Raw genomic sequence first — 121,896 nt, 5'->3', positions numbered from 1 at the left:
GACTAGTTCAGTTATTAAATGATGTCTGTAGTATCTAACATTATCATCTGAAGCATGAGTCATCTGAAGCTCCGCCGTCGTCTTACTTCTACATGCATTGCTGTCGCATCCTGTTCATAAGGGTATTTAAATAAAATAATCCTTGAATGAATTTTGTCTGTGTTAGTCTATTGAAAAAACCTAGGACTATATGTCTTTGTTTTTTGTTTGTTTTGTTTATTTGGTCTTGGATGGAACAGGCATTACGTGCGCAAGGTGCGCGGAAAATTGGCAACATTACGTCGTAGGCCATGACCTACACCACGTGACTTCTTTACACCAATGATTATAGGACTTTACTTTTAGGATGCGCGGCCAGGTATGCGTAGAAAAACATTATTGACAACAAAATGCCGTCAGAAAGTCCAATGGTTCCTGCACAGACGGAGAAACCCCAGCATTATATGTGAGTAACTCGTTAATTTAATTGTGATGTCACTTCATCTTATGCTTGATTTCGTATACATGACAGAATTTGGCCTTCATACCGATTATCTTGTTTGCAGGTATTTAAAAGAGTTTCGAACAACTCAATGCCCCCTCTTCTTACAACACAAATGTACCCAACACAGACCTTACACTTGTTATCGCTGGCATTTTATGAATCAAAGAAGACGAAGACCTGTTAGACGTCGCGATGGAACCTTCAACTACAGTCCGGATGTGTATTGCACCAAGTACGACGAGACAACAGGAGTGTGTCCAGACGGAGACGAGTAAGTAGGCGATCTGTCAAAATATTCTCTGCCATTCAAAAATTTTGGTGGGAAAGTTCCATACGGGCATTTCTCCGAAAAAAAGTTGATTTTTTATGGTTTTTACAAATATTTCAGCTTTGACATACGATTAGAAGTATACATATGCATGCTGTTGTTTCAAATAACAGCTCACTGACAAGAAATTTCGTCTAATACCTGCTAGCGAAGACTTTTTATTTTGACATGATGTAAACAAAAAGCCGCCGCCATCTTGTATTTACATCTCCATTTTGTGTAAAGACCGAAATTATGTCGGTAATTTCAAGGCATAGATACTTTGTCACAGCGATCAGTTATGCCAGTTATGATAAGAAAGTTATGAAGAACAATATGGTTTATATTTGCTTGTGATTTTTCTCCGCGCTTGTTCATAGTATTTTTAGAATTGAATGTGTTTACGTTCATGCCGCAAGGCCATTGTTATCGAAATGGGAGACTTGTGACATAACGTCGCAAAAGAAATTATATTTCATTTGTGTCATTTATGTAATCTGTAGGTTTATGTGGTAAACATACATATCGGTATGGTTTTAAAGTGTTTATCAGATGGAAACAATAACAATTTTACACATGAATTTTAGCCTGAATCAGCTGTAATTTCTGTCATGCGTGCTTTATGGGTCATGGACTAGCCTTGACCTTAAAGAACAACATGGGAAGTTGCGCGTTTTGTAAAAATAGAAACAAGAATTTCTCACCTATTAAGCAATACACATTTCGATATCAAACAAAACAGAATTTGTTCAATACGTTGTCCAATAGGAAATTTAATCATTGAATGTTTTTGTAAAACAATTATGTGATGAAAAAATAGAATATACAAGAAATATATAATGGTTATGTTTCCATATTGTTTTGCATTGAAAATTTTCAGATAATTGATTTGATAGAATCATGCCAGTCATCTGCTTCCACAAATCATAAGTGCTTGTAGAAATATCCATATTTACATTTCAGAGTGAGGAAAGTATAATGGTTGATTATTCTGTTGATTGGCATTAAGATTACTTAATAAAACATAAGTTCTGAATTATTAAAGATATTTTACATTTTATTTGCAGATGCCCATATTTACACAGAACTGCAGGAGATACAGAAAGAAGATATCATTTACGCTATTATAAAACAGGCACCTGTGTATATGAAACAGACTCTAAAGGGAATTGTGTGAAAAATGGTCCCCACTGTGCATTTGCCCATGGAGCTAATGACTTAAGACCGCCAGCATATGATGTTAGAGAATTACAGACAATAGATGTAGACAAGAGTTCTTCTGCAAGTGGCAGCTCCTCATTATCACAATCAGGAACACCTAGCAGTTTAGAAAAAGAGAAAATTTTGGCTGAAGATCCAAGATGGAATGGTAAGTTACTACTTAATAGTCTTAGAAACATATTGTTATGGCATTGTATTAACTTATTTACTATGATTTGATACTGATGATTGAATAGTGTCATTTAAGATGGCCATGTTATAACAATAAGGCAATGAATGATGTCTATTTTGCTTGCCTGTCTAACTTACAATACCCCTTTCTCTTTCAATCAAATGTCTTAAATGTTAAAAGTAAGTTGCAGATGAAGCTCGTATTGATTTTTGTCTTGCCTATGACAGACAGTCATAGAAGCTAGACTGTGGTCTTACTTTTCTAACAATGATTGAGTCGTCACCTACATTTCACATTGAAGATTTACATTTAGATTAGTAGCTTCAAAGGTGTAAAACAGATTTCAACCAAACTTCGTATATAGCTAGATCACATATGTTGGACACGTCAACACATGCATCATTTACCATTATCTTTTGGATAAGAGGGTCTAGCAGCAATGGAATTTCAGGATGCTGAAAAGTTAAGAGTTTCAATTACTCTTTATTAAGCTGTTTCTCATGAAGTGTTAGTGCACCTCCAATAAAACCTGAAATTGTTTTATTGTGAGAATCCACAATACATGATGACTTGGTATAATTAATAAAGATAGATTTGGAGAAATGACTACAAAGTCTTTATATATTTAGTTTATAGTCATATTCAACAAATTACTTAAAATATCGGACAGGTTTTCCTTTTCCTCCATGGGGGAAAAATGGTATTTTTTAGGTAAAGAAGTCATAATTGAGAGGATTCTGAGAATTTGTGTAAACAACAACATATCTAAAGTTAAACAAAATTAATTTGGAAATTTATTATTTGGAAGGAGATAAAATTTTAGTGTTTTCAAGACAAAAAGAGACATAATGACATTTTGTTCTTGTATTTATAACTATATGGTAGTTTGGGAATCTGTTGCTTTTTCGTTATCAATTATCTGTTCATCTGAACTGATCAGTGATTAACTATGTTAAGCTTCCAGTCATTTGGAATAGGCGGGTAGTTCAAACACGTGATCAAGACAATAATTTTCTGTCTGGTGGTAGTTTGAACCCTTTCTAGTTTGTTTCACTTAATTTTCTAATGGTTTGAACATGTCACGAGTCTGCACATCTTACTGTTGATAAAGGCATTGGCGTCGCAATAATAACTCTGTGTGGTCGTTATTCACATCAACTTTAAATACTGTGGGAAGCAGGTAGTAAGTGATCAGCAGTTGAGAGCATCAGATTATTCACATACATGTCACTTAATTCGTATTGATGTGTAGTTTGATTTATTTCACATCATACCGTAACGTGCACGCACCAGTTGACACAACTCAATGCCCCAATTCTGTATTATGAGCTAAGTGTTCAGTATTTCGGACCATGGGATGTCCACACATGCTTTGTCAAAGAACAACATTGTTACACTTCACATTTTGATAAGATAATCACATCTAGACTGTCCCAGTAATTGTAAGATTCATGAAAAATTTAATAAAATTAATCTAGTCATATTAAGTCTCAATCCACTTTCTGCACACCATAATGTCGATGCTAACTCCCCACAATACACAAACAGAATTGTGCTTTTTTATTGGCTAGACTCATTGTCATAGTTTGCAAAGTTATGAAGATCAAAATGAATGCCATATCCATATGGTAGTGTCCTGCCCTGCTAGGACACATTCAGATACTTTGTCACAAGTTTGAGCAATGGTGACTCTGATTGCTAAAATTTATTTTCACAAGCATAATTTTATATAATTTGAACTGGTTTAGCAACATCTGATTCATTTTGTTTGAACTGATTGAAGGTTTACCATATCCAGATGGGAAGAACATACATCTTCATTTTTTTTATAATAAATTTTTGAATTGATGAAAGCCATACAGAATGATTACATTTGTCCCAGACGTGTTTGGAATTAATATTTATTAAGTGCTTAAGCAGCCATGTTAACTTGTCTTGTTCAACCAGATGATTGATCATTTCATGATGTTCATTGACAATTTTAGATTTGCAACTTTTTACAACTGAAGATAGAATGCCACTTTTTATTTTACTGACAATCGATCATAAAAGATTAAAGTATATTAATTAGTTGATTATTTCGATCTAAACAATTGACTGAAAATTTTGCCTTTGATTTACATTCAATTTATTGCATTACTCATATGGAATTTGATATGCAACATATGGACTCTTTTTGATTTTTTAATTTATAAAGTTCTTTTTTTTTAAATGCGCCTTGTTAAGAATTTAAACCCATTTATAGTGTAGGGGTAGTGTTCAATTTAGAGAGGAGTCTATTTCATGATATATTCATGCCATGAAATATTAGCAATAATATTTTATGAAAATTCAGGAACTTTAATTGTTGTATTTATCTGATAGGAAGAATATTGGCCTTATTCCTCGGTTAATATTTACACCCAGGTTCATATATTAACATCAAGAATGTCAATAATTAAAGCATGGATGCCAATATGTGCCAAAGACTATAAATGACCAAAGATAATGAAATAATGTCTAAGAAGTAATTTTGACTACAATATTTTATCAAATCAATTCTGTTTTATCATGTCATCCTGCATTTTGAGAGATGTAGCTTTACTCTGTGATTGCTTTGTTCATCAAGGCTTTTTGGGGACGATAAACAACCAAACTTATTCCCAATTAAAATTATTTTTTAAATGTAAAAAAACTTACCCAAATTTTGCAGTTCACTTCTATAATGCAAAAATGGCTTATCCAAAACACTTAAGAAGGGATGCAGACCCTGTTCATACTCCAACGGTTTCAACTTTTCTCCCTTTTAAAGTTTGTGTACATATTTAAAAACCAAATAGAATTGTGATTTGTATTCCTTGAAGTGTATGCTAATGAAGTTAACCATTAAACTACTGAGTTTACTACTATAATCTATAGGGAAACATCTACATTTTCAAGACTCGTAAAGAAGACCTTTATACTAAGTTAACGATGATTTTTTATTGTTAATAAGTTCAAAATAATCAAATGAAATGATTTCAGAGTAGTTTGTTTCATTTGTGAAATATACACATCAGAAAGCACAAGCTTTTGTATGGTCATTCTAAAATGAAGTAAACTTAAGATTAAAAAATGCTTGAATAAGTTAAGTTGGAGCTTTGCCAAATTTTAAAGTGCTCTTATTATAACAGTTCTTTTCAATGTCAGTGTGCTAGATTTTAGACTGGTTAAAAACAACTGCATATGATTTTTCCAGTATTAATGTTTTCATTTATTCAGCATACACATGACTGACAGTGGACAGTGTCTCCAAGACCTAAACTTTGTAAATGATCATTAGATTTACAACTTTTGATACATTGAATACTTGATGAAAGCATTAATGATAAAAATGGTCATTTATACAATAGAATGAATACTTTTTTTTGCTTATATTAATGATTAACTTAATTTTTCTGTAAAAAATCTTCATATATATTATAAGTTTGTCAAATAAATCTTGTTTTTCCAGATACAAATTATGTGTTGGCCAACTATAAAACAGAGCAGTGTAAAAGACCGCCACGGTTGTGTAGACAAGGATATGCATGTCCATCAAATCACAATTCAAGGGACAGGAGAAGAAGCCCAAAGAAACATAAATACAGGTAAGTAATTTACTATTTTTTTGGTTTCTTATAATGTAAGACACAACATAATATACATTCTTTTGTTCAAGAAAGCTTATTGGATTGTCATTTTCAATATGGTGGTTTGTTTTATAGATCTACCCCTTGTCCAAATGTCAAACATGGAGATGACTGGGGAGATCCCATGCAGTGTGAGAATGGTGACAATTGTGCATATTGTCACACAAGGACAGAGCAACAGTTTCACCCAGAGGTAACGTTGTCATTCATTACTGTATAAAATAGAGCCTCATTACCCTACCAATGTTACAGAGTATATAATGGAGCTTTTTCTCCCTACCAATGTTACAGAGTATATAATGGAGCTTTCGCTCCCTACCAATGTTACAGAGTATATAATGGAGCTTTCGCTCCCTACCAATGTTACAGAGTATATAATGGAGCTTTTTCTCCCTTCCAATGTTACAGAGTATATAATGGAGCTTTTTCTCCCTACCAATGTTACAGAGTATATAATGGAGCTTTCGCTCCCTACAAACGTTAGAGTATATAATGGAGCTTTCGCTCCCTACCAATGTTACAGAGTATATAATGGAGCTTTCGCTCCCTACCAATGTTACAGAGTATATAATGGAGCTTTCGCTCCCGACCAACATCAAACATTTCAATAATGGGCATCAGCTGTATCTCAGTCCACAGAATCTATTAATTTTTCTGTCCTGGTACTCCTGCTACTTCCAACCAAAAGTCAAATGCAAGCATCCTCTCAGGAAACTTCTTTTTCATAGTAGTAAGATCACCAAGATATTACTAAGTGATGCAAGAATAATGTGTAAACACGAATGTCATAACTGGTTGTTAGTAGTACTACTGAACAAAGAATCTACCATAATGACATTTTCTTGTACGTTCCTTCCGTAGGCCACTGAAACCCTACATTACAGAGTGCCCTCTTTTAACAGGTTGATATTTCATTCATTATGTTTTCAGATATACAAATCCACCAAATGCAATGATATGGTGCAGACTGGATACTGCCCTAGGGGACCATTTTGTGCCTTCGCCCATGTTGAACGTATGTACTGATAAGCTTTGTTTTTCTGTAAGAACTGCCATGTGTTGATTTAAACCAAGACCTTGCAAGTTCTGCACTACTATTTGAAAAAGTTATTCCTGAAAATCAATGAAAATGTTGTAGGAAGTAATTTACAGGACATTGTTCCTTTTATTCATATTAAGTGACTGCTTTGCTTTATATAACAACAAAAAGACTCTGCAAAGACCTTATCCAATTTGCAATTATCCCCAAATGTTAGGAAAATTACATATCCACCATCATCATTTTGTGGTTTTAATCTATTTCAGTCGTGTTTTGATACATTTTTTGTCAATAACTACTTAAGCAATCATTAAACTAAGGGACTTGTTTACTATTTGTAGAGTTTAGAAATATGCATACCTTATCCTTAGCTTGATCAAATATTTGTTTGTCAATGAATATTGTTGGGAATGGTAAAAAAAATCATGAATAATTATTCTTGAGAATCATCCAGAGATCTTGAAACTTTACAGACTTACTCTGTGTGGATGAGACATAATGCATGTCAACTCATGAGCTTGAACTGATGTAAACATGGCAGTTAAAATCTGTTTTTAATTTTGAAATTGTCTCTTCAAAACTGATGTATAGGTCTTTCTGTATGTACCACTTACTTCCATCACACATTCTAGCTGGCTGGAAATGACACCTTCCAGTCTGGAGTGTTTTGATGTTAATGCATGATCAACTAGTTACTTCATTTCTGACTGGCAAATTGACATTTGGTTGCAGGTGCATCTTACTATGCTTTAGTCTGCTTTGACTAATGCTGTCATTAATGTTTATAGAAATACTGTGAATTTTCTTGTCACATACTCTTTAGATTTTATGTAGGTCACTGCTTCATGGTTAAATTTGTGTATATACTGGTATATGATTCAAAACTGATGTCAAATAGAGTTGAAGATCTTGTGATGGTTGGAGATCTGTTGTGCGAGCACACCATGTTTTGCATATTTCAGTAAAATTAGGAATATAGGCAATTAGTGTGACAAACAGTGGCTTGATTGTTAATTTAAATTCTTTCTTATAAATATGTATGATTATGCAAAAATCAGTCTGAAAGATTTTCAGCTGTTCCAAGGCATAGCCAGTGATAGCTATTAATACTGTCCCAGTGCAAATAATGACAGACCAATTTTCGATTACTTTGAACGCATGCTTCAGTTTACTTTGCATATATATGTGTTATATATCTTATTTTAGTTATCGTGAAGAAAATATAGCAAGGGTGATAACTTATCTGCCTTGGTTTTCTTTTTCAGAGGAGATAACTACAGATAGGAACTTGTTATCAACAAGTGAAAACTCTTTGGCTGCATTTGTGTCAACAGTATTGCCATCTATGACAGTGGAAAGTGGCCTGATGCAAATAAACACAGATTCCATACCTGCACTAGTACAAAATTTAGGAAAAGAAAATCAAAATATGAAACCAGTAAGTAACTTGGAAAACTGGTTATTTGTATATGAAACAGTGCTTCAGGATACTATATTCTATTAGTTCTATATTGTGTACTGCTTTTTCACCTTTTTGGCCTCAGTTTGAGGTCAATAACATGCAAATATGACAGGATAATATACTGATTTGACTTCATTTAATTATCGTTTAAGACAACAGATTGGAATATGTTGCTGAAAATCATCTTAATTTTATAAATCTGTATATAAAATAGAGTGCCATTTACATAATGTTTAAAATCAGTGTTTTGATGAGCCTTTAAAAGAGAAACAATACACTATTGGACAAGTGAAATAAAACTAAACATTAAGTCATGGGCATGCCCTCAGAAGGTCTTCAGTGTCTGTACTCTATTCTGTGGACTTTTTAACTCTATATTGTTTTATGTATGAAATATTTGCTATTGTTTGTCTCAGTGACAACTAAGTACTGCAATGTAAAGTTTCATTTGCCTTGATCTTTATGAAATAAGCATTGTTCCACAAACATCAGTTGTGTTATTGAAATAAGCATTTTATTTCAACTGATAAAACAAATATCCTTGTATCAGTGTTAGGTAATGCCTTGCTTATAGAATATGGAGAAGTACTGTTATTATTTTGTTCCAGCTTCAAAATTTAAATGGGTCGTCAAAATTTCCTGATCCTATTGGTAAAGAAAGAGGCAACAGTATTCCAAATGTAAGTACAGTAATCAGCTCACTTGTAACAAGACATTTTAACTTTGACAGCCCATAAAGATGCTTTTTAAAAATCCAGTTGATAAATTTGTTGGTAAGGTTATATTGAGAACACATACAGGAAATGTTAATACATAAAAATGTAATGCACAGCAAAATATAATGTATAGTATAAAGGTGTATATATATATATATAATGACGTTTGATGCAACAAAACACTTAACTACAAGTGTTTATAACTATTCATATGTCTTACCTATAAACAGCTGTACTATCTAGCTAGACATCAAACCCTTTATATGCAATATGAAATTGGTCATTTTTCCTGTCCTGTTTTTACCCCTCCAACTTCAGTAAGAGGGCATATAGTAATCATATTGTGTGTCACTGTGTTCATGATAACTTGTATTATTTCATAAAACACTGAACAGACTTAGATCATATCCATACCATAGCATCAGACTGCCAAGGTTTACACCTGATTAGATATTTTTTTCGTGGTCATTGATAAAGTTTTAAGGTCAAATGTCACGATTGACCACATAAACAAAAGGATTGGTGTATAAGTTATCTCAAAAACCCCTTGACAAACTCTGATTCATACCATTGCATCACAGTACCAAGGTTAACACCTGAGTATATTTAGCAGTCATTGGTCAAGTTTAAAGGTCAAAGGTCCTTGTATGACTATGAAGCTATAACTGTGAATATCTTACATACCAACATATATGAGCCCCAGCACAGGTTTTAGAGTAACTACAAATAATCACAAAGACAACCTACTTCCAGTTGCTGAGGTGGGGGTATATATCCCTGCTCACTCTGTTTTGACTTTGATTTGGTTCTATTATAATTGATTCACTTTTCCAGCATAATAATACACAAGGAAGTGCTAACAGCAATACAAGTAGTCCTATGCCAGAGCCAATTGGGAAGGGTCGATCTGGAAGCACATCAAGCAGTATTAATTCAGAAATAGGTAGTGCGTGGTTTAATCATAAAGCACCGGGGTCAGAACGAGCTGGTACAGAACGAGATGATGTCCAGGTATTACTCTTACATTGTATACTTGTTTGGTTCATTTACATAAAATTTAAAATCAATAAGAGCATGTTGATGTCAAATTTTGTATGTAAAATAAATGTGTCTATGATAAGTTTTCATCAGGTTTTTTTTACCTGTCTTGACATCTTGTAAAGTCTGCATAAACTAGATGTTTTGAAGGTAAACAAAATATTTCATATTTGCAGGCAAAATTGTGGCAGCAGCTTTCAACTATAGACAATGATACAAGTTTAGAACAAACAGAAAAACTGAAGAGGAAACAAAACTTAGTGTTAGTACATTCACTGAATCACAATGGAAACAACAGTATGCCAACATTGTCCAGTTCCCTTGGAAATATAGGAGTGCAACAGACCCTTTCTCCATCCTCTAACATGTCTCCTCTCGCTCCAGCATTTTACCCAACAAGTGACAATGTGACCATGGCGACTACCATGTCCACCTCCACCCCCTCCTTCTATCCAGCAATGGATACTGTGGAGTCTGTCATAGGTAAAAAAATCTCTCAATTTAGTTGTTATATTGTAATAACAAAACTAAACAAAAGCTATAAAAAAGAAGTGTTATTGACACATTGATATTTTATATCAAGTCTGCAGTCTTGATCTTATGTTACTGTTTGTAAAAAGACGTATCCTGTTGTACAGTCAAGAATATAGGAATGTCTATGATGATTATTTGTGACTTAAATTATTAGCTGAAATTTAAAAGGAGAAGTTATTGTCCAGGTCAATGTTATAAAGCAGATTTCAAGTCATATACTACCATTATGGTCACTGTTCTGATATATTTAATTAGTTATGAAGGTAAAGGTGCATAACATTTTTGTTTGTGCTGAAAGTGCCTTCCACATGTCTGTATGTTTCATGGTTTTCATGTTTGTGAAGGTCATGCCCTTGGAGATCTTAATCTGGATGATATAGATGTTAACAGCATAGACAAAGATGTAGATAAAGACAATGACACAAATTCCTTGAGCAGTTCACTGAGTGCAGGTATCCCTTCATCAGGTAAGCAATAGGCTTTACCAAAATTTAACGGTCAAAACAACATATAATTACGGGTAATAATCTGTTTTCAACTGCTGTATGGGGAGGGGGGAATGAAATGAATGAATATATTTATTCAGTAAAAGTCAATTAACTTGATGTGCTGTCAGGAACATGTAATACAATCAACTCATTTATTTGTTATCATCATGTTCATAACATGTTTGTCCTATTGAAAAGTAATTCAAGAGAATGAGTTGGGGGAGAATATTGCAAATCTGGTTTTAAAGAGAATGTTTACAAAACCTTACATGGTATACAAAACCTCGCATGGTATATAAGAAAAAGTGCAGTGAACAAGTCTCGTAACATACATTCATTTTATTTGATGTTGTATGTACCTGTTAATGATAATTTTGTATGTTACATTTGTGTAGGATTTGGACCATCGTCTGTTCCTATTGGTATACCACCAGGTGGGCTACCAAGAGGAAGCATCAGTAGCCTATCTCAGTCTCCACCATCACCGTATGGTAGTTTTAATCTCCCTATCCTGTCAATGCCGCCGCCTACCAAACCAGACACAGAACCTGTAAGTACTGAATTATTTCCTATGTTTTATAACAAGTCATTGTTTCACCATTCATATGTAGCTCACCTGTTACATGTGTAATTGAATAGTTTAAACAAAGTCCTGTCTGTCAAATGCCATTTCATACCTGATTTCTTGCACTAAATCAATGGTATCGGTCTTGGTCAAACTTGATGCACACTTGAGTCAAATTCACATTGGTGTTTTATATTTATTAGCCCACCATCATCAGATTATGGGGTATTCAAATCGCCCTGCGTCTGTGGTCCGTGGTCCGTCCGTCTCGCTGTCCGTCTGTCCGTAAACAATTCTTGTTACCACTATTTCTGGGAAAGTACTGGATGGATCTTTCTCAAATTTCATATGCAGTTTCCCCTTGGTCCCTAGTTGTGCATTGTACCTTTTTTGGACTGATTTGAATTCAAGATGGCCGACAGGCAGCCATCTTGGATTTTGGAAGTAAAAGTTTATTACCGCTATTTCTGGGAAAGTACTGGATGGATCTTTCTCAAATTTCATATGCAGGTTCCCATTGGTCTCTAGTTGTGCATTGTACCTTTTTTGGACCGATTCGAATTTAAGATGGCTGACAGGCAGCCATCTTGGATTTTGAGAGTAAAATCTTGTTAGTGCAATTTCTGAGGAAGTACTGGATGGATACTTCTGATATTTTATAGCTATTTGTTTCCCTTGGTCCCTAGTTGTGCATTGTACTTTTTTTTTTTGGGACTGATTTGAAATCAAGTTGGCCCACAGGCAGCCATCTTGGATGTCGACAGTAATACAGCACAAGCATATTTTCTTTGATATTCTATCATATTGATTTAAGACCATGTCCATTATCCACCTGTAACTGACTGCTATCTAATAATACTTTGGGATCTTTTTTCAAATGATATTTGCTAATAGGTGCCTAATGAAAATATCTTGTGCCATCATTGAGTACATTCAATGAAGACCAGTTCATGAACATTTACAAAACCTGTAAGAAAAAAAAAATAAACAAATCTTCAAGAACTGAAAACAGATCCTCAAATGGTGGGCGCCAAGATCCCTCTGGGATCTCTTGTTTATATACAGACCAATATCAAACATTCTCTTGACTGCTTTATGGGAAGATGGTGGTCACAAGACCATCAAAAGTAACTTGGACATTAAGATCAGTTTTGTTATTATGGTTGTTGGTGGGGGGGGGGGGGGGGTAGTTGCAACTATGCTTATCTAGTCTGATTATACTTCTTTGTAAGTACTTTATTTTGAAATTCAAGTTAAAAAACCCAAGTTTGTGGATTTGTTTATTGGGAGTAACGTGACAAGTGGTCAATCTGAAAGAGTGCTCAAACACTTATTTTATAATGGCGATTTGTCCACTCCTGATGTAGGTAACTGTATACTTTTTGTAACTCAAATAAGGAACGCTCTCTAACAAAAGTATTGCATTCAGAGTGTATTTGACATATTTTACAAAATACAGTATAAACCAAAATATTGGTCTATATTTGCCCCCATAGCAGTGCATGCTGATCTGTGATTGTGGGGACCAGTCAGTGCAAAAATGGGAAAAAAAGTATTTCTAGAGTAATATTGGCATAGAAATCATGTAGAAGAGGTTTGAAAGTCATTATATAGAAAGACACCATGGCAGCATTGTAATTATTTGATATTTTATTTGGGTTTGAGCATAGATTGATAAATGATCATTGAGGAATTGTTGGAGAAATGGTGATAAACAATTATTGATCTTTAATCTGTTTTAAACCCAAGTCTGAGATACCTATTTATGCAGATGAGTCGTTGGAAAGATTCATACTTTTTGTGTTGATTTACACATTTTCATCTTTTTCCCATTTTGGTAAATAATTTGTTTATTTACAGCTAATGATTTTTTTTTTTTTTCAATTTCAGAGTTCATCTTATTTAAACAATAAATTTCCATACACAGACTTCAATTCTATGTCGCCGCGGAATGGCCTGGGTGGTCCTCATTCCCCTCTATACTCATCCTCCTCATCAAATTTATCAAACAGTGCCCATGCAACAGAACTACAGAAGCTAAAGGAGGAATTCTCGCACAATAAAACTCGTCTAGAACACTGGGAACAGGCCTATACTCAGGCCAAGTGTGTAAGTTGCTCTGTTGATTTCAAAACAATCAAGATTTCTTTTAGGCTTCTAGAAGTTTAATGTCATTCTTCAATTTTTTAGCTTCAAAAGAACTTTTTGTGATGAATAGAAGCATTAGTTATGTCCCACTCAGTACACAAGGGACACAGAAGTACAATGTTTCTGTCTGTCAACTCTGCAGTCTATCAGAAGCATCGTTCTGTACGTATCTATATGTACATTAATAATCCTGAGTGGTACATCAGTTATTCATCTAGGGTTGCACTTATAACAGACCTATTGTTGTGAGCAGTAATTTATTCATATTTTACGATTAACTTTCTCATTGGTAGTTTCATTTTGGTACAATTGTATGTCATAAATCATGAATTTTACATTGATGTTCTCACTCCTTCTTATGTATTTTAATAATTGAATTTGGTAACTTTTGACTTGTAGTTTGCATTTTAAAATTGTTGATATATTAGAAAGCATGGGTATATTCTTTATTAGTTACAAATGTTCTTTGATGAATATATATCTCTCAAATGATAAACAAAGGTCAAGTGAAGTAATTAAATTGATATGAAATTTGTTATAAATTTTTTTTTTCCTTTCATGGTTCCATAAGCATGAAACCACAGGTGTAAACACACCAGAAATTCCTGAATTCATTTTAAGAAAAGTTATGTAACATGCAAGCTTCATAAAAAGTTAAATCGGTTTTTCATTTTTGCTTGTTAAGGCTTGTGAAGCATGGAAAAAAGAAGCTGAAGAATCCTTGAGGAAAGCAAAGTATTGTGATGATGAGAGATTACATGCTGTTAAACAGCGTGATGAGGTAGGTGCTTTACAGTATGTCTATTAGAATATTATTATCATTATCAATTATACAGTGAAACCTGCTTTTTATGATATTCTAGTTTCTAACTAAAAATATTATGATAACTGAATTGGCAAGAATTGAAAGTTGAATTACCATAATAATCCAATCTATTACTAAATAGATTAGAGATGACTGCTGTTAACTTCAATAGTTTACCATTTTGCTGCATGAAAAGCTAACATTATATGTTGTAGCATCAAATATTTATTCAGTTGTATATGTATTGTTTAAAGAGTTTTCCCTGGGATAGTCAAATTGATGTATTGTAAGAGTCTGGGGACTTGCATAATGTATGAAATAAAGTAAAACTTTATTAATTTTAGGGGTCGTAGTCAATTTAAGGAGTGAAACTGAAGATTTTTGAGGGTCAGGGGAAACTCTGTGTCAACATATCAAAAATATCTGGATTGTTTAATTCTGTTGTACCCTTTTAAGGAAAAAAATGAAATGAAAACATTTCCTATTTTTCTCCATTTCAATTCTAAATTACTGATTTGGAAAATATTATCAGATTTACTTCACTTAGTGATTACGTCTTTATGTTCCAGGCTATTATTCATGCCAAAAAGCTACAGCAGGAAGCAGATTCAAAACAGAATGGGCCTCAAATTAGATACCTACAGAGAGTGAATGAGTTGGCAACCTTAGGAATTCCTCAATTACAACAGCTTCACCAACAGCTGACACGAGATTTGAAAACACTAGATGGGGTAAGTATAGCTACAGTAGAATATTCTGTATGTAAATGTGATGGAAATGAAGATCTGGGAATTCAGGAAGGGAAGAGTGCAAGCTACTCAAGACAAACTTTTATTTAACTATGGTTAATCTTTCAGGTAAGAAAGCAGAATGCATATCACTGGTGTATTCTAGTGGTGTTGAAATAATTAAGTATTGGTGCTGGAAAAAGTGACCAAGCAATTGATAATGTTTTCCTCATTAACAAACATAACCATCTATTAAAAACTAAACTATAGAAAGAAAATAATGTGTGACTTGTGAATCAATAATAATCTAGGTAAGAAATATATAAAAAAAAAAAATCTGTTATTCCCCAACATAATTGGTTTTCATTTTTCATTGTGTGTACTTCTGTTCATATGGTTGATAATACTCAAGACTCTAAACTTCTTTTCCATTTCAGTTAATAATGTTTCACCACCATAATGTGAAGTGTTTGATATGCCAAGAGAAGGAAAGGGCTTCTTCAAGCAGGTTACAATGTGGACATCAGGTGTTTTGTGAATCATGCGTTTTGAAGATTATGGAATGTCCTGTATGCCATGCACAAGTACCACGACCAAACACAGGATACAACAGGTTGTAATAAAGGACTCGTTTAGGATTTTCAAATTTAAAAATGAAAATTGACTTGAAAAGTGCTAATCATTTCATTTTCATCACTGATTGTTATCAATTTTATTTTCTCATTTTGTTGGAATTATGTTCTGAATTTATTTCTGGGGTGAAAAATTGTACACTGGGAACATGTTTGTTATGTTTCTGATGGAAGATGTGATAGTAGTGTTGAGTACTTTTGATATTATTTTTGATAATGAAGTACTTACCCAGCTTGTACACATAGTCCTGTGTGCTTAGTGCTAAGGTTCCCAGTAAGCAATTCCTCTGTCAGAAAACTAAATATTTTTATTTCATTTTACAATTGTTAAGTTGATGCATGTAGGATTTCTTGCAACAACTACACTTGAAATGCTTTCTCAGTAGGTTTTCAATATCTGATACACTCAAAATGTATTATCACTGGTTTGATAAACTATTTGTTTCATCTGCAATATTATAATTAGTATATATTTATATCTTGATTATAAAATAGAAATGATGTTAATATGAATATGTATGTAGCTTCAATTTATTTTTAGTAGTGAAGTTTTCATGTATTACTAGATCAATCAATCTGGATGAATAACAGAATATTTTAAAAATGGTAAAGTCTGCTTGCTAGGAAGGAATCATATATCCCTTAAATGGAATATGAATTTGTATCCCATAAGAAGTGGACAAATATATTATCAACAGGCCTCAGTACTCATCCTAGTTATTTTTTCCTCATCCTATTTAATGGTATTGAAATGTTATATCACATTTTCATCTAGACTGTTTGTCTTTTCCATATTGTTTTAAAAGTTGAAATTCCTACTGGGAGTGAAATAACTTTGTGACCAGGGAAAAACAGTAAACACTTTGCACAAAGTTCAATAGCATGCTGATATGGACACCATTTTAGATGAAATTTTTCTTCTCATAGTGTTAAATTTGGAGATATTTCCTGCATTTTCAACTCTTCTGGTTGTTATATTGTATGACATTGCCAGCAGACTCAACTGTTAACATGTCCTTGTCCATAATTTCAAACTGATGGAACATTTTCTGTAAGCTTGGTTTTAACAAATTTCACATAGTTTTCATTAAATATTTATGAATCCATACTTAAGGTCAAAGTCATTTATTGAAGTGAAAATGAGAAAAGGCTTGTAACTTAAAGGTCACAAGTAACACATATGTCAGGATCTAGAGTTTTCGGAAAATTAGCCTTTACAGAGCATTGTTAGCCTAAACATAACTCAGGGTATCAGCCTATGGTTTGTTTACTGAAAAGAAACGGACACTAACACAAGTTTTGACAATAAGTTATACATTTATCATGTAGCCATTAACTGATTCTTGCTATAGTGTCAAGGTCAAAAGTTTGAAGATCAGAATGATTTTGGAATACTGATAAACCAATCCTGGTTATTCTGTTGTTTTGATTTGTTTAAGAATGTTTTTTCATAGATTTCAGAAAAGATGAATCTGTGCTTGTTTTTTTAAAAAAAAAAAAACATGAATTGAATGTTTTTCTCCTTTGGTGGTTGGTTCTGTTGTGTAAAATATATGGAGGGTGTACATTATTACAGCATTTCCTGAAGAAAGTATAAAGTAAAAGTTCTGATTTGGTCATTCAAGAAACAGACTACTAGGATAAATGACCATAGAAATCAGTTTGTTCAAAGGTTTGAGGCAGATAACATGTGTTGCTCGAGGTGTTTGGTTAGACTTGGCATTTAAACAAATCATAATCAAAAAGGGAGAAGGCATGTTTGCTTGGCAAAAATTCATGTGTGCTTACTTAAAACTTCATCCCGATTCTGTCATTGCTTTCTGGTTATTTATAGTTTTTTTTTCTTTTTTTTTGCCCATTTTTTTTTAGTCAATGAAAATGAAATGAAGGAAATTATTGCTTATCACCAATTCATATTAAATTTATTCTCATTTCAAATATCTGATGATATAGCATAAGATGCGACTTGTTCGACAGTCATTGACATATTTCTAATGACATGCTGGATACATTTTATTATCACGAGAGGAAAATCTGTTGATTACATTTTTTCAAAATATTTCATTTCTGCATGAGTTGTATGGTTATCAGTAAATTATAGTGAAATCAAATTTAGTCCCATTGTGTGTAGTGAAATATTTATTTTCATTTATCATGTTATTTGAAAAAAAAAATTTCAATATCTCGGCCTTAGACAGACTCTTGTTTTCATCTTGATGGTCTGTAGACTAGCTTCCTGAAATAGCAAAGTAAGGCCCGATTTATGTTCTATAGTTTGTGTTTGGTTTGTAATTTATTTGGTTAGATTTGAAGAAAAAGCTGTGTGATCCTGAAAATCTTTTTCTCAGGTGAATGACATTTCGAGCCTTTATCATGATGTAAAACATTGTTTAAAGAATGTGTAACAAAGTCTTTGAACTGTACATTTTAACAGTTAACCATGCATTTGTGACCAAAGTTTCTCTGTATTATCCCCAGAGCAAGTTGTTGAACTTCTGATGCTGCTACATATAATTTTGTACAAATTACAAAATTATCAGATGAGAAAATTAATACAACAGAAGACATTTTCGAATTCTCTGTAAATTGTTGTTCATTCTAATTAATGTAAAAACAAATTCCATATAGACTTGGTTACCATGGAAATATGAGTTAAAACATTTCTACTGTATATGGCCATGTCACTTAATTCCAATTTGAGTGTTTATTTATTTTCTGATGTTCCTATTGTTGCTTTGTTTGTACTTTAATTCAAAATGAATGAAATGCCTTCTAAACCTGTTTAATGACGGCTCCATAAAGCAGATTCCATAATCATATGAAATTATTAATTGTGCCATCAATTATTAAGGATTATACTCAGATAGGTGTTTCATTTCGCCAACTCCACATTTGCTTTAAGTAAGATGAATTAAAGATATTTATGATGGTCCATTCTTCAATCCAACTGTTGGTTAATCTATGCAAGTTTATCAGTGGTTGGAGAGAAAAAAAGATAGTCTGTGACTTCCAGGAGTATCGCAACATTTTATGATGTAAAACATCACCACCACCCCCGCCCCCATCCCCACCCCCAAGACTTTAGTATCAGTTTGTTAAACACCTGAAGAATCTTTAAAGCCTTTTTTGGCAAGCAATTAAGTTTTGAAATTGAAATTGAAAATTGAAATAAATTTATTTAACGTTTTCAAGCAACAATAAATTCACACCAAACGTTACAATATAACTGATATTATCTTATTCCTAAATGGTGGTTCATGTTCCACATCACAATCTCCACAAAAACTTCTGCCTTTTAAATCTGTCAAAAAGGTCTTCTTAGATTACTTAAGTATTGATCATAATAAATTGTGTGGTGAGTTGGTTTCTGAAAGCCAATTTTTCCTAGTAGTTTTCCTGCATATTAGTCTGTAGCATAAGATCAGGATAATCGAGGTTGACATATTTTACCATAAAACACCAACTCATTAATAATGTAAATTGATTCAAAATAGAGAATAAATATGTTAGTCTACATCAATCCCTTACAAGGAAATAATTCTCACAAATTTTTGAAAGATTTTTGTACTTTGTGCAAGACAAAAACTTCATGCAGTCTGTTTAAGATGATTACCTGCTGTATATAATCATCAACGTGTGCCATCCAGATCCTTATTTGTTAAATAGGTGGTGATGTATATAATTACAGATACACTGGTCTTGTTTGGTTATTTTAAGCATTTAATACTGATGAAGTAGATTTATAGGCAGGAGAGTCTACGATCACTTCATTTTCCCTCTGAACTAGCTTTTTCACAGCAGATTGATGTTTTTGGGGTATATGGTGTATTTTATCACAGGTGTTTATTGTTTTTAAATCATCAGTGTTAATCCATAGGTTGTATTTTCCCTATCTCATTGCAATAAATGTACATTCTGTCATATTTTGGGACTATAGCAACCTGTTCACAAAGTGTTTTATTGATAACTATGTAGTGTGGATTTTACAATTTCATTGATTTTGTTTCTAGAAACATTTCATAAACTTTTGATGCGATTACTTTGACGAGAAAAGGCTGAGCTTTTGGAAATTAAACCTTGAAGTAGTATGTAGTGTTGTAGTTCTCTGGGTACCTTCTACTGTACTTTTCCAATCCGTATTAATCGGAGTAACAACTTTTACTTCCTGTTATTTCAACAGTTTTCACAAGTTCTATCTGTCAGTAGTATTTGGTTTTGCATGTAACTTCACAACCGCATGACAGTAGGTGTAATTTGTATAATATCAAAAGTATTGTTCTTTTCATGTCATATTGCACTTCAGTGATTTTGATCTATTTACTATTGTCTTCAAGTTGATGGCTCAGAAATCTATGAACTACAATTGATTATGTGTTGCAAGATACAAAATGTCCAGCAATATTTAGGATGATGCTGCTACGCCATGTTGGAGTGATTCATTAATGATCTGTTATTACCTGGGTATGAGCGGATTGTTATGGAAGGTGATACTATCTTTGATGAGAGATCGGCCCGCTGGTTTGGGCCTAGAGAGTGTGATGAGAGGAAGGTTCTATTTTATAGTATATGGTAATGCATGTTATCATTAAAATGTGTTATACTCAGGGCATATTTGGCAGTACATGTTTTTATAAAAGATTTTCCCCCTCAGCCAGGTGTTTCTTATTACAAAGAGTGGAAGAAATTAAATTTTGTATAAAGATTGACAAAAATATATTTGAAAGTGATTGATCCACAAAAACACAATTATTGTGATATGAATTATAGTTTGTTTTAGTAATGTTAGAACACATTCACATGTGAGCACATGCTGTGATTGTGTCTTTGCAAATGGTAGAGATTTTTTTTCCTCATTTAAGATATATTTGGTTTACTTAGATGTCAAAAATTCCTTATTTTACAATTTAAAATAACGACACTTTTTTTAATGGAATTGATTCAATGCTAATAGATTGCCATACAATTTATAAGTAATATAGGAGTTTATTTTTTATATTAAATATCAACATTCTGAATATTTACACAGGTCAGAAAAAGGAGGGGAGTGGTATATATTAATAGCATAAATTGGCACAAAGTGCCACCCCAGGAAAAGCAAAAAATAAATTTTGATCATTGATACAATCAGAACAACCAGTAAAACTGTAAATATATTTATAGAAATCAATTGGGTTAATTTCTAATATTCATGTCCCTGGTAGTTTTCATTTCCAGAATAGTTCAGTTCATTGTGATAATCTCACTTGTAGCTAACCAGAAGCTAATTGGTACTGAACATCTACAATGTAACAAACATGCTGTCAATTTTACATAAACAGTAGACTTTATCTTAGAACTTTAAGAAAGGGGATTACCAAGTGTATTTTACCACCTTTCAATGGTATTGCAGCTAGAAATGTGTATGAATGGTTTCATCAGGAACCTGCTGTTAATGTAATTTAAAATTGTGAATTTTATTGATACACACCTGTATTAGATTTATTTGTACTCAATCCTGAGTAAGCATTTGTAATAATTCACAATTCTCATAAAATATTGAATATATATTGAAACTGTCTTTGTTTTTTATATTCATTAATGGTGTTTTTTGTGTTGTTACTGTAACTTTCACATCCCTTCTCGACAGTTGAAATGTCGTAATAGCGGAGCTTAAGCTTGTTAAATAGATATTGTCGACACTGATGATCCACTTCCAATGTCAGAGATCAACCTAGCTATAATCCTCTCAAAATTCCGGATTTTGGCTAGGTGTAAGGTGCCATTAAAGATTACAAGTATTGGGTTAGGACAGACAGCACTGAGGACAACAGAGTTAATCATTTGAAATTTCAATAGGATTAGCACTGATATCTGGTCATTGTTACCAAGTATTTATCATTGCTTTGAAGTTTCCTCGTATAAACAACCATGACAATTACAGATTACGAACGCATGAAGATAACGCAGTACTTTACTGTGTTCAAATACTGGACTTTGTGCACAGATATTTGACCATCAACTTCAATATCCACGTTAGCAATAGAATCCCTCTGGTTATCTTGAATACTTGTATCCTCCAGGGAAAGAACCCAAGAAACTGGTAAAACTTGCGAACATTTCCTACCCGGAAAGTTTGAATTCTCGCTTTCTCGAAAATAGTAAGACGTCTCCGGACAGTTAGGCTAGAAACCTACAAAATCTTGAACTAAGTGGAACTTGTCAACAAGTTGTTTTTTCCCCAAGCACATGCGGGCGTCATTTCAGAGCTCATTAGAAGACATTTAGTGAGGAGTGAAAAGTTTTACAATAGAGACCGATTAATTCTGACTGAAATGTCTCACTCATCTGAATGTCACATAGGATAAGTCAACGGTTTCAAAACTTGTTGGCATTGATCTTTTCAATTTAGGTCGATGTCTGTTAGTTAATACGACAATAACTTTATCATTAATACGGTAGCAGTGAGCAGGGCTGAGAAATGTCATAACTATGGAAACAAACAGACACCAGGGACTGATTTTGATTTAAACATATTTATTGCCCCAAAATTGAGCAGAGGATTAGGCACAAGTTATTTCAACTTATGACCGCCTTTTCCTCTAATACAATACATGATCAATATTTACATGATAACATTAACAAGGCATACATAATATATTTAACATTTAGTACATTTTACTTAAAATCTGTTGCTGGATTTGATAAAAATTTGCACGTGTCTGAATACTTCTGTATTGGTGGTTAGGGACAGATTTTCATTTCCAAATAAAAATAGATGTAAATTCACTTGATCTAAGTTCAACATGTTTATACTTTGAAAAAAAGATATTCTTACCCTATCATAAAGCTTACATTCTAGGAAAAAGTGCCCAACATCCTCACAGTAATGTCCACAAGCACACGATGGGTTATCAACAATCTTAACACGGAACAAATCACTTTTCAAAGAGCTGCACTGATGTCTGAGTCTCGTATGTAATATATTTAGCTTACGTTCGCCAAAATTATAATAAGATGGAGGACAAGAATTAGCGTCATTAGATAAAGAAGATTTAAAAGCATTCAAAGATGGTAATGTTCTTATTGAACTGTCTAGCGAATTCCACAGACGTAAACTTGATGGCAGAAAAGAGTTACTTAGGGAGAGTCTGAAAGCAGGAATGATATAATCATGTTGGTTCCGAAAATTCTACTGACACCAGGGACGTATAATACGTACCGGATTTAAAACATCCTGAGACGTTTTGAAAGACGGTGTTATAGAGGTAGTGTTATTTGAAGTACGTTCATGATTTAATGGATTAAATGATTTTTGTGTACTCTGCGAACATGTACTCGAGGTCATTTGAAATAAAGTAGTAAACATCGTATGAATATGATTGAGAATGTACAAGCCAGGGGCGTAGCTAGCCCGGCAGAAATGTGTAAGCCCAAGCGAGGGGTCTTAATTTGATGATTTCAAAGATGTTTTGAATCGTTTTCTGAGACAGTTTTTTTTAAAAATTAATTTAACAACAAACTTCAACTCCTGATATTTATTTTCAACTTTAGTTTTGTCCGACATTCTCTATGCACTGCCTTTTTAGGTCGCCTGAGCCGAAGGCTCATGGTGACCTATTGCCATCATGATTTGTCTGTCGTCGTGCGTCGTTAACTTTTTCACATATTCGACTTCTTCTCAAGAACCACTGAATGAATTTTTGCGAAGAAAAAGGGCGTGGCCCCAATAGGGGCCGCAGGAGTGGGAAAAAGGGGGTAAAATTCGGTAAATCTTTAAAAATTTTCTTTTCATGAACCAACCGTCAGATTAAATTCATATTTGATATTTAGGGTCCTTATGGCAAGGTCGACAAAGTTTGCGAATGAAAAAAAATCGGGTCAAATACGGCCCCACTAGGGGGCGCTCAAAAGGGTCGAAAATTCAACTTTGACCGATTTCTACCAAATTTGGTAGACAGCATCCCTTAGTGAAGGACATATGAAATTATGTTGAAAAAAGTGATAATGTCCTCTTTGGGGCCCGTAAGGGGTGTAAAAGGGGCCATATGTAAAAACCTTCATTAAATGACTTCTTCTCAAGAACCAGAGGATGGATTGTGACCAAACTTGGCACAAAGCATCCCCATGGGAAGCCGCTTCAAGTTTGCGAGGAAAAAGGGCGTGGCCCAAATAGGGGCCCCAGGAGGGGGAAAAAGTGGAAACTTGATACAAATGTTCTACACAAGGTCCTGGCAAGTGTTTTAACTTTTTTGGGGCGATTCAAAATCCAAGATGGCCACCCTGGCCTCTGTTTGGCTAAGACATTATGGACTTCCTCTCAAGAACCATTGGGTGGGTCATGTTCAAACTTGGTACAGATGTTTTACACATGGTTCTGCACAAGTGTTATTACATTTTTTGCAACATTTTAAAATTCCCAGATTATTTACACATATTCCTCAGATGACCGTTAAGGCCCCTTGGGCCTCTTGTTTTATGTGTAAGCCCGGGCTTTTTTTTCTATGGAAGCTACGCCCCTGCAAGCCTGATAAACCCAGACGGCTATCAAATGGATGTACCTTATTAAAATGTTAAGTTATGATAAGGCAATCAGTCACAGACACCGGAAGGCGACCCGAAAAAAATATTGCAATAACATTTACTTCATCTATATCATATTAACAAGGAGAGGCTGAGGGCAAGCAAACAGGACAAACATTACTATAACATTGAATTAACTGGATCTATATTCATTAATAGGTTTACATATTGTTAAAACATTTAACATTATCCAGTAAGATATGATTTTGGCAGCACCGACTTACCTACTTGTCAAAAAGGTTGGATACATACCATGAAAATCTGGATCACTACGATATAAAAACATCTAGAAATACAAAATACAATCTAACACCATAGCTCAATTTAATTTTCTGTCGCTTTTCATAATTACAAAGCAGAAAAACTAAACGACATATTAAAAATTACTTTATTTTCTTAAAATTTTATATGAATGTCGTACGTGTTATGTTACGCTTAAAAACGGTATGGTCAACAGGCGACAATATTGGTTTTTATATTAAATTGCCGTTTTCAAATTTAATTTGAAGGCTCGGATTTGGTATCTTGTGTACTTGTACAATTTTAAGACTGAAAAATAGCACTGACACAAGGGGCTATCTTGGATTTGAACAATTAGCGTTTGTTATCGCAACTTTCTTTCTTCAAGTTCTTTTATTGGGTGGATCTTTCCCGCGTTCCGTATGAAGGTTTCCCTTAGTCATTATAATGTTGTCTTTTGAGGATTTTGATTCAAAGAAAAAAATGATCGACAGACTACCGTCTTGGATTCTGACTGTGAAAAAAAAATCTGATAGCATTTTCTTGAGAAGTACTAAATGGAGTGTATTTTAGACGCGGATTTATTTTGATATTTCTTCAACGACTTCGTCTTCGCATTATAAAAGATAGACTGAAATTAAAATAAGAAAAAAAGTATGAATAACTTTCAGGTATTTTCAGTAATACAACATCGATACTTCCTGTTAAAAAATTCCGAATCGATTATATTTTGTTTTCTTTGGGTTTGTTGTTACACCGTCTTTTAAATCCCATTGATATTTACAGATTTGGAATAGGTTTTCAATTTTTAAATCCTTTAATTACCTTGAGCTATACAAATTAATACCCGGATTTGAAAAAAAAAATACAACAATTTTACCGATTGTAGAATGATCCTATGTAATTTAATGGAATGTGCAGAGTTACACATTCAGAACTCTTGTCGCTGGCTGAATATTAAGAAGTCGGCCTAATTACATTATATATCGAATGCCGTGGTCTTGAAATTGACAAGTCATTATTACGATAATTTATACAACTTAACTCTTCGCATTTAGACATTACAAGATTGCTTTTCTTTTGGAAATGTAAAAATGTCACGTTCATTTCGGCGAAACTTCTAGGTCAATGAGCTAGCTGACCGTCTGTGTAGGATACATACGAAGGGAAGCAACTCTCTCCAAAAACAACTTCCGAAGATGGTGAAGTTTATTTACTAAGCCTATAAATAACACCAGTATTTTGGAGAGGTTTCTCTTTTTTTGCGATCTCTCTTTTTTTCAAATGTAACACGATGATCAGTGTAGGTTTATTAGCTTAGAGTTAATGGTCTTCTTACATTTTGTCTAGATTTTCAAAGGTTATCAATCAAATAGTCCACAGACTTTATATATATATATATATATATATATATTATAATAATTAATTATTATGTGAGACTTTAGTGACAAAGCAGATGGACACGCTCTCGGCGACATTGATACCTGTAGAGCTAGTTAGATCAGTAGCTAGTCGATTGATTGCTGAGCTAATTTCGGCCTTAATAACCTGCCATACAGGTCTGTTTAGATGACAAAACGTCACACTACAAGGGCGGTGGTCTTTGACTGTCAATTAAGATAAAAATCTCATCATTTTCCGTTAACACCATTTGAATCAATATCCGTTCCTTGAGGGAAAATTCTTACAAGGTTCCTAGAAACTTGGTATAAATACAAGAACGACTCGCTTTCTTTAATAATCTAGACACTTGGTGAAAAAAGAACCAGAGTCGGAAAACCACACGCAAAAATAAACAACGGTGAGTGAATTTATTAGATACACTGGTTCTTGCACTACACTAGTCCTCTATGTCTGACTTAGAAAAATATCACATAGATACAACATAGATCTGTTTTACAATGTATTTTCTAGATACAATCTGTATATCTCGTGCTTGATTTCTAACCCTAAGCTGAATATTCAGTCTTAAGTTACTAATGTGACTAATGTAAATTAGGCATAATCAAGGATTTAGAAAAATCATTCATATATTATTAGAGAATATATCATATAAGTAACAATTATCTTATGTGTTTTGGTGTATCATAATAGTTTTCTCTAATGTGTGATATAAGAAATCTTTTTTTTCATACTCCGCTTTTAATCGATTAATTAATTTTCTTATTTACGGTCTTTCGCCTATTACTATATAGATCGTTCCTTTTTGACGAAAATCGTCCTAGGTAGGATTGAAAGTTTAGCCAATGAAATAGTCTCAAAATTGACTAATCGCTACCTTGCATACTAGCTCTGAATGACCAATGGTAAACAAGAATGCACGGCCAATGATTTCCATGGTCTTTCTTAGCGATCCACCAATGAGAAATCTCATTCCAAAATGACGTTGCGTGTGAAGCTCATTTTGTATTCATATCCACAATTCGTAGCGAAAATTTGTGCGGCAAATTGTAAATCGTCGTCAGAGAAGAAGGTAAGACGTAGTGTCTGTCCCTAACGACCCGAATATGCCATAGAAAAACATTTTATTAAGTCTTTACATTATTTTGATTCTTATTCATATACCTAGTATCCCATTTAATGACCGGGTCTCATTGTTTTTCCTACAGTTGTAACTCAACGTGGTAGACGCCATTTTTATTGTTGTTAGTATGGCGATATGAAACATTGCCAAAAGAAACCACATGGAAATTCTTCAATTTGGATATCTATCTTGTATCTCCTGCAATTGAAAGTTAGTGTAGCAAGTAATGGTGTGATTGAAATTGTTGAGTATTAAGGAATTTTGTCCGTTACATGAAAACATAGCTCGTGTAGGTTCTATTTATAGAAATTTGCGCGGTTTAGACTTGCTTCCTGTTTTAGATAAAAATAGACCATACAAAGTTACTGTAGCTTCAATAAGCCTTTGTAGGTTTACCGAAGAGTGTTGTATACTTGTTGCTAGCATAGCAGTTATAGATATGACATTTTCAAAACCGCTTCATGATCCCGCCAAAAAAGGGTAATGGAAGGCGAGATATGTAAAGTGGTCTAAACTCGTATTCTACTAGTTGGAGTTTATACAACAACATCGAAATGTCCCATATAGTAAATACAAGAGTTTTTATTAAAGTTGCACTGGTCGCCGATCCCATATCACTACTTCACTGCCCTTTGTCGATATGGCATGCTTTTCATGCGTTTGAGTAAAAATGTCTCGCAAATACAGTCTACTTCATAGGGACTTATTAAGAACGTCCGACAGGCCAAAGTTATATTCAGGAAGAATTAATACGGTTATACATTCGCAGCACAGGCATCTTTTGTATGTAAAGATTTCCATGCATACAGTTTTTGATCTGTCCACTTGTGCTTTTTAGAACAAGTTGTGAATCAACATGGCCAGAACAAAGCAGACTGCTCGTAAATCCACTGGAGGAAAAGCCCCAAGGAAACAGCTAGCAACAAAGGCAGCTAGGAAAAGTGCACCATCCACAGGTGGAGTCAAGAAACCACATAGGTATAGGCCTGGTACAGTAGCTCTCAGAGAAATCAGGAGGTACCAGAAGTCTACGGAATTGCTCATCAGGAAATTGCCATTCCAGAGATTGGTTAGAGAAATTGCTCAGGACTTCAAGACAGATCTCCGATTCCAGAGTGCAGCTATTGGGGCTCTCCAGGTAATTAAAAAAAAATTTAAGATATCAAGTAAACATCCTTGCTACTGTACAGGATGCAAAATTTAACCTCTTGTCTGGGTGGTTATCTTGTATCACAAGAATATTGTCTGTGCTATTGTAACTCTGCAGCTTTGCAATTGCAGTTTCATTTGACAGACACTTTTTGTAAAAGTATGAGTAGGTGTATTACATTTTAATATTATGTTAATGATTTGTGTCCGAGATTTTCAAATGTATTTGCAGATTGCTTTGGATAACTCTTCTGTTTCACAATTTTTTTCTATGAATGCGATTAAAAAAAGATGTCCAAACAGTACAAGTTCTTAATATAAAGTCTGCTTTATGGATACTAAAACTTTGTTACTTAATAATAATCATTGATAAAATGGTGGAATGATATTGATTGTGAATACAAACATTTCTCTTTTATCCAATGTAGGAAGCAAGTGAAGCCTACCTCGTGGGATTGTTTGAGGACACCAACTTGTGCGCCATCCATGCGAAACGAGTGACAATCATGCCCAAGGACATACAGTTGGCAAGAAGAATCCGTGGTGAACGTGCTTAAAAAGACTCCATCCAGTTTCATTTCATTACTCATCTCATGAAATTTTTAACTTAATGATCAGACTGTTTCTACAGATCATGCAAGTCGTACTAGTTGATCTACAAAATTGAGAATGTGCAACTTTTGTGTTTCGAAGGATTGATCAACAGATTCCGGGGAAAAAAATAACATGAAATATATACCTCTAGCATGGACTTAAATTCATGAACTGATTTGTGTGTAGAATTTCAACATCTCATCAATTGCAGCAGTTTTTACTCTCCTGGTTTTAACATTGGATTTTAACAGTTGATCAACGAAGTGAATTCTTTTAAACAATGTATTCTTGCTCTTAACTTTCAGGTTATAGTGATCAACAAGATAATGTGTTTTCAATTTTGCAAGTGTTCTTTGCAATCAAAGCAGCAATGCAAGATCTTGTTCATTACTATCATTGACTTTTTGTGTTGTAAGTGTTTTTGTATCGTTTTGGTCAACAAAATAAATGTAGTATATTTATTATCAATTTTTGTTGTGGTTTATAGTAATGGCCATTCAGGGCCCTGTTAAATCTTGAAAGCACCATCAGACTGGTGCCCTTAAGACACTTAATTAGTTCATATAACAAGATGAAGGATGGAGCATCAACACCAAGGATTCCGTAGATTTAAACTTTATTGGTTGACATGTTTCAGTTCATATAACTTTCAAACCCATGCATATAGTGTCTACACATTGCTGTTCAATTATTGCTAGATCCATTGCCAACAGCAAGATAGCTTGGAAAGAACATTGAGTTAGGGTAAACATGGACAAATAGGCAATTTCTTTCGTGACGAATTGCAATATCTTTTTCCAAGACTTAAAAATGCAAGAATGTTTGCATTTCAGGACTTTTATTTTCCTTTGTGTTGGATGTCTGATGCCACTGCTTTTCTCATCAGGGAAACTTGACCTTAAATTAGCACACAAGTTCATTTTATTATCGATCTCAAAAACATTGAACATAATTATTAAATTTCCTCACAAAATAAAGACCTGTGTGGCCTCTAGTCTACAATCATTGTTTACTAACATAAACTGCAGATGCATATAGCCTGAGGAAAAATGAAACCTTTGGGAAAATTCAAATCTTGATTCACTAATCATACTCAAATTTTGTTTTCTTGACGAGGGGCAATTCCTTTTTGGACACGCCTCCTTCCCATGCTCACTGATAACTGAAGTCTAAATAGAAGTATATACCAGTACATGTATCTTGTTCAGACATTGAAACTAGTTTTCACTGTTGCGAAAGGAGTGCAGAAAGGCAAGATAGAGATATGTAGATTATTTAATTTCATGAGTACAGGGGAATGATACATCAGAGACTAGGTTCTAAAATCAATCATGTCCGCAAAATCAACTTGTCAGGACATCATTGGTTCTGCCATCAGTGAAAACTTCAATAAAGGTTTTCAACCATGTATCTTGACTTATGAAGCTGTTGTCATACAGAAGATTTTGGCTTTCCTTGCAGTGAGCTAAAGGGATATTGCAGCACCTGACATTTTTTATTATATATTGCACCTATTCATGAGCAGATTTTAATCAAATTTGGTCTGAAGCATCCTTGGGGAAAGTTGAACCAATTTTGTAGATATGGTGGGTTTGGTCATTGAGTGGCCCAATAGGGATAAATAATCTTCTTTCAAACATATGTTTTCTAGGAATTCCAGGAGACTGCAGGTCTGAAAGTTGTAAAAGGTTTTTGGACTGATCAGAAAAACGAAAATGATTGACAGGCAATGATCTTTATTCAGCAGCAAAGGATTATTACAGTAATTTCTTTAAGATCAAACAATGGTTGGTGCAGAGATCTCCCTTTGATTTCTTATATTTTTTTTATTGTCATTAATGATTGATTGGATAAAGACCTGATTTTGTCAGAAGTATCCAAATGTCATGAGTTGTAGGTCAAGGCCAAAGTAGGAAGAGTTCCAAATTTTCGAAATTCTCAGGGTTTGCATGGTTCTGTCTATGTAGTCTGAAATGTTATTGGATGTAGGGGAATTTATCTTTAATAAATGGTAGGTCTCCACCAAAGGGGTTGCAGTCCAATAGTAGAAATATAGTTAACTGAAAAATTCTTTTGGATGAATGCCAAGTTCGTGTTTCACAATTGGGAATAAAGCAAATTAATTCTGAATAAATGAAGGGTCATACCCTTTTCTCATTCTGGGACTGGTCTAAATTACAAAATTGCCAACCAGCAGCCATCTTTGATTTTGACTGTTCTCGGGTGCTTTATCTGAAGATGTTTAATGTATCATTCTCGAATTTCATATGTAAGTTCAATTGTTCATACATTGTACATGTGCATTTTACTGTTCATTTTTAGACAGATTGAAAAAAGAAGATGGCCATTGATTTATCATTATTTCTGATGAATGGGCATGGAAAATGGATGGATCTTCCACCAAAATTTATTTTTCATTTCTAGGGTAACCTTGGTCAGAGTTGTGCATGCTCTATTTTGAGATTGATGAAAAAACTGGCTGACAGCTATACTCAGTTATCACTAGATGGCTAGATCAGCATTTGGTAATAAATATACTACCAGACAGAAGTAATCATTACTTACTATATTGAAATGAGAACCAATATGGAAATGGTTATACAAGTAAAAGTCTGCAAGAAACATTGGACATTTTTATTCAGGTCTCAAATTCATATCAAATCTTTCGTAATTTTTCATCAAAGGACCATAAAGTCCTTTTTTGGTCAACAATGTATATTGAATTGATAACTTGTACATGCAGGCGAATTCATTACAAAAATTAGTTGGGCCACAATCCCAATTTGGGAATTTGTCTTAAAAGTTTAGAATGGTATACTACCCAAGTATAACAAAGGCATGTTTCTTTTTTTCTTCAACTTTAATGAATGCAACATAATCCACCACATAACTTCTAAAAAATACATTGTTATATAATGTCAAGTCAGATTTTATAACCGTCTTTACTTCCCTTTTCTTGCTTTCAGCTTGTCAAGGTATTCTTGAAATTCTTCTGCAGTTTTTGCATCAAATGAGATATTTGCATCAATGTCATTCTCTTCACGACACATTAAGTAGATAAATAATACAGATAAACTTATAACAGCGCTTAAATTCCTGTGTAGAGGTTTATTTGTTGAAGAAAATCCCACTTCTGTCATGCTAAATTTGGCAGCTTTTCCTGTGGAATATTTCACTGGGTTTGATTCTAGAAGTTTGTATCTTTTCTTCATGTACTCTGGCATATCAGGGTTCTCCTTTGATCCATCTTGACAGTGCACTCCAGCTTTGTGTAAAGATCTTACATTTGGTCTGAAAAAAAAAAAGAAAGAAAATAAGTACTCTGAAAATACTGCAAGGCTAAGAAATACCTTGTTTTCCAGATGAATTTAATTCATACATCAACCGAATACAATACGAATAACAAAGAAGGATTTTAAGCCTTGAAATAGAGATGTCTGCTTTTTAGTGTAGATATTGGTTCTATGTAAGATTGATCCTTTCTCTATTTTTCCCTTCTTTCCTCTTTATAATTTATGCTACATTTAACCCAGTTACTATTCAGCCTACTGTCGCAGCCTTTGGAACTAGGTATTACTACCAATCCTAGCTTTCTGATGGGTGGAGATATCTCATCAATTGATGAGTGACCAACTCCTAGCGCCATTTCTACGCTATCAAAAATGTCTCCATGTTTCAAAACAGTGTCATACATGTACTGTCACTATCAAAAAAGCAGGTATTATCCTAAAAATGTACCAAAATTTACAGATCAGATGTTCATGAAAATAACCAGATTAAGATTTGGGTCAATCATGAACTAACACTGCTCTGATTAATCATCTGAGTGATAACATGAAATATCTTTCTAAGAGACAACAATAGCAAACTTCAACTGTCAAAATTAAAAATATCCTCTTGTCAGCAATTTTATTTTTCTCAAACTGACACAAAATTAATGGGTGCAACATAGGACCAAAATAAACTTGGACATAAAATTAGAAAAACAACTTTTTCCAGTACTTCTCAAGTCATACTGATAACAACCTTCAACTGTCAAAATCCAAGATGCCTGTCTTTCAACTATTTTGTTTTTCAGTTAGAATCCAATTTGTATGGGTACAACTGGGAAAACAGTGAAATCTGAAAGTCTCAGAAATAATTCAACAGTTGAAATCCATGATGGCCGACAGTTTGCAATTCTATTTAACTTATCAGTATCACAATTAAATGGAAACAATCAATAGAACTATGAGATATATCCCTGTAGCACTTTTCAGCAATAGCGGTAACAAACTTCAAATGTTGAAATCAATAAGCACTGTACATCAACCATTCTGATTCACTGATTCAACTTAAAGTAGAATAGGCACAACTACGGAGAGAGGGAACCTACATATGTAGTTCGGGAAATAATCCTCTAGTGATAACAGGATTGTTTATGGACAGATAATGGACCACAGTAGGAAAAAAATAATCAGACAAGTTGCATATTGCAGCCACAGTGAAAACATGTGCAGGTGAGTGAAACTATCATTCAAAAAAAGTATCATTGTTTCAATAGCAATACCGAAAAGTGTTTGTCTGTAATATTTGGTCACCTACCACGTTAATCATTGTACCACTAATGTACTGTGCTTAATTTGTTTGTAGTGCTATGAAACCCTGGTAAATACTAGCCGCAATATACCGCTTTAACTTGATCGGTTGAGCGTCAGGCTGGTATGCCAAGGGTCCCGAATTCAACTCCTAGCTAAGGCATTGAAATGAATAATGACCTCTGTTACCTTGGCACACATGTAATGGCCAATGAATAGTAGTACTAAGCCATGTCCCACCAGCATCGTTGTAACCCCCAGAAACTCGAGGATGAGTTATTTCCTAGAGGGGAGTATGTTACCCTGGTAAGTACTAGGCGCAATATACCAGCTCGATCAGTTTGGTATGACTAGTATGTCTGGGGTCCCGGGTTTGAATCCTAGCGGAGGCATTGAAATAAATAATGACCTCTGTTATACCTATAGCGTATACCTTCAAAGATTTGTATAGCCATTTTAAACGCTTACTATCGGTCATTTAATGTACTGGAAACATTGGATTCCGGTATGAACCTTCAAAGACATTTGTAATAAGTTAATAGGTTGATGTAAGCTTACCGAGTTACAATCGACAGTTACACGAAAGAGTGTTCAAAAGACAATGCATTGTTAACTAAATCATAAAATATACACCTGGTTACGCTGTTAATACACCTTCCATAGCTCTTGAGGCATCTAAAACTGAAAAAGAGCTGTGAGTTCATGTTCCTTACGCAACTTGTAGCTCTGTTATGCTTATACAATTTGTGGTCATCTACGTGCTGTACATGCTTGAGTTTCCATTCATTCTACACAACGATGATTAAGCGTTCAGCGGACCAGACTTAAACATGTCAGGCACACTTGGTTTACACGGGCCACACTAGGTTTAGTGCATTTAGGAGTCAAACTTGAAGTATCCATTTTAACGCAACCATGCAATATTTGAGTGTATATGACGCCATTCCATATGTATATGTGTACTGTATTTTATCACAGTAACTATTTCAGGTTATCATATGTCATTTATGATATTACACATTTTTTTCCAACTCGAGGACCTGGAATCAGCCCTAGGACCAAAAATTCTATGGCTGGTATCATTCAGGTTAAAGGCTGTTAATTGGTGTGATATAAAAAAAAGGTACATTGTATAAAAAATTTCTTTATCACACATTTTGATGGCGTCATAATGAATCCCGATGACATTATATCATTACGGACCAATAAATATTTTTAAAAAGGTTATTAAAAAAGTTGTTAAAAAAAAACTAGTTCTGATATGACCATACAAATAGCACAAGTATCAAACTGGCAGAGTGTTAGGCGAAACCTTGCCTTATCAAATTGTGGGATACTCAGATATAGACGACGTCATCACTTAGTTCTACGGTAAAAATAACACAACGTAAAGGACAGCACGTCTCCGAGTAATTCCTCAACATTCAAATATATTATAACAGATGTATTTAAAGTCAAACATAATCTTAAGTCGGACAATTTCTTCCGATATTTTATGCGCACTTCCTAAAGGCTTGTCCTGTACATATCGATAAATGGGCGGCTTCTTAATATAGAATCATTTTTTTCCTTAGACAATTCGTTTATTCCAGTCGTTTATGGCACGTGGAGAGAGAAGTCCTAATATAAGGAAAAAAATAGTCAAAGGGATTGTTGTCGCATCCGTAATGACACAACTCATGTGGAGGAATAGGCCTGCTCAGCTCAATAATATTCATGAAATGATGACGTCAATATTTGTGACGTCATCAAAATAGAGAGGCGGCATGCATGAAACGGGGGTAGGGGAGGGGTACAAATAGATTTTTCCTTATTTTTTTTAAACTTTGTATCCAATATTAGAGGCAAACAAAACTTAATTTCTTTTTATTTTTCAAATAATGTCTATACAGTTTAATGCATGAGCATGTGAATTTAAGCTATATATTCAACAATTGCACCTGTTCAGTAGTATTCAAAATGAATTCGTCAGTGGCATTTACATTTGAACTATGTTCGATTGTCTATAACTTTACGAGTTTTCATTGTGATACTCCCTCTGATTGCCTTAGTAGTAATCTAATTATTATTGGTAAAACGATTAAACACGGGATTCAGAATGCCTATTGATGATTTGTTTTCTTCATGCTGTCCCTGCAAGTTATAAGCCTAGTTTCCCCGTTGCTGACCCCTTCAACTTTTGAGCACAGATGCATTATTTACCTTTTCAAAGGTCTCATGAATCTTTAAATCTACTTCTTCGGTATTGTTTCTGGAATCTGACAATATCGAGTCGGTTCTGTATATTACATACGGTGAAACTTGCCGTTCTCGAAGAATACAACCCAGTGATATCATTCAAAGTTATCGAAGACGGGGATATCATGCCATTTTGTAACATGACGACACCGATTATATAGCGCTTACCTCTTCAGTTTTGTGATTCTCGTGAGAACCTCGAAAGCATAACATAATGATTATTGTTTGATATCAATGCATTCGGAACGGTGTCAGGTGTAACAATTGACCGTTGAAAATGTGTCCGGCCCCGGTAATAAAAAGAATGTACCCGTTTTCTGTTCTCCTGCTATACCTTTATAGTATATTAAAAAAAAATCAAGATGGCGAATATGCAAATTAAGTCAGCGAGCTTAATCTGCCGTATGTGTAATTTGGCGACTTTGTCGACCGAAGAAAAGTGTATAGATATTGAAGGGGATTATGTTGAAAAACAACGCAATATCTCCGCCAAAATTCAAACCCTTAGCTATGAAGCTCACAACTTATCAATCAGCCCTCGTAGAAAGTAAAACACACTTAACACAATCTAATAATTGCGTTATTTAAAATCATAAATTCGGAGGAACTCCGAGAATCTATTTGTATCGAAAAACAGGACGTTTTTGACGACACCCATTGCTTAACGGAATGTTATTCCAAACATTATCAAATGTCCATTGGAAGATGAAAGGTGTTCGACTCATGAGCAGTTTAATCTCACCGACAAAAGTGTGATATTCGAATTTATCACATAACCGACCCGTTTTCCCAGGTCATGCGAGTGACGTCATGTTACCAATATCAAGTGAATTTCCAGAAGATGTTTTTGTGTGATTTTTAAAAGTTATTTTGGCATTTAACAGAATTTAAATGCTTTATTTTGGAACATAACAATCTCTTATTCAATCATTGAAAAAAAGGTACTATTTGCAACACGGATGGATAAAACTATGATCACTGTGTGTTGGTTTTGACCTATATAGAAACAGCTGCATAGTGGAAGTAAATCGTAGTTTTCTGACGATTTTTTTCCATTTTAATTGGTTATGTGATAAATAGAATCTTACACTCGTGTCAATGTATTATGGAATTTATTAAACTCGTTCAATAAATTGATATCAAATTATTGAACTCGTTTAAAAAAATTCCATAATACATTGACACTATCGGCTCGTGGCATATCAAATTATTGAACTCGTTTAATAAATTCCATAATACATTGACACGAGTGTAAGATCCTCTATTTATCTCATGATTGAATGGGAATATAAGCATTGAATATTTTTTCGTATTACACATGTAAATTTAACCCGTTATGACGCCAGTGTTTAATGGCTGGTGTACGTAAGTCTGATGTAAGATCCGTACGCTTTTCAATTAGAGTTCTTTCCGTTTAAAGATAGATGTAATTTTACTCAAATTATTTAAGGTATTCTATTTATTATATAATACATCTAATTTCTTATAAGACATTCTACATGCTCATAAGTTATCTCATCTAAAGTTGATGTCGTATAATCTCATTTACTTTTCTCTATAAAGTGTTATAGATACTTTATCATATCCGATATATTTTATTGAGATATGGTTTATAAGATAAATGATATACCACAATTAAAAATGTTAAAAGATATCTTATTAGGTAATATGATATATCTAAAAACAATAATAGTGTTTCATAAATTTGGTTAAGCACCGGATCAACTTTGCTCAATGAATAAATGGTAGCTTGGTTGACTATATCGTAAACAAAGTAGGGGATCTAATCCTTCTAATACTAATTCTGAATTAGTAGATCATTTCTCCTTAATAAAGAAACAATCCTATAATATCTTCACACCTGACAATCGCATTACACAACGTATTTGGTTCCAGGGCATGTACAAAATTTCGTGAAAATAATTGCGTTACAATGTTGTACTTTTTAAATATCGGTTATTAATTTGTTGATTATGTGAACTATTAGACGGGATATCAAAGTCCTAAACATTGACAAAAATATCACTGACATGTCAACACAGACATAAAGACAATCAATAAAACTAATGTAAAATATGAACAGAAGAAAGATTTACATGAAGATCTATGAAAAAATACAAGGAAAAGAAGACCAGCTGTTCCGGAAGTGTAGGCGTCTTCTGCTTCATCGGTAACACCTGCAGTGTTAATCTTGGTCAATTCAAGTAAGTCATGTCTCCTTTTCGAATGAGAAAAAAATTACACAACAACTGAACCAACAGGCAAACTACCGTAAATACGCAAAATACGTTAAACGAAGAAGAGTTACTTCCCTTTGAACATATGATATAACGTCTTATTCATCTTCGTGTATTCGTGAGTTTGAACGGATTGATCAGTCAACTCCGTATGTAAATTTCTTGTCAGGGCCCTTGGATTTTTGTCATGGAATTGTTTGATGCTAGATTGAAATAAATATTCATATACAATAAATATTATGTGTTTCTATTGTTGATGTTTAAAAGGAAATGATATCAGTTTTGCATCGTTGTTTTTTTGCAACGGCCAGTCCTTACTCATCCTGGATACTCCAGGGTTAGAATCACTTTTGCTCTTTGCACATCTGGATAATGACATGGCAATATGAAGTATAAGAGAAGTAATTTGATTGGTTACAGGAGAAAAGCCTGACCAATTACAGGCTGATACGCTCCTTTTGAAGATTACAAAGGAGAAACACTCTAGATTTGTTTGATGTATATCGAAGAATCAAGCCAGGCTTTTCGTCTTGTCCACTTGGAACCTTTAAAGCCCTAATATACGTAACATTCACCAAACCTTTAGTGTAGAATCACACATAATTATTGAGATATTCTCTAAGATGTAGTTAAAATTAAGTTATTCAAATAATAGTTACCATGACTTTCTGCATAAAGTATTGATATATGAGCAGTTGAAACTCGCTATTTGTAAACACACCTCCATTTTAAACACGCCGCCATCGAAATTAGGATTGTTGCCGAACGACGTCGGAAAGTTCGTGACCTGATCTCGCGAGAGTTGAGGTTTCTACTTATAGAGGAAGCACATGCAGATATGTCTACGGTAAGTTTTTGTTTACAAACATTGTTTGCGAAGTCTTGTCGTAGACTTGAGGTATTCCTGTGAAAAACATTCAGTTTTGGGGAAATTATTAGAAGGAATATTTAGTTAAGAAACGAAACGACGCACAATTATAACGTAAGAATTCAGAACTGGCCTGATGTATGATTGAAAAAAAAAGGAAGCGACTGGTGAACGTCTGTACTGTGTCTGCCATGTTCACACACGCGGAATATGCGCATGCGCAATGTTATCGCTACGAGCGGTAATGTATAAATTATTGTGGGTCCCACATTGTTTATTTTCCGATTTTTTCAATTTTTATTTAAATTAAAAACATTCAGTTTTATTTTCTTTAATTAAAGGAAAGTATTTGTTTTGTTACATATATTACTGGGAAAATAAGATAAAGTTTGTTTTTATAGTGATTTTTACGTATATTGGGGCTTTAATTTTGCCATGACAAAGTCCAGGGGTGTAGAGAAACATTTCCTTTGGTTTGGTAAACAGATGTACAATAGAAGCTCTTATATCATAACCAGTCAACGCTCACTGATTGGCTTACACTGAACGTGAATTTTAGTAATAAAGTAAATGAACGCAATATATCTCCTGTCTGTGATTTTCTGTGAATAGTTTCATGGTTTCTTTCAAAATATGAAAATTAAGTACAAAATTAGTTGATGAAATCGGAGAATGAAGTACCCATATCGAGTGGAAGAGAAGGGCACATCATTTTCGTTTGTCATCAGACTTTGTACCGCACCGAAAGGGGGTAAACGTTTTAGATTATTCAAAACGAGGTTTCATAGACAAGAAACTGTTGTCATTACCTCTCAAATGCCAGACGGTAAAATGTGACAGTGATCGCGATACATGTTAGAATAACCATGATTTTGGAATTTAAATATCAATGTGAGCCTGGGGAGTGGGCAGGTATTGCTCTTCAGGCTTAAGAAAGGTTTTCCACAAATCGGTTTCAACTTCTTGTTATTGAAGCATGTGGATTGCATACTTAAAACAGAAATATCAAACCTTTAAATCATGGTTTTAATACTTTTTATAATGAAATAGGATGACATCTGTCCGTTAAAAGCTCGACATTTTCAAGTTACAGTTTTCCAGAGTTCGCAGATTACAGATGTTAAAGATACAAATGTCTCCATTTTTTCTCGCTGACCGACTGAAATGTTCTAAAGCAACAGATGTTCATCGATTCATAAAACGAGTGACAAGGTTGCGTTTTTTCTACGACATTGTCTCGTTGACTTATCGAGCGAGTCGTTTTGCATTAGTACACTAGGGTGATATTTTTGTGGGTTCCTCGAGATTTTATATGGCTTAGTTTCCCTGAGCGTCCTGGGAGACGTAAACAGTCTTGTTTTACAGACGTGCATTGACCCCATTAATGTTTATTCGTTTAGACCAAGCCATTTCGATATATTGTATAGACGTATGAACGAGGTCGTACCTCACGACAGACAAGCCATGTCGTGTTTGGTTCCGCTTTATCATGGCGTCGGCACACCGACACGACAACTGGTTCGGAAACTGCGTGTTTGCGTTAACTATTGCCAGACAGTTTCGTGCTCATAAGCAATTGTACTTTAGATAATGACTTAATGCTCTAGGTTTAGCACCTTCTACTTCTTGAGGGCTCACTTTCGTACTTGTAAGCATTCCAAACATTGAAGTTATACACGAGGAACCTTCTCATTGGGTAAACCAACGACAAGGTTTTTCCAAGTACGATAAAACCTTATGGCACATCAGGACTGAAGGATCATATACAACTGCATGTTGAGGCACACTAACGCCGAGGTGCATGTGAAACTTTCAGTTTTTGAGTTTTTACGATTTGAAAACTTTAGAAAGGTAGATAGTATCTGAACATATTCAAATATGCATTATCACCCCTCCGCTGACTTTGATTTGTGTTTACCTATGTAGATCTACCTTTGAGTTACACAATACATTTTGAGTATACCATACCAACGTAATTTTTCCACGATTATGTGGGTAGTGCATCTCCTCATTAACATTTTTTTCACATCTCATTCGATCAATTTTGATTTTCATTAAGCGCATCATAGTCTTCAAAATGAAGGCCCTTCGCATCATTGACGAAACGAAGAAGGACAAAGCAGCGGATGATGTTTAGTTCATCATTTGGGTCAACTGTATCTATCACTTAAAGGTGAAATTGAATAGCGAAGAAAGAGAGCTTGTGCCATCAATGGTTCATGTACTGTCAGCCATTGAGGGAGAAGTAAAGAAGTGACATGATTTGCACATGAAGGGCAAGTCAGAGATGCTCATAAGAGGCAGACCAACATAACAGATACCTAGACACATTAATGTTGTGGAGGTAGTATATAATGGTTCTGTTTTTCGTATTTTCAATGACAAACTTGAATCGCGAATAATAGGAATCTTGAGAAAAAAGTTGAACAAAAACACACAAGTGAATAACACTTTTCGATACCAGTTTAGAATTAGATACAGTAGAGCCAACTAATGAATTAAACTGCATCATACACGGTCTCGTCAGTGATGCTATGGGTCTGAAGTTTGAAACTTCGGAGACGGTTAAGGGAAAGTTGAGCAAAGAAATTTCAAAATGTAGATCTTGAGGTGAACTAACCAGGTTTTTAGAAATTTTCATATACACGTATTTGATAATTTCAAAAGAACGCCAGGTACATATGTATATTCTGAACCATGTCACTAAGATCACTTAAGTCCCCCCACCCCCCACCCCCACAAAAAAAATTAACAAACAAACAAAGTCCTGAAATTCCAATCAGTTCTGTATAACAGACGACATTCGATTTAACAGTACCATTAGTTATCATAAAACAAACTATGGCGTCTTATTCGGCTAATTCACTTCTGAGTATTTATTCCTCTTTAGTATGTACAGACTGTTTGTGTAGGAGTTCACTTGTAACATTTGATATCCGGCTGTTATTATTCAATATTCGACCTCTCGGAAAATAGACTGTGGGATTCCTAAATGTTCAAACCAGCTGTTGGTTTTTAAATTGCAGTGTGCGATGCGTGAAAAAATGCGGCTTTCATTAATAAAAATTGAGCGGACTTGAACAATTCGAAGTATGCCGGGAATTTGCCATTTCGACTTTTGTATAAATATATCTCGTTAAGAAATATGGATACATTAATTTATTTTATACACAATACTCAAAATTAGTACCACGCAGCAATTTGATACATTTGTCTACTTTGTGATAAACTTGAATTAATGATGAAAATAGCTGTATAAAAATCTAGAATAGAATATTACTCCTCGTGTCTATTGACCTGGTAACCTTATTCTGTCACATCAAGGGGCAGTTGAATCGTGACATCCCGTTCACAATGGTATAATCACTAACACTTGCATTGCCTTTTTGTCTAAACACATTTTTCACCGTAGACGTGAAAAGTTGGAATAGCTATGACACTTTCTTATTAAGTAAACTTCATTATGGATCAATAAAGCAATGAAAAAAGAAAAACGTTGCAGTAAGCTGTGTTCCTATTTAACTATTATGTCACATCTTCGACAAACGTATCATCGAATGTTAAATTCCAAAGATATTTGTCTATCTATATATAAATAGTATACTAATGATAACATGGGGGTTTATAGAAGGCTTATATAGGCGATGCCTGTTGTCTCATCCTTTTGCTCATATATATTTCTGATTAGTGCTTAGTGACGAGAATTCATGGTATTGAGATACCTGTCCAATCACATCAGGTTTCCTTTGTTTCTTACCATAGTAAGACCCACGCTTCTATTCAAGCCAACACGAGTTATTGGCATCAGCTGGTAGCTTATATCGCAATGTTAAAGACAGAAATAATGCATTACCTAGCCAGGTAGTGCATTATATAATGTTACTTCTCATCCCGAAACAAAACGTACCCTACCTGTATGAGTGAGTAATTCTCGGAACCAGGGAACTTTTAGTTCAGTATCAATCTGTCTTTATACATTATGATGGACAGAAGAATTATTTTCATAGAAAGGCAATTTTTGCAGATTTTTTAATCTGAATATTAGCTGAATATAATAGGGACATTATGGATATTTTAACACAAAATATTCCAAGAGGGCGAGAAACATATGCTTCCAAAAGTGTAAAATATGTGGAAATGAAGAAATTATCACGGCATAGTTATGAATGTACATGCATATCTACGTTATAATTAAAATTGATTATTTATCTGTTATTTTGACTTAATCATTGCTAAGTGATTGATTATCTATCCCATTCTTACAAGTTTCTAACCAAAGTCCACTATCCCTTTAATGGTTGTGTAATGATGATTACACATGAAAAGGGATAAATTGAGGCAATGAACTGTGGTAGCAATTGATTTATTACCAACCAACACTTTTCCATTGTGTCAGTATGCAGGAATGCGATTTTTTTTCCGAATCGTTTTCATTCTCTATGACTATTATACTTGTGCTAGTGGTGATAACTATTTACGTCAGATGGCACTCACCGCAATCTCCGGCTCGTGAAAATCTGAGATAGCCCCGACTACGTAATGGCATCAGCTGGGGTTATCTAGTATTAGAAACGTAAATGTCAAATTATGGCAACGTTTATCTTTGAGTCGGAGATCCGGTTCAGTTCAATACTTATCACTGCCAATGTTAAAAATTCTTAGAAGGACATCGCTTCATTGGATCTACCATTAAGACTGACGTCATGTCAACACAAAACACGTCGTATACGTGACCTTATCAGAAGTAAACGATCACAAAACATTTAGAACTGATTCCAGCAAGTGTTTGTCTGATATTTTGTCTTCGGAAGGTCGGTCATGGTAAAATTGTAGACATACGCATAAATAAATTTCATTTATTTCTCCCCATTCTGCTTTGTGTCTTAATTTTCAAAGAAACAAAGTCACGCGGTATATCTTACATTACAAACCATATGATATCTTTATAATCCTGCTAATTTATATCAGTTGAGGAAGTTTTGAAATTTCGTTATTTTCCTGTCATATGTCAAGGTTTAATCTACAACAAATGTCGTTAGCTAGCTTTGTAACACTATTGTTGTGTAATAACTTTAGAATGGATCTATTTTATTTCCACTGTTTGATGAAGCTGTTTGACAAAATTATTTCAAGTCGGTTTATCAATTGATATGACCCGCTATAAATATTCACAACAGATTATTCAAGCGAATCACAAACGTCTCCTCACATAATCCATTTCATCTTCGAAGCTTTGCGCTGAATTTGGTTTCAAGCGAAGATCACATCGAAATTGTTAATGACATGACTATCAGGGATTTAGTATTATAATTGTAGCAATTGTAAGATATCTATATTTTTTCAAAGTATTGATATATGTGTTTATAAAAATTCATGTTCTAATTCTATAATCGAGTTATGAAATAAAAGTCTCTGAAAAAGCAAATATGAACTTTATGACCGTATTAAAGTCTTGCTGTGTTCGAAGTTTGAATATGGTCGCCACCCACCGTGAATGTACACTGCTTTAAGCGAAGCAAATACGATCCGACCAAGAGGACACAGTCATTTATAGAGAACTATTCGATTTCAGATTTAAATGCAGAGACGCCAACAAACCAAAAAAACGCTTGATACTATTGGGAAATTGGACGGTCCTCACAAGAAGAATATTCTGCTTCCGATAACACACTAAATATAGTATCTCCTTTTCCTGTCAGAATGATTGGCTGTAATTTGTATCTCAGTATCGGAATTAGTGGCTGCCAGCTGTTTGATTAGCGGAACTGTCGTAATTGTAGCTATGTAATTAGTGGTTCGGTTAAACCCCATCCCTCGAGGACACTCACGTGAGGACTTCATTGTGTATAATTAGCAATAGTAAACTTCCATGTACAACCGAATTGATACACATCTATTCAAAACAACGTCAGGTTGCCCAATATCAATGTTATTGAGGTTCGAAGTTTGATAAATAACAACTTTTTTGTTATTTGTAAAACAATGTCAAATGTCAATTACTAGTTGTTTACTTTCCTTGATAGTTTCTCATCTATCGCTCTTAAGTTGATAATAACTTTCTCAAAATATCTTTCTGTTACATTTGTGTCCTAAACAATTAATCCTTCACTTTGTTCACCTTTCAGTTTCAGTGAATGTGATGATACTGAATAAACAGGACGTCGTACGTTTCCGAATCCTTCTGTGGCCGGTACATGGATGACAATTAACTAATAATTAATGCTCAAACAACCAGCATACAGAATACAGTGAGCAAGAGTTTCAGTGAAACTAAAAAATTATTGGACACACAATTTTAATAAACGGCAATAATTCTGCACTAAACGTGTTTTAGTACACTGCACTTCCTCTCAGTAAGATCAATGTTTAACCATGTTTCATTATCCTAGCTTAGATAAAAGCAAATTCATGCTCTGGACAAAAAAGGTTTAACAAAGGGCAACAACTCTGTAATTAATGTGTGTTTGACCTGTCTTTCTGTTTTTAAATTAGTTTCATTATCCTTTATTAAATGCAAGCAAATGAAAGTTGTGCGATGTAAACGGAATTTTAACGAAATGCAACAAATCCGTAATTGAAGGGTGGCGAACTCTGAATTTGGGTACCCTGCACATCGCCTTAATATGAACAACTTTTCAGAACTCATTTTTTACATATACAACTCTTGTTTGCATCAAAATATCTCTCCCGTGACAAATTTGGATAGGTGAAACTGTATGTGAAAACTGGTATTCAATCACGAACCTATTGTAAAATACTATCTGCATGTGAAAAATGGCATCCCACCGCAAATCATATTGTAAAATACAAACTGTGTGAGAAATGATGTGTGATGTATTAGTCGCAATATCAACGAAATTAAATAAAAAAAATAAGAATTGCACAACTATATTAGAAATTATTCCCGCACATGGTCTTAGCCAACCAAAACGCCTCTTTCAACTGTTGATGACGTAGAAGCTTCGCCCATTTTCCAGTCAAGTTGTCGATTGATTCAGATCAGAATGGAAGCCGAGACATTTGAAAAGGCTAAAAAATGTTTCTCTGCGTGGATTATCTATCTAAATTGTTGTTTATATTGATTCCTTGTGTAGATGCCCAAAATTCGTCATGAATTAGCTAACATAGATCGATAATACAACATACATTGTGGAAAGGCATTGACGAGATCGCGACGGGAGACTCATCCTAAGTTGTCAGTTCGTTTCTTTCAACTGGAGATTAGGATTTATGTATCATTCTCTACAGAATTATCCAGTAAAAGTAGACGACGATACCATAAGATTTCATTTAGCTGTGTTATTAACTGAAGTTGGTTCCTGGATTGAGAACATCAACTACTGTAACGGTTATCGACATTCTGAAATTACTCACTTAAAACAGACAAAAAAGGAATTGGAATATTATCATTACCCTATTCCATACTTCGCATTTCGATTTTAAGCATGTTACAATAAATTTCTTCAATGTCAACGTCGAACATCTGCCTCAAATCGAAAAGATGGCCGTTATATTTGTGCTAGTGTCAGAATTCATGAGTATATCGGGAATGAGGTCATCATAATTAACCAATTGTAAAACGCGTTACATAACCATTATCAAAATGGCATCCAATTATAAGTACATTGTAAAATTAGCATCCCGTCACCAGCATATCATAGTACAAACTGTTATGTGAAAACTGACATTTCATTATAAATATATCGTAAAATCTGAGAGAAAACTTTCATTATCCAATCTGGAATGTTGCTAAATTAATTTGTACATGTAAAACCGCTCCCATTCCACATTACACACATTTTGATCCAGATGGAAAAAAAAGAAGAAGAAGAAGAAGAAAAAACCCCAGGAAAACAGGAAATGAAATAAGCTTCTACCTTCCAAACCTCTTTTACATCTTTAACGGTTATGAAAAAATGTAAATGTTAGAAATGAAATATTGCTTAGATATTCTATCATAGCTGGTACGTACAAACAACAAGCAATTTCTAATTTAAATAGTTATTTATTATCACGATATATACACGTAGATTTAATAAACTTACACGTAAGTGTAACCATTGGAATGTACACAACAATATACCACTGTCAACACTTTTTTTTATCCCTCTCTGCCTTGGGGAAATTAAACGAAATTATTTGATATTGGTAAAGGTTGTTTGTAATAACGTATATTATACACTGGGAAAATACTATTATCTTTAAACCCATTAAGACATTAAAATAACTCATATCGAACACTTTCGAATATTAAACTTGTTCGAACAAATGGATGTTTAAAAATAAGGTTACCTTATACTAGATAATAGTATTGTGTACATTTCTCTTCAACATAAGTACAAAATATAATAACATGTGTGTTTTTAACAAACGCCATATGTAAAGCTTGTTATGTCACAAGAGAGAATGATAGTAATGCTTCATCGTGAATTTTAAGAAAAAGATTGATGCTTCAAAGATACCAAAATAGAATATTGTGTATTGCTTGAATATGGCACAACATGCCTTGCGTAGTGATTGTAAATAACAAACAATTAAGGAGAAAAATATAAAAACTGCCCCGCAGAGAAAATCTAGAGGAACTTTTCCTATGTGTTATCACCGAAGAGAGTTATCACCCAATACCGATCATGGTTCCCATTCAACCAAGTTAATTTCATTACTATACATAGTAACATTTAATACAGAGGTTTTATCATCAATCGTAGTTACAATTCAAACAACTGTTGTCATGGAACAAGCTAGTTACAATTTAACACAGCTGGTTTCCTTGTCATATATATTTAACATTTAACACAGCTGGTTTTCTTGTCAAATATAACTACCAGTTAACACAGCCGGTTTTGTTGTCAAACATAGTTACAATTTAATACAGCTGGTTTTCTTGGCAAATATAACAACCACTTAACATAGCTAGTTTTATTGTCATACATGGTTATTTCACACAGCTGGTTTTATTGTCATACATAGTTATTTAACATAGCTGATTTTATTGTCATACATTGTTACCAGTTAACACAGCTGGTTTTATTGTCATACATAGTTACCATTTAACACAGCTGGTTTTATTGTCAAACATAACTACCATTTAACACAGCTGGTTTTATTGTCAAACATAACTACCATTTAACACAGCTGGTTTTATTGTCAAACATAGTTACCATTTAACACAGCTGGTTTTATTGTCAAACATAACTACCATTTAACATTTTTTTTCCTTGCCAAACAAATCTACCATTTAACAAATCTGGTTTCATAAGCAAACAAGATTACCGTTTACCACAGCTGGTTTCATTACAAAATCTAGTTGATGAATTCACAAGATTTACTACACATCATATATACATAGAAAGGTCCATGTCACGTCTCGACATGACAGCACATACAACTTTTACAAAGAATTTACAGGGTTTTGTTACATTGAAATATTAATATTTCCACAAAAATCAAAGATGATATATATATAATCGCAACAAATATTTCAATAATGCATTATATAAAACGAGCCAACACAACAGATGGAACACTTACTATATTTTCGGGAAACTGCCATGGATGTCTGTGGGGGGAGTAGGTAGGGACTGTGCACACCATCCTTTGACTTCGTATGAGTAAAATTACATTCAGAAAATCAATATAGAAATAACCTAATTTGGTGTAAATATGTATCGTATTGAACGTTCAAATTTCTGAACACAATTACAATGTGCAATATGAATTTAGAACAAAATTCGCACCCTATTGTACCTTTGACGCAAAGGCGAAAACTACAGACTCAAACAGTAGTGTTTAATTTTTGTTTTTGAGTTTCAGTTCAGAGACATCCATGGTATCAACAGCCACAAGTAAGTTTATCTCAAACTAAAGCATATCACCAACAAATAAACATTTCTACATATTGTTTTGATTCGTTAATATATTGTAGTATACATAATTATTTTGTGGTATACAGTGTAGTAAGTACAGAAGTCCCTTTATCCAAAACATTATTGAATTATACCAGAGATATAGCTGTTCATTATAATGCTTTGTTATATCATATACTTTTTGTTATCGATGTATAGATTTTCCCCCTAAAAAATCTGACACCACTCTAGTGTGAGGACATTTTGGACGAAAACATATAACAGAAGATACAAATTTATCATCTATCCTTAAACCCTTGCCATGTCATTAGAACAAACCGATAAGCTATATTATATTTCGTTTTCACGATCGTTGCCTAGATACCATTTTCCCCAGAATCTGATCAAATAGGAATTTTATGTTTAGTCTAGAATTCGTCAAAACTCCAGCTTGTGAAGCGCCCACGTGACCTATATATCATACGAACAGTAAGTAGGCAGACGCTGTATGCCTGGTAGACGCGGAAATGAAACAAAACTGTGCACCAGCTTCAGCAACATTAGGAGGGAAATTGGTATGCAGAAATAACAAGATCTGTCGGAGAAGATTATATTCTTAGAAAAATCGATGGTTCCTGACATTTTCTTGGTTCCACTGTAGAATTCCAGTTTAAGTGAATATTCAGTCGATGCACTTACATGTAGTAGTTATAGTATTACAATATCCCCCATATTATCGCATCCCTGATACATCTTTAATTTGTTTCGAATGGAATCACGCCAAGCGATTAGTTTAATTCATAGTTTGGCTCTACTCTATCCAGCTATACATTTATATAAAATTGTGCAGTGGACTTATGTGCCTTTTATATAATCTTCAAATGTTTAGATAATAAACAAAATACACCAATACGATGATTATATTGATGTATAAGATTTTCGGTTATCACCTTAAGTACTTTGTACTATTATGTCTTTGCCTGATAATTAATTACAAATTAATGTATCCGGTTTGTGATGTTTCGACATTGTATATTGTGTATATAATTCCAGTATTGTACACATATCGGCATACCTTTTACATTCACTTATTGCACATTTAATGATCACGTATAACTATTATATTGCACGTCTTTGTTGTTTAACACGTGATCTTATTGCACTTTCTAAGGTGTATATGATGCTATGGCGTTTTACGTGTACCAATACAAATGACTGCGTCATAGTGTCCCTTCCTACCCACATGACGTGGCACATCGAAACAGTCCATTTCTTGGTAACACTACAGCAACGCGGCCATGGTAAATCAACAGACAGCCCTTTTAATTGGAATTGTCTTAGACAGGGGTTCCATATTACCAAGGTGTCACAATTACATAACCTCACAAATGTATAGTCGTTCATTTTCGTTTCCCAGCCATCAGAACATGTATCGGCAATAATTTAGTTGTATTTTCTGTACAATAGCTCTGTTGAATGACGTACCAAGTTGATTTAATGTCAGTAGATCACACATCACTGGTATGGAATCTTCTGTCGTCACTATGTCGTCACTATAGTGACGTAAATGAACTAGGCAGTGTTCCTACACGGCACAACCTCTTTTAGGTGTTGTTCTATTTCTCTGTTTTTGCTCTTTCACATATGCTGTCTTTCGGCCTCGCTTTAGTCACACATTGATTCACGGGCCTTTCCATTGATAAGATGTGCAATTGATTTCTTATTGTTGTTCTACTTTGAGGAATATAATGGATATAAAAAGGGAACAGAGAGAAGAAGGCACCATATTAATCCCAATTTAAAAGATTGTCTAAAACAAGTTATTATTGTTTTAACAAACACGAACTCTCGTAGCAAACGAGAGTACTTTTCACTTCTCCGGGTCATGGTGTTGTACGATTTCAACTTCTGGACCGCTTTCTGGGCTTGGAATAGGCGTGGTTTCCAATGTGACCGTAACATCTGTGTGTTCAGTTAGTCTGCAAACAGATTCACAAAATTGATCAACTGACAAATAAGATACACAAATTGATAAATCGACAAATAAGATACACAAATTGATAAATCGACAAATAAGATACACAAAATTGATCAGCTGACAAATAACAAACCGCTGACATATGTTTACTAATTACGCCACTGGATTAAACTGTATCAAATAGTCCTTGATCACAATATAGTGCTGGCGATATTGGTAATATCTTATGCAATTTCCCGAAAGAAAAAATTGCCTCCATTCTCAGTATTCACACGAAATTATCCTACCTGACAGCACGATCTTCTTCTTCCGGTGGCGTGTGTGGCGATGCGCTAGCAGGACGCTTGTGATTTTTCTGAACGTGTGGACTTTGGGAGTGGTGGTGGTGGTGGTGGTGTGATTGGTTTGATGACGATGAATTTGACCGTTTGTTAGAATGTCGGGAATGGTTTCTTGCCTCTCCATTCGATTTGTCGTCATTGTGACTATGCGCACTCTTCACGCTTGAGTAGGAGGAGTGTCCGTGGTGGCTACTTCCGCCGGATGTAGTCTGAAACACAACACAGTCACATTATATGTTAAACGATGATGGTAACGATGATTTTGAAAAAAAAATTTGACTACGTGGAGCAAATTAAGAGGTGGTATTTCAGCAACAGTGTAATTTCTGCCACTAATTGCTGAATATTTTAACTGTCCGTAAACTATTATAATTCAGTTGCCCTAGACACTGGTACGGGGAAGTTGGATCCGTCATGCCTGGGAGAAGTGTATGCTAATATTTATTTTCATAGGAACAAACTAAACGTACTTTCTCGTGGTAAATGCTGGCTAAAACCCTACTTTTGGAGGTTGGAACGGCGATGAATGTTAGTAAAACAAACAACCCGTTGGTATATCGACCTTCTTCCATAAACCACATATTTACATAGTTCTTCTGACATTTCTATTATTAAAATACCTTCCGGATCGAAGTCAGTACACTCAACAAATGCTACAGAGTTTTAATTGAAACAAGTTTATTGAGAAAGGAAGTACAATGCTACTTGAATCATTTGTATCAGATATTGAACACACCATAACCCGCAGACATGAGCCGTCAATGTTTAGAGATGATAAAATATTGGGAGTTAGCTTTTTCTGTATAAAACTCCCATATGTGTCCTCTTGTAGTTGTGGCTCAATCTCACAAACCAGATATATACAACGTATGTGTTTTTTCAATATGATGTTCCCATTTTATTTTTTTCATATTAATTTGCAATTGTCATAAATGGATTTAATTGCTACCAGAAAAATCCTAATCCCAATTGGCCCTTACACCTCGAACAGGAATTTAGTGGAACATATAACCTTAATGTAACACAACCAGTATTAAAAAGTTTTGACAAAAAGCTTCATCAGATAAATAACCAGTGTCAGGTAGCAGTACACAGTTTCTCGGTGTGGCCATGGGTGATATTTTTGCTCATTAGATTACCCCATTATAAAGGTTTTAATTAAAAATGAAAAAAAAATTCCTTGCTAAAATTGGTCCTGTCATGTTTAAGTGGACAATGTGGGGTTTCATTTTTTTCAGGATAATATCTTAGCTTTGTGTTGGAGATTACTATTTGGGCTGTCTCGAATCTGTGTCTACGCACCAAAAACTAGCTTTACAGGAACTGAAATTTTCATAGTGTTTACATGTGGTCATGTTATGAAGAATTTCCGCGTTGGAATTTGCTGAAATGTAAGTACTTTGTTACCATGACAGTGTTGTTGATTGTAAGATAGGTGTTAAGAATTAAATTTCTTCAAGACAATTGTAGTGTTAGGTTGGAATTAGCAGTATTTTTGCATTTTTAGCATTTTTTTCAGTAGGTAACCATGACAATCAAATGTCAGAAATCAGAGGATTTTTTTTACACAAATTTCATCTCTCTACTGTTAATGTAATTGTTATGTAGTTTATAAATATATATACATGTAATGATGTATTTTTCATAACCATTCTGCTATACCTGTATATCTCAAACATGACATATAATTTCAGGAAAAATACAAATTAACTGTTTCCTGCTACCTCAGGCGTATTAGCATTGATGTATGAAATGATTGTACGACATGGTACGAAATCATTTCGGATACCCTTTGTTTTCCACTTGTTATATATATGAGAGTATGTTAGCCCACATTTCCTGTCCCTGTTTAGTACTTGCGGCGTAGCTAGATGGCCTCCTTCACCGACCGACTGAAATGGTTGATTCCTGTTAACTATTTTGAAATTATATGACTTTGCTGTGTGGAATGCTCTATAAGCTCCGACTTATTGATCTCGAACTGAGATTGCTTTCACTTTAATTTAAAGAATGTCCTGCCTTCTTGGGTTTTATGATGTACATTATGTCAGATCTCGGATCCCCGTTTCTCTTACAGACGATGCGGTTCATCGGTGTTTTATCCCTATGATGGACTAAGATATTTTGGAAAGTTTCATGGCTGTTGCACTGCCATGACCACGATAAATCCTCTGATGTGAGGGAGGACTTCCTATCGTTTCAATATTGTTCTTTTCATTGGTATTATGGTTGTTCTTTTCCACATGTTTTCATGGAGCTATGAATGTGATTTTTCTCTTGACTCGAGTCTTGTTCCTCGTTGACAATCGTTTCACACCTGTTGAGCAATATTCGTTTAAACGCCTACCTGCTGGTGTATGAAATGGGGTAATTGAAGGTATTGATTCGTGTGTTTCTATAGACCAAAACTTTGATAGTACTGTCACCTTTCTTTGTGTATCAATGAATACCTTCGACTTCTTCCTCCAAGGTGACTGTGATGATAACTGTCGTATCTACGATATTAATATGCGTACTAAGATCTGTGCCCCTTCTTTAACTATTTCTATGTCACCGAGATATCTTTCCCACAAACCAGGCATACAATCTACGATGCCTAGACAATAGCATCTTTCTCTAGGTGCTCCATGAAGTAGTGGGCCATAATCAGAACCACTGGGCTAAGAATATACTACACTAGTATTAGTATAAGCTGAAAAAGTCCTGTAAATTTATAACCATCCAATACACTCAAAACGTCAATGTAAATACATATCTGTCTGGTCATCAGCCTGATGAAGATGAGTGTTTTTATCAAAACGCCACACTCAAATCTTCTAACGGTTGTGTTCAAAGTAATATACTATTGATAAACCGAAGAAAATGGTCCGGTAAAAAACAGGAAAGAAAAAACGTGATGAATTTGGGTTTGTTTTGCTGCTTAATATCTTGTAAACAGTTATAGTCAGCAAGAGTGTGTGTGTTTGTGTGAGGCTGTGGTATATACGTGTATGTTAAGTAAACCTTCTTTTGATAGTGTAGAACTGATGACGTGATAGTGATAACACAATGAAGAATCATTAACCATGAAGTAGTAACTACCATTCTTAAAGACTCTAGTAAGACTCGACCAGTCGATAGAAAACCTTCCTCTGCCAAATGCCGGAAGTGAGGTATATGGCGACAAGGTAGACATTAGGGAAAAGAAAGAAGAGGAGAAATAATTTAGTTGCCTTTTACGAATCACAATGCTTATACCCTACCTGCAGGGCAGTAGTGAAAACGGAAAATGTAGCCAAATAAACGAACATATTATCTCCCCATACGCCTATGTGCACACTCGCAAATCACATTATTCTGACTGGTGATGGATGTCCTGTATACATTCTACACCGTTAACCGTTTAAAAAGAGCGAAATGCAAAGCAACTTGATTTAGTTTACAGGCTAAGATGTACCTTAGATGTACAGGGTGTCTCCAATTGTCTTACATAATCTATTTAAAACGACAATGTGTTGTTGACTATTTTGAGAGCAGTAACACCCACATGGTTCCCTCTGTTTCGCATTAACCATGACCACGACTTTAAAACGGGCATCTAATGTCCATCCAATTGAATGATTTCAATTTGTTTAACATACATTATGTAACTGGAATCGTTCCTGAGATGTTGCAACAACCACTATCAGCTTTTCAAGAAACTGAGCTTAAAATTCTGATACTGTACAATTAGAGGTAAAAACAAACAAAACACTGATACCACCAAGCCATCATGAGAAGCAAGTATTTATTAGTCATACCACGTGCTGATAACACCAAGCTTTCATATTTCATACAGAAAGCAGTTATACATACGTATATATTTATCATAATCATCTATTGGTTCTTTGGTCAACAAGTGTTTGTTTGGGTCGATTCGGCGTGCCTTCGAGTCACGATGAATGGGGCCCAGACGTCCTTGGTAACTTGCGGATTAATTAAGTAATTGTGGTCTTTACATACGGAGACCGTAAATGCAGGGAAGAATTCCAGATCACATACGAATATCTTACCATGTGACCCATACGTATTGATTCCCGTCTCTTGCGTACGAGATCAGCAACACAAAAAATAATATTTCATTTTATATATTTACTTATGTAGTTCAAGAAAAAGGAAAAAGTGCAGCTGCCATTAAGTAAACGAGAGAGTAGGTGGTAGTGGTGGCTGGGGGCTTATATCCAAATCTTCGGATCAGGGAAATATTTTGGAACACATTGATTGCTAAACGTGACACAACTCTTGATAGACTTACGGAGTGTCGAGGCTGTGTGATGGTGGAGAAGCCATAGCAGAAGTAGTAGAGAACAGCCGCAATGAGTACGATGACCCCGAGAGCACAGCCTGCTGGCCCGATGACGGTGTACATACTGAAATATGCAAAGGTTGACTTTGTATTAATATTACTTCATAACACGTGCAACTTTGTCATATTAATTAAAAATGAATACATGCTTGCTTTATAAGCTACACAAGAAAAGGAATACGTGGTTATGATAATATTTGGTACGAAATTATTATAGCAACTTAGTTTAAAGATTTTAATAAGTATTTTATCAAACAAGACAATGGGCCCTTACCATACACTATTTGTTCTGTAAGTGCTGATGAGGTTGATCTTTGATTGTATTGTTCTAAGCAATTACACAATATTAACAGAAAATATGTTATTAGCTAGTACTATAAAAGGATATATCGACAGAAATTTCTTAATTGATCTGGCAAATTTAAAGCACTTTATTTTTTTATATTTATATAGAATCAGTCAACAACGATATAGCCTTTGTGATGTTATTGAACAAGTCAAGAAATGGTTGTCAACAACAGCTCCACTACGCTTATATCATTTTCTATTTTGAAATGTGATTTGTTTGTTTTAGTTCCACGGCAGATCAAAGTAAGTTGTCAACGTAAAGTGTATATGAATATTTTGCCCATACATAACAACATGTAAACTGTAAAACTTGCCACAATGCGTATATTTTCTGTCTACATTTTTTAGCTAATATCCTCCCTGTTATGGTGCCGGAGTCTAATGGCTGCGCCAGGCTAATGGGGAGAGTTGTATTGACGCCCAGAAATGATGGAAGTCTGACAATTTGACCTTTCCTTGCCCTTCCCTATTTAGTACACTTAAAGTTCGCTAAGACGACTTCCACTAGCAGATAAAGCAGTATCAATTATACTGTCAAAGACGAAGTTTTGGTGACACGGATACACAAGAAATGGTCAAATATACCACTGTTTTCAATATAAACAGTCATTAATAACGTTTCAATACAACCTATCCTACTTTCCATCTCAACTAACAGTCGTGTATATCTGCCACGGTAATCTCTCTAACATAAACAGTAAAGACATAGTTCTCTCTGTATCTGAAGATGATTCCAATATTCTACATCTGATAACCACAAGTCAGACTAAAGTCCAGCCTGATTGATGGTCACTACACATTAGCATGCGTCATTTGTTTACATTCACATGCATTTTCCACAGATCAGATACCCGTATAAAGAGCAATGCAAAGTGGCTAATGGCTGTAGAATACATATACCGCGGTATCACGCACCACAGCAAGGTTCTAGCTTATATAGCATGTATACCGAGGATAAAGTCTGACCGATATCACGTCACTAATGGAACAATACCATTTTACGAGGTATCTAGAAGCTGCATGTCACGTTCTGTCGTGGTCAATAGAAAAGGACATGCCCCATAGGGACCAAGGAGGAAAGACCGACATGCTTAATAAACGCTCGCGTGCTCTTAGCATTATTTGGTAAGCTCATTAGGGACCACATAATGACACACGTGAGCAATACCAGTCTCCGAAAAATACATGTAGTGATCTTGTAAGATATAAAATGTTTGTAATAGCACATACTTGAATTCAGCATGCTTGAGAAAATTACGAAAATTGTATTCAAAATTGCAAAACACAAGCATTCTCAGACCAATCTGTCGTAATAAATCTAAAGAATTACCAACTCTACTTATCACCCAAGGAAATGCATTTAAAAAACTGAAACTAAGAATTACATAGATTTCAAAAGTAAGCATCTCTGAGTGACAACGGAACTTTATTTCTCTGTTAGCTGAACCTGTCGAAATAACATCCAAATGATGTATTGTAATATTGCAATGTCTTTAGCATGTCATTCTCGGCAGCGCAAAAAACATCTTGAAAAGCGTCGGGTGCTGTAGCCTGCAGTAAGGAAATCGTGTCCAAGTGTGCAATTGTTTTTTATTCTATCAATCATGATGAATACAAACATAAGCGTCAACGAATTGTAAACAATTAACACGTTATTGTTTTTGGTCAGGTTTTGTTTCCAATGGATGTAGAAATCTACATAGCTCAAAGATGATGACGTGGGCTGAATTCTCCGTTCTCCAGAATATCATTTCTTTTCGTACCTTTCTTAATGGTCAAGGTAAGGCGAATTTCAAGGAGGTTTAAATTACCAAACATATCAATCATGATATTGACATTTTCAGATGAATAATATCGCATAAATGTCAAAGATCGAACATCCATTTGCTGCCTTTATTGTTGTGATGGCTGCTATAGTCATGCAAAGAGCTCTGACATTTTCTCGAGGACAAATACTGCTTTCTGTATGACGTCAATCCCTCGTCAATACATAGAAATTTACGATATGAATGTCTTTAGCGATAGAATATATATAAATCATAATGTCACAATCTCAACACGAGGGAATATTTTTTTTATTGTACATTCATTAGGTCTTGACAATATTTTGGTTTCATGACTTCCCATGAACAGCCCACAACTGTGTGACAATCTTACAGAAATAAGTGTATTATGTGGCTATTGATAGTCGTGGTGTTTTTTGTTTGTTTTTGTTTTAACTGAATATCTATATATATAAATATATACATACATATAATTTTGAACTGCTTGTTTAATGGATTCCAAAAAAATGTTTTTTCAAAGTTCCTCATTGCCAGCTCGGGACTCTTCGGCACCTTCCGTGAAAGAAACGATACATTTACTCCTGTTCGTGAAGTGACGAAGGTTCCCTCAAATCGGGTAAACAGGAAATCTTATATTTGTACATCAGTATCTATTCAAGTCTTTATGGAAATCGTACGCCTCAGTCCGACACAAAAACTAACTTATAATATCTGTTTGTAGAAATTCGATATAGATCTAGCTTGATCTATTTGTAAATTGTCCTAACAACAGTTACACCTGCGCAATGAACAGCACACAAATATGGTGACCAATTGGATTCAGTCCTTGTTCACCATCACCATCCATTTACTGTAAAAATTAAAGGAAAAAATGTCTTTCCCCACTTGTCACCGCTGTTTGCATCGGACATCGTGCTTATAGTTTATGCTTTCAAAATCATCACGTGATAAATGTGCTATATTTAGGCGGTCTAATTTTGAATTGGCCGGAAGTAGTTCTATCAATTTTGATGATCCTTGAAAAAGCACAGGAAAGTTATTTTGATGTTGACAATATATTCTAAAATGAGTAAGAATGATTCTCGAATCCTGGAATACCACTTTAAGACATTTACTACTGCCACATAAAAGCTTGAAAGGATATTTTGTAGGTAAAGATATTTTTAACCAATCAAAAGGGCAAAATTTCTCTGGCCATTCTACTATAAAAGCATCAGCTACTCACCTGTCACAGCCGATCACAAATGCAGTTCGTTGATTTTTTTTACCACTTTGAATTTTCCCGCGCAATACCATAATGCGCTCACTTTACCTCAATCAAAACAGTCGAAAACAACATGTTCTGTAAACTTTTGAACCACCTCAGATGTCGTTCTATTTGATGTTAAAATTATATCGTGATTTCATTTTGTGATACCTCTGCGTGTTTGCTTCAAAATGTGTAAGTGTAAATTTATATAAAATCAATTTTAGTCTCGCATAAACACATACTAAATTGATGATGAAATCCATTTGTTACTAAATCTAATCTCAAAAAAGAAACTCATTCGATACTATTAATTGAAATTAGCGATTTGATAGACATTTATTAACAAACGTAAAATCCTTCCCTGATCACTAGCACGGTAACACAATGTTGTTGTGACCCAGTATTGCGCCGTCGGATACAACTGTATCTGACAACGTTAATTACCATCACGTAATTAAATCCCAGAAGGACCTGGGTTTAAGACTGCAGCTAGCGCCGTTATGTTATCCTTGATCAAATATAACGGAGAAGTCACTGACATAACAGTTGTAGCGCGACATTTTCGGAGATTTATCTCTTTCGACTTTCACAGAATTCTTCTGACTCGAAAAGTCCTTTGGGTATTTCTGAACACCGTAGATTACCTTCCGCAGTGACTCGTTACCAGAATACAGATGCAGTCAGTGATATCAACAACGTACGTTTTTTTCATTATATTTTTCCAGGTGTTTCATCATCACAAGTCGACAGTAACTATTGGTTTGCCTCCAGCGTCACAAACCAATGTAAACTAATCTCAATCGTTACCAGAAGGCAGTACATAGCGCCAAAAACCGACGGTAACTATTGTCTAGTCCCCATCGTCACATATCCAGCGTCATAAACCGACGGTAACTATTGTCTAGTCCCTATCGTCACATATCCAGCGTCATAAACCGACGGGAACTATTGTCTAGTCCCCATCGTCACATCTCCAGCGTCACAAACCGACGGTAACTATTGTCTAGTCCCCATCGTCACATCTTCAGCGTCACAAACCGACGGTAACTATTGTCTAGTCCCCATCGTCACATCTCCAGCGTCATAAACCGACGGTAACTATTGTCTAGTCCAAATCGCCATATCTCCAACGTCATAAACCGACGGTAACAAGTCCCTATCGTCACATCTCCAGCGTCATAAACCGACGGTAACTATTGTCTAGTCCCAATCGTCACATCTCCAGCGTAACAAACCGACGGTAACTATTGTCTAGTCCCAATCGTCACATCTCCAACGTCATAAACCGACGGTAACAAGTCCCAATCGTCACATCTCCAACGTAACAAACCGACGGTAACTAATGTCTAGTCCCATTCGTCATATTTCCAGCGTAACAAACCGACGGTAACTATTGTCTAGTCCCCATCGTCACAGCTCCAACAAAACAAACCGACGGTAATTATTGTCTAGTCCCAATCGTCACATCTCCAGGGTAACAAACCGTCGGTAACTATTGTCTAGTCCCAATCGTCACATCTCCAACGTTACAAACCGACGGTAACTATTGTCTAGTCCCAATCGTCACATCTCCAACGTTACAAACCGACGGTAACTATTGTCTAGTCCCAATCGTCACATTTCCAACGTTACAAACCGACGGTAACTATTGTCTAGTCCCAATCGTCACATCTCCAGCGTCATAAACCGACGGTAACTATTGTCTAGTCCCAATCGTCACATCTCCAACGTTACAAACCGACGGTAACTATTGTCTAGTCCCCATCGTCACATCTCCAGCGTCACAAACCGACGGTTACTATTGTCTAATCACTAGCTGACGTCACTATTACTTTACACCGAATGTTCCGGCATTTGCAATATTGTCTGTAAAAGGAAGAAAGGCCATTAACCTTTCTAGATAAGGAATGTCTCATTACAAACCCAATGAATCCCATCCTGTAACAGAGCCAATAAAGATCTGCCTGTGATACAAAACAACATATTTTATTGAGTGTGTAACTCATCCTTTCCCAAAGGTAAGATATTCCTCTTCAGCAGGGTGCAAATAACGGAGAAGTGTTTTGTGACAGCTAATTTTCCAATTAAAAAACAGAAAATATGTTTCCATTTCGTGATTATGACAGTGACTAGAAATAGTCCCATTGCATGCTTGCTGCTAATGAAAATGCTGTTGTTACTCAGCCACAACTGCTATTTTTAAGTTCATAAAATACATATTTCAACTCATTTTGCAGCTGTCTTGTGTATTTGAATTCATGTGTTTACAAAACTAATTTGCTAAAATACGGTTCAAAGTGTTAGAAAGAAAAGACCTTCATTGTTCTATCTGATTTATGTCATTTTATGTGAAAAACACACAAAATTCAAAGACACTCATCCTTATCAAACATTCTCTATTGTTTGTCAAGATCCGACCAGCACAGTTCAGAGAAAATGTTCCAAAATAAACAGAACACGTTTTTCACAGAATTTCAGTCCCTTACAATGTGTGAATGTGTGTGTTATAACTAATCATCTTATCAGTAGTCCAATACCTTGTTTTGTACTACCTTGTGTTAATAATGTCACATAATAAAATTGCCTTGACGTGAGAAGAAATTCCACTGAGGATAGCAGAACCGTAAACTGATATAGTTTGACTGCCGTGAATTTGGTAAAAACGTAGTAAAACTGTCGTGATGTTAATATATCACACGTGATAACAGAATTGGCATTTTGTTACTATGTCACAAAGATAATGATCATGACGTTGATATGTCATAGGGAATGGTTCAACTGTCTTGACATAACTATGTCACAAAGATAGTCAGTCTTTCCCAGAGTGCAATGCGATACCTCTGTAAACGGCTCAGGCCATTTCAAGATTCTTGGGAATGCGTATTCATATCAAAGTGTTTAATTATTTTTCCGTAATGTTATTTGTATAATTATTTTCAATTTTTTAAATGTTTGTTCGCCTAGAAAATAACTGTATCGGTTTAGATATAAACGTTATGGATTATATCACGGAAATTTATTTGTTGGTGAACATTCACCAACCGTCGTGTTTGAATTTTGTACTTTCACCTTTCAGCTTACGTGTTCTCGAGATACATGTTAAAATACTGTGATATCAGTGATAACTGATGGTAATTTGCCTGCGATATTGGCATCACATCTCCAAAATCGCAAATGAAATTTTTACGCTGATCGATAGCATACAAAACAGTCTAAAGCTGTGTCCGTTGTTGGTTTTGTCATGGATGCCGCCATAGTTTGCCCGACATCAAATTGTGACCTTGAACGCGAGATCAACTATTGGTAATCCGTGAAGCGTTTAAAGAGGCGTATTGTGATGTATTAAGGAACGACAACTCTAGTAGAGATTGCAGGATAGTAGCCATAACGTTGGTATGTCACAGGGGACGGTAGAACTGTTATGACATTGCTATATCATAAGGGACAGTATAACTGACATGACGGAAATATGTCACGGGATCTTAGTTTTGTTCTACCGTATTAATTGTCAAAATTTGCCAAAAGGACAGAAGATATCTCGGGACGTTATATCACTCGTGATAGTAGAACTGCCAAACGTTACTTTGTCACAGGGATTAGTGTAACTGTCATGATATTGATATGTCATACGGTGACTGTAGAACTGCCATGACATTGATATGTCATACGTGATTGTAGAAATGTTATAACGTTGATATGTCACACGTGATTCCAGTACTGATATGTTACAGGGGATACGAAGCAAAATCATGAGTTAACTATGCCATGACATTGATATGTCATACGGTGACTGTAGAACTGGCATGACGTTAATATGTCATACGGTGACTGTAGAACTGGCATGACGTTGATATGTCATAAGAGACTGTAGAGCTGTCATGACATTGATATGTCATGCGTGATTGTAGAAATGTTATAACGTTGATATGTCACACGTGATTACAGTACTGTCATGACGTAACTATGTTACAGGGGATAGAAGAACTGTTATGACGTAACTATGTTACAAGGGATAGAAGAACTGTTATGACGTAACTATGTTACAGGGGATAGAAGAACTGTCATGACGTAACTATGTTACAGGGGATAGAAGAACTGTTATGACGTTACTATGTTACAGGGTATAGAAGAACTGCCATGACGTAACTATGTCACAGGGGGTAGAAGCACTATCATGACGTAACTATGTTACAGGGGGTAGAAGCACTATCATGACGTAACTATGTTACAGGGGATAGAAGCACTATCATGACGTAACTATGTTACAGGGGATAGAAGAACTGCCATGACGTAACTATGTTACAGGGGATAGAAGAACTGTCATGACGTAACTATGTTACAGGGGATAGAAGAACTGCCATGACATAACTATGTTACAGGGGATAGAATAACTGTCATGACGTTACTATGTTAAAAAGGAATATAAATGATTTCAGGAATTTCACAAAGATATTAGTATGGTTACAACACCAAGATTAATTCGAAAGTATTGCAATGAAATTAAAACTGATGTAGTTGATTGCATTTTTTCTGCTATCGTTTAAGTAATATAATGAAATATTTTGACATTCGAGTCCCTCCGGAAACACAAACTAACGCGTATATATTGTGCTACTCAGAAGAAACATTTTGTTTACAGACTTACATATGAAATTTTCCGAACGTGATGATTCTGTGTCGTGTTGAAATTGGTAGTGGAGATGAAATTAACGCTATTGATATACCGCTGAGGTACTTGGTTTTCTTCGGGGGAAAAATAACTTGCGATATACTTATCAACGTTGAAAGCATTAATGATCTTTCTCGTATTCTGCAAGCATTTAAATCCTTTGTCATTTTTGTGTTATATATATATATTATCAAACCTCGCGTATCGACACACTGGGAGTACTGTTGCCATATAGTCTGATTGTAAGACCCAAAAACAGCAACACTGGTGTATGGATACTCTGCGTTTTCTATCTAACTTCTACAGTAAATTATAGATATTTCAGGAGTAACAAGATCTCCGAGGAACGATATTGCATTATCTTTCATATCCAATCCAATTATTCAATTTGAAATGTTGTCTCTCGCCACTATGCCTTCAGGGCTCTGGCAGCGTAATGATAGCAATCGTCGGCCGGTCACTGGAGACCGCACACGTGTGTGGTGTTGAGACCGCGATCCCCGTCGACACCTTCTCAAGACAACTTCTCAGCGAGTTTTCAGTTGATATTAAGCTCATCAATCAACCGATTTTAAATGTCTTTACGGTATAAATTGTCTGTTGACCAGTACTTTCGTGGGGTCCGAATTAGCACTAGCCGTCCAGATCAATGATGATATATCATTTGTTTTGGAGACTCCTATTCGCAAAGAACATTATAACCCAATAATTTCTATATTTCCATCTTTATTCAAAAGTCTAAAAAAAAATTAGAACTAAAAAGTCTGAAATAATATCTCGAAACGTACGTATAAAGTCATGATATCTTTTCCATTATAACGGTCTTTATGAAGCTGCTTTCTGAGACCACAACTTCATGACGGCAAAACCACTGGGCTGTCATTACTTTGAACCATGAAAGATAGAGTCATAAGTCTGCAATGGCCGATCAGAACATCAGAACAAAAAAACACACCAACATGTGAGTAGATTAAAAATTAGATTCAATAAAACTAGGGCAAAATGTTAACAAAAGAAAATTTACACAGAGACTCCTGAAAAAAGTACAAGAAGAATAAGACCAGGTGTTCTGGAAGAGTTAGTGTTTACCGCTTCATCGACGACATCCGCCAGGACAATCAAAGTACGTAGTAGATAATGTCATGTTTTCAAATAGGATCCAGAGTTAGTATTTTCCAGTAAAAATTCCCGGGTTTCTAGAGTAAGGATTGCCTATTTAATATTCCTACTAGAGTGAAACATTCCTACTAGACTAAAGACTGCCATGTTGACACTGCTACTAGAAGATGGACTGATCAGAAAACAATATATTATCAGCATCCTCATGTCAATAAAATACCAATATGAGAACATTACCATAATCCAATCCAAACTGATATTCATTAATCCAAAGGCAAAAAGAGGGAAAAAAAATCATAGAGACTCCTGAAAAAAGCTCAAGGAAAAGAACACCTGTTAGCGTCTTCAACATCATCGACGACATCCGCCATCTTGGTCAATCCAAGTAAATAATGTCTAGGTCTTAAATGAGAACAAGGTATACAACGACGGACCAACAAGCAAATTAACAAGCATTAAAAACGTCCCGCTTCATATCACACAAAGAAATAGAAACCTCAATTAAATCACTATAACAACTGTAAAACGTCCCCATAACTTTTATCAACATGTATCTCTCTAAACCTAGTGTTATGAGTATCTTTGTTATTTGAAGGCATTTTGCACGAAAATCGTGATATTGGAATCAGGCCATTGAAGTCATCAAGTCAACTGCGTGCGACAAGTTAACACCATAGATTAGGGATTCACAATAGAGAAATTGAAACATGCTTATCATACAGCTTTGTGGAAAGGTGTCCATGTTGGTTTCGTTGCAAGAAAAGATAGATAAGCAGCTGATGTAGAAGAGTATGTTGTCTCCTTGATTTCTAATTCTGGTAGGTGCATAAGTTGGACGTTGTCAATAAATTTCTTGTTATTAAAAAAATCAAGACGTCATTAATATCTAAAAGTGAAAATGAAGGATTTTACAGGGTCTTTGTGACCAGCTATCATGATTCTTTGATTAAATTCTGCCTCGTATGAAAATAAAACAAACCAGAAGAGCACAGCCAGTACCCTTAGGTATGTCAATAGTCTGTTGGAAGATCTTAAAACCAAAGTCGACGAAGCACCTGTCAATCAGAAACTCAATGGTTTTATTATTTCCTCCCGCATATGTTTCTTCTTTGATTTGGACGTATTTTTCACGACCATATATTTGTACCGCTGTTCACCTCTCGTAACAAGAAACAAGATGGGGTGATGTGTGCAGATTGGAAAAATATAGATGTCATTGTAGAAGAAATGTTTGTAGAAGAGGGCGCTGAAGATTAGTCAAAAGACTTAAACCCACTTTGAAAACACAGCATGCTATCGGTTCACCCATTTTCTGACATAGTTTTCAACGGAATCCATAAGTATCTTGAAATTCATAAACCAATAAAGGGATTTTCACAATATTTAAGACCCTTCATGAAAAGCTCTCGTATCTTAATATTTCGACAATGCTAAAATCGCGAATTACTAGGCCTATGTGAACTTATCTGATAATGTTTGTTTAATCCCCAACACGAGCCCATAAGGTATATTTCCAATATTGAAAAGTGCACATTTTGTCTTCACAAGCAAATCGTCACGTAACGATTTAGTCAGTAACGAATATTGGTGTAATGCACATTGATACACAAGTATACTATGGCCGACCATCGATTTTTCAGATAATTGTTTGTTTGTTTAAAAGTGCACAGTTTGTCTTCACAAGAGAAAATCGTCGTATAACGATTAAGCCAGTAACGAACATTGTTGTAAGGCATAATGATACATTAGAGATGGTATTCTTTACACAAAGGAATACTAGTATTCAGACGGATATGGCGCTCCCATGCACGGACGTTTAGATTTATCTAAGGAATAAACTGTTATCAGTTGGTAGCATACAGCCAAAATGTATACGGTTTGGGTGATAAGTAAATAATCATATTGCCCGAACAGTTCATTCATATATAATATTCGTCATCTGGAACAAAATTTGTGTTTCAGTTTCACGCTTAACCATGTGCTGACGTCAGCAAGTTTAAATATGAGAACAGTCGATAAATAAAGTTCCTCTTCTCGTGACAAATAAAGATAATAGGAAACAGCACGCAAACTTGATTTTTTACATAAAAATGTAAACAATTGCCATTTTTTTTACCCATTCGTTTGAAATAAAATCAGTTTATTGTACATTGATATTTCATAATAAAAGTGATGCGACTCCCGGTCAGATTTCACGAATCGATGTTTCTTCGAGAAGTATTCACGTTTCCGTGTCATGGAGTGGACTGATGTGATTTTTAGAATGGAATAACCACGGAAATGTACATAGAAGTTGCTCCTGTCAGTAAATGACGACATTTTGTAACGGATTCTATGAGTGGGCCATCAAATTGACGTCTAGCAGACGAGGTTGACAAGCTTGGTAATTTCGTATGTTATAAAAAATGAAAATTAATTTTGATATAATTTGACAGCTTTAAAGTCAGTTTTTTGTGAAGGCCTCTTTCTCAAGTCAAACAGTATCGGATATACATATGTCAGTATATTACCGAAAGTAACCGGTGGCCATTTTGTTTACCTGGAAGAAGTGTAGATGTATTTATTTATCAGTATTTGATTGTAATAAACTTATGTGAAAACATCTTTCGCCATAATATTTATTGAACCTTAAGTTTAAGGAACCGTCCTGCCATCAATACTGTATTCACTGTATTCCTATCTAGTTCAGGGTGTTTCGTTTTTGCTAGTAAGCGTATAGTCCAGTTCAACCAAACACTTGCTATCTCCACAAGTGATGAAGCGTCTGCTTGACTGAGACCAATTGATGCTATAACTGCCTTGTTGTTATTCGCCATTAGCGTAAAGCATCACCGGGACTTCCACTTCCGTGTCACAACTTTATGACTGATAGCATGTGTGAACATTTTTCTCGTTTTTTTCTTCGCAGGTGTTATGTTTAGGGCTAGCTTCGCAAGTGGCTGGCAGTGCTATAAATAAAGCGGTGATTACAATGTTCCCTGGCGCATAATTTACTGCGGTTATTTTTGTTAATATGAATTATTGCAAAGCCATTTGTAGCAAGCGTATTAATATCACTGATTTCAATGTGGTAAACAAACGTGACGAAATATTGGCGACAACATTTATTTGATCTATAGTCAAAGGAACTTTTCCTTCCTTGAATATTGTATTTAATGTGTTTCTAACCAGTTCATGGTCTTTTTTCTTCCTTGTTTATCCTTTTGGATTATATCTGCCGAGTAAAATACTAATCGCTTAGTCTCGTTCAGCCAGACGCTGATTGTCTGCACACGTGACTTAGCGTGTTGGTGAGCGAAATTATTTGTCATTTTGTCCGCCATTGGCGCAAAGCATTACTGGGAATTCCACTTCCGTGTCACAACTTCATGATTGATAGTTTTTGTGAAATATTTCACTTCATTTTTCTTCGCACGTATATCTTTTTGTCTTGCGGGGCCATTCGAGCTATGCCCGCTTTATGAAATCATACAAAAGCCCAGCCTCAAATTCTGGTAACTAATTATGCAAAGCAAATCTGAATGTGGCCGATATGACAATATTGTAGAAGAAACAGATTGTGTACATTCTGTGATATGAATAATTTGGAAGAGGAATTCAATTTCATCTTAAAGTGTCAATGCTACACTGAAATTAGACTAAGTTTATCAAAAATATTATTAAAAAAACACTCCAATATGTTAACTTCATACAATTACTCAACTGCAATAACATTTTTGCAATAAGAAACTTAGGTAAATATTTAGCGTAAGAAAAAGGGTCCATGGTTATTAACAAGTTAGTGTTTCACTCTTCACTACAGGGATGGATATTGCTTATTATGAATATCACGTCCTTTGCTGTCAGTGTGCAACTTATCACCTAAAAAACTTTATATCACAGAAAACTTGGAACTTGAAATTTGATCCACACATCTAATTGTCCACACTGATGATTTACACTAGAAGTTCACGGCGATGCTTTACACTGAAAAAAACATACACTGATACCAGTAGTCCACACTAATAGTTTTCACTTGAAGTCCACACTGACGACTCACACTAGTAGTTCACGGCGATGCTTTACACTGAAAGCCTACACTGATACCAGTAGTCCACACTAGTAGTTTACACTTATCATTTACACTGGTTGTTCTTAGTGATAATTCCGCTGGTAATCCACACCGAATATTTACACTGGTAGTCCACATTGATGATTTACACTGGTAATTAACACTAATGATTTTCATTGGAAGACCACACTGATGTTTCACACCAGAAGTCCACATAGATGATTAAAACCATTAGTCTATACTGATGATTCACACTTGTAGTCCACACTGATGATTTACACTGGTAGGCTAAACTGATGATTTACACTGGTAGTCTAAACTGATGATTTACACTGGTAGGCTAAACTGATGATTTACACTGGTAGGCTAAACTGATGATTTACACTGGTAGGCTAAACTGATGATTTACACTGGTAGGCTAAACTGATGATTTACACTGGTAGGCTAAACTGATGATTTACACTGGTAGGCTAAACTGATGATATACTCATTTTTCAAAGTATACTCACGGGATGACTTATGCATACTAGAGCGTCACATTCCTACTAGAGAGACACATTCCTACTTGGGTGAAACATTCCTAGTTGAGTAATACATTCCTTCTAGAGTGACACATTCCTGCAAAAGTATGGGCTGTTCAGTAAATATTCCTTCTAAAGTAAGATTTGCGTAGTAAACACTCCTACTAGAGTGGAACATTCCTACAAGGATGACATATTCCTATAGTGGAAGGACTGTTCAGTAAAAATTCCTACTAGATTAAGGACTGTAAGGATTGTACAGCTAATATTCTAACTGGAATGCTGACTGTCCAGAAAACATTCCTTATAACGAATACTCTCATGTCTTTCAATAAGAAATTAAAACATCGAGAAAATACTAACATGTGAGCAGAATCATAATCCAAATAAATTCAATAACACTAGGGCCAAATGTGAACTAAAGGAAATTTACACTATCAAAAAAGCACAAGGAAAATGATACCATACATTTCAGAAGGGTAAGCGTCTCGTGCTTCATCGACGACATCCGTCATGTAAATTTTGGTCACTGTGATAATATAATATCACGTTCACAAATGAAAACAAGGTATACAACAATGGAACCAGCTGACAAAATAAAGAGGATCAAAGAAGTCCAGCTTTATATTGCATTAAGAAATGGAATATTTCACAATTAAATTACTACCAGTATCTTTTGAAACCCAGAGTTATTAGTTTGTCCGTCAGTTGACGGTCTCTTGCAGGAAAATTGTGATACTGGGAACAAGCCATCGAATATCGAATAAACTGCGAAAAGTAAACTCCACAGGTTAGGAACGCAGGATTTGTTGCTATCCAGAAATGGAAATTTCACTATAGAGAAATCGAAATAATAGAGCGTGGAGTTATTTTCGATGTTTTCCGTGGCTAGAGTAAACGAAATGATTAGTTGAAAACTTAATTGCTACCATTGAACAAACAAGAGTATTTGATACAAAATTAAGACTCAAAATATATCAATCTTACCTTTCTCAACAAACCTACAGCTGGGAAACAATAAAGAATATTTCGATGTTTTTCTTCATATTTGGAAACTTTCACTAACCACTGGCTATCTCTAACTAGCAGCATTCACCGGCTCCAGACCGATGTGTAAAAAGAAAAAAAAACACACACACACACACAAAAAAATCCCGACAGAACTTCATAATAACTCAGTACTTTCGAACCGTTATGAAATAGGAAACATTTGAACATAACAAGTCACGGTGTTCATACATATCCCAATTTTCAATGAACAAAAAGTAGTATTGATCTTGGGTATATATTGTGCAACGTTGTTAGATTTATTGCCAAAGTAGTCAATAAACTTGTCAAGGCAGCAGATAGGCGCATTACCTTAAAACAGATCATATGTCTAATAGTCATGAAATAAGTTATCCATGAGAACAGGATGGTTTGTTGTTATTTTCGTAGCGACATTTAACACACATCATCGATTATGGGCACAGTGTTACTGTAACAACCACTTACAATCATAGCCCTAAACTGGTGTCGAATGACTCTACTTATGGTTACGATAGGCAGGATTGGGATGGGGGTGGATGAGGGTTTTACAGAAACGCTGATAACGCCGATTATAATCAAATTATTTTTCACCAATGTACGAACAGAAACGGTGTAGTTGATGTCTCCCAATGGGAAGTTGATACAAACTAAATAAAACTAAAAAAAATTACTGTTTACTTTATTTTCCAATTACAAAAATGTAATGTGGTAACGTACTGTATGGAACACGATTTGTTTTTACATAAATGACATTTCTAGGATTTGTCTGCATTCAGGCGGCATTTCTAAGGCGTCAACAAAAGGTTTATCATTTTGCCAAATAAGGTCATTCCAAATATCAAAAGAAACAATTTTATTCTCGTCTGTATCATAATATCAATCAGCAGAAAGATTGGTGTATTGAGTCTTATTCAGTGGATAGAGAAAACAGTAAACTGAATTCATGGAAAATCAAAATATATATGACGAACAAAAATGTATCAATGATTCTGATTTATCATCCAACAATGATATATTCACTGAGTATGACAAAATAACGGAAAGCATACAATGTTATGACTAACCCTAACACGTAAAACAGTAAATTAAACAGTCGTTTCTGAATTATTCATTTAATTGCTTTTTGGGAGCAACATTGCCGTCTTTAATTTTTCTCATCTCCAGGGCAAAAGTACACCCTGTCATTCTGATTAAAATACAATTAAAATTAATGAAAGAAAAAAATCGATAAATAAGAAAAAAACCAATATCTATGATATTGTATCATGATATATATAGATATTAATATATCTGTTTCCCGCTTGTTTGATGAATGCACAGACAATATTTTACCGGTAAGGCAAGAGGAAATCATGGACACGGAAGGTTTGTACGTGTCAGAAACATATACTGTATATTGATAAAAGCATTACATCATCACATCGCCACTATTAAACGTCGAAGTAATCCGGAATTATATCGATCGGCTCCATTAATTGCATGTACTTCCGGTGCACTCACGTGTTTCCTATTCTAAACAGACAATTCTCTGATGAGCAAACATACGGTTGCAGCTCTTATCACAATTGGCAAACAGATATTCTTTCACATTGTAAAACTCGAGGGAGCATTTGTCAAATTTGCAGAAATTTATTAGTAATTAGTCATGCTTGGTACGAATGGGAAAGGACACAAAGAAAATATTTTATTGCATGGTAACACAATATTTATTACCAATGAGCATACAAGAAGACAGAATGAAATTAATTAAATCGCAGCACAGATGTCAGTAACACTACCAGGGGAGACATTACGATGTAAATATATAGAAATAAAATCTTCAGTTGCCGATAATATACTGTATATCATCTTACATTTTCTAACTGTTGTTAACTTAAATTTAACTAACGTGTTGCAAGTTTTGTTATGACTGCTGGTTGATTTTACGTCCCCAAGGTTGGCTTGCATGTTACGCTTCGATTCTTTCGAACGAACAGCGGCAGGTTTCAGTTTTTGAAATCATTCAATAATGAAATTAAGGAAAGTAGGAATAAAAATTTGGGTCATAGTTTGGTCAGTCAAGGAAGATCTTAGTTGCATGAAGGGAAAATACTTCAAGGTAAGTTGCATATAGTTTGTTATTACAAATATCAGTTTTTATGTTGACTCTAAGACGAGGGAATTAAATTGGAAAGTGTAAAATAGATATTCAGTTGTTAATATTCTTACAAATTGAACGCGTGAGTGAAAATTGTTATTTTTGTTGGGTTTTTTTTTGGTCAAATAAGTGTCCGACCTAAAGAATGAAGCAGAGAAATGTCGATAAACAGAGAATATGTGAATACAAAATGTATGAGAAGATATACTGCCTAAACTTCTTATTGACCCATTTTAGGGCGTGAGGATGTCTTTGTGATGTGGTGTAGGAGGGCTCTAGGAGTTTGTCAGCATTTTGTTGCATACCACCTGCCTGATTCTTAGTAAAGTTGGTTAAGATTGAAAATGCATAATATGAACCCATTTCGAGTGCTTTGAGCAGGTACTCTAAGGTCCAATAAGTTATAATAATGGTCTTCTTATGGTATTCATTGTTGTTTGTAAGGTCAGTTAAAACAAATTTTCATGTAATTTTAACACAGTCATAACCTTATGTGACTATGACACACGTTATCAACTTTTGACAATTTTTCTTATATTCAATCTTCAGACATGATACTTAATAAGCAGAAAAACGTCTTTTTTTTAACTCAATCATTGAATTGTAAGAATTTTAGCGACAACATTTTCACTTTGCAACCCAAACCCCCTGCCCCTCATTTGTAAATCAAACAAAACCTGACTTTTAAATATTTTCATGAAAAAAATGGCTTATCGCTGAATAACTAAAATTGACATCACTGTTTTATAACACTGGATTAGTGCCACCCACCCACTTGTATAAAACATCTCAACTTGAGATTTCTTCAAGTCGAGATTTTCCTCAGCTGACATCTCCTTGAAAATATCTTGTATGAAAATTCCTCAAGGAATTTCAGGACATCCTAATCGATGCCTTCCTCCTGATCCTTGAGAAAATTTTATACAAGCCGTTTTTGAGGAGATATCAGCTTAGGAAAATCTCGACTTGAGGAAATCTCAAGTTGAGATGTTTTATACAAGTGGGGCCTGGTCTTTTACATATATTTTTGTCTTATTTGCATCATCTTTAGTCGCCTTCAAGATTTCAACAATACAGACCAGGACAGCTGTACGATGAAAAGTAATAATAATTTGGCGCTACTATATCTTATTCTTAATTTGTACTGAAGGTGCTAATATTCGAGATTGCAGGTAATAGAAACTGCTGGTAGACTATCGGTTTACCGTAATCTCCACGCCGCGATTTAATAAATTAATATTGACCAGGTTCAGAATATTCACATGTAATATATGAAAATTACAAAATTTATTGAATTATTTGACTATTACATATTTCCATCTACATTTCGATCAATTTTCCAGTCGCCTTTCAGGTTTGGAATTCAAGCCCTTAGGGTTATTGCCGAAGGTCCAAACAGCTGTACAGTGTAATACGTTGTTTTACTGTACTATATCTAACTCTTAATGTATTGAAAGGTAATATTCACTTGAATGTCTTTGTACAAGCTATGAATGATGCGACGTGGTGTCCTTCTAGGTGTTTATTTACCAATGTTAATGTTTCTCCTTTTGATTTCACATTGATGAAAGGAAATCACCTTTTTCATAGTTCTGAAGGTTAAGAGGCCATGAAGGCCTACGAGGGGTCGTTTTGTAATGTTAATGTAGATAAAAAAGGTTACCTCTGACGCAAGCTTTCAGAAAAAATATTTGTTCATAGAAATTGGTGATTAAAGCGCTATCCAAATAGGATTTTTCTGTCAACGGTGGTTGTGACCGACTCATCAAAATCCTAACAATTTAGAACTTCGACATTCAGTGAGATAAACATTCCTTAAGTTGGAGAAGCCAACACCTATTTTAAAGATAAATATTTTGACTTTGTATACAGAGTTGAACACCCATATATCATGAACATTTTCTGTGGTTGTAGATCCTTACATGAAATAAGTCTGATATCGATATTTTTCGAGTTTCTGTCTATAAATATCGGTGATTACATGTGATATTTGATGATATCGTGGCGGATGTTTATCCGGAGACATACAGAACATTCTAACTAAAACCAATGACATGTACTGTCATGGACTTACAACAAGCAGGTGAATAAAATGGCCAGTATTAAACACTAAAAGTATCAAGCATTTACCTGATAGTTATTGCAACAACTGCGGAATAATAAATTACCATAAAGAATATTTAGAGTAAAGAAACTTCCAATTTCACCATGTAAAAAGAAACTGAAAGCCTGCTACTCACACTTTTTGTTCAGGTGAATCTTTCTCTGTATTCCCTTCATTTTCCACTCCTAGAATTGTAAGTATTAATCCAGGTATGAATAAAGCGCCACCTACAAACACCATCACCATTACTCGTCGTAAAGAGAATTGTGGCGCGCGCAAGCGTATTCGTCGCGCATTCTGCTTCCGGTTCCGCACCACACTTGCATACACAGCGGGACGCATGATGGCTAGAGCTTTACTTTTTCATTTATCTGCCCTACGTCCGGTACGTTCCATCCCCTAGAACACCAGCACCCTGAAAATAAAACAGAACAGTTTATGCAACGTTCATTTTCATTGTACGTTATGTTATTGTTCAGATTGATATAGAAACAAAAACGACATTAATCACAGACCAAGGAATTCATATACAAAGTACATATAGTTGTGACACCATTGTAAGCTTCACTGTCATTGGTACACTGGTACACTTGATAAAATGACATATAAACCACGTGTACCCCTAACAGATCCTGTCGAGAACGGCTAAACTGGTGTCTCTATAGTTACACACATGCAGTGCGTGTGTCCTTGCACACTATGATTAAAATACAAATTCATGTAAATATTGACGGTTATTATTTAACTCATCACATTCAACAATCCAACAACAGTTTGAAAGGATGAAGTCATCCATGTCTACCGTTAATACCTTGTACTGTCAGTATAAAAACGTAGGCGTTTTCACAGTTCTGTGATCCAGCATGAAGTGTTGTACTCGGTCTAGTTGGAACGTTTCCGTCGTTGTAACAGATTGTCAAGCAATGTATTTTCACGTTAATACGAATCTCATTATCACTTTACAACACACAGCAAACACAGATTCGATTTTTTAAGTTGAAGTATCCCCGTCGATTTTCTCGAATGTACAATATTGATAAGTGTGTGTGAGGGCGGTGGACAGAGACCTACGGATAGAGATCCAGCCCTACAATGCGTATTACTGACAACCAACGCCACCTGCACGCTATTCAGACAAAAACACACCAGCATCAACGTGCGACAGGTGAAACCAGGGCCTATATTGTGTCGAGTTCGTGATGACGAAGTAAGATAATCCCTTGGAGATAGGCAAAATAGTTAATGACGCTAACAGCAAGCAGCTTCTGTCACCGAAAACGATAAGCATGTTTCTAGCATATCGATACCATCAACCCCATACGCTGAAACAATATACTTCCGCGAGGAAACCGTACCGATTTTCAACAAACGACCCTGTCCTACATTATCTTGCAGCCATTGCAGATTTGTGTTTGTACATACACTAATCAAGGCACCAAGATCAACACGTATAATTGTCGGCAGACGAATTCACCTCTGGTTGTTGGAAACGCCATTACAAGGAACAAGATCGTGCAGCCACGCGTGATGTTTCAGCACAAAACGGCCATCATCAAAGGTACAAGCGTTACGGCTTCAAAATGGAACCATTCTTTCTCAAAGTACTTTTGTAATATAATATCCATTACCCTTATTAGAACCTTCCTCATGTTTTCTCCACCATGAAATTACCCCCTGGACTTGGTTGGCACAGTGACGACCTTTCAGTAGCTGTATTGTTTTTATATTGTCCAAAGTAGAAAAAGAGTTCGGTATTCTTCCAATCAACGGCAATTTTCTTTTCTTTTCATTGCTGCCATGATGTTAATTCTTTAATGGTAAATAACCACGAATGAATCCGTATTACGCATGCGTAGCATTGTATACATTTGTTATCTTATAAAGTTTCAAAACGACAAACTGAAAAAAATATACTTAGATTGCCCGTGATCCACATATGTAAACTATATGATGTGAATTGTAAATAATGGCGGATTAGTTTGGCATGGAGCCGCTGATCCTTTACATAGAATAATGTTCTTATATACAACAAAGTCCAACAACTGAGTGTGACTGTATTAGGTAAGCAGTTACAAAAATGGTTTCCTCAAGATGGCGGAGCGGTGGACGCTCCAAAATGAATTTTAATACCAGACGATTGTAGTATGTATTGTGTTCATTATAGACTGTGATCATAAGGCAGAGAAGCCTGAAGCAGTTAAAGTCAAATCGATACAACAAGAAAATTGAAAATTGTAACCTAGCTGAAAAATTGCTTTATATGCTGATGACGTTTGTCGTGTGCGAGGCCGGCATATCCGTTTTACGATGTCACAGAACAATAGATAAGAAATTTGTGTGAGGGACAGACAGCAAGCTTCTTACTTTGCATAACACTGTCAACTATTGATAATTTTGTGTATATACGTCAAGTTATAAATCACCTTCTGAATACTGCCAGCACAAATTAACAAGAATCTGGATAACCTCTCTATCTCAAAATATTATGCAATTTTATCGTTTTGTGTTATTTTATATTTATTTTACAAGCAGTAGATGTATCAGGTTACAGCCATTAGACATACCAAAACACGGCTTCAATATAACAGTCAGTGGATGTACTTAAATATGGCCACTAAATTACAGTAAGTGGATGTACTTAAATAAGGCCACTTAATTATAGTCAGTGGATGTATTTAAATATGGTCACTACATTACAGTCAGTGGATGTATTTAAATATGGCCACTAAATTAGTCAGTGGATGTATTTAAATATAGTCACTAGATTACGGTCAGTGGATCCTCCAGAAAATTGCCTCTAGATTTCAGTCAGTGGATGTATCAGAATATGGTCACTAAATTACAGCTATAGCAGGAATACCCAGTTGAAATTTCCCACTTCATCAAATACTGACGTCAGCGAATCAAAATCTGAGAACAGCTTTAAAAATATAGTTCTTCGTGTCATCATAGATAGCAATTATGTAAAATAGTAAAGTCAAAAAATTAACTTGACTATCGACATGAAAGTGTAACCTCTCGCAATATTTTGAATAATTACATTTTTTTACAATTTATATTTTCGTTCGTTTGTGAAATAAAATTGCGCATTGATATTTCATTAAAAAGTGATGCGGTTCTCGGTCAGATTCGTCAGGAATTATTTACGATTTCGTGTAATTGAGTGGATTGATGCCATTTTCAGGATAGAATGACAACGGAAATTACAAATGGAACTTGTCAGTAAGTGACATCTTGTTTGTAAAAGGTTCAACATATGTAATTTGGTCTGTCAGATCGACTTCTACGCTACTAAAGTAGACGAAGTTAACAGACTTGATAATCTAGTGTACCGGTGATAGTGATGATTTTGTGGCAAAATTATATGTTTGACAATAAATTTATTCTGATATAATTTGAAAGCTTTGCAAAGTAACTTATTTTTGTGAAGGTCTTACTGGTACAGTGTATATTGATACCAAAGTGAAAGTGGCCGGCGGCCAGTTAGACATCTAGATTTATTTATTCCAACTCCGACCGAATCATTATAAATTGTAGTATACGGTTTCACACACTACAAAATGGCGTAGTAATGATGTATAGGCGAATGTAACACAGAATGTAAATATTTCATAATACCAGGAGTACTTTCTGGTGGACATCTAACCTTGACTTCCGAATGTGTATTCATACACTTGACCGCTTTGGCGTTGATTGCCCGATAAACTCCCACCTGATTTACATAGAACTAAACGGAAAGCTGATGGTAGAATGGAAATATTAGAATATGACTATTAGACATTTGATGTACTGAAATGTGGGTGTAGATGAATATGATCACTAGAATACAGTCAGCGTGCGACACAAACAGGAAGATCGCTATTGCTTCAGCGCCATTTTGTTTATGTATGCTTTATAACTTTTTGCAATCCAATTTTTCGTAACTGGACTTTACATTGGACAGTCAATTTAAGCAACCAATGAAAACTGTCGTCTCAGCTCTCTACCCATGATTCAATTTTCGAATCCAAATAAAACATTTTCATTTCGATCTAAATTTTGTTAATTCCAATGGAAATATTCCGAGTATAACTTTAATTTTATAGATATGTTCGGAACCCAATGATTTTACTAATATTTGAATTTTTCCCCCCTCAAATGTAAATTTAAATCAAAACAAAAACAGTTGATGCACTTCCATTTCTTTTGATTTACTTTTACGACTATTTATTCTTAGTAATATTTAAAACTGTTTTATCTGTTTTCTTTGTTACAAATTGGATATTTAGCTTTGTTCGATACAAAGTTAAAATGTGTTTCATTGTGATAAATCGTCTTAAGTAATTTATTTTCTTGCTAAGAAATGTTATTTGGTTTTTGATTATGCTCTTTGACATTTAAACACGAGAATTCCGGTAGTGAATATGTCTGCTGTGACCCATTAGCCGTCTGATGTAGTCCCCGACTTGGAATCTCTGCGGGCAGTCGACACCTTTACATCTATTTTCCTGTTGTAAACTTGTTTAGTGTTGAGGGTGTCTGCTCGCCACTGCTTTTCCTAAAATGTTTTTCTTCATCTAGTTTATTTTCGATTCAATAACATTTCGTTTCCTTGTAAAACACACTATACCAATTAAATCTCGTCTTCTGCCATTTAGTGTTTTTTGGGGTTTTTTTTTTCGTTTTCTGTCCTTGACATGTTTTGCTTGATTTTCTGGTTGTAACGGAACTTCCAAATTACAATAATTATAGCAAATGATACTAATTTCATACATATTTAGATATCATGGTTGTGTAGTTTAATTAATTTACATCTCATTTAACAAAACACAAAATGTTGGGGAGTTGTGACCTGAAGGATTATAGCAGAAAGAGGTGTGACGGGTTGTTAAGGAGTGACAGAGAAAGGTGTTACTTATAAGTAATGTGACGAAGGAGGATGTGACAAAGATTTTGTGTGACGGAAGATGTATTAAACAGATAATTGGTGATATAGTGAGATATGTAACAACAGAGTAGAGTGACAGAGGAGATATAAGTATTTAGTGTCTCATGTAGACATTTAATGACGGTCTCAATCTCGTGTATACATGGTCTGGAAGGTGCTGTCCAGCAGAATACATGGACAAAAACAAAAACCTTGATAAGGACTGAGATAATGAGTGTTGGATCTGGGTTGTGTTGAATCTTGGTTGTGTTGGATCTTAACAAGTGTTGGATCTGGGTTGTGTTGGATCTAAGGAAGTGTTGGATCTGGGTTGTGTTGGATCTAAGGTAGTATTGGATCTTAGGAAGTGTTGGATCTGGGTTGTGTTGGATCTGGGTTGTGTTGGATCTTAGGAAGTGTTGGGTCTGGGTTGTGTTGGATCTTGGTTGTGTTGGATCTTGGTGGTGTTTGATCTGGGTAGTGTTGGATCTTAGGAAGTGTTGGATCTGGGTTGTGTTGGATCTTAGATAGTGCCGAGTCTTCGGTTATTGTTTTTAGTCGTTTAATTTTGGTAGTGTCTTGTCAAGTCTTCGTTAATGTTAAGTAGTTAGTAGTATTAAGTTTTGTCAACATTTGTGGAAACATGAAAAGGACCGAATGTCGTTACAGCACTGATTTACCCCCAGTGGAAGCAATGGAAAAAGGTGTAGGTGTACTAGTGGGAAGCAAAGTTGCCAGAACAGTGACGTCCGTCGAAGAGACAACGTCTATCGATAGGAAAGTTACATAAACGAAAAAAATCAACCAACCAACAGGACCCCGAAGGTCCTGGCATTAGTATAATATACACAAACCTAAGTAAGGGTCAATATGAAGCTGATGCCAGGTTCCGCCCTTGTATCAGTGCTAGATTTCCATCGGTAGTTTCCAAGAAATAGCCGAGGTACACCAAAACAAACATCAATGTGAGGGTTTTGCACCGGACATTCGTAAGTCGTGAGCAGCCAATAAAAAATATTTAGGAGTACCGAAACGAGGAAAAGTATAGTTAAAAAACTCCCGGAACAATAATAATATTCAGACAGATATTTTCTGAGACGTGATTAGCCACGTGTGGCATTTGTCCTGATACAAACAAAAACAAAACAGGAGGTATATTGTCATGTATCTTATAAATCTGGTTTTCTATAAACATGTACCACCTATTTATAATAATAAACTTCTACAGTCATGATAATCCTAGCATCTGTTGCCATTAAATTTCCAATGTAGACAATACGCAGCTTACGATTAATATCATTTGTGCAGTGTTAAGCTACTGGTAACATATTGAAGGTCACCCGAAGGTCATCAACTTTTAGCATCGCAAAGAGAAACGGTTAATTTACAGGGTGATTTTTGTTCACGTTCACTAGAGAACATTATGGCCGGGGTAGAAAATCTGTCAAAGTAAAGACATTCTTTTATCATTAAGACTAACACGTAAACAAATAACCATGTCCCGCAGTGAATATAAAAACAACAACACATTTCAGAATGTGTATATATACTTTCTTCCTGCACTGTTTGTTCCTATAATCATATTGAAAAAAATATTAACACAGGAAACAAATAAAAGGAATATTCCGACATCAGCGTTTGACTATTTTGAATAACGATTCAAATGGAAAGACTGACTGTTCAAATTGTCTCGACCCTCACAACCATTTCTGGTCACAACTAGGAATATGATGTTAAAAAATTACATCAGATCATCTCAAATTGATCACTTATCAACATCAAAGTAACCAATCATATGTACCGTTAGAAGACTCCTATATCAGAGATTACAATTTAACATGTTATCAATGACAAATAACATATAGTCGGGGAAGCATTTCCTATAAAACAATGCGTGCATTGCCCGCGAACATTGCTTTTCGCAATCGTTCGCCATATGCACGCTTTGTTATTCTATAAGACAGAAGACATTTGAGATTCTGGAAGTTATCAGGGAATGAGGCGATTACGCAGTTCTCTCGTGCTCCAAGGCAATTAGTGTACGCTCGTCTATACCAAAGTCGTCCATTACTTTTGGGAATACTGAGGTGAACTTATTTAAAAGCTTTCACAGACTGTAAATAGTATTCGAATTCCACTGATCATTACTCAAGCTTTCCGTTTTCGACAATTCTTTCTACAAGTTCTGTACGATGTGTTTGTGCTGTATCTCATGAGTGAATTTGCATGCTCGTGTCGGCTAATTAGATCATAGGAAAAGAAATAACTTGAAAGGCAAAATCGAAAAGGAAAAGTGAGATAGAGAGATAAGATGGAGGTACATGTTGTCGGAGTGATTGTCTTCCTGGGTTTTTTTTATGGTTAATCTTTAACATTGAACGTAAGAGGGATATTCAACACTAATCACGAAACTTCCCCCCAAAAGCAATGAGAAAGCTCTTGGTTTTCCATCAATGTTCTGTGCTTTCAAATGTACAGTGTAAAGGAAGAAGACAGGAACAACAAAGATGTTTGTGCTATATTGAAGTCAGCTGGTACTGATGAGAGAAAACTCTGCTGGAATGATTAAAGTAAATCTTATGCTAAATGTTGATTCAAATAATATTGACAGAAGATCTCAAATCCTCAAACTCTGTGAAGTTTGTCAGTGTAACTGTTTCCTTTATTTTAAAGACGCCGGCATATTTATATATAGCGCTATATAATCCAACTGTTTATTGAAATCTAGACATGAAAGACGTGTTGTTAATCATTTTCAAGAATCATTATAATTTTTTTTTATTTCGTTTACACTTAAGTGTAATAAAGTTGATTCAAAGATAGGCATAACTACTTATGTAAGGTTTATCAAAGACTAGTAGTTTTCGGACCCTATGGTTATATTCTCTCGTGTCAATGTTGATAACGTGTCGCTCGACGACACCACTGTTTACTTGGAATCAATTTATGATCTCAAACTTCATATTAAACAAACGTCTGGTTGATATGGAGAAAGTCGAAAGCGTTCGGTAGTTTACGACCCACATCGGTCGGCCGATTGATGTCACGTGCGATTCCGCGGAAACAAGTCGATAACTGCTGATTTACGTAGCAAGGCAAAAGTTCAATAACTAATACGTTTACCAACCTTGGAAGATTGCTTTTAGAAGTGTTATTTCATTTCACAGCGTAATAACAGAAGGCGCTATATAATTGTATAGGGGCCCAACTGCAAAACAAACACAAAATGTCATTTAACTTTTCTACTTCTCTTGAGCGCCTGCATTTTAGAAGAATATTTCGTTTAACTTGAACTAGCTAGAATCAGCCATGTCTGTTTACAGACATGGTGCATATAAAAGGGCATTGCCTTTTTCATCATAATAGTCATGTGGTAGAAAATATTGTTCAATACATATGAATTAAACAAACAACAAAAATAGGTCATCCTGGAATCAATTTAACAATAGGAGAAAAAAACAGACGTTTTTGCTTCATAGTCATTTTTCTCTGATATTTTTTGATTGAATAGAGAACACCCGGCTTCTTTTACCCTAAACAACCAAGATACGTTTTGAAGTGATATAACATTGATGAACTCGCTTTGACGATGTATTCGGTTCATAGACACTAGCTTTTGTCGATGTATTCGGTTCATAGACACTAGCTTTTGTCGATGTATTCGGTTCATAGGCTACACGCCTATTCACGGACAATAGTTTGACTCATTATCATCTTCCGCTTTATCGATGTGACAAGTTAAACAGAAGTCTAAATATATTGATTTCATGTAGTAAGCTGACAGGGAGCAATATAAAATTGAATGTAAATATATAATGATTTATCATCTATAAACTAATCACAGTGCAGTGCGCTGTAGATTACTGGAAGCCAAGCATCTATTGTTTATATAGGCGAGGCCATGGTGTCTGCATTGTTACTCATAGTAACTTATCTACAGTGATGGCAACACGGTCGAGGTAAATAGCCTTAACAATTGTTTAAATACCTCACGCAGATCTAAAGCTCCAGGTAAACGAATAAGTAGGTTGTCAAATAAAAAATTCAAACCGCCTTCATTGTCTATCAAACTGCATTTCCCAGAAGGCCAGGTATAGGTCATGTGAGCGCTTCATCGCAAGAGCAAAGGAAGACATGCGACAAACACCGTTGAGATACAGCACTTTCACAAAGGCATGGCATGACGACAACGGAGAAACTATGACCTTGAGCACAACAATTACGCATTATTGCACATTAAAGCCAGACGTTGTTATTTAGTAAGTGTAGTGCAATCGACTAAAGCTAATGCTAGCAGAGAAACTACTCTAAAATCTCCTCGGTGTGTCGTAATTACAAGTGTTAAGTCATGCTGTCGCCACACAAACTGGTTGAGATATCGGCTCACTAGATATAATCTACTGTAGTATTGGTTGAGTCTGGAACTGTTAAACTATTTACTATGTACCAGGGTCTACCACAGACTTACATAGTCCATTTCCGTTGAGATGTAGGCTGTGATGTCTGCCATCAAGAGTGATTAGTCCACTTCTGAACTCGTAGAGACAAAGGCTGTTAAATCAAATAACTTTTTTTTCTACAGAAAACCGTACTTACCCATAGATATTCATGTAGTTTAACAAGACATCCCTGGGTCTACCATAAACCGTAGACGTGAGCTATGAAACTAGATATCAAAAGGTCTACCAAACACCGTACTTAGTTCTGTGTACTGGTAAAGACTCAAACAGATAAACCAGGTATCCGGCGTCTACCACATACCTTACTTAGCCGCTTTCTGTACTGATGGGGACGTAAAATGTCAGATATCCCCGGGTCTATCACCAATCATACTTAAATAGAAAGACTCGGTCTGTAAAACTAGATATCACTGAGTCTATCACAAATCGTACTTCGTAGTAAAGACCCGAGTCGGTCTGTAGAATCAGATATCCCCGAGCCTATTACATATCGTACTTCGTAGTAGAGACCCCGAGTCGGTCTGTAGAATCAGATATCCCCGAGCCTATCACATATCGTACTTCGTGGTAAAGGCCCGGGTCAGTCTGTAGAACCAGATATCCCCGAGCCTATCACATATCGTACTTCGTGGTAAAGGCCAGGGTCAGTCTGTAGAACCAGATATCCCCGAGCCTATCACATATCGTACTTCGTGGTAAAGGCCAGGGTCAGTCTGTAGAACCAGATATCCCCGAGCCTATCACATATCGTACTTCGTGGTAAAGGCCAGGGTCAGTCTGTAGAACCAGATATCCCCGAGCCTATCACATATCGTACTTCGTGGTAAAGGCCAGGGTCAGTCTGTAGAACCAGATATCCCCGAGCCTATAACATATCGTACTTCGTGGTAGATACCCGGGTCAGTCTGCAGAACCAGATATCCCTGGGTCTATCACATATAGAATTTGGTTGTGAAGCTTCGGGCTGTTAAACTAGATAGCCCTGTGTATGAAGGAATAAGGGGAAGGATGAAGTATGATTGAGTACCTTTCAAGGACTACGGCGCTATGATTGGGCACAAAACTAGACCAACTAATGCGGCCTAAGCAGCACATATATTCCAATGCCGATTTTCTACTGCTATAAACAAACTACTTCATGCTGGTTCATTATCTATATGGTAAAATGAGCAAGATATTGCATAACAATTAATACTGGTATGACTGCCGAGTGTGCTGATTGTATGCAGCAAACCCTGCACTGTCAATTGTTGAATATTTCTATGTAGGCTGAAATAGCGATTTTTTAAAATTCGCACTGATAGAAAGGCCTACAGTCGCTTCAAGCCATAGCGAGAAACTTCAAATGATTCAATTTAAAGTAAAAGGAATTGATTTTTCTTCAAAGAAAAGATACCATGGCAACAACAGGTACATTGGTAATTGTAGATTAGAGTCAAGTTACATATCAGATCTGACGAAGATCTGTTATAGTTAGCCATCATGTCAGACCTATCAGAATGTGTCGACATGTCGGACCAAGTTTGTCGTGGTATCAGACATAGTTTGTCGTTGCAGTAAACCAGCATTATATCAGGCCCAATGTGTCGTCATGTCATGCCCGATTTGTGGTAATATGAGGTCTGATTTATCGTAGTGCCAGGCCCGATTTGTCGTAATATCTGGTTTGATTTACCGTAGTGCCAGGCCCGATTTGTGGTAATAGGAGGTCCGATTTATCGTAGTGCCAGGCCCGATTTGTCGTAATATGAGGTCTGATATGTCGTAGTGCCAGGCCCGATTTGTCGTAATATAAGGCCTGATTTATCGTAGTGCCAGGCCCGATTTGTCGTAATATCTGGTTTGATTTACCGTAGTGCCAGGCCCGATTTGTGGTAATATGAGGTCTGATTTATCGTAGTGCCAGTCCCGATTTGTCGTAATATCTGGTTTGATTTACCGTAGTGCCAGGCCCGATTTGTGGTAATATGAGGTATGATTTATCGTAGTGCCAGGTCCGATTTGTGGTAATATGAGGTCTTATTTACCGTAGTGCCATGCCTGATTTGTGGCAATATGAGGTCTGATTTACCGTAGTGCCAGGCCCGATTGTGGTAATATGAGGTATGATTTATCGTAGTGCCAGTCCCGATTTGTGGTAATATGAGGTCTGATTAACGTAGTGCCATGCCCGATTTGTCGTTATATATGGTCTGATTTCCCGCAGTGCCATGCCCATTTGTCATGATATCTGGTCTTATTAACCGCAGTGCAATGCCCGATTTGTGGTAATATAAGGTCTGATTTACCGTAGTACCATGTCCATTTGTCGTAGTGCCAGCTTTATTGTATCAAATCCCGTGCTATTTTTGTGAGTTAGGATCGGTAGGACGAGCAGCCTTAAGATAGTATTGCCAATTACTGGACGTTGGTATTACAATACCCATAACATGATTTCGTCACAGAAAAGAAATTGGTGCTGTGAGTATATATCCCATTGTATTTATATGTAAATGACGATAGAAGATTGATGAGCTCTATCGGTCGCTTGTAGGTTTATACACAAGGGGATTCTCGTGCGCATTTACTACTAGTTCATGCTTCAGCATCTCGATGGTGTTTGTACAGAAAACGGACTTTCCAAGAATATTGCACCCCACAGTTTTTCACTTGTTAAGAACTGGAACACTATCTTTTACTTGATCTAATTCTAAAAGTAGCCGACATATGAAAATTTCAAAAAGTAGGGATACTGCACCTCCCAAACTAGATTATGTTTGTATTTCTTTCCATACCTGTATTTTACTCAGTCGCCTCTTTGACTTCAAAATTTAGACCTGTAGATGCAGTTCTATTGATTGTTTAGATGGTGATTCTCGTGTCAGTAATAAACAGTACATGTTGACTGTGATGCCTGTCTGGTGATTCTCGTGTCAATAATAAACAGTACATGTTGACTGTGATGCCTGTCTGGTGATTCTCGTGTCAATAATAAACAGTACATGTTGACTGTGATGCCTGTTTGATGATTCTCGTGTCAGTAATAGACAGTACGTGTTGAATGTGATGCCTGTCTGATGATTCTCGCGTCAGTAATAAACAGTACATGTTGACTGTGATGCCTGTCTGGTGATTCTCGTGTCAGTAATAAACAGTACGTGTTGACTGTGATGCCTGTCTGGCGATTTTCTTGTCAATAATAAACAGTTCATGTTGACTGTGATGCCTGTCTGGTGATTCTCGTGTCAGTAATAGACAGTACATGTTGACTGTGATGCCTGTCTGGTGATTCTCGCGTCAGTAATAAACAGTACATGTTGACTGTGATGCCTGTCTGATGATTCTCGTGTCAGTAATAAACAGTACATGTTGACTGTGATGCCTGTTTGATGATTCTCGTGTCAATAATAAACAGTACATGTTGACTGTGATGCCTGTTTGATGATTCTCGTGTCAGTAATAAACAGTACATGTTGACTGTGATGCCTGTCTGGTGATTCTCGCGCCAATAATAAAGTGTAGATGTTGATTGTAATTGTCTGTCTGTTGATTTCCGTGTCAATAGTAAACAATACATGTTTTTCTTACAGACTGAACAGAACGAAAGCCTCTAAATCTGGCCCATAAAAACAAAATTAACTGCCTTGGACGTCATACTCAACATCCCGCGTTTGATGTGATTATACTAGTGGCGCGCTGCATGGAAAGCATGGTTCATTGCATTAGAAGTCATACTCCTCGTGGCATTTTATTTAATCTGGCAATAACGTCTTTTCCTAACGCAGAATTACTGCTCTTGTGAGCAGGTATTGATTGTTATACCATTAGTTCATGTGAGAAAATTATGTTGTTTTCTCATAACGTTGTTCTTACAAACAACTGACTTATCAATCAATACCTGCTCACAAGAGAAGATAACTCTGCATTACGACTGCTTGAGAGGTCACTCCGTACCCATGGTCCATAAATTCGATTGCATTAGTCACTAATACCTTAGGTGGTCACATGACAATATAGTGATAATCACATGACAAAAATATTTAAAATCACATTGTTTCAAATGCATGCTGACTAAGTATATATCAAATATGGCATTTGTCAGTTTCCGTTTTTTAAATACATCCTAATACGGATTGATATTTTGAAAATCTTTGATTTTGAACCGAGATAGCAACGCGAGTTACTGATTAGTATATATATATATATATAATATTCATCAAAATTTTAGTAGGGAATCACTCATTCAAGCGGTACACGTGGTGCACGTGGTGCACGTTCTATGCGTGATATTTCATGTTGCCATTATTGCTTACAAAAGTACTGAAAGGGACGTGGAGTAGACTAAAACATATCGATCCCAAAATATTCCGACGCTACTGTCGTGATTCTGCTTATCGATGAAGCTGTTATTTATGAAAACAAAAATGTGTTCAGAACGGAATGCTGCTTTCATATGTTGTAAATCCTTAGTGTATTTGGGCAACATTAAGAACACAGTCTTGGTTCAATTCGAACTTCGGAAAAATCTCTGTATAACAACGTGAACAAAGCTTAGAACAGGTTCCCGTAAAGAAAATACCACGCAACCACTACAGCAAGAACAGGGAAACCAAATAGATCATGTCGCTCAGACACACTATCTATGTCACAGGAAATGACGTCGATCACTCTTTTTCAACCAAAATCGGTCCGTGTCGAGATCGGATTTTGAGACAACACGAGGAAATTGGTGCAGTTGACAAGGAAAGGATATGCCTGCTGTAGCTCACTGCATGTCGTTGGAGACATTGGAGAACCTACAAAATGAGTCTGTTTCATTACACTGCATGTTCGCAGAAGACTATGAATGTATCCCGTGTAGAATCGGTGTTTTTCTTCCGTGTAATTTAATAACAATAAATTTGAGAGAACAAAATGGATCTGCTGTTCCGTTTTAACACTTTGGATCTCGAAAATTGCATTTTTCCCCTTCCTCTTTTGCTATTTCTTTGTGTCCTTTTTTTCCACTATTGATGTTCCTCCCACTGACACCCGTTCTCATATAACATTGGCTGTTGCAAGAACGTTTAACAACTTAAAACTACAAGGAGAGAAAGTCTTTCTTCAGATCTCACTTATCAAAGATACGGAGTTATAATCCAAGAAACATCACTTCTGTTGAGAAGCAGACAACAGTTTCTTCAAATATTTCGTTACAACGATTTTGAACGTGATCTCTAGTACACTTTTTCCATCATAATTATTTTCCTGTAATTTTTTCGAAAAGAAACCCCCCACTGCTTGGTACTTATGTGAGGTTTTTTGTCACCTTGCAATAGAAAATTCGAAATGCAGCAGAAATCCCTGATACTAGTGTAACCGAGGTTATTATCGATCCCAATGCCTCCTCAAGGGTTTCAATCCGGGACCTTTTCTTTACTTGTCTGACTTTCAACTGATCGAACTAAAGAGAAGTTCTCTCTAACCGAGCGATATAGTTTATATTGTATCATGATTACCCTAGTTCACTCGTTTCTCCACTCCTCCCTTCTAAAACGACACTTAGGACACCAGAGAAACACGTCATAGAAAAGCCCGAGTTTACTGCAGATGTGGCAATGATGGAGTCGAAAACCAAATTCAATGCATGCCCATCTTTAGCATTTGTAACATGATAGTAACACGTACTAATCGTTTTCCCCAAAGATAAGTTACCAATATAGTCACACAACTTCACCAATATTTCCTCAACAAAGATCACCCATTACCATAGAAACACACCAATACCAAGGTTTTTCCAACAAAGATAACCAATTGCCATAGTAAAACACAATCACCCGTGCTTCCTTAAAATATCAGCAATTACCATAGTAACACACCATCACCCGTGATCCCTTCAGAAAGGTAACCAAATACCATAGTAACACACCATCACCCGTCATCCCTTCAGAAAGGTAACCAATTACCATAGTAACACACCATCACCATTGTTTTCTCCACAGATTACCTATTATCATTGTGAAATCATCAGCAATGTTTTCCACGTAAAGATAACCAGCTACCAGAATAACATCAACATCAATGTTTTCTTCACAAATATAACCAATCTCCATATTGACACAACATCACTCATGTTTCTCTACAAATATAATCAATTACCATATTAACACATCATCACAACGTTTTTTTTCTCCACAAAGATAACCAATTACCAAAGAAGCACACCAAATCCAAGGTTTTCTCCACAACGATAACCACTTATCATGGGTAACCAAGTTTTTTTCTAAACAAAGGAAACCAATCACTAAAGATCACTTACTATCACACACACTCATCGATGTTTCTTCAATAATATCACAAATCGCCATTACCAAGAAGAGTTATTCTACTTAAGTGTGTCGTTTGCTTATTAATTGCTATTAATTTCTTTGCACATCAATAAATCATTGTCTTTTTTATTTTACCCATCGTAGAGAATAAGAAGGATTGGTTTCAACTTTGTATGTATCGCTGTGACATTCATTTCTTATGCATATACCATTTCTCGGAAAGAGTGTAAACTTGTCAGTGAATATCGAATTGGCCCTGGCTGACCACTTGGAAGAGATTGTGTTTCTTCCTTAGTTTTATATTCTATCTAGATTGGCTGGAGTTAGCGTATATATTGGGACCTTTACCCATTAGAATGTCTTGTTTATCTATAAACCGTAATCGTGATAGGGAAATCTCAGCAGAAACAAAGACCATTAGACTTACTGTATACGATCGATGGGGACTGGTGCTGAAACTGAGCTGGCAACTTTTTGTAGACGAGAGCAACTGTTAACCCAAAGCTGTCGGTACACTCAGGGTCGACAAACAGTGCATTCACATTGTATGATGTATCATGAATTGCTCCAACGAGTTCAATGTAAGACTGAATATTCATAGCAGAAAACGACAATATCCTGATGGAAGTTGTCATAAAGTTCGTTGAAGCATCCTTACCAAGCTCCCTGGTAGCTAGTGGAGCTGCCCATTAGGAAAGATACTTGTTTGACCCTTGACATTACAGATGGAACCACTGACTGATGAGCTTAAAACGGAGTGGAGTGATGTAGTGCAAGGCTTCTCCTCCACGAGGAATTAAGCTGATTAGAATTGCCGTGTACTAAATACAAGGCTTTCGGTTCTAGTATGTTAATATTTACTTGGTTGGAATCACAAAATCTTAGATGTGTCGTGGTCCTTTGAGGATTGCGGCGGACGATGTAATTATAAAGTTGCTTCCTCGTCCATTGGCAGTCTCGAACAAGGACGGATTTGTAAATTCCCTAATTGCTGCACATCTAGTCATTACCAAGCATCGACCCTGGTGCTCGTAAACACGCTGTTGTTGTCTGTAACGCTTTGTACAATGAAATGGAGATTTATGGTATGCGATATGACCTTTGACATGAAATACTAGATGTGCAAGTAAATGAGGTGATGTAGCCACTACTGACATCACAACAATCAGCAATTCTAACCACAATTTGTTTATACTACAGTCTGTTAATTAACGTGTTTTCACGCCTCGCAGTAATTAAGGTGGGGGTTATGTGATATTACAAGGATTGCTAAACCCTATAGAACAGCATGCAGTGTCGGCGCTCATCGATCACTTAAATGTTGCTTCTGTGTTTAATTACTGTGCAAGTGTCAGGTGCTTTGCATGAATGTGGAAAGAGAAATCTAATAGAAAGTGAAGTTTGCCGATAAAATGAAATTAATAACCAAAAAAGGCGATGAAGCAATTTTATAGGGATTTTTATCGTTATTATCAAACGTCATTATATTGTCTGCATAATGTGCGGTGTTTGATATTGACACTTTTTCGATGTTACATTGGAAGGAGTTTCAACACGGCGTCTTATTTCTCTCCACGTTTGTAGAGTATACTATTATTGTGTTTAGGTTTTTGGTTGGTCGAATTTTGTCACCTTTATAGGGGACATGGAATGTAATATTATGTCTTTGACATTTGAAATAATTCACTCTGAGCTATACGAAGATATTGTAAGCTCAATGACGGCAACGCGATGGTACTGAAACAAGGGATCCAATGGTCCAAACATCATGCACTTAGGCATTTTACTTCCTGAGAAGGTTTAAAGGTTTTAACAATATAGGTTGTATAAAGGACAAGGTAATGTATTTCCGCAAACTTTGTCGGGCTTCATCCATCCATGGAACATACCAGCCATATAGCATGCCTCTGGCCATTTGAGTTCATGAGAGGAAGTCGTTTAAATGTTTTAATAAATTTGACTCCATGTGACATTGAATATAAGTTAAAGTTATTTCTTTTCGCAAACATTGTCGGACTTCATCTTAGGAACATACCAGCCAAATACCATGCATTTAGGCCTTTAAGTTATGAGAATAATTCGTTCAAATCATTTGGTCCATTGGTTATTGAGAAGTTCTCCCAGCATTCACAGGCTTGTCACCCATTTTACTTGTTCACGATTTCTCTGTCAACCCCAATGGTATGACAGATAGCGCGTGCACCGGAAGTGAACCGGAACTATTTCTAAACACGTCGTCTGCTACATGCATGTTTACAAGCTGATTATCACCGAAGCTAAGGCTCTTTGAGAAAAAAGCATGATGGAAGAAAAATAATCATCCCTGCAATGAGGGTGTAACAGAGAAATCTCCAACCCTCGGGGTGATATTCTTGGCTGTCTAACCAAGGCATAGCTCACGTGGACCTTCGGGCAGGTGAGCTAAATAGGAAATATTCCATCTTACATATAAAGAATATAATATTTTAATGAGTGAATTTACTAAACAATAATTGTTAAAGATTTTCTTTTGAAGGTAAAATACTGACTTAATTTTACAAGTGGCCATCTTTGTTTCTTGATATACTACTTCAAAGAAATGTGTGTTTTTTTCAAAGAAACCTGATAATAAAAGCATGCAAAATATATGTAAACACGGACATTAATTAAGACTGGCAACTTTAATAATTATTTGACGAAAATTGAATTTTTAACTCAGTTTTGAAATATCAATATGACATTTCGTGTAATGCAGAGTGGATGGAATACCCGTTAGAAGCCTTATTCAGGGGTCTTTACAACGGAATTATAAACTAATTATAAGCGGCCTGATATTAATCAGAAACCTGACGAATGTCTGTAGAAACCCATAGCTAATTTGGAATTATTGGAAATTAAAAAAACCTATAAGATGAATGTCCTACAAGTAATTTTCTGTTGAAGAGACCAAATCAGTGTTACATCATTCACTTTAACGCCCGAATCGTTACAGACTTTCCGTATCTAATTTGATATAAATCTGTCTTATCAACAGTACCCTACGGCAAGAAACCCTCAACATTTAGATATCTCAGATTACCTGTTCGTCAGGCAGCCGTTCCTAGTTAATAGATTTTAATTAGTCTTAAAGGAAATGAAAATATCGAAAAGTGATTTTTTATCTTTAAAAAGACCTCATTTTATTTTCTTTTTTTTTCTAGGTAGCATGTTTAAAAATAGGAACATTTTGTGAGATAAATTTTATCAACATTGACTGATTAATAAATCCTTATGTATTTGAAACAACTGAGGTGATCAAAAACGTGTTTTATAAACCTCTTCATGAACTGTAGAAATGCATTGAGTATCACAAACGTGTTTCCAAAACCTCGTCATGAATTATCAGTATCACTAGTAAACTCATTTCCATACCTCTAGTTAATTTACTCTATATAAATTCAACTCGTTAAAAATTTGATTTGATCTTTAGTCTCGACTTCACATGGCTGTTTTTCCGTCGTGTGTTTTAGTCTGAGAACTGAAACAAGTATGCACGTATGCTGTTTCCGCGGAGCAAATCAGACAAGAAGTGGACGGAAATTGTTACCGAAACACCAATAATGTGGACACATTGTGCATAGAGGTTACCTAGCTTATTACCGAATACACTAATAATGTTGACACGTTGTGCAAAGAGGTTGTCTAGCTTGTAACCGAACACACACAATTTGCACACGTTGTGCACAAGAAGTTGCGGAGCTTGTTACCGAAGGCGCCTACAGTGTGCACACGGCATTATCTTTTTCCAGTTAAGTGTCCTTGGTTACAAACGAAGATTGTCGGGCATAGCTACATATTCTATGTTTGGCAAATATTGGTAGTCAATATTCTCTCATCTCAAATTTATGCGACAGTGTTATTGGCAAATAGTGAAAGTTAGTTATTCATGTCACTATCTTGGAAAGATTTTATCAGCGCGCGACAATTTCCCCAAACAGAGACATTTTTGACAGTATAAATAAAATAAGCGTCCTATATAATGCAAATTTTCGGTATTTATAATTCTTTCCAAGACTGTATCAACACCATAGGATGACAGCCTTTCGAGTACAAATCGCCACTAGGACAAATGGAGAAGTAGATATAAATGTGAGCGGCCCCTGACAGCAGTCGTTGGTAACACAGTCCTACAAGGTTTTAGCTTCTAAGATGTCTCCCCTAATCAGACCGGAATGCGAAATAAATGGAAATGACAAGGTCAATTATGAACGCGTCGGACGCTCCGGGGCTAGAATCCCGATACACCAAGGTACTTAACTATGTTGTTAGAAAATGTGTTCTTCGTCAACATACAAAAGCAGCTCCAACAGAAATGCCAATTTCAGTGTGGTGCGTGTGAAATCCGCACAGGAATCGTCCAAGTTTCTTATTTTTTGAGAGAGGCAGGGGAGAGGGGAGGGGAGAATTAGAAAGGTGATCACACTCGAACAGTTACAGCCATATAATTTGGTTAAACTTTTAGAAACAGCTCCATGCAAACAGAGTTTTCATACTTAAAAGAGACAGAACTGTCTTACTTTCATCTTGAGAGAATAAAGAAAAATATCTTTGACAGGTAACTATATATTTGGTGGTGATACTCTGCCCTGACATCGCGAGACGCCTGAAAGGCTGTGGGCGGTTTCGAGGTGATAAATGACATGTTATCACTGTTCCATAAAGTGTACTTATTAGCACCAATGCAACAGAATATCTACCACTCGCAGTGGAATTCCCCCCCTTCCCATACAATGCATTATCACACCATTAGCGAAGTTTAATGTCATTGATGGCTGTGTATGTACTCGATGAATAGCACACGTGGGATTCAAACTGCCGCTATTCCATCGACATATAATTCTGATGATGCATAACATAGTGATACATGGTATAGTGTTTGTGCCAGGTTTTTTTTTAATGTCGTTCTTCCGACTTTTCACATTTCGTATGCTGAAGTTTGATGGCTTTTACTCTTGTCGAATGGCAATGGGAATGTTTGATTTTCTTCAATTAATGCCACATAGGTAGATTCAAGTACACGTGCACCAATAGCATGTAACATCATAAGAATTGTAGACCATATATTACACAATCACGTGTGTGTGTGTGATGTTATGTGTCACGTGTTTGACTGACAGTACACGCATGATTTCGCACGTGCACAAGTGTTTTATTAGACTACCGTATTACCAAATACTAATAAGCGGAATATAAACTAGGTCAGAAATGAAACATTATAAAACATTCATATTCCATTTTTAAATTATTCAAAATGAAACCTAAAATTGAAATCATGTTACGTACTGTGAAAACAAATTGACATGTCGATGCTTTCACAAGGAAAGTTTCGAGGGAAATCGAACCAAGGTATCAGATGTGATAATCCACGGCTTTAGCAAATGAGCCCAAGAAGCATGCTTATATAACAATATGTACATGTCACGCCGTCCCGTCCCTTTTATAAAAGCAAGAGCAATGCCATAGTTCTCCGGCTGTTACAATCTAAAGCAAAACCACCATACTTTGTACTAAAGTTATTACCCTTAAATATTAATGTCTTTCTTGATACACAGACTCGTCAAACCAGCATAAAAGCACAACAACGCTATTGAAGCATCGCGGACAATAAATACTGCATGTACCGTCAGGCTAGAAGAACTACTTTGTAATAATCGGGTCGACTTGTTGGAAAGGCAAGGAAAAAAATTCACACGCTGCTGAGCAAGTGTTGCCTTAACTTTGACATTTGAAAATTCGTAATATTAATCTGATGATATTTGTTCCGAGTAATATAATAACAGGTTTATCAGTTGCATTAGTATCAATATTATCCTGTAAAATAACGTACTGTGACGACGTGCTTAACATAGTGTGCCCTTCCATCCCCGCTCGAGATTGGCTAACCTTTTAATCGTTTTGACCTATGATCTTAGCTTTCAGCATTTCTTGTTTTTGCACTTATTTTAATGATAACAATACACACTGTGACGTAAATGAGATATCGAATTCTATATAAAACATATATCTATATTTACTCGACTAATGACAAATATATCACATTCCAGTATCGATGTTATCAACAATTTGCGCTGAATTCTATACCGAGTCCGACGGTTACATTTGTCAAAATCGTACGATGAAGCTAATAATGTTACAGATATCATTGAAAATCAACAAACAAGTCTCTTCTTTCAAAAATAGCATAATAATAATAATAATAATAATAATAATAATAATAATGATCAACTTTTTACAACAATTGCGAAGCAAGTTTTACCAGCTCATATCAATCACTCTTGTTGGCCCGGATGGAAGCGCACGAGGGGTCTTACTGTGGGAGGACACCGCAGTACTCAGGGAAAACCCTTTTCATCTTCATTCCGGGAATCGAACCACGGACGGCTAGGTGAAAGGCGAGTGCGTTACCACTGCGGCATCCGACCACCCAAAAATAGCACGTCATGATATATGTTACCATATTAATGATTTAGAAAACAATGACGTCATTTACCACATGTAACCTGATGTCTGAACAAAATTCATTGTTGGTCGTCTGTTTGTATCAGTAACGTCCCAAACGTAATGAATTAAAGTATGTCTTCTTTAGGTTATTTCTGCCTGTGTCAGTAAATAAAATATTTACGAAACCAACATGTAGGTCCTATTGAATTATTCAATCTGTAAGTATTAAGAGTTAAATTATATTGAAATGACACATGCAAGAACTGTAAGTCATCGGATCAGTATTTATCAACGGTGGAGTGAAATTCCGCTGAATGGTCATCACGTCTGAAACTGTTACTCGTCAGTACTAATTCAATTTTCATTGATATTTTAGAGAAATCGAAAACAAATCGATAAAATATGAAAAAAACTGATCTAAAAGTATACTTTGGTTATATGTATTGTTCCCCATTGTTAACAGTGCGTTTGTTTCGAAAACATCTCTTTCTCCTCAGTGTAAGACTCTGTCTGTGCTTTTATTTGATTAGCGCTGCTTTGAATGATTTCGAACCGAATTAAGCATCAGGAGAGAATTTCAGTACAACACACATTTCGTTATAGCAATACAACAAAACAGCAGTGGAGCCAATATGGCGTGCGACAATGTAGTCTTAGTTTGGCACACATGCTTTAGGCCAACTTACATTTCAATGTATCAGATGCTTTTCGAGCAAAAAAAATCTAACCTGGTCTGATACACTGTATATGAATGTCTTGGAGAGGTCTGACGATACCGATCTAATGGGATCGCCCCAAGGTTCGCCCAATCTACCATCTTTATGATTCAGCCTTTTTTTCTTGTCGGACTGTGATTTCGGTGTAACAGTTCCAAGCTAACCCATATAGATTCAATTCTATGACAGCATTCCCAAGAATACTTCTGTTGTATCGACCAGCAGCAATTTCAAACAGGACGTGCAGGCCTAAATGTAGGCCGTATGACCGCCGGAAGTGTATTGCATACTGGCTGTTGCTCAGTGAATGTGACCGTCTGACGCTTATTTTATACTAGCAGCTAATTTAGTGCATGTATCCGCTGTATGCCTACTGTATCCTACCTGTTGTTCAGATTGTATGTCCTACTGTATATTGTGTCCACCTGGTGCCTGCTGTATATTGTGTCCACCTGGTGCCTGCTGTATATTGTGTCCACCTGGTGCCTGCTGTATATTGTGTACACCTGGTGCCTGCTGTATATTGTGTCCACCTGGTGCCTGCTGTATATTGTGTACACCTGGTGCCTGCTGTATATTGTGTACACCTGGTGCCTACTGTATATTGTGTCCACCTGGCGCCTACTGTATATTGTGTCCACCTGATGCCAACTGTATATTGTGTCCACCTGGTGCCTACTGTATATTGTGTCCACCTGGTGCCTACTTTATATTGTGTACACCTGGTGCCTACTGTATATTGTGTACACCTGGTGCCTACTGTATATTGTGTACACCTGGTGCCTACTGTATAGTGTGTACACCTGATGCCTACTGTATATTGTGTCCACCTGGTGCCTACTGTATATTGTGTCCACCTGGTGCCTACTGTATATTGTGTACACCTGGTGTCTACTGTATATTGTGTACACCTGATGCCAACTGTATAGTGTGTACACCTGGTGCATACTGTATATTGTGTACACCTGGTGTCTACTGTATATTGTGTACACCTGGTGCCTACTGTATAGTGTGTACACCTGGTGCCTACTGTATATTGTGTACACCTGGTGCCTACTGTATATTGTGTACACCTGGTGCCTACTGTATATTGTGTACACCTGGTGCCAACTGTATATTGTGTTCACCTGGTGCCTACTGTATATTGTGTCCACCTGGTGCCTACTGTATATTGTGTCCACCTGATGCCAACTGTATATTGTGTCCACCTGGTGCCTACTGTATATTGTGTCCACCTGGTGCCTACTGTATATTGTGTACACCTGGTGTCTACTGTATATTGTGTACACCTGATGCCAACTGTATAGTGTGTACACCTGGTGCCTACTGTATATTGTGTACACCTGGTGTCTACTGTATATTGTGTACACCTGGTGCCTACTGTATAGTGTGTACACCTGGTGCCTACTGTATATTGTGTCCACCTGGTGCCTACTGTATATTGTGTACACCTGGTGCCTACTGTATAGTGTGTACACCTGGTGCCAACTGTATATTGTGTTCACCTGGTGCCTACTGTATATTGTGTCCACCTGGCGCCTACTGTATATTGTGTCCACCTGATGCCAACTGTATATTGTGTCCACCTGGTGCCTACTGTATATTGTGTACACCTGGTGCCTACTGTATATTGTGTCCACCTGGTGCCTACTGTATATTGTGTCCACCTGGTGCCAACTGTATATTGTGTACACCTGGTGCCTACTGTATATTGTGTACACCTGGTGTCTACTGTATATTGTGTACACCTGATGTCAACTGTATAGTGTGTACACCGGGTGCCTACTGTATATTGTGTACACCTGGTGCCTACTGTATATTGTGTCCACCTGGTGCCTGCTGTATATTGTGTAAACCTGATGTCTACTGTATGTTGTGCCTACTTTTTACCACCTGTTGTGCAATGTGTGTGACCGTCTGGTGCCTACTTTATAATTATAATACGATCTACATCATCCATCATGCTTTATCAGAGTTCTGTTTTCTTTAACTCTTTCTCCAAAATAAATTGTATTTTTGAAAATTTCAATATATTGTATGACATAACGTTTTTGTCACGACTAGAAAATGACAATATGACAAAGAATGAATGTACCTTTTAATTTTAAATCGTTATTCTGTTGAACATGTGTATTTATCTTAATAAGTTATTGTAATAAGGCGACCAAGGGAACGATAACGCGTAATACTTGATGGATACGGCATTAGAAAGCTACTATGAAAATCCGGTTTTTCTGACGACTTTGTAATTACTTGTTCCAAGCTCATCAATAATAAACAAGGGCGCCGTCTTCGCATCGTTTGTCACAACACTTATGTTTCTTTAACTACTTACTAATCAGAAACGTGGTGTTTATTATATCGTTTGGGGCCGAAAACTCAATAAACGTTGAAATTTTAACATGGCCTTTTGAATCATCGACGCAATATCTAACTAATAAACACACTGTATCGCTCATATGGTAGTGTAATTAAGTCTATCGATTATTTTTATTATTTGTCTAATTAATATCAACTGTACGAGTGGTATGGGTAGCCTCTGACAGGCGTTACGTTAACAGGTGGTATTTGTCTATGACAGAGGGTACAAGTCTTTGATAGGGATAATTTGTCTGTGACAGAGGGTACAAGTCTTTGATAGGGATATTTGTCTGTGACAGAGGTACAAGCCTTTGATGGGGATAATTTGTCTGTGACAGAGGGTACAAGTCTTTGATAGGGATAATTTGTCTGTGACAGAGGGTACAAGTCTTTGATAGGGATAATTTGTCTGTGACAGAGGGTACAAGTCTTTGACAGAGATTACTAGTCTTTGATAGATTACTAGTCTTTGACAGAGATAACTAGTCTTTACTAGTCTTTGACAGAGATAACTAGTCTTTACTAGTCTTTGACAGAGATTACCAGTCTTTACTAGTCTTTGACAGAGATTACCAGTCTTTGACAGAGATTACCAGTCTTTGACAGAGATTACCAGTCTTTGACAGAGATTACTTATCTTTGAGACACGTGGATAGCCTTTGAAGATATTATTGGAATTTGGAAGAGATTACCAGACACGACAGATGTTACTGGTCTTACGCAAAAGTTACTAGACTCTGACATAGGTTACTAGACTTTGACAGACGTTAATAGTATTTGGCAGTAGTTAGTAGTCTTTGGCTGAAGTAACCTGTGCTTAACAATAGTTACTGGCCTGTAAACAATAGTTGTGGGTTTCTAGAGAAACAGTGAAATGTTGTACGAACTCCAAAATAATACATGGACAATATATTTTTATTATGAATGGGTGGATGAAAAGATATCATTCAGTGTTGACGAAAGTCTCATGAACTTAGAAATTCGAAATAAATTTGGGGTCTGTTTATAGGAACCAAAGCGAATTATTCCTTAAACTATATAAAGGATAGAAAAAAGGGAGCTCCAACTTTATCAAGCATTAAAAACGCAATATTAACAACGATTTGGCAGACGATATAAAGACTAGCCCTGAGCTGTGCTGGAAAAACATCCGATCAGAAACGAAATCCGACAGGATCATCACTCAAATATGGTGCGAGATCAATGGCATCCACGTTGAGACAACGAACTTTTTTCTGGCACAAATGCAAAGGTCATTGTACCAGCAGTAACTGAAACGCCAAACTTGATACCTCGCTGGGACCTGAAAACATTCATTTTATTTTCTCCTATAATCCATTTAGGCAGTAATAAAATAACTATCTATCATATCCAACAAACCATCTCAAGAGGTAAGCATACCAGACTAATGAAAAATCTTAGTACACGTAACCCATGTCCTCGAGAAGTTTTTACTGATACATCGACATCATGTCTCACTTTGGACAGAAATCAAGTTGTCTCGGTCCATCAAAACAGGATTATTAGTGACCAAAGACCGGTTATAGTCACAGTAATGATATTAACCACATCTAGATCTAAGTAAGCCCTTTAGTGAAGTACCTCGTCACCTGCTTCTTCATCAAGTTGTATAGAGTGGATAAGGTAGATTAATTCTGTTGTGGATCTAATCCGTTCTCGGATATATCACCCAAACTGGTTAATAAAAAATACAGAAGAATTATCATCTGGTCATTAATGTCAGTCAAATAATTCGTCACGTACTACATCCGAGATACAATCGTTCACAATGTGTTAGTGGTGTGTTACCTATATTGTTCACAATGTGTTAGTGGTGTGTTACCTATATAGTTCACAATATGTTAGTGGTGTGTTACCTATATAGTTCATGATGTCTTAGTGTTGTGTTAACACAATGTGAACAATATAGGTAACACACCACTAACACATTATAAACATTATAGGTAACACACCACTAACACATTGTGAAGAATATAGGTAACACACCACTAACACATTGTGAAGAATATAGGTAACACACCACTAACACATTATAAACATTATAGGTAACACACCACTAACACATTGTGAAGAATATAGGTAACACACCACTAACACATTGTGAAGAATATAGGTAACACACCACTAACACATTGTGAACAATATAGGTTACACACCACTAACACATTATAAACATTATAGATAACACACCACTAACACATTGTGAAGAATATAGGTAACACACCACTAACACATTGTGAAGAATATAGGTAACACACCACTAACACATTGTGAACGATATAGGTAACACACCACTAACACATTGTGAACGATATAGGTAACACACCACTAACACATTGTGAACAATATAGGTAACACACCACTAACACATTGTGAAGAATATAGGTAACACACCACTAACACATTGTGAACAATATATGTAACACACCACTAACACATTGTGAACGATATAGGTAACACACCACTAACACATTGTGAACGATATAGGTAACACACCACTAACACATTGTGAACAATATAGGTAACACACCACTAACACATTGTGAGCTATAAAGGTAACACACCACTAACACATTGTGAACAATATATGTAACACACCACTAACACATTGTGAACAATATATGTAACACACCACTAACACATTGTGAAGAATATAGGTAACACATCACTGACACATTGTGAAGAATATAGGTAACACACCACTGACACATTGTGAAGAATATAGGTAACACACCACTGACACATTGTGAAGAATATAGGTAACACACCACTAACACATTGTGAACAACATATGTAACACACCAGTAACAAACTATGAACGATAATTGTGACACACCAATAACATATTGCTAACTTAGGAATCAAATTGGTGACACATCACTACCATGTTGCGAACCAGTTATGTGATATGTAACTAAGACATCGTGAACCAACCAGATAACACACCGAACCATTTGTTTTCAATAAAACACCTCTATATTCTCTGTCCAATACCGACGAATAGACAGCCTTCAGGTTATGTTCTTTACATACAATCCATCCTTAAACTTATTACTTTTAATTTCTCTCAATGGTAATAAAAACATTACACAAATACTAAAGAGAAAGCATCGTTATACATAATAGTGATTCTCAAGGTGATAGTTTTCATACATTGCAGAGGGAAACAGTCTATAAATCATGTATAAGCCATAATGTGTTTTTGTAGAAGTGGTTGCAAACAATTGGTTAATACAATCCGATAGATACAATGTCACGTGACACGTAAGCTGTCTTTTAACCGGTGTCAACGTACGATTATAACGGATAGATTCACGGTAATACTCCGATATCAATATTCAGGGAATACAAAACCACATGTACGTTTTAGTCGAATTTAGAACATATATCAGTTTGATGGTCTCATCGGGGCAAGTGTTGAGACGAGAGATTATACTGTCTGTGTATTGCTGTCGACACATCGCCTAATTCAGTAATGAATTTTCCTGGAAACAGTGTATCACATCCATATGAATGTAGTGTAAGTCACGTGAACGAGGTAATCTCATGCTTCCGACGGTTAATATTGTGTACAAATGCACTTATCACCAGAGAAGATAATATGGCGAATGGTGATAAAAATGCTTTCCAAATGGTTTCCCAAGAAATCACACGAACATGTTTTAAACAAACTAGCAGATCACATGAGACGTTAACAATTATGTTGCTAGGATAGGAGCACGTGAATAAAGTAACCATGCATGTGTGACAAATTCACATTTTTTAAGGAAATATCACAAATATATTTTACATCTATCGGACAGTCTTTGATAAGCAATAGTCCCGCCTACTTATGGTAGGAAAAAAAAAAAAAGCATTGTTCATCTTCATTATTACGCATGGTAAGTCAAACTGATGTGCATTCCGAAAGAGATGTCGACTTAGTACTTCATCAAAATATATATTATCAAAGACGAAATATTTTTGTATGAGTTTCTCATATATAGATAACGAGATACCTACAGTATATATATGATATTAGGACGTACATGGTTGACAATTTCTTACCAGTACAGGTCAGCCTGGTATACGCTACGAAACAGGTACAGGTATAAGCGATGGTAAAACACTACCGCAACGCTAACAAAACGGCTCGTGCATCTGGCTACTGTTATCACAGCCAGTAAACAATACGCTAACACCGACTTAAACACGCAAAATAAAGAGTTTTTCTGTCAACCAGTAGTGAAGATTTATCAGCTAGGATACAAGGAAATACAATAAAGGGTATTCTCGAGAGGCAAACTCTTCGATCCATTGGTATCCGTCCACATCCCATGTCTGGTGAAGACTTCTATTTCAGTTTCCTGTATTTGGTTGCCTGGACTTCGCATATGTTGAGGACTGCTGTTTTTATTCCCCGTCACTTGTGTCTGTTGAGGACACATGTTTCTGTTTCCTGTACCTTGTGACTGCTGATGACTCCTGTTTCTGTTTCCTGTACCTTGTGACTGCTGATGACTCCTGTTTCTGTTTCCTGTACCTTGTGACTGCTGGTGACTCCTGTTTCTGTTTCCTGTATGTTGTGACTGCTGATGACTCCTGTTTCTGTTTCCTGTATGTTGTGACTGCTGATGACTCCTGTTTCTGTTTCCTGTACCTTGTGACTGCTGGTGACTCCTGTTTCTGTTTCCTGTATGTTGTGACTGCTGATGACTCCTGTTTCTGTTTCCTGTATGTTGTGACTGCTGATGACTCCTGTTTCTGTTTCCTGTACCTTGTGACTGCTGACTGCTGATGACTCCTGTTGTTTCTGTTTCCTGTATGTTGTGTTTCTGTGTGACTGATGACTCCTGTTTCTGTTTCCTGTACCTGTGACTGCTGGTGTTTCCTGTACTTGTGACTGCTGATGACTCCTGTTTCCTGTATGTTGTGACTGCTGATGACTCCTGTTTCTGTTTCCTGTATGTTGTGACTGCTGATGACTCCTGTTTCTGTTTCCTGTATGTTGTGACTGCTGATGACTCCTGTTTCTGTTTCCTGTACCTTGTGACTGCTGATGACTCCTGTTTCTGTTTCCTGTATGTTGTGACTGCTGATGACTCCTGTTTCTGTTTCCTGTATGTTGTGACTGCTGATGACTCCTGTTTCTGTTTCCTGTTTGTTGTGACTGCTGATGACTCCTGTTTCTGTTTCCTGTATGTTGTGACTGCTGATGACTCCTGTCTCTGTTTCCTGTACCTTGTGACTGCTGATGACTCCTGTTTCTGTTTCCTGTTTGTTGTGACTGCTGATGACTCCTGTTTCTGTTTCCTGTATTGTGACTGCTGATGACTCCTGTTTCTGTTTCCTGTACCTTGTGACTGCTGATGACTCCTGTTTCTGTTTCCTGTACCTTGTGACTGCTGATGACTCCTGTTTCTGTTTCCTGTACCTTGTCACTGCTGATGACTCCTGTTTCTGTTTCCTGTATGTTGTGACCGCTGATGACTCCTGTTTCTGTTTCCTGTACCTTGTGACTGCTGATGACTCCTGTTTGTTTCCTGTACCTTGTGACTGCTGATGACTCCTGTTTCTGTTTCCTGTACCTTGTGACTGCTGATGACTCCTGTTTCTGTTTCCTGTATGTTGTGACCGCTGATGACTCCTGTTTCTGTTTCCTGTACCTTGTGACTGCTGATGACTCCTGTTTCTGTTTCCTGTACCTTGTGACTGCTGATGACCCCTGTTTCTGTTTCCTGTATGTTGTGACTGCTGATGACTCCTGTTTCTGTTTCCTGTACCTTGTGACTGCTGATGACTCCTGTTTCTGTTTCCTGTACCTTGTGACTGCTGATGACTCCTGTTTCTGTTTCCTGTGTCTTGTGACTGCTGATGACTCTTGTTTCTGTTTCCTGTGTCTTGTGACTGCTGATGACTCCTGTTTCTGTTTCCTGTGTCTTGTGCCTGTTGAAGACACATGTTTCGTTTTCCTGTATATAGTGTGTTTTTAGGACTTGCTGTATCCACCTGTAATTTTGTCTTTTTGGATAACCATCTCTCATGTGCTTATCAATTAAAGTGTGTGTGAACCTATCACTGAGATTTTCGGTGATGGTGGGCGTTTCGTTGGATATGTTGACGGTTGACGTGTTAGTGGATGTATCGAATGAATTGACGTTGACGTGTTAGTGGATGTATCGAATGAGTTAACGGTTGACGTATTTGTGGATGTATCGAATGAGTTGACGGTTGACGTGTTAGTGGATGTGTCGAATGAGTTGACGGTTGACGTGTTAGTGGATGTATCGAATGAGTTGACGGTTGACGTGTTAGTGGATGTATCGAATGAGTTGACGGTTGACGTATTTGTGGATGTGTCGAATGAATTGACGGTTGACGTGTTAGTGGATGTATCGAATGAGTTGACGGTTGACGTATTTGTGGATGTATCGAATGAGTTGACGGTTGACGTATTTGTGGATGTGTCGAATGAGTTGACGGTTGACGTGTTAGTGGATGTATCGAATGAGTTGACGGTTGACGTATTAGTGGATGTATCGAATGAGTTGACGGTTGACGTGTTAGTGGATGTGTCGAATGAGTTGACGGTTGACGTATTTGTGGATGTGTCGAATGAGTTGACGGTTGACGTATTAGTGGATATGTCGGGTCTTCTGATGCTGACGGAAATTAGTACATAATAAGAATAAATAGAATATCTAGATAGGCATATATATCTACCATAATCTAATATTACCACATCAATGATCGATTTTTATACTTTTATGGTGAATATCACAGATGAAAATGAACATGAGTTATTTCCGGAGTACCTCTAACAAGGCTGAACGGAAGGCATGTAACAAACCTCGCTGGGCACAAAACTGATTTCAATGAGAAGTGGTTAATATTGGAACGATTTACCATCAATCAACTAATGTTGAGAACGACAAAAAGGAAATATTTACCAGAAAATGGGGGAAATACCAGAAGACTGCGCTAGATTAGGGTCATTAATTACACCATGTACACTTAATTAAAAAACACACAACATTATCATTGTTATAAAAGCGAGACCTCATGTCGTTCCTTCCATGCAACGATCAATTCATTCTTCCGCTACAGGTGATTAATAGGCAAATTGTCCGGGGTTAAAGGTAAAATGACTCTCCACAAGAATCAGGATCTCATCACAATGGAGGGCTCGGCCAATATAGAACAGGCCGCAATTAAACCATACTTAGATAGAATACGTTTTCCATTCTATTACCACTCGTACAGAAATCCAATAACCTGTCAACGAACCAGTACTCGGATAAGGGTTTACAGTGGGGAAGGTCGGACCAGGGAGTAGTGTTTAGTCAATACGTGCCGTACTTCACAACCCTTGTAGTATCATCTGTCCACTAACAACACATAAGATTTAATAGTGTGTCTTGTCTACAAGTTTATTACGGTGTTTCAAGAATTATCGTTGCGGCCATAGGAGTCCAAACCTTCGGTTAAAATCTGAAGCTGTCACTGGTGACACAGAAAAAGAATAATGTGAAGGTAAGGAAACACGACAATATGATATAATGTGAACGACACGTCCGACAGGCTGGACAAGGACATACGACGCGGGATTCAGAGAACGCCATTTAAATAATCCCACTCCATTGTTAAAGACATGTTTAATATTTATATTTTTCAGTGTACGACTTAACCTGAAAAACTTAAACAAAAATGTTTCACTTATAAAATATATTTAATGTTGAACTGAACGAAGCACAAGAAGTAACACAAACAATTAAGCGACGTTGATGAGAACTACCATTACCTTATTTCTACACGTACGTATGACGTCGAGAACAGAGAGCAATACCTTTACCTTATTCCTAAACGTACTTTTCACGTCGATGAGAACAGTACTATTACCTTATTCCTACACGTACGTATGACGTCGAGAACAGAGAGTAATACATTTACCTTATTCCTAAACGTACTTTTCACGTCGATGAGAACAGTACTATTACCTTATTCCTACACGTAAGTTTGACGTCGAGAACTGAGAACAGAATTCTCTCAGTGTCAGAGTCCAAATAAACATTTGATACGTTTATTACACAGGCGCCTTGTAATAAAGCCTCGCGCGCGGAGTAATTCACGTACTTTTCATCGCTTCATCCACAAACACGCATAGCCGAGAATTGTTTGCAGGCTCGTATTAACAAAACTGTTTTATAAATATCAACATCACCAACCCTGGGACTCGGCCTTTCCGCCGTCGTCCACGTGTGATTGAAAGTGTACTATTATTCATAAATGTGTAAGATTTGTAAGATTACTTTCAAAGATGTAAAAAGTGTTTATGATATATTATACATTGAGCAATAGTAAATATTAAAAAGAAAAGTGTTGTTTTATTGCGTGTTTTAAGGCACTATATTGAACCTACACGTAAGTTTGACAGTCGAGAAAAAACAGTTAAACACTGAGTTGGAACATTCAAAGTCCATATTATGTTTTCGTAGTTTGCAAAATTCTTCTATTTCAGCATATTTTTTATGTATATGGCCCAAGGAAAAAATAGAAATCTGTGCATTTTTACCACATTTTGTGACCCCTCGGGTGGAATGATTTGACGTCGAAGAGAACATTACTTTTACCTTATTCTTACACGAAATTTTCACGTCGATGAGAACAGTACTATTCCCTTATTCCTACACATATGTTTGACGTCGATGAGAACAGTGCTAGTTCCTTATCCCCGCTAACCCTGATAGGTCTTAATGGATGCGGACAGAAATTGCCTCTTTACCCATACAAAAAACGTTACTATTTGTTCCCCGTGAAATCAAGAGCCATAAGTGAGGTAAGTCCATACCTAATATATAATAAGGTTGATTCAAACACGACATTTTATTGAGAAAAAAATAATCACTTGTAAGTATACAAACATATATACAACAACTTCAATCTTCATGATTTGATTATTTTCTCGTCAAAGTATGTTCTATTCCTGAAAAATGAAATCGAAACACATCAACATATGATTTTTAAAAAACTGACCTAATGATTTTATCCCACGTCTACTAATGTAAAATTTTATTTGTGGGTTTATTACTCTCAACGACAAATACATATAATGTAATTTTGTAGTACATAAACATAATTGTAATTTTATTTCAATCAAGTAAATGCTGGCTCAACATATACAAGTAGAACAATTTAAATATATAACGAAAGAAAACAGATCCAAGCCATCCTAGGTTCGCCCATTGACAAACATACAAGCATGTTGAAGAGCGATCGATACTGTTACAGAAGCATCTCCAAGAAATTCTAAAATCAAATTACTTTTCATTGAAAGTGATTTATGACAATAAAGCGTATTATTTCTGAAATAAATCTGAAGATTTTTATTCAAAACATAACGCGAATTGTTATGGTGTTCTACCGACGTTAAAATCTAGACTTCAAGAATCACAAACATGCTTAAAAAAACCCAACCCAACAAGATATTCATGTAGGTCTTGACCAGAAAGCAAATTAGAGTGTCTGGAGTAGATGTCTAGACTACAGGCCACCAGCTCAAAGAAGGCTGTACCGGAGTATGTACAAGTAAAATCACACCAAACTAGTCTGTCACAATGGTGGAGCATGTTTACATCGGCCCTAACCTTTATAATCTGGCTTCAATAAGTCAGAAATCCACCAACGTGTTTGTTAAGTGGTAGAATTTGCCTAAACTTCTAATCTTTCACACCATTAGGTAGGCTATCCTTTTTTAGATGGTCAATTTTCGGTTGGTTTTCTTTGATATTCAATAAACAATGAACAGTTTTTAGTATTTTACAAGCCCTATCAAGGTCAAGGACCAGACACATAAAACACTACTAACATTTCTATTGAATTACTGCCCAGACGAAGTAATATTTGTGATGATCCAGGCGTTTCAGTGACCAGAGCTCACATGAAGATCACTTAGACGTGAAGTCGGAAGACGCTGGTATAAATAGCCTTTCACCGCCATCAATGTTATAGCATAGATGACGGTGGCGGAAGTTTTCCGTCACTAATTTACCCCGTATTTTCTTGTATTGATGACAGTGATGGTATACTACTCTGTATGATTTTATAATGGTGACAGTTTCAAGTCGGCCAATATGAAAGATATGAAATTGAGTATGCGTTTCATTCGGAATTTTTCGTAGTTGTTCAATTTTTTTTTATGAACTGTCCCTTATCAACTCAAACAACAAATGAACGTGACGGAAGAGTCGTTGTTCAAGAGGAAAGGTGATAAACATGAAACAATAAAATAAAATGATGGAGGGGATATGTCAGAGGTGTTGATTGAAAACAAATAGCTACGATATTCGGGTAGATAACTAATTCCGAGAATGCCGGCATTGTTATTCAGCAGCAGAAGTCCCTCTCGTCTTCATTACCATATTGACGCTCTATCTAACGTTAGATTTGTTGAAAATATGAAGTAAAAGACATATACTTTATATACTAGAATCATATTTCTAATCCATATATTCAAAATATTTAGTGTTAATTACTTAAAGCGTCATAAATCATATAAGCTCACAGGGATAATATTGAACCACGTGACTAGTAACGAAATAGAAGAGTTCACGCGTTCAAAACAGAGCGCAAAATTGATGATGTTTTTAACAAGGTTGCTTAGGAACTTGTAACGTTTCCTATTTAATGAAAACAGGCTACAGTAGAAATTTAGCTACTGTAGTTCTATGGAACGAATTGTAACATAACCGGAAGTTAGATTTGTATATCAAACCGCCTAACCTCAAAGAGAAAATCAACACTTACATGTATAAGCAGATATACAGACTACCGACATTAAGAAGACGCGGAGCAATTTATTTTCATTTAAGAAGGTAAGTGAATTCATAATAGCATAAATTAGTGATTCATTATCAGCCTCCCTTATTGCGCTTCAGTTAGCCGTATTGAAAATTGGTCCTTCGGCCTCGGGCAAATACAGCCGACATCGACTTAATAAGTATGCCAATATTCAAAACACTCCTGTCACCGTCAACAATACTGTAGAATACCGGGTGAGGTAGTGATGGTAACATCCTATCACCGTCAACAATGGTAATATCCTGTCACCGTCAACAATACTATAGAATACAAGGTGAGGTAGTGATGGTAACATCCTATCACTGTCAACAATGATAACATCCTGTCACCGTCAACAATACTATAGAATACAGAGTGAGGTAGTGATGGTAACATCCTATCACTGTCAACAATGATAACATCCTGTCACCGTCAACAATACTATAGAATACAGAGTGAGGTAGTGATGGTAACATCCTATCACCGTCAACAATACTGTAGAATACCCGGTGAGGTAGTGATGGTAACATCCTATCACCGTCAACAATGGTAATATCCTGTCACCGTCAACAATACTATAGAATACAAGGTGAGGTAGTGATGGTAACATCCTGTCACCGTCAACAATACTATAGAATACAGGGTAAGGTAGTGATGGTAACACCCTGTCACCGTCAACAGTGGTAACATACTCTCACCGTTAACAATGGTAACATCTTGTCACCGTCAACAATACTGTAGAATACAGAGTGAGGTAGTGATGATAACATCCTGTCACCGTCAACATTGGTAACACCCTGTACCGTCAACAATGATAACATCCTGTCACCGTCAACAGTGGTAACATACTCTCACCGTTAACAATGGTAACATCTTGTCACCGTCAACAATACTGTAGAATACAGGATGAGGAAGTGATGGTAACATCCTGTCACCGTCAACAATACTATAGAATACAGAGTGAGGTAGTGATGGTAACATCTTGTCACCGTCAACAATGGTAACATCCTGTCGCCGTCAACAATACTGTAAAATACAGAGTGAGGTAGTGATGGTAACATCCTGTCACCGTCAACAATACTATAGAATACAGAGTGAGGTAGTGATGATAACATCCTGTCACCGTCAACAATGGTAACATTATGTCACCGTCAACAATACTGTAAAATACAGAGTGAGGTAGTGATGGTAACATCCTGTCACCGTCAACAATACTATAGAATACAGAGTGAGGTAGTGATGATAACATCCTGTCACCGTCAACAATACTATAGAATACAGGGTGAGGTAGTGATGATAACATCCTGTCACCGTCAACAATACTGTAGAATACAGAGTGAGGTAGTGATGATAACATCCTGTCACCGTCAACAATACTATAGAATACAGGGTTAGGTAGTGATGATAACATCCTGTCACCGTCAACAATACTATAGAATACAGGGTGAGGTAGTGATGGTAACATCCTGTCACCGTCAACATTGGTAACACCCTGTACCGTCAACAACGGTAACATTATGTCACCGTCAACAATACTGTAGAATACAGGGTGAGGTAGTGATGGTAACATCCTGTCACCATCAACAATACTGTAGAATACAGATAGGTAGTGATGGTAACATCCTGTCACCGTCAACAATACTGTAGAATACAGAATGAAGTATTGATGATAACATCCTGTCACCGTCAACAATACTACAGAATGCAGGGTGAGGTAGTGATGGTAACATCCTGTCACCGTCAACAATACTACAGAATACAGGGTGAGGTAGTGATGGTAACATCCTGTCACCGTCAACAATACTGTAAAATACAGGGTGAGGTAGTGATGGTAACATCCTGTCACCGTCAACAATACTGTAGAATACAGAGTGAGGTAGTGATGATGACATCCTGTCACCGTCAACAATACTGTAGTATACAGGATGGTAGTGATGGTAACATCCTGTCACCGTCAACAATACTGTAGAATACAGGGTGAGGTAGTGATGGTAACATTCTGTCACCATCAACAATACTACAGAATACAGGGTGAGGTAGTGATGATAACATCCTGTCACTGTCAACATTGGTAACACCCTGTACCGTCAACAATACATTAGAATACAGAGAGGTAGTGATGATGACATCCTGTCACCGTCAACAATACTATAGAATACAGGATGGTAGTGATTGTAACATCCTGTCACCGTCAACAATACTGTAGAATACAGGGTGAGGTAGTGATGGTAACATTCTGTCACCATCAACAATACTACAGAATACAGGGTGAGGTAGTGATGATAACATCCTGTCACCGTCAACATTGGTAACACCCTGTACCGTCAACAATACTGTAGAATACAGAGAGGTAGTGATGATGACATCCTGTCACCGTCAACAATACTGCAGAATACAGGGTGAGGTAGTGATGATAACATCCTGTCACCGTTAACATTGGTAACACCCTGTACCGTCAACAATACTGTAGAATTCAGGGTGAGGTAGTGATGATAACATCCTGTCACCGTCAACAATACTGTAGAATACATAGTGAGGTAGTGATGGTAACACCCTGTACCGTCAACAATACTATAGAATACAGGGTGAGGTAGTGATGATAACATCCTGTCACCGTCAACAATGGTAACACCCTGTACCGTCAACAATACTGTAGAATACAGGGTAAAGTATTAACATTCCGCTACCGTCATCAACACTTTTATCCGCTACAATATTGTTTGAAATTAGAGATAATCCACAGTTGTTACGTGTCATATTTTTAAGGAGTAGTAAATCTAAACCGGAGGGAATTACCATAATATACAAATGTATGTTGAATAATTATCGATGTTTTTTCTACTCTCTTGTCTTCTTGTACCGCAAATGTGATTGCAATATCTTACAACGAAGGTATACCTAATGGCGCACATCACGGGAGTATCAATGGCTGATTCTGATACTTGGTTGAAGGCTCTGATTTTACATAAGTCAGTGCAAAAGAGTTGAAAAGTCATAATGTCAGACGTCATGATTAAATATTGTCTCCACCAGTGGAAACATATCCTACCTACTCATCCACATCATTAATTCTTGTATAATGGTTGATCAGCATTGTATTAAATCTAGGGTGAATTTTGTTCCGAACGTCACTAGATATTCATCACCCTGTGGTATAACATTACGAGTCGACATGTTAAATCGGACAGGAACATCAATATGAATCGCTGTAATCAAGCAAGACTAGCCGAGAAACCATTTATATCGTCTGAAATTTGACATTCTATTGTATTTAAATTCGCAAAATCGATTAGCATGGTGGCAGTATTAGGGGGCTTGTGTCTTTGAATGCATTACACAGTAATACAGGATATTATGGCCAGTCCCAGCGATAACTCAACGTGTGGTAACGAACGTAATAGCTCGAACAAACAAATATACAACTTAATTTGCGGGACAAACATCGCTCAGACGACTTACCTTAGATCTGCATAGCAGTAGAGGCACTTGAAAGATTTTTCCAGCTACACCGTACTTAGTTCTTATCCAAACTACACATGTCCAGCCGTGTTCTAGACGGGCACTGGTCAGATGGTAACTATTGTCTGGTCAAACTTGTCACAGATTCGCATAAATCCTTGTCCACATCGATTGTTCACGCTCTGGATCTCAAATGGTACACATCAAATATAACGCGTGTTAACACAGAACTATGATGTTCAACAACACCATCCAACAGTTGTGACATCTATGTAGGCAATGTATGTATAGTTGCCAGTTATTGTCAACAGTTCATCCACTGCTTATACAAAATATACCAAGTATTGATATTTATGAAAATATGAGAAAACCTATCGACCTTAGTTAGCTATTAATCCTAGTGCTGGTATAACTTGGTATAAACAGGAACGCCGACGGAGTACTCCAAGCTGCTCAGCGTTCGGTGAAACTGGTCGCCCAGGCTTGGAGCCAATGCTGCTGATTGTCAAACAGCCGTGCCGCGTGCTGATTTGCCGATTCTAATGGTGATGTATGCAACATCCTAGAATTTCACACCCAAGCTCACAAAGCAATGTCATTCCTTCCAGTCAGTGAGCGTTGATATTTTATGATTAATTAATTACCGTTATCTAGAATGTAAATTCTTGAATGCAAATACGTTCGTCAACTATGATTGCGCTTTGCACGTGTTGCACACACCAGTAGTATAAGAGCATTCTTTGTCGGCAGAGACATGTGACCTAATGACCATGCTTGCAACCCGTTCGATAGGTCAGTGTATATGGCGGGCACTAACTGTCCATCACATTCTTACTATGGCAGCATTGGCTCTCCATTGACCACATAAAACAATAGATTCTTAATTTGAAAACATATCTACACACATTTTCCGAACGCGTCAGGAGCAGCCATTGTAAATAACCTCTCACGTCACGTTATTTATTTAATCAACTAAGTGTGTATAAAACATTCATTTAAAGTATTTCAGAAAATTGGCATAAGATTTTGTTAATCTACAAATGAGTGAGATTGTCCACTACTTCTAAGTATGATACAATACTTCCTTATCCGATAGAACTATGCCGAAGGCATCTTATCAATAATTACCTGTTTCCATATTTGTTCTGCATTGTAATAAAACCACTAAATGTACTGTTTGGATGACAGACTTAGCAATTAGCGTGTCGATAACATAATCTGTGAGCACACATCACGTGACATTTTTCTAACTAGACGAACACTGCAAAAAATATTAAACGCAATATGATTTCAGATTGAAATTAATAGTCAACTATGGAGGCCTAGAAACTGGAAGTTACCATAAATTCTCTTTAAAATCCCGCTAAAATATCGAGGAAAAATATGGTTATCTTTTATATCCCACTACAAATTATAATTCATATGTAATTATCTCCACCGGATGCAGAGATATAGGCAATTATTGTCTGTCATGACAGAGCTTTAGTAGTCTTCTACCGCCACAATTCTTGTAGCTCTATCTTTTATATCGATTCTTATTTCAGAGAGTGTGGCATTTCTCCTTTTGTATATTGATAATTGGGTATATCGTTACGTCAGCATTCAGTACAAATCAGATTGCATTTTTTGTATATTGAAAATCAAGATACAATGTATGCATCAAATTGAAGTTAAGGATTTGTCATTGAAGTAAATAAAGAAATGTATATAGTAAATAGGTACAAACCAGTCACGTGTTCTACATTTGCTTTATACGTATCTAAATATATTATCTTTTAATGTAAACAATTTTTTATAACAAAATTATTATCAATATTAAAAGTGAAATCAACGAAAAGTATTAAAGTGAAATCAACAAAAAGAAGGCTGACATAATATTCTTTCTTTCTCAATATTTCATCCATCACAACAACATACTTGTATCGTTGTTATCTTTCCGAGTTTAAAAAAATCCGATATCAAGAGAATGATCCTGAATTTTGATATTGCTTATGGTAGTGTATATGAGAGAAGATTGCAAACGATTAAATAGAAAATAACGATAATACGCTACTTTAGGATTCAATGTCTGTCTTTCTTTATTGTGTAGTCGCATCAGCTCCTATTTTCATATAGTGATTTAATGAAAACTGCTTTTTCTATGACATCAACATTTTTTCTGGAGTTTTGCATGTTAATGCTGATGAAAATTAATTGTTTACGGTAATGTAACATCTAATTAAACCCCGATCGTGACTTTCAGAGATTATCTGTAGATAGGAGTGCTCATGTCTATAGACTGCTGGTTAATGAGACTATCAGTTTTTTTAGATTGATAGATAGGGTTGTGATTGTATTTATTTACCTTCGCATTGTGTAATGGAAAGTCATGAGGAATTGCAAGGTGAGCTTATATAACGCGATAAAAAAGGTAAAGTCAAGCCAGTGATCAACGAGAGAGGGGGCTAATGGAACGTGGAATGGACGGAATCAAAGACAGCATGCAAGACGCAAATGAGGAAGTATGCGAGGGAGATACAGAGCACGAGACTATATCTTATAAAGCGGGTTTATGAGTGGACACAGACAGATAATATATTTCTTTTCTTTTTTCTTTCTTTTTTTTTGGTAGAGGCTGGGGAGATGGTGGTAAATCGAAAGTGAAAAGTGGGAGCTGACATGAGTATAAAAACAAAAAGAAAGCATCGACAAGTAAATAGATTCTTAACTAAAGCATAACATCGATGGAACATGGAAAAAAATTGAATAAATGATTGAAAGATTTACACAGAGACTGTTAAATGTACCCTTTGGTCAATTCAATGGCACGTTCTCAAATGATAACACAAGGTATATTAATTATCAATGTATATCGCTAAGTGCTGATTTCGATGATTTCATTAAAGAATAGAGGCTTATTGTTGATTTTGGTAAAGAAAAGTGGCTAAGTGTTGACTTCGTTGAAGTTGGGTGTCTAAGTGTTGATTTCGATGAAGAAAATGGATAAGTGTTGATTTCGATGAAGATGGGTGGTTAAGTGTTGACTTTGGTGAAGACGGAAGGCTCAGTGTTGATTTCGGTGAAGTTTGGTGGCTAAGTGTTGACTTCGTTGAAGAAAAGTGTTGATTTCGATGAAGATGGGTGGTTAAGTGTCGACTTTGGTGAAGTTGAATGGCTAAGTGAAGACTTCGGTAAAGATGGGTGTCTAAGTTTTGATTTCGTTGAAGATGTGTGGCTCAGTGTTGACTTCGGTAAAGTTGGATGGCTAAGTGAAGACTTCAGTGAAGATGTGTGGCTCAGTGTTGACTTCGGTAAAGTTGGATGGCTTAGTGAAGACTTCAGTGAAGATGTGTGGCTAAGTGTTGACTTCGTTGAAGAAAAGTGTTGACTTCGGTAAAGTTGAATGGCTAAGTGAAGACTTCAGTGAAGATGTGTGGCTAAGTGTTGACTTCGTTAAAGATGGGTGGCTTAGTTTTGATTCAATGAAGGATGACTAAAGACTATGTTGTAGTGTAATTTACGAAAAAAAAAGATTGAATGAAGCATAAAACAAAAAGATAAAGAGAGCATGTGTTAGGTAGGTTGAGGGAGTGCAATAATTCTTAATTCACGGAATTTTAGCAAGAAGTCGATAAACTATCGTAAAATCAGTATAACATGTGAAACATATATCATACTAACCATTTCTCACACGAAATCCCGCTCCATTAAACAATACGTGCCAAGATTTTACATGCATCATCTACCGGTGTTCCAATATTGTAGTTGTATCCAGTTCAAGAGTGGTTTAAATAAGTATAGTGCATTCTGAAATGAATACGTGGTTTGGGGATATCTTTCACTAATAACAAAAAATGAAAAAATAACACATTAACATTCCTGCGTACTTCTACACCCACCAGAAATATAGCACCTGCAAATAACGTCGGTTTTGAACATTCCTAATTTGGGCATTCAGGGTAAAGTGTTTTGCTGTTGTTGTGTGATTTGTTTCGAAGAGGGGCTTTCAGTAGCTGGTATAATTGATGGCGGCTCGTGATGACTACTTAATCCTTGTTCTGTGAAGCTAACAACTGACGCAAATGTACACAAATATTCTATGGTTGACGCATGCACGCATTTCTCAATTCCACTCTCCAAATTCCGACTAGTCATTTGAAATATCTTAATATGTTAGTAATTAATATCCAAAACAGGTGATAACTTAGAGTTACGGTGGCCACGCAATAATCCGGAGATACCCCGGAAAACGTACGATCCGGACGGAAATATTAGCGATGGAAATTCGAATTTGAATTCGGAATCCGGAAATGCTTTTAGAGAACAAAATGTAATATTAATCAACAACTTTGCCAGGACAGAAAGTCAATATCTTAAATATTATAGGCAGATTATACAATATAATTACGGTAGTTGTCTGGCGTGTATTTACTTGATGTTTGCTCGTAATCAACTTGAAATATTAAAAGATCACATCAAAGGCACGAGTGAATAGAACCGCGAAATTTCAATATAACGAGTTATGAATAAAAGCTATGCATTCATCTGTTTTATCCCTCTCTTTAGTAATGTTATGAAATACTGTTCGGAGTGTCCGCCTCATTTCTGTTTAGGAAGACTATTATTGTGGACAAGGTTGTTGTTTGCATTATATTGGATTAGTACCTTATTTTTACAAGGCACAAATAATGATCCGTTCTTTTATATCAACTTGTCATGCATCCTGTGATCAAAGTTTGTTGCAGTAGACACAAGCAAACGTGAAGAGTAGCTTTCAATACAGTAAATTCATCCTACAACTGCTTCGTCCTGAAGGGCAGCTTTCTGTACAGTAAATTCATCATACAGCTGCTTCGTCCTGAAGAGCAGCTTTCTATACAGTAAATTCATCATACAGCTGCTTCGTCTTGAAGGGCAGCTTTCTATACAGTAAATTCATCATACAGCTGCTTCGTCCTGAAGGGCAGCTTTCTATACAGTAAATTCATCATACAGCTGCTTCGTCTTGAAGGGCAGCTTTCTATACAGTAAATTCATCATACAGCTGCTTCGTCCTGAAGAGCAGCTTTCTATACAGTAAATTCATCATACAACTGTTTCGTCCTGAAGAGCAGCTTTCTATACAGTAAATTCATCACACCACTGATTCGTCCTGAAGGGCAGCTTTCTATACAGTAAATTCATCATACTGCTGCTTCGTCCTGAAGAGCAGCTTTCTATACAGTAAATTCATCATACAGCTGCTTCGTCTTGAAGGGCAGCTTTCTATACAGTAAATTCATCATACAGCTGCTTCGTCCTGAAGGGCAGCTTTCTATACAGTAAATTCATCATACAACTGTTTCGTCCTGAAGAGCAGCTTTCTATACAGTAAATTCATCACACCACTGATTCGTCCTGAAGGGCAGCTTTCTATACAGTAAATTCATCACACCACTGATTCGTCCTGAAGGGCAGCTTTCTATACAGTAAATTCATCATACAACTGTTTCGTCCTGAAGAGCAGCTTTCTATACAGTAAATTCATCACACCACTGATTCGTCCTGAAGGGCAGCTTTCTATACAGTAAATTCATCATACTGCTGCTTCGTCCTGAAGAGCAGCTTTCTATACAGTAAATTCATCATACAGCTGCTTCGTCTTGAAGGGCAGCTTTCTATACAGTAAATTCATCATACAGCTGCTTCGTCCTGAAGGGCAGCTTTCTATACAGTAAATTCATCATACCACTGATTCGTCCTGAAAGGCAGCTTTCTATACAGTAAATTCATCATACAGCTGCTTCGTCTTGAAGGGCAGCTTTCTATACAGTAAATTCATCATACAGCTGCTTCGTCCTGAAGAGCAGCTTTCTATACAGTAAATTCATCATACCACTGATTCGTCCTGAAGGGCAGCTTTCTATACAGTAAATTCATCATACAGCTGCTTCGTCCTGAAGAGCAGCTTTCTATACAGTAAATTCATCCTACAGCTGCTTCGTCCTGAAGGGCAGCTTTCTATACAGTAAATTCATCCTACAGCTGCTTCGTCCTGAAGGGCAGCTTTCTATACAGTAAATTCATCATACAGCTGCTTCGTCCTGAAGGGCAGTTTTTTTATACAGTAAATTCATCATACAGCTGCTTCGTCCTGAAGGGCAGTTTTTTATACAGTAAATTCATCATACAGCTGCTTCGTCCTGAAGAGCAGCTTTCTATACAGTAAATTCATCATACAGCTGATTCGTTCTGTATGAATCGTCAGTGATGCTAGAGCGATAAAAAGTGAATTCGCCGTGCAGTTGTTTTTATTTCTTCTCTCTGAACTTATTGACAAACAATTCTGACAATAAAAGTGTACGCGTGCAAAGGGCGAGTGTCGGTATATCAGAGAACGTGGCATTAACACTGAACACTGATATGTAATTAAATGAGGCGATATAAAGTCTGGGGCGATCTTCTTTCTTCACTGATTGTATCAGTTAATACATTGATTTGTGCGGTGGATCGATATTAGATTAATGTATCTGTTGATTCCTTCATTTGTTAGCCATCAATACTCTCCAGAGAGAGAAATCAACACACAATACCAGACCCTGAGACCAGCTGATTTCCCCTTGAATGTGGACAAAGCGGATGATGAGTTAAAGGTCTATTCCAGGAAGGAACGACCATTTGCTACAAATAACCGTTATCTCGACAATGAAATGGGGCAGGGCATGCATGATTAACCTTCCTAACATAGCCGGACCTGATAGAAACAGCGAGCGATGACATACTGGCAGTCGGTAATAGAAGTTCAAATTAAGCTGGTATCTGTTTAATATCGCTAATCGTTACTATTTACTGAGCTACAGTTCCGCGACTTTCGTCTACTTCATCTTCAACTCAATAAAACAAATTAGCTTAATGTTCTGGATTATCATTTAACCTTCATCTTGGTCTATTTTTGGCTTAAACAGAAAAATACTTTTCTACATTTGAAACTTTTAATAGCTTTCCATGTATATGAAAGTTCATCACAATCGTACCATATTATGTCAAGTAATCTCGCTAGAAAATTATTTCATCATTGCTTTATCAGGACATCACGTGCTAACTTTTACTAGCTGGATGCACAGTTATAAAGACTTGCTGTATAGTAGGTCAGTTAAAAAGACTTTCTGTATAGTAGGCAGTTATAAAAGTTTAGTGTATTGTAGGCCAGTTATAATCTTTAACAATGTATATATTGGACCTTGCTTGAGTTACTTTGAAACGGGTTATCTTGTCTTGATATGAGAGAACACATGAGTACTAGACAAAACACGGCTGATCAACGTATATTATTTCGCACTTGGTCAAACGAAATCGAAAATTGCCAAGGTGAAAGGTATGTGACTATCTCTTGAACCCATTCATTCCTCCTTGAACTACACATGGTCCACTACGATTTCCAAACTTCCAATCCACGAACTTCCAATCATCTACATTGTACTTATCAGTAAGCAATTTACCTACGAACTCTGAACCGCCCACCTACGAACTTTGAACCAGTCAGCCAAAATGCCGTGAACCATCCATTCATGGACTCAAACCAGTCCAAACACTCTGAACCGCCTACCAGCGAACTCTAAGTAGTCCATTCAAGTACTTTAACCTGTCCACATACAGATTCTAAACCAGTCACGGGAAAAAAAAACTTGAACCATCCACTCACGAACTCTAAACAGTCATCCCTTGAACTCCAAACTGTCCACTCACGAACTCTAAACAGTCATCCCTTGAACTCCAAACTGTCCACTCACGAACTCTAAACAGTCATCCCTTGAACTCCAAACTGTCCACTCACGAACTCTAAACAGTCATCCCTTGAACTCTAAACTGTCCACTCACGAACTCTAAATTTTACATCCACATACTCTTAACTGTCAACCTGCAGACTCTAAACCGTCAACTCACGAACTGTGAACCACTTACCTACAAATTCTTATCCGT

At 36.1% G+C, this 121,896-nt stretch overlaps 5 protein-coding genes across 5 annotated transcripts; 2 read left to right on the top strand and 3 right to left on the bottom strand.

Moving 5' to 3' along the window:
• Positions 1 to 360: 360 nt before the first annotated feature.
• Positions 361 to 21,535, top strand: LOC132543852 (RING finger protein unkempt homolog). The gene is given in 17 exon segments (XM_060207368.1): positions 361 to 382; positions 385 to 445; positions 546 to 755; positions 1,859 to 2,160; positions 5,657 to 5,792; positions 5,910 to 6,027; positions 6,765 to 6,849; positions 8,139 to 8,311; positions 8,944 to 9,015; positions 9,886 to 10,062; positions 10,266 to 10,572; positions 10,968 to 11,090; positions 11,507 to 11,661; positions 13,567 to 13,785; positions 14,510 to 14,605; positions 15,199 to 15,360; positions 15,795 to 21,535. Coding segments are annotated over 17 exon segments (2,601 nt in total). The 3' UTR covers positions 15,978 to 21,535.
• A 5,642-nt stretch (positions 21,536 to 27,177) lies between these two features.
• Positions 27,178 to 29,519, top strand: LOC132543934 (histone H3.3A). The gene is made up of 3 exons (XM_060207488.1): positions 27,178 to 27,261; positions 28,151 to 28,450; positions 28,890 to 29,519. The coding sequence occupies exons 2-3, from the start codon at positions 28,169 to 28,171 to the stop codon at positions 29,016 to 29,018; spliced, it is 411 nt and encodes a 136-aa protein (XP_060063471.1). The 5' UTR covers positions 27,178 to 27,261; positions 28,151 to 28,168; the 3' UTR covers positions 29,019 to 29,519.
• A 2,377-nt stretch (positions 29,520 to 31,896) lies between these two features.
• LOC132543922 (uncharacterized) lies at positions 31,897 to 34,401 on the bottom strand. The gene is made up of 2 exons (XM_060207476.1): positions 34,266 to 34,401; positions 31,897 to 32,346 (listed from the first exon to the last, which is right to left on the bottom strand). The coding sequence occupies exons 1-2, from the start codon at positions 34,334 to 34,336 to the stop codon at positions 31,998 to 32,000; spliced, it is 420 nt and encodes a 139-aa protein (XP_060063459.1). The 5' UTR covers positions 34,337 to 34,401; the 3' UTR covers positions 31,897 to 31,997.
• A 16,289-nt stretch (positions 34,402 to 50,690) lies between these two features.
• On the bottom strand, positions 50,691 to 74,816 carry LOC132543845 (uncharacterized). The gene is made up of 4 exons (XM_060207360.1): positions 74,611 to 74,816; positions 55,413 to 55,527; positions 51,086 to 51,348; positions 50,691 to 50,799 (listed from the first exon to the last, which is right to left on the bottom strand). Exons 1-4 carry the CDS (start codon positions 74,814 to 74,816, stop codon positions 50,691 to 50,693), a joined length of 693 nt encoding a protein of 230 aa, XP_060063343.1.
• A 29,260-nt stretch (positions 74,817 to 104,076) lies between these two features.
• LOC132543985 (hornerin-like) lies at positions 104,077 to 105,624 on the bottom strand. The gene has a single exon (XM_060207542.1). The coding sequence runs from the start codon at positions 105,622 to 105,624 to the stop codon at positions 104,077 to 104,079; it is 1,548 nt and encodes a 515-aa protein (XP_060063525.1).
• Positions 105,625 to 121,896: the final 16,272 nt, after the last annotated feature.

This window comes from Ylistrum balloti, unplaced genomic scaffold (assembly GCF_031769215.1).
Source record: "Ylistrum balloti isolate Yb309-2 unplaced genomic scaffold, AGI_CSIRO_Ybal_v1 Utg369772, whole genome shotgun sequence".
NCBI classification, from domain to species: Eukaryota; Metazoa; Mollusca; class Bivalvia; order Pectinida; family Pectinidae; genus Ylistrum; species Ylistrum balloti.
The sequence above is the reverse complement of the archived record's forward strand: the minus strand, read 5'-3'. Positions and strand labels throughout refer to the sequence as shown.

What these genes read in the sequence shown, in the direction of transcription:
- LOC132543934 (XM_060207488.1), top strand. Translation starts at nt 28,169, where the DNA reads ATGGCCAGAACAAAGCAGACTGCTCGTAAATCCACTGGAGGAAAAGCC. An exon ending in CAGCTATTGGGGCTCTCCAG is followed by an intron (nt 28,451 to 28,889) that starts GTAATTAAAAAA and finishes TATCCAATGTAG; the next exon opens with GAAGCAAGTGAAGCCTACCT.
- LOC132543922 (XM_060207476.1), bottom strand. Translation starts at nt 34,336, where the DNA reads ATGAACTCACAGCTCTTTTTCAGTTTTAGATGCCTCAAGAGCTATGGA. An exon ending in TGTATTAACAGCGTAACCAG is followed by an intron (nt 32,347 to 34,265) that starts GTGTATATTTTA and finishes TTTTTTTTTCAG; the next exon opens with ACCAAATGTAAGATCTTTAC.
- LOC132543845 (XM_060207360.1), bottom strand. Translation starts at nt 74,816, where the DNA reads ATGCGTCCCGCTGTGTATGCAAGTGTGGTGCGGAACCGGAAGCAGAAT. An exon ending in TCACACAGCCTCGACACTCC is followed by an intron (nt 51,349 to 55,412) that starts GTAAGTCTATCA and finishes GTTGTGTTTCAG; the next exon opens with ACTACATCCGGCGGAAGTAG. An exon ending in GAAGAAGATCGTGCTGTCAG is followed by an intron (nt 50,800 to 51,085) that starts GTAGGATAATTT and finishes ATCTGTTTGCAG; the next exon opens with ACTAACTGAACACACAGATG.
- LOC132543985 (XM_060207542.1), bottom strand. Translation starts at nt 105,624, where the DNA reads ATGTGTCTTCAACAGGCACAAGACACAGGAAACAGAAACAGGAGTCAT.